Source organism: Meles meles, chromosome 10 (assembly GCF_922984935.1).
Source record: "Meles meles chromosome 10, mMelMel3.1 paternal haplotype, whole genome shotgun sequence".
In the NCBI taxonomy this organism is placed as follows: Eukaryota; Metazoa; Chordata; class Mammalia; order Carnivora; family Mustelidae; genus Meles; species Meles meles.
The window spans coordinates 20,902,436-21,046,614 of NC_060075.1; the positions used below are offsets into that span (position 1 = coordinate 20,902,436).

The 144,179-nt window shown below is 46.5% G+C and overlaps 1 pseudogene; it reads left to right on the forward strand.

Moving 5' to 3' along the window:
* Nucleotides 1-3,786: 3,786 nt before the first annotated feature.
* LOC123951490 lies at nucleotides 3,787-72,387 on the forward strand (annotated as a pseudogene).
* The last annotated feature ends 71,792 nt before the right edge of the window (nucleotides 72,388-144,179 follow it).

The following is a 144,179-nucleotide window of genomic DNA, read 5'->3' on the forward strand; positions in this document are numbered from 1 at the left end:
GCCCACCATGAAAGTAGACAGCAAGGGAGAAGTGCATCAGAGAGTGATTTATCTCCCTCCCCAAGAAGCCTGCAAAGCATCGCAATGCTTATCTCTTCTAGGTGGATCTGGGGCACTAAGGCTTCCAGATTCCAAGATGGCCCATGCCTCTGGCCCAGGAGAAAGAACTGTGCCAGAGGCCCTAGGGTTTGAGCATTGACTATCCTGTTAAACCTTGCCAGCTATATGCTCCCTGAGGGCTATTTCTCTTTTTACAAAGGGAAAGAATTAAAGACTCCCCTTTCAGCCAAAAACCATGGAGCCACAGACTCTGCCCTGGCTACTTGTGCCCCTGAGGCAATCCCACCCTCAGGTCAGAAGCCGCCTGACAAACGGTCAGGAACAGATAAGACGCACCAGGATTATCAGGATCTTGACCTAGATGCAAGGCGGGGAAAGGCAATCCAACACAGCAGGAAGCATCTGGATGGTTCCTGCCTCCCCCAATGGCTTCAGGGGAGGGAGGGGGTCATCCTGTCTGGTCTCAGACAGCAGAGCTGTCGTCCGGAGCTCCAAGGACCCGATGCAGAGCTGTCAGCCACAGCAGCACCGAGAAGAACAAGAAACAGGCCTGGGGGGACGAAGTGGAAGCCCATCTCAGGAGTGGGGTACAGATTCAGGGCTTAAATAGATCCGTAGGAGGAGGTCAGTGATGGGACCAGGGAATAAAGTCAGCCTGAGAGCAGAAAGAGCTACTTGATGCTGGGTTGGGGAACTCTTAGCATAAGATCAAGATGGTAACTTAATAGCCAAACACAGGACCAATGGTGAAAATAGGGCTTCATTCTTCTAGCATTCAGGAGCCTTGCCATGCTCTGGAGATACAGGTAAATGAGACCAAGGAACTCACAGCAGGGTGGGGGAAGACATCTCTGCGAACTGGTCATCTTAACAGTTACTGGAGTATGGGGCCCAACCACAGAGTATGAGCATTAGAACGGAGATAAGTGGGGAGGGGGGGTTGGCTCTCAAGGGGAGCCAAGACCAAGTCAGGGGGTGACGTTACAGTAGGTCTCAGCCTGTGGCTACATGCCCGCTCCTCGGTTGGCAGAACCACCAAGACTAGGCAATGTGAGCGGCCCTTCCCCAAAAGAAACCTGGGGTGCCAGAACCCAGAGGAGGGGACGGACTCTTGGGTGGCCAAAAGTGAATTGAGGGCATGCCTTCAGTGTTTAGGCTGGGGAGTGATATAAACACATGTACAGTTTAGAGCAGAGGGTCACCAAACATTGTCTACAGAGGGCCGGAGAGTAAATATTTTCAGCCTTGTGGGCCATACATATGGTTTCTGCTGTATCTCTTCAACTCGGCAGCTGTAGCACGAAAGCAGACAGACAGTATATATATAAGAATGGGCGAGGCTGCCCTCCAGTAGAACTGTATTTATAAACAGAGGCGGTGAGCCAGCCTGGGTGCTCTGGGCCAAGGACACCCGGAGTGATGTCGTTTAGTGTAGAAGAGAGGTCCAGAAGGGGAGGCGAAGAAAGCAAAGAGAACACACGAAACCATTGTCTCCATGAAAATGTGCCCTGTGGGGTTTCTAGCTGGGCGCAGCCTATTGGAGAAAATTCCCAATCTCTCTCTCTCTCCTTGGGATAAAACTACCCCAAGGTAAATAGTCCCTTTATAAACTTCATTTTCATGAACAATAAATTCGGCTTCCCCCTCGCATTTAACTTGTTTCTTAATTGTTGGTTTCTGTAGGGGGCTCTATTTGTTTTCTAGGGGGTTCTATTTGTTTTCTATCTTTCAGAGGCTTTTCATTCTGGCAAAGGCAGCAGCAATCGTCCCCAGCAGGAAGCCAGCAGCAAACTGACTCTCTCCCCCTGCCCCCTACTATTATACTGGAACCATGGGTTTCCCAGTGTGGGACACCTGTATTTATTTGAGTCCATTTTTAAAAATACTAACACGACCACCTCCTTGCTTTGTGAGCTGCTGTCTTGCTCACTGCTGGCAACCCTGAGAATCTTCCCCCGTACTGTGTCTTAGTCATTCCGCAGCTCAGCCAAAGAGAAGGCACTGGGGACTCGGAGGCAGCGCGTACAGTCGTGGCAAGGCAAAAACCGAGCCCCTCTTTTGTAATCACCTCTTCGGGATGAGGCAATATGCTGTGAATTAGTGTGTTCCAGGCCTGGAGTGGTAACATATGGTGTATCTCTGCTCATTCTACATTAAATCCTGACATTTTGCAGCTGTCAAGATAAAGCTGTTTATATGAGTAACATTGTAGTTTGTTTATAGGGAAATAATGTGTAGCAAGTTATGATTAATCAAGGTGTCTAAAATCTGCTGGAGGCTTCTAAATAGATTTGTTTTCACTGCCGGGCTTTCTGGCTCTTAAATCAGGGGTTTAGTAGCCCCCCCCCCCAACCCTCTTTGCACCTCACACCACACCCTTCTTGGTCCTGTCCCCTGCGGTCCTGTCCCCTATGAGGCCAGGCCACGGTTGCAGAAGCAGAAGAGCGGGGACATTGCCCGGAATGAGGAGACGGAACATAGTCACCTTCATTTCCAAACTCCAGGAAGCCCCTTAAAGAGCTGACATCGTTTCATTCCTGTATTTCTGTGTTGAGAACCCAAGTCTCGGATTGGATAGTCACCTGAAGAACCTTCAGCAGGTGACTGCGGCTCCAGGGAAACACAGAGCGCATTTACCTTCAGTGTTCCTGGGTCCCAGGGGTCGTGGGGCCTGCAGACATGGCAGATTTGAGGAGTCTCACCTCCTAGAGGTTATGGGAACTCCTTACATGTGTGGTTCTGGTTCCAATGCCCTCTTTGGAGGATAACTGGCTAAAACCCCAGGCTCCTGAAAGTGGGAAAGACTCGGATGCATCACCTTGCTGAGCTGTCCTTCCAACGCAAGAATCCTTCAACTAGCCTGTGTCAGGCCGCTGTCTGATCTGTATGACTGCAGGGAGGGTCAGATTGCGGGGGGGGGGGGGGGGGGGGGGGGACGACTGCCTTCGGGTCCCAGGCTCCAGCTTGCCTGGTTTGGCCCTCTGGAATAACTTGGGGCTGGCTAATGGCTTTCCCGAATGACAAACCCTCAGATCTTGTCTACCACCACCTCCTCTGCAGGCCAGACTTCACAGCCCCCCAGCGCTGCTTACAGTGCCTAGCTCCCCTCCACCCTGGCCACACTCCCTCAACCCCAGCTGGCTGGTCTTTATGCACCCTGAAATGTGGGTTCCAGAATGGACCCACCTCAGTGTCTGAGAGGACTGGAAGCCCCAACTGAGCTCCCTTGTTCCATTCCCAAGGCTCCCCGTGGAAGTGTGGTCTGAGGGCAGCGGGAGCAAGAGAATCTCAGAACAGTGACCGTCATCACTATTGGCGCTGACATTTCTAGGAGCTTCTTAACATTTCGAAGGACCTTCCCTTTGTTCAGGTACAATCATTTCCCCCCAAATATCACTTTTTTTTTAAAAAGATTTTATTTATTTATTTGAAAGACAGAAATTACAAGTAGGCAGAGAGGCAGGCAGAGAGAGAGAGGAGGAAGCAGGCTCCCTGCCGAGCAGAGAGCCCGATGCGGGGCTCGATCCCAGGACCCTGGGATCATGACCTGAGCCGAAGGCAGAGGCTTTAACCCACTGAGCCACCCAGGCGCCCCCCAAATATCACTTTTATGTTAGAGAACCTCTTAGGTGTATAATCATGCTGTGCCTTTGAGCCAAATGTGCAGCTCTTCCTCCAAAGTCAGTGCGCGCGCAGATGCGTGGTTGTGTGCACGCACGCGCACGCATGCGCACAGCCTCCATGCTGAGCGGCAAGCCATCCCTGCTCCACTGCTTGCCAGGCGGAGAGGTGGGCAGTCAGCCCCCACCAGAGGGGCACACAGAAACCCAGGACACTGTGGCGGTGGCTTCATCCACAGACCAGAAGCTGCACAAGCACGGTACATAGTCCTAGCAACACTTGGGGTGCAGCACCGAGGACCAGCTGCCTTTTTGGCCACGGAGGCAGAACCAGCAGTAGCTGCAAGAAGAGGAAGCGAGGGACACGTGGCATCACAGCCCTGCCACGCCCCTCGCCTTCCTGGGCGTGCAGAAGGCAGCTGGCAGGAAGGCAGGCAGGAGGAGAGGCAAGGAATTTGCTGCCTGTGAGAGCAGGGCGATGCCATAGCTGCAGAGAGGACCCTGAGTCATCCCCCAACTCATTTTCAGCAGAAAGCTTTCCTTCCTCCAAATCACTTGTAGCTCCAACGTACTTCTAGAAGTGTCCACTGGGAATGCTTACAGGGAAGAGCAGACGGCTCGGGCTGGAGTCTTAGGAGATGCCCCAGTTCAGAACAGAGGGGAGGAAATGTAGCCGCTGGTGGAGTCTGAGTAGGACTGGGCCAAGGGGCAGAAGGAGAACAATTTCAAGGCATACTCAGTCCAGAGATGTGGGTTCGCTGACCTGGCCAGGGTCCAGCAGTTGACCTTGCATTGGGAAATACTGAGCTTAGCATCACCGAACTTCCCTCCTGGGGTTAGGAGAGTCCCCTCGCCGGTTCAGAGGTTACTTCATCTCCTGAACTGGAGATCTCAGAGATCCCCTCCAGTATCGCCATGCGGCAGAGAGGGAAGCACCGAGGCACCCGTTCCATGGGTGACAGAACACAGGAAGGACCAAGGAAAGGGCAGAGGATGCAGAGCCAGGGGTGAAGGCTGCAGGATCACCGCAGAAGGTGGTGCCTTCGGAAAACAACCAGAACAAAGAACTGAATCCAATCAGGAACCTGGCACTCTCCCACCACCAAGCCCCATCACCCCCCGCCCCCTTGTTCCTGTAGAGACAGCAGAGCAAGCCTCTTGTTGGAAATGAATATTGCACAGGACAGTTAATCAAAGCTGAACCGCCCTTGCCCCTGTGAGTGAGCAGTGCTCGGAGCAGAGTGGGCAGCTGGGCAGATGGAGGGGAAGCAACCCCTCCCCCAGCACAGTCCACCTGCAAGGGGGGGGGGACACTGCAGGGGAAGCACAAAGCCAATTTCTTCCCATAAAAAATGATACGAGGTGAAAAACCGTTTACTGCACATTAGGATCCACGGTTGGGCCATTTGTATGTTTTACTGGGATGGTTATGTCACTAAATGAAGCCTGAAAAATCCATCATGGGCAGGGAGCCTGATGGTGGCGCAGGCAGGGGAGGGGAATTGGGGGGATGGGGTGGCTGGGAAGAGGAGGAATGGGAAGGGAGAGATATTGGTGTTTCGGGGGACTCATGTCCAAGCCGTGTCCCAGGTCCCCTGGGTTCACATCCTCCATCCCCCATCAGCTCCATGTTACCGTTCTTCCTAAACAGGAAACTCAGAGGTTCTCTCTACCCTAGTCCCTCTTGGCTAGTTCTGGGTATGCACGGATCTACCACTTCCGACTCAACGAGAGACTTGGAGTTAAATGCCTATGTGCTAGGCGGGGGACCCTGTAATCCCCATCGCCCATCAGGACCCTCCCTCTCCATCCTTTGAGCCATGACCAAACCATGCCTGTGGCTGGAGAAAGAAGCAACTAAGAAGACCCTGAAAGTTGGAGGGCAGGGATCGAAGGAGTGGAAAACGGCAGGAGGAAAGTGTAGGAATGCCATTTGAGTGGCTGCGTTTAATCAGACGCTCTGTCAGTGAGTCACAGGGCCAGCCATCTAAAATGCCAGTTCCAACTTTAATTGTCCACTTGTACTTCTCTCCTTGCCTCTGACCAATGTCTGGCTTGAGCAAACTGACCAGGAATTGGGGACCTTCCTGGCCTCCTCAACATACCACCGACCCTCTGCTATGTAAGACCCTTGGATTCCAGAGCCAGATGGGCCAAGAGAATGTCTGCCTGCCGTCTTTCCTTATCCAGGTGAGAAACCAAGGCTGGTACTAGACCCCTGTCCTCCTAATTCCCAGCCCAGCCTCCCACACCTCGCTGCTGCCCAGGGCCAAGTTTGCAGGTACAAGGGAGCCCCAGATCACGAAGAGCCATCTTCCCTGACCACCCAAGGTGCAGCCCACTCCATGAGAGTCACAAGCAGCCAGGGCACTTGCTAGAAAGCAACCATTCTCATCCCGGCCTCCTGCTCCACCGTCTCACTTTCCCCTTCCATAATACCTAATCCCCCATGGCACACCGAACTGAGAGATAAGGGTGCAGACTGGACAAGCAGTCCCAGGGCCTGCGGGAAAAGGGTGGGGATAGCACTGGCCACCGGGCGGGTAGATGGGCTGCCGAGGCAGCTGCCCGGACCCAGACACACAAACAGTCGTGAGGAGGATGGAGGACAAGATGGAGCGAACAGTCGCCGAAGGTCCTTGACCACCCCTGGGAACAGTGTGCAGCCGCCAAGTGGACTGGCACGAGGCTGGGTTTTGCTACAAGTTCATCTAGGGACCAATCAGACACCGAGTTTTCACAGAATCGACTCAGCTTTCCGATTCATCCTTCCAGGTAAAGGCAATAGAGGCCAGAAGAAAAAGGTCCCATGTGTCAGACGGGTAGCAAAGATGTTGTGTGTCACGTTCCTGACACCTGCAATTTCCTGCGCAGTGAGAGTGAGGAATCTCCCCAGGACCTGAGCCCAAGAGTAAATGGTCCACAGCAAAGGAGCCTGGGAGACAGCCCGGGATAGCAGCAGTCAGGGCAGTCACGCAAACTCTGGCGCCAGGAGGCCTGGGTTCTGATCCCTCTTCTGCCACTTCCCAGATGTATAACCTTGAGCGATTTCATTAAGCTCTCTCTGACTCACCTCTTCCATCTGTAACATGGGAGAACAAGAGCACCCGCCCTGCACGCTGTCTAAGGATGTCATCGATTCCTGCGTGCAAGCGTTTCCGATGGTGGTGGGCACGTGAAGTGCTGTAGGAGTGCTAGATGAAAGTGAATGTGTTGTGAGCCAAGGAAATCAGGCCCCAAAACAAAAGGCAGAAGTTCTCAAATGAGAACTCCTCTGCAGGTGAAACGAGGGGTCGGGGAAGGGTCTACTCCGACCGCACCCACAGTGACGGACACCGATGTCCTCATTTCTGTCGGCATCAAGCCTGTCTTGCCTGTGACACGAGTTCCTAAGATAGGCCTCTTATTTTCTTATTCAATTTCAAGGTAAAATTAGGGCTGTGTCCCCTAGGGGGAAAATGTGCCCCCCCCAACAAGAAATTCCCTAGCGGAAGCCTGTTAAAATCACATATTTAAAGGGACATCAATATTTTTCTGACAGAGTATTAGTCGCAATAAATAAATTGCCAAATCGGGCTGCAAACTAGCAGGACTGCTCGGTATGTGAGTGACAGTTAACATCTCACGGGAAATAGCAGTGACAGCTGAACATGTCACCAAAGACACGGCCTTGATTGCTCAGTGTGTGAGGGAGTCCTTCCAGGAGATTGCAGTAGGCCGGGGCCGATGACAGCCAGGGTAGGGGACAGCCAAGCTGGAAAGGTGGGCTTGCACTGCAAGACAGCCTATGGCCTAGAGTCCTGTGGCCAGGAGTCCAGGGATGGGAGCTATGGGGACAGACGGAGGCCTTCTAAACCTGGTATCAATGAGCCAGAAGTTGACCTGAGTAGGGAGGCAGGCAGTACAGATTTTACCTCTTGTGGGGACTGATGGTGTTTGGACATCAGGTGGATGTTCAGGCCATGTAGTGGAACTGATGTGGGAGAATCCCAGAAACGAGAGCGAAGCCCAGGGAGAACAACTAGCCAAAGGGGTCAGGAGGCTGGGGCATGGAGATAGAGCCCAAACTCTGCCCTAGGGACAGGTAAGGGAGGAAAGGGAAGAGGGAGGGAGACTAGGCACAAGATACCCAAATGGGAGACCGTGGGGTTTGGATAAGGAAGCCACCATTTTCAGGGGTCTCTATCCAGCCCAAGGGACATGGCAGGAATGGGAGGCGAGAGAAGGCAGTGAGATCGGTACAGCGGGGGGTTCCAAACCCTTTCAGGCAGCGGAGAAAGGTCAGAATGAACAGGGCTGGGATGGTTGGGGACGGAGAAAGACTGTCTTTTAGAAATGAGGAAGTCAACCTGGAGATGCAGAAATCCAACCGAAGCCAGACACGCCTGACACAGCAGGAGGAAAACAGGCAGAAGTGCACAAATACTAGAACTCGATGGGAAAACAGCAACCAAGCAGGTGTGCACCACCCAACTCGGACAGACGGCCCAGGGCACCTGCAAAGGGCCGGGTATATGACATCAACTTAGCAAGAGGGCACGACCACTCAGCTGACCCCTTGGTCCATAAATCTTGTTTATACAAATTGTTTTTAAGAATGTGCTGTGGACACAAAACTTGTTCATGGACTTTTGGGGGGGGAGAGAGACCGGGAGCATTGATTACAGAGTGCAGGGGGCTGTCCTCTGGTATGTTATGGATTTCTTTTGTGTTCTCATTTTTCACAATAGTCATACCTTCCTTTCATCATAAAAGGACATATTAAAACAGAATGTGTTATGGGAAGACGCACAGTACCTTTTGAAGTAACTTCTGGAAAGCTCGTGTAAGAGTAGGTTGATGAGGTTTTCTGGTGGCCTCGCACCCCTGCAAGAGCTATGGGACCAGAAGGGAGAGAATTCTTAATAGGAAGTTGCAGTGGGACCACACGCTCCCTGCCCCTGGCCTCCTGTCTGACACCAAGAATTAGGTATTTGCACCCTTGCTGGAAAGTAACCTTTTGCCCATTTCTGCCCCTAGAACCAGCCTCTCCCACTCGGAAAGGGGAAAAAAACTATGACCTATGATGGGACTGGCAGACTTCAGGCCCAGGCAGCTGCTCTTCTGCGCCCGGGGAGAACTCATGTATTAAAAATCGCATGTACCTTGGCCTCTCTCTGTTGGACTCCTGCAGTATCTTTAATCTCCCCCACCCAACATCCCCTAGAGCAGCTCCCCATCTAGAGTTGGGGTAATACTTGAGTCTTTTAGGGTCCAATTTTCTTTCCCTAATCCTGCTTTACTAGCGATGAGGCTGTTTGTTTTTTAAATTTTTATCTGACTTCTGGTCTATTTCTGAAAGGATTCAGAACCCATGGAGGGATATGAGTAAATGCCTAATTTCTCATCCCTCAAAAACAAAAACACCATTAAAACAGGTTGGCAAAGAAAGCTTCTGATTGGGGGCGCCTGGGTGGCTCAGTGGGTTCAGCCTCTGCCTTCAGCTCAGGTCATGGTGTCAGGGTCCTGGGATCAAGGCCCACATTGGGCTTTCTGCTCAGCAGGGAGCCTGCTTCCCCCCTACTCTCTGCCTGTCTGGATGCCTACTTGTGATCAATCTCTGTCAAATGGATAAATAAAATCTTTTTTTAAAAAATCTTCTGATTGTTCTGATTGGAGGAAAAGTGTCAGAAGGATTTATCACAAGTAACAACATCAACGGGAGAACAACTAACTGATAAAATAAGTCATATATATTTGGTCTTCATACACTGTTTTTGGCACCCAGCTCCTAAAACCCTTGGAATTTCCTAAGTGAGGAGAGAGAGCAAGGTGTCTTTTGTTATGTTAATGAGGTGACTTTTGGAAAGCCTCTAGATAACCAAAGGATGGGAGCCCGTTGCCAGGGGAACCAACCCTGTGATTAGAGAGATGGAACTTTCAGTACTACCGACCCCCCCTCCAACCCCACCCCCCACCTCCAGGGAAGATGAGGGGCTGAAGACTGAGTTCAATGATTTAATCGATAATGCCTAAGTACTGAGGCCTCTGTTAAAAAAAAAAAAGGGAGGGGTCTGGAGAGCTTCTGGGCTGGTGAGCACGTGGAGATTCGGGGAGAACAACTTAACTGGGAAGAACACAAAAGGTCTGAGCCCCTCCTCATACCTTGTCCCATGCTGTCCCTGAGTTACAGCCTTTCATAATACACCAGTAATATCATAAATAAAAAGCTCTGAGTCCTGGGAGCTGTTCTCGCAAATTAACCAAACTCCCGGAAGGAAGGAGTCTTGGAAACCTCTGGTTTATAAGCAGTGGGTCAGAAACACAGGTGACAGCCTGCACCTTCAATGGCCTTCTCAGCCTTGTAAGACTGAGCCCTGACCTTGTGGGACCGGATGCCATCTCCAGGCAGTGTCAAAACTGAGGTGAACTGGGGGACAGCCAACCGGGGTCCGAGAATTGCGTGGTGTGAGGAAAAACCCGCACGGATCAGAATCGGTGATCAGAACCATTACTAACACTTATTGAGTGTTTACCAGAGGCCAGGCCCTGTGCTAAGTACTTTACGTGTTGTTTTTAATTCTTACCACAACTTGCCAGAAGAGGACCTCGAGACTGAGCAGTGCCCAGGTGGGGTTTGTTCCAGCAGAGCTGAGATTCACACCTAGGCTGGCTTCCCAGGCCACCTTCTTAAACACCACCCAGTATGGTGGCTGATTTCACCCTTTCCCTGTGAGAGGGCAGTAGGTCTGCGTCCCAGGCTGGTGGGACAGACAGCCAGTACAGGTGGGGGTCATGACAGGGCAATGCTCAGGTCAGCAGCAAAAGGTAGAGAGGGACAAGGCCGGGCCAAATAAAGACCAAGACATGTGTCCAGATGGCCACATGACTGGGGGTGACGATCAGGGCAGTCTGGGGAGCAGGGCAGGCCTGGGCCATGATCCCCCAGAGAACTGCACAGAAGCAGTCCCTTGGGAGGGAGGTCTACAGGAATCCCTTAGGTATCCCCGGCCTTGAAGCTTAGGCTCATCCTCCTGGCCCCTCTTGGTCCTACACCAAGGGGCAGTAAAATCATGAACATTCGTACTGCAAGGAACCTGAGGAAGTCATTCAACTCTCTGGTTCTAGGGATAAGCAAATGGTCCTAGAAAGGTGAACAAATTGCCAACAGCCACAACACCAAGTGGGCAGAGAAACCCAAGAGTTCTGAGTCCCCTTCCCAGTGTTCCTTCCACAGGGCCACGTTAAGGCTTCGCATTCTGCCACAGAAATGTGGAAAAATTTAGGAAACATCAACTTTGGGGTGAACACTGGGATAAATTGGAACTTGTGAAAAGCCCAGCATTGATTTCCAGTCTCAACTACAGACATCCAGTGAGCTTCATGAGATTGTAGCCATGTTGTGGAACACTCCACGCGTGTGCTCAGCTCTTTGGACTGGTAAACACAGCTCTTAAACCCTGGGTTGTAAACAGATGACTGCAAATGTGACCAATACAGGATTGGTTTTCTACCTCAAGAGCTGCTCCTGATTTATACACCGTAGTGGTCAGCATTCTGTATCTCCAGAAACATCTATTCTAGCAGCTCAGGATTGGATCTTACCTCCCTCTCCCCACCACCACTCCGGAACACACAGCCCTTGGACCGCAAGAGTTCAATAGTCTTTCCAAGGTCAGAGCAAGCCAAGGGCAGGACGGATAGAGAATGTCATGTCCAGACTTCTCCCATCTCGAGTGCTGAACTCCTCTCACGTTACCTCGCCTTGCACGGGCTTCTGTCATTAGAGGAGAAAAGGTCATTCATGAGTCATGAAGGGTGGCTTCCTGAGTCACTGGAATAAGGCACACACATGGGCCTCATCCTTGCGGAGGCCCAGTGTAGACGGACGGGGATGCAAGAACAGAGTTTCAGGAAGTTAAGAGAGTCTGTAGGCCAGGCAGTACTGATGTAACAAAGGGTCTATTTGCAGTGACCGAAGAAGACCCCAAACTCTGCCCCTCCCATCATGCAAGCCTCCCTGCTGTTCTTTTAATAGAAGCATTTTCCCTGCCTTCCTCCCTTCCCTCCAAAAAGCCTCACAAATATGTTGTGTGAAATATCAGAACTAATTACACCAAATGGTGTTCATATCTGTCACTGGTTTTTCAGGGGGAGAGCAGGCTGTGTCGTGGAGGCAAATTTTGTTAACTAATTAAGGACAATTTTTAGGGGAGAGTGTCATGTTCCTGTGGGAAAGAGGGGTGGGACTATTGGAGAGGGCTCTTGGGTGGGCCGAGGATGGAGATAAAGGACACAGTGACAGCTGGATGACCTGGAAGGTGGCGTGGGAGAGATGGATGGGACTGAGTTAGCCCTGGGGGCAGCCTGTTCCAGAGTTGTTCTTACAGTCGAAAGAGGGTGACACTGTTTGCACACAAGTGAAAGCATATTTACCACACCAGTGGAAAAAAAAAAAATCCATAGGAAAGAGGAAGTAGTTTGTCCCAAGTTGGTACTTAGCAGTTGTTGTCACTGCTGCTCTTACACAACCAAGAGCAGGAAACACATCCTAGTTTGTTTATAGTCTCCTGCTCTCAGCACAAGTGAGGTGGCATTGGTAGTCATCCCCAAATTTTGGGACTGGAACACAGCAGTGTAAGAAGAGAACGCATTTATGTGAGCCTAGTTGGTGCTGGAGACAAACTAAGCTCCTTTGCTATTTTTTTCTCATTGAGGAATATCTAAATAGAAGTAAAAGAAAAGAGAACAAGAGGATGTCGAATCAGAAGATGAGAAGACAAGAGGCACTTCGAGCTGCCTTCATAAATTCAAAATACTACCATGTGAAAAAGGGAATGAATTCATTCCAGGAGCTAAAACTAGGATTCAGGAGTACAAGATATCAGGAGAAGGACTTTGATCCAAAATAAGGAAGAACTTTTTCACAATTAGAACTCTCCCAGAAATGAAGCAGTGGGAAGCGGGCTGGAGGAAGCCCACACGCTCCTGGGTAGTCAAGCCAAGCTGCCACGGTCAGAGCCACTTGGGAGAGATTCCTGCAAGAAGACTTGGACTCTGCAGCTCCTGAAACATGGGCTCCCATGAGCCTGCAGATGTGTGGCCGGAACACGCTGTATTACAGTCGTGCACCAGCGAGATGATGTTCCCTAGGAAGGCATGGGGCTAAGGCCCAGGGAAAGTCTTTGACACCCTCTTTACAGGCAAGTCTTTAAAAATGCAAGGAGCAGAGGAGCACCTGAGGGACACAGCCAGTGAAGCATTTGCCTCTTCATTCCAGCTCAGGTCATGATCTTCAGGTTTTGAGATCGAGTCCCGTGTCCACACACCGTGTGGAGCCTACTTAAGATTCTCTCCCTCTGTCCCTCCTCTTTCTCTCTCTCTCCCTCTCAAAGAAAAAAAATTTTTTACTTAAAAAAAAAAAATGCAGAGGATAAATAGGAATCCTTCAGGAAATATCAGGGTGTGGTGTGGCCCAGGCACAAGGTGGGATACAGGTGCCTGGGGACCCCACGTGAAGAGCTCTTCCATAGTCTCATTCCCCACAGCACCCAGACTTACAAGGATGGGTAGCCCACGACCGGAAAGACACATTTTGTTCAGCTGGTGCTCAGCCCTCCAGTGGTGCTGACAGCGTCCTTACCCATCCCTCGGCCACTGCCCGACCTGCAGCCTCAGGCCCCGGAGTGGCTGCTGATGAGGTCTGCACAGAGCAGCAAGGAGGCCTGAAGGTGCTCAGGAAGCAGATGGTGGGGGGTGGCGGTGGGGGGAGCCCAGAGCACAACAGGCGGACCCTTCCCTACACTGGATTCCGATGCTGCCTCTGCCCCTCCCCGCTGACATGGGCACATTTCTTGACCTTTCTGGCCTCTGCTTGCTCTTAAAAGGGGGTGATATCGTGACTTAGTTCACAGGCTTGTTGTGAGGATTCTGAATCAGCACAGCGGACAAAGGCAAACACACGAGACGCACAGCGCCATGGGAGCAGCCGGGTGTGGGAGGGCACTCAGCACTCTGCCCTCCAAAATGACACCACTGCCCTTGGAGGGGAGCAAACAGAGAGGCCACGGCGGTCTTGGGTCACAGCAAGGCCTCCATCAAGGGGCTAAGACAGAACGCATAACACACTAAACCAAGAGTGGGGACGGTTCCAGCAAAGCAAATTTCAAAGGAAAACAAAACAAATCAGGGAGTGATAGTAGAGAGAGCAGAGCAAAATGTTCCCTGGGGACTGGGGGACTGTCTGCATACTGTGTCTGGAACTGCTGTCCATGCTCCAGAGGCCACGGGTCTGTGCTGCAGGGGGGCTGCCGGGGAGCCCTCCTCCAGCAGCCAGGCCCCTCCCCGACCCCGTGCAGTCATCCCCGGGCCTCCCTACCAGCCTAAGGACTTCTGAGCATCTCCAAGATAGACGTCGCAGCTCATGGAACGGATGAGGGAACTGAGCCGGGCAGCCTGGGCTTGCTCAGAGTCCCAGCCTGAGTGTGTGTTGGGCTTGGGACCAGCACTCCCCCGCCAGCCCCCCACCCCTGCTGTCGGCAGGTCCCGCAGCCATGGCTCCTCTCTGCCTGCCCGTCTGCTCCACAGGCATCCCTTGGCCGGTCCAGGAACACTGCCCCTGCTCTTTGGCTCGGCTTACTTTAATATACACATAGATTATGGCTACATTAAAGAAGCCTGAAAATACCAAAGCAGAACTAAAGCAATTATTATAATGCAGCCTTAACAGCAGCTGTAATGAGACAGAATTAAAAATGTGCCAGCATAATCACAATTCACTGTTCCCAACGACCTTCCAGAGCTGCTTTCATTTGGAAAGTAACATCCAGTCCTGAACTGTCAGATGGAAAGGAAAAATTCAATTGTGCCTCCCAGCGTGGCCGGGTCCCTGGCCACCAGGAAATCTGGCTCTTCCACATGAAGACATCTGATCCCTGGCTGAAGCTACGTGGTATTATCCATCGGCTTAGTGGGGGGCAGAGGGAAGGGACGCAGGGGCTGGGTGTTCCTTCCATGGCACGCAGGCTGGCTCGGGCCTCTCCCCTCCATTTGTCACCGGGCCCGCCCATTCCACACTGGAGCAAATTCAAGTCTGAGCAGCCTCGCGCCTGCTCACTGCGGGCGCTCCTGCTGCAGACAATGACAGCCCACATTACTCCAGTGAATCCCACAATAACCCTGAGAGGCAGTTTCCATCATTTCCCCCCTGCGACGACCAAGGAAGCAGAGACTTGGAGAAGTAGCTGCTCAAAACCACATCCCATGGGGGCCAGAGCCACCACTCAAATCCTTGTCTTCGGATCCCAGAGCACAAATCCTCACCCCGACTTTAGGAAGCTGATATCCTAACAGGAGTAAAGGAGAAGCCTACTTGGATCGGCCCTAAGTTACCTTATTCTGATGGGAGAGATGGGCCCTGCGCGGGGCGGGGTGGGGGGAACGGTGGGTGGTTAGGGTGAAGCATGGGAGGAGACACAAAGCACATCTAGCTAGCAGGAGAGGCTTCCTCAAGGAGCCATTTCTGACAGAAGCGTCACGGGCATCCACGGAACAGCAGCATTTCCTCATTCGTCCTCCCTGGGTTCCGTGCAGGAGGGTTGAAATAAGAAGGCAGAGAGCCAGAAGCTAGAGCAGCCGGTGGGGAAAGACGCAGAGAAGGTACAGGCTTCTCTCCTCCAGGATGCTCAGGAGAAAACACTCCAGCTCAGTGACTCTGCCAAGCCTGCCTGCAGCAGAAATCCGCTTTCTAGAGCCTTCCGCAAAGGCAAACCTGACCTTATCCTTCAGAGCATGCTAGTTTACTCAAGAGTCAGACATGGGGACATTCAGACTGAAATGGGGAAGTTACCTGCCTCTTCACTGGTGCTTGGTTTTCACAGAACTGCCTTCACCGCCTTCTATAATTGTGAGGCGGGAGCCATCTTGTCACACTGGACCAGGAGCAGACACAGCAGGGGAAAGGAGGGTGAGGTGCCTTTCCTTAGCTTCCTTCCAATGCAGCGGCTCAGGGGGGCAGTCAGCCTTCCTTCTTTCCCCCAGGACCAGGCAGCTGGAGCCGTACAGCTCTGATGCGGGGGAAGGTGGCCTGAGGACTCTGGTTCTGGAAGCCCGACTTCTGACGCATTTCACAGACGTTGAGAGCTCAGGAGGACTCTCTCTAGCCGGCCTGGGCTTCTGGGGAGGGTCTTGAGCTCCAGGTTGCAAGCTTTCCACGGGCCCCCTCCCCACTCCACTTTAATTAAGATTAGGAGCTACAATTTCCCCACCTGTGGCAACCAGCGGAAACAAAGCACTTGACGGTTTGACAACAATCACGTGTGGGGTCAGAGGCACCTCCAGGAGCCCAGATCCAAAAAGTCATTACAAAAGTGAGCTATCTGCCGGGGCGCCTGGGTGGCTCAGTGGGTTAAGCCGCTGCCTTCGGCTCAGGTCATGATCTCGGGGTCCTGGGATCGAGTCCCGTGTCGGGCTCTCTGCTCGGCAGGGAGCCTGCTTCCCTCTCTCTCTCTGCCTGCCTCTCTATCTACTTGTGATCTCTCTCTGTCAAATAAATAAATAATCTTTAAAAAAAAAAAAGTGAGCTATCTGCCATACCAAGTTTGCGGGGCAGCTCACCCTGCATCCCGCGTGAGGCGGCTTCCAAATCCAGCCGCACAGGCTGGCCTCACTACGTGTCTTTGCTATGAAAACCATAGAGAGAAGCCACCTCCAGCTCTTCCCTAGGGGCCAGCAGTCCCTCTCTGGGAAGTCCTCCCTTCCCCGTCCCCATTTTATGAGCGAGCAATGCGTGGGTAGTAATTTGACTCAAACCAAGTAGGACCACGTGCGTAGTTACTACTAGGGCAGAACTACCTGGGAGGGAGGATGTGGGGAATGTGGGAGGGTGGTACCCCCAGTTCTGGGGGCTGGAGGGGGCTCCTTCTTCCCTGGCCTCCCGAGTAAGAGGGCCCGGGGACCATAGCCATGGCTGTGGGTTGGGTCCCCACCCCAACTTCTAGCCCAAGCTGAACTTTTTCAGAAGCTTGGGAACTTGGGAATACAAACACAGATGGATAAGGGAATGAGGGGGTCGGGGGAGGAGATGGAGACATTGCTGAGTTTTTGCTAAACAAATTGCTGAGTTTTGGGGGGGGGTTGTTTTGTTTTGTTTTTGGTCTAGTTTTCACCATAGAAAATGAAGCTCACCTTCTAGAGGTGAGAGGGTCCTAACTGCGGCAGTGAGTGGAGGCATCTGGGGAGAGCACCATGACTTCCACCCAGCATGGCCAACCGTGGCAATCCGAGCCATGAGATCGACGGAACACACGACCTGCTGTGACCCACCTTGCTCTGTGGAAATCCTATGAAAACCCCAAGGTTCGTAGATGAAAAAAGATTTTTAAGCACTGGCTGGTTTGAGGAACATGAGACCAAAATAAGCCCTACACAACAGGGTTTAGGTACCTGATACTTTGGGAGAAGATGCAGTGCTAGGGAACAGATAAACAAGCCCAGCGTTTGGAAGGCCTGCTGTAGGCGGGGAGCTGGGGCGCCTCCTGTTCCATCCACCTCTACTGGCCCGCACTGGTTTACCGGAGTAGGTGCGGGCAGTGTTGCCAGCACCCCTCCTCCCACCCCCGGGCGCTAATGAGATGCAGGGAGGGGTCTGCGGGCCCGATGGAGTGGCTTGCAATTTTTGTTGCTGTTGTTTTGAATATGTCTTTCTCTAGTGCTCTGCCAACAGCTTGTTAGCACATGGCTCTGCAGAGTGAGAAGGCTTTAGATGGTAGGATGTCCTGGCCCAACCCATGTGGGGGTCTGCAGGCCATTTGTCTGCACTGTCCCCACACAGATGCCCTAGAGCCGCTCCAGCAAGCCACTGGCACCTGGACACCAGGACACCCCAGGCCCCGTGTCCAGGGAGCCAGATCTGAAAGCCCATCCCCCACCAAAGTTTCTTTTCCCATCTGGCTTGCAAAGGTGTGAATGGATTTGACAAAGGATGAGGAAGGAGGGAAAAAGGAGAGAAATCAACTGCACCCCCAACTAGCATATCACCATCACCACACACACACACACACACACACACACACACACACACACACACTCTTCCAAGAGCAGTCAGACATCTGCCAAAGTAGGCTAGGGCCAAAGCACGAAGTCCCAAAGGGCAACTGGGCCAAGCTTCCCCACGATGGGGCGCAGTGGACGCAGAGGGTAAGGAGATTCAGACTGAGGTCCCAGCTCTGTGGTGGGCTCGCTGACCTGAGGCCAGTCACTTCCTCTCTCGGGACTTCAGTGTCCTTCTCCCCACCATTAGTGCTGTCCGAGCTTTTCTAGAATTGTACCACACCATCTATCACCTAATCCCCAGGCCCACTCCAGAACCATCAATTCACAGAAGGCCCAACAGCGTGCGCATGTGACACGGATTTGAGGAGCAGAGAGAAGCACACAGGCCTTTATAGGAATGAGACCGCTGACCTCAGCCTCCGGCACCGAGACTTCCAGCTGCCCAAACCCTGGGGTCCATGCTGCAAGTACTTCCTCCCTTTGTTTATAAAGTCCCCAAATACATATTTCTGTGTCTCAAACAAGCTGAAATCGACTTGTTACTTACTTCCTGGGGTCTCCCTCATGTGGGACCTATCTAAAACCACATATTCCTTATCCAGAACCCATTTCTGGATCACTTCACCCAGACCCATCTCTCCCTCGTCCGGACTCGAAGTGCTTGCTGTTTGGACTTCTCAGCTGACACTCATCTTATGGTGCCTCATACTGGATTTGACTCTGTTTCCCCTCAGCTAGACTGTTCTGTTTGTTGCTAGGTAATGTGTGTCATTCTGAATTAATGTGGAGGGTTTGGTTGTTTTTTTGTTTTTTGTTTTTTATCTTAAATATTTTTCATCCGCTATTTACTGTAATGCCTCCGTTTTGTTTTGGTTAGTATTTTCATAGTGCGCCCTTCTTGATTCCTGCTACTTTCAAACTTTCTGTATCTGTCTGATAGAGTTGTGAATGGATTTAATGAAGGATGAGGAAGGAGGGGAAAGAAAGAAACTAACTCCACTCCTCCCACTAGCACATCACCCTCACCACCAACACACACACACACACACACACACACACACACACACTCATATTACATAGGCAGCAAGGTACCTGCCGAAATAGAATATGGTCAAACCACTAAGGTTAAAAAAAGAAGTATTATTTGTTGGGTATGTCCTATACATCGCACAATTTTAGACCCAAAGTTAGAAATTCTGTCTTTAAAAAGGCAAGGTTGGGGTGCCTCGGTGACTCGGTTAGTTGGACAGCTGCCTTTAGCTCAGGTCATGATCCTGGAGTCCCGGAATCAAGTCCCACATCAGGCTCCCTGCTCAGTGAGGAATGTGCTTCTCCCTCTGACATCTCCCCTCTCATGCTTGCTCTCTCTCATTCTCTCTCTCTCTCTCTCTCAAAAATAAATAAATAAATAAATAAATAAATAAAATATTTAAAAATAAATAAAAAATAAATTTTTAAAAAGGGGAGGTTAATTGCTATTTATCATGATTTCTATTTATGTGATTGCTATTTTAATTCACTTCTATCATCTTGGTTTGTGTTTGATCACTGTTTGAAGAGACACTCCTCAGAGACACCCAGGCTTCCCCATGGCTTACTGAGTAGGCCAAGAAGGTAAGGCTCTGAGCTCGTGACCTGGCTCACTTCTCAGGGTTGTGTTCACGTAAAGAAATCTGGGAGAACAGGTGATGTCTCCCTTTGGGACACAGCGCATGCTCACTGCCTACTCAGAGAGGAGTCCCCAAGCGAGGTGCTCCCCAGCTGCAACACACACTCATAGCACGTGCAACACCCGCACTCGCTGCTTCACTGTCTGCGGGCCACAGGGGCAACGATGAGCTGAAGCACGCATGATTCTCATGATGGTTGCTGTGTGCGAATTGTTTTTTTAAGATTTATTTATTGATTTTAGTAGGGGGCAAGGAGCAGACGGAGAGAGAATTCTCAAGCAGACTTCCCACTGAGTGTGGGGCCCAATTTGGGGCTCAATCCCAGGACCCCGAGATCACAATCTGAGCCGAAATCAGGAGTCGGCCACCTAACCAACTGAGCCACCCAGATGTCCCTCTGTGTGCAAATCTTAAAGTCCTTCGTCTCTGATCTGAGAGTCTCATGTCTTCCAACAGCATCCTCGAAATAGCAACAGCCTAACTTATTTGCGTGTGGGTAGGATAAATCAAATCCCAGCCCCTTCACAGACCTGGTAATAACTATGATGGTTATTTCCTCCTTACTTTTTCCTATCATGCCTCCTATGGGAGTGATTCTGCTTTCTTTATTCCTTTTTAGCCTCTATGCTTTAGAAATTGTGCCTTATATTTCTTTTAGTGGTTATTCCTAAATAACCACTTTTTTAAAAGTTCAGTGTAAAAATGTTTAAAGTCAATCACTGCCTCTGTCCCCCTTTAGGACACTAAGACGCTTTCCCACCGCACCTCCACTCCCGTCCCACACTCCTATTATCCAATAGTTCATGGTCACCTTGTTTGTAGTCCACTTTTCATTACTGTCACTTTTGCAGTCAGTACTTATTTACAGTTACCAAAAAGTTTATCTTTTTGTGTGTATTTTTCTCACCATTGCTTCTGGCTTTCTACTCCTTCCATCTGGTTCAGTTGCCATCTCACTGAGTTACATTCTTTCGTTGTTCTTACCACTGGGATCTGTGGATAATAAATTCTCTTGGGCTTTGTTTGTGTTAAAAACTCCTATCCTGGGCGCCTGGGTGGCTCAGTGGGTTAAGCCGCTGCCTTCGGCTCAGGTCGATCTCAGGGTCCTGGGATCGAGTCCCGCATCGGGCTCTCTGCTCAGCAGGGAGCCTGCTTCCCTTCCTCTCTCTCTGCCTACTTGCGATCTCTCTGTCAAATAAATAAATAAAATCTTAAAACAAAAAACAAAAAACAAAAAAAACCTCCTGTCCTTTCATTTTTAAATGGTGGTTTGCTCAGGATCTGAATTTTAAGGTTCTAGTTGTCCTACAGCAATGTGAAGATACATCTCTCGTTGTTCTCTATTTTTGCCGATGATAAGTCGGCTTTTACTTCAATTGTCATTCCTTTGTGTAATCTGACCTTTAGCTGTAAGTTTTTTTAATTTTCCTATTTTTTATTTTCTGTAGTGTATCTGCAATGTGTCCAGATGTACACCTGTCTGTATTTATTATTCATGGGACCTAATATTCTTCAATTTAAGAATTTAAATGTTCCTTTCATTCTGAAAAATTCTCTTCCAATATATTTCCAACTATTATCTCCTTCATATATTCTCCATTCTCTCTTTCTGGAACTTGACTAGAGGTATTTTGACTATAGATCTATTAACTCTCTTCCATATTTTCCATTTCAAATTCTAGGTGATAATCTTGATGTATCTTCCAGATCACTAATTCTCTCTTTGGCCAAATATATACTACCACAGTATACACACATACATACATACACTACTACTATTATACTACTAATATATAATATTCTATTTTATACATCTAATAGATTTTTATTGTAATGACACAGTTTTTATTTCTAGAAACCCTGTCTCCTTTTCAGATCTGTTTCTGTATCACTCTGCCCTGTTCTTATCATTTTTGTCCCTCCTTCTATGTTTTTAAATACTTTAAATATACTCAAGTCATAGTTTATTTAAGATTCTTTCCCCTCAATCTTGGAATGCTAATTATCCAGGTTGCTGCTTCTTCTAAGTGTCCCTCTTCATAGCCTGTAGCTTTTCATGGATTCTACTTTTTTACTGTGAGTTCTTTGGTGGCATTTGTTTCCTTAGGTAATCTTATGTCCTTGGTATATAAATGGTAGCATCATCTGTCTACATAATACTGTATGCTTGCCTTTATAAGCACCCCACTGGTTTTAGCAGTTCTTAACCCATATGCATATTACTTTCTAAGTGTTACTTATGTGGTGTAAATTTGTACACATAGTGAAGGCTTAGGTTTCCAATTTCTGGCATACGACTGTCTTCCACCTAAGGCACTAGTAGATGGCAAACTTTACTGAAACTTGCCCAAACAGATCTGCTGGGTTTTTCTACTGCCTTCAGAAGCTCTCAATTTATGCCAGAAGTCCTCTATCATGTTCTCCCAATCTGAACCCCTAAGGCCTATGTCTGAGCCTTAACCTCCTTTGGACTATCATGGTCTCAGCTCACAAGCAACACTTGGGCTTTGAGTTCCTGCCTCATAAGTGACACTGGGAGTTTCTGCAATTGAATTTATTTTTGTTATATGCAGATTTATATATGCATGGATGGAAGAAACACCTTTCCATATCCTCTCGGTCTGCCATATTGATTGGAAGTCCTCCATTACCTTCTCCCCAACAAACAGCAGGAAGCATGTTTCATCTTTCTGTGCATGCCTCCACTGCAGAGCAGGCCCAGAATACACACAGAGTTAGAGCTCAAAAAGGGCTTCTATTGTGCAAAAAGAATGAATACTGTTACGCTGAAAAAATAAATAAAAAAAAAATAAATAAAAAACAAAAAACAAAAAACAAAAAGGGCTTCTAACAGTCTCAGGGGCTGACAACGTAGGCTTTGTTAACTGGATCATGGTACAACCGTACAATGGAATATGGTGCAGCCATTTTAAAAGATAAGAAAAATGTGTGATATGGAAAAATACTGCCAATAACATTTTTAAGTGCAAGAGACACATTTAGAGACTAGTATGCACTGTTCTATTGTCTAGAAAACAGACTAGAAGAAAATACACCAAAATGTTACCACCAGTTTCGTCCCTAGACAGTGAGAGTGTGGGTCATTTTTATTTTCTTCTTTTGATTTATATTTCCTATAGTTGACACTGATTTCTTATATAATAAGTGTGATGCACATGAATTTAAGTTAAAACCTGGTAAAACTCCAAATGCCAAATAAATAAGAAATCTGAGATGCGCCCTTGGGTTCCTCCCTCCCTAGACCTTTATGGGCTTACATCGTCTCAGAGGAGTGTCCATGGGACATCCACATGCTGGTGTGGAGGTGGCTGGTGGGAGGTGGCTGCTTTCTGAGCAATTCACAAGTGCTCTGACTTCACCCTGCCGCTGAAGAGGGTTCTCGAGCATTGAGCACTGGCCTTCCCCAGACTAGCAGCTGCCCGCTGGTCCTCTGCCATGATGCCTCTTTGGCCCATGTTCCCACAGTAGCCCTTGAGGGAGAATGACCCAAGAGCACTCCACACCTAGTCTCTCTCTTCAGTGTCTACTTCCACCCTAATTATACCGCACCCCATAGGCTCCGTGGGGTACAAGTGCCGTGCTAGGTAGCCAGGTCTGGCAGGGCTTCTGACAGCACCACAGGCCCTTACACAAACCTGCCTCCTCCAACCCCTTGGCTCTTCCTCATTAACCCACGTTCTTTCCTTCTTCCAGTTCTGTTCTGGACCTCCCTACCCTGCCCTCCCACCAGACCTTGATGGGAAGCTCTATATTCTATCCTTAACAGATCTCCATGGCTTTGAACTTTAGGAAGCAGGGACTGGAGTATCTGTCATCCCTCCTCAGAAGGCCCTCTGTGCTCCTTTAGAAAATTAAGTCAACTTCTCCAGTGATGAGCTTTTCCAATTCCAGTCACGATATCCTTGCTTGGGTCACAGGAGTGTTTTTATACTCTGCCTGCAGAAAGCTGGCTTCCTAGCCTCCATACAACCACCCAATAAGAAGGCAAATCAGGTAGCCCTATGCTAGATAAATGACAGCATTTCATATATATAGATATATATATATGAATTATTTATATATCTATAACTTTATATATATAAAGTCATTAACATAATAAAGGACTCTAGCTTAACTAACCAGCCTAAGAATTTGTATGGAACCAGAAAGGACCCCGAATTGCTAAGGAAATGTTGAAAACAAACAAATTTGGAGCATCACATTGCCTGATTTCAAGCTTTATTACAAAGCTGTGATCGATCAACAGGACAGCATGGTACTGGCACAAAAACAGACACATAGATCAGTGGAACAGAGTAGAGAGTCCAGATATAGACCCTCAACTCTATGGTCAAGTAATCTTTGACAAAGCAGGAAAAAATATATAGTGGAAAAATGACAGTCTCTTCAACAACTGGTGCTGGGAAAATTGGACAGCTATGCGTAGAAGAATGAAACTTGACCATTCTCTTACACCATACACAAAGATAAACTCAAAATGGATAAAAGACCTCAACGTGAGGCAGCAATCTATCAAAATCCTAAAAGAGAACATAGGCAGTAACCTCTTTGACATCAGCCACAACAACTTCTTTCAAGATGTCTCCAAAAGCAAAGGAAACAAAAGCCAAAATGAACTTGGGACTTCATCAAGATCAAAAGCTTCTGCAAAGCAAAGGAAACAGTCAACAAAACAAAGAGGCAACACAGAGAATGGCAGAAGATATTCGCAAATGACACTACAGACAAAGGGCTGTTATCCAAGATCTATAAAGAACTCCTCAAACTCAACACACACAAAACAGATAATCACATCAAAAAAAAAAAAAATGGGCAGAGGACATGAACAGACACTTCTCCAATGAAGACATACAAATGGCTATCAGACACATGAAAAAATGTTCATCATCATTAGCCATCAGGGAGATTCAAATGAAAACCACATTGAGATGCCACCTTACACCAGTTAGAATGGCCAAAATTAACAAGACAGTAAACAACAAGTGTAGGAGAGGAAGTGGAGAAAGGGGAACCCTCTTCCACTGTTGGTGGGAATGCAAGTTGGCACAGCCACTTTGGAAAACAGTGTGGAGACTCCTTAAGAAATTAAAAATAGAGCTTCCTTATGACCCTGCAATTGCACTACTGGGTATTTACCCCAAAGATACTGATGTAGTGAAAAGAAGGGCCATCTGTACCCCAATGTTCATAGCAGCAATGGCCATGGTCGCCAAACTGTGGAAAGAACCAAGATGCCCTTCAATGGACGAATGGATAAAGAAGATATGGTCCATATATACAATGGAGTATTATGCCTCCATCAGAACAGATGAATACCCAACTTTTGTATCAACATGGACAGGACTAGAGATTATGCTGAGTGAAATAAGTCAGGCAGAGAAAGTCAATTATCATATGGTTTCACTTACTTAATGGAGCATAAGGAGTAACATGGAGGACATGGAGAGATGGAGAAGAGAAGTAAGTTGGGGGAAACTGGAGGGGAGCACAAACCATGAGAGACTGTGGACTCTGAGAAACAAACAGGGTTTTGGAGGGGAGGGGGGTGGGGAGTTGGGTGAGCCTCGTGGTGGGTGTTACGGAGGGCACGTATTGCATGGAGCACAGGGTGTAGTGCATCAACAATGAATCCTGGAACACTGAAAAAAAAAAAAACATAACAAAACAAAAGAATTTGTACAGAGTCCTGCAGATGAGGCTGGGATTGTGGAATGCATGACCCATGACCCAGGAGAGAAGCCCGGTGGTGGTGAGGCTCCACCCTGGGACCTTCCCCCAGCCCTAATCTAGGGGAGGCTAATGAGCTATGTTGAAATTAATAGTTTAGATTCTCCTTGTAGCAAGGTCCTTCTTTTCCTAGCTCCATTTTTGGCTATTTTTGTTCTCTGAAGCATCCTTCAGGAAGAAATCAATTAATAGTAGGGGTAAAGACCACAGGAAGGACCGAGAAAAGAGATCTATGGGAAGCCCTGAGGCCCCTTTGTCTGAGGACTCATTTTCCCCTTACCTCTCTCCATTTTGCTCTCCTCCCACTCCTCTTCCTGCCTCTGGAAGTCAGGGAGGGGCAGACACTGAGCAGGTGGCTCTGGCTGGTGCTTTCGTTGGTGGCAGGTTGGGCAGGAAGATGCTTGTCAGCATACGGGCCAAGGGAACACATGGTCCCGAGTTCCTGGGGACAGGAGGGGAACAAGCAGGAGCAGATGAACTGCTAAGCAACAGGGTTGGTAATTTCAGCCAGGGAACTTTCCAGCGATAAGAAATAAGGGAAGACAGCCAGTGGGGGAGCATGGGAAGGAAGGCTGAGGGACTCAGTCACCCATCTCTACACAGTGAGATCTCTGTTTATTTTCTTGTAAAAATAAAACACTATTCTCTGTAGGAAGCTTTTGCTTTTCCCCACTTGCAAAGCTGAAAACAAAAGAAAACTATCAACACATGCCTTCACCACCACCCCCACCACCCTCCCCCAGAGGAAAAAGTTCCTCACACTCACATTCAAATGATTTCTGAGCTTCAGGAGGTGCAAGGAATGAACTTAAACACAGAATCAATATACAGGGAATGGAGCTGTTTGGGGGGGGGGGGGGGGTTGAAAATAGCTCAGAAGGACATATACCACAATGTTAATAGCATTTGCTTCTAGGTAATGGGAGATGGGTGATTTTTCCCTCCTTCTTCATACTCTTCCATACCTTTCGTATTTTTATGATATGCATGTGTTGTTTTACAACTTTTAAAAAGCCATTTTAAAAACACAGACAAATGCAACACCGATTAGTGAAAAGTGGAATACCTGTGGACTGGTAATTCCAGAAGCTACCATGTGGCAGAATCTAGGGTTGATCTTTAAGCCTGTTATTTGAATTGACCACCACAAGCATCCAGTGATGTTGACTGTACCCTTTGTACAGATGAAGAAACAGACTGGGGAAGTTAAGTAGTTTGCCTAAAGCTACATGGTGGTGACTGGCAAACTGACCCTCAGAAGCCTCCACCAGCTGAAAACAACAGGCACCGAGCACAGAGCCAGCAAAGGTCATGCCCCAAGCCAAGTCACTTCTGCCATCCCTGGCGGGGGATCCTGGATAAGGCATTCCTACCCTGAGCCCCTGCAGAGACCATAGAGACAGGGCAGCATCGCTCTGCAGTGGGGCAGTTGCTCTGTCTGTTCTCCCCCCAACCCCCACCCCAGTCCCTCAGCCCCCACGCCGGGCTGTCCTGGGCTTTTCTGAAAATCCACCACTTGCCACTCTGGTGTTCACCAGATCTTAATTTCCTAGTGTTGGGAAGATCATGTTCATGTGGCCAATCTCAGAAGCAATATTTCTCTCTCTTATACAAGAGCTGATGGCTCTGTTTCTACTTTGTCCCTTTCCCCAGCACCAATCCCAGGCCAATAATTGTGGAAATAAGAAACAATATGCAACGACTCTGGCTCAGTCCCATATCTGTTTACATACGAGGTGCAGTGCACAGCTCATTTCCCTTCCACCAGGGCCCTGCACGTAAGCCACAGCAGCCCTCTCCTCCCTGGCTTCTTAGAGTCAAGCCCAGGACTCGAATTCCCAGCTGCCAAATGAGGAGCGGCTATAGAATAAGGAGTGGGAGTGGGCAGCTGCCTGCAGGACAAGACAGACCTTTGAGCACAATGCCTTGGTGGGGTAACATAACATTAAACTGGAATACAAGGACCCTGTCACTGAGGATGGGGCGGGGGGCTGCCTAGTTGTTGGGCAGTAGGAGTCTGAGTTTTTGCAATCCATTAGGGTATTGATCCTGAGTAGATGGTTGTCAAGAACTATGAAGGGTAAGAGGTGTTACCCCACTTAGAGCTAACTAGTCAGCCTGCCATGGACTCCAGTTCCATGGAATCCAGTTCCATGGATTCTTTCAGGAGACATGAGACTCATGGGTCAGAGACAAAGGACTGTTGCTCACAGCAGTAACAGTAGCCAGAGTGTCAGCTTTGTCCTCAAACCCCAGTTTCCACAGGGCAACATAAAGAGGAGACTTATGTGACTGATACCTGCAACTCAGGAAGTTGAGTTACAGGAGAAGAACCTAGAAGCTTAGGGAACTCAAATCTATTATAACAAGTGGTAAGCTTGCTGGTCCTTTGTCCTGGAGGGAGACGTACTCTGTATTAACTAGAGAGTAAATAGTACTGCCTTCTGCCCTGAAAGGAAAAACTATCTCTACCTGCCAAAGAGGTTTACTATACAAAAATCATTAAACAACCCAGAGCAAAAGCAGTCAGTGCTTCTCACAAGATGTACAGAAACACAAGAGACCTGTTAAGAACTATCTCTTCATGGGGCGCCTGGGTGGCTCAGTCAGTTAAGCATTTGCCTTTGGCTCAGGCAAGATCCCAGGGTCCTGGGATTGAGCCCCGCATCGGGCTCCCTGCTTGGCAGGAGGCCTACTTCTCCCTCTCCCACTCCCTCTGCTTGTGTTCCCTCTCTTGCTGTGTCTCTCTCTGTCAAATGAATAAATAAAATCTTAAAAAAAAAAGAACTATCTCTTTATAACAGTTACACGGTGCCTGGTTTCAGGGAAAATAACTACCAGTGAGGTCAATAAATAGTATTGGGGGCTGACAGAACACAGAGAAGCTAAAATGTAATCCAGATATACAAATATAAAGCCAAACATCGACCTAAAGGTGTAGTGTTTACCACTGGTGTCTGATAACCAGGCAGTGCCTAACAAGTATGAACGTCAGTAAGAGTGTGTCAGATAAACCTTTCAAGGGTTACATTTGACCACCAAGCTTATATATATACTAGATCACTTTATGTGGTCCCACAGTAAGGCTTATTCCTTTTCCTCTCTCTGCTCTTCAGATTAGATAGTTTCTGTTGATTTCTTTTCAAGTTCAATAACACTTTCTTCTCTGACTCCAATCTAAAGCACTTGTTATACTTTTTAGTTCTAACCTTTCTGTTGGATTCTTTTCTTCTTTTTTATTTTTCATTTCTCTTCTAAGATCCCCCATCTGTTCATGTTAACCCTATTTTATGTCAGAGTCTTATATATATTTGTAATATCCGTGTTAAAAATCTTGTGGCTAATTCCAGTATCTGAGTCATCTGTGGTTATTTTTCTTTGGACTGTTTTTTCTCTTGACTGTGGGTCATATTTTCCTGCTTCTTCTGCATCTACTAATTTTTTATTCTACTTTGGGCCTCCCAAATGATGAGTTGCAGAGACTCTGCATTCTTTTTTCTTCCTCAGAGGAGTACTGATTTTCATTTCAGCAGGCAGTTAAATTTGACAAGACTCAGACTCCAAATCCGGTCTTACCTTGTGGCGGGCAACACCTGAAATCTCTGCTCAGTTCTTCAAACTTCCAGCTTTGCTTTTTACTGTGCTCTTTGGATGCCCAACTCAGAGGGTCATCTAAGGGTTTGGCCAAAGCTTATAAATACACTTGAGACTCCTCTTCCTCTGGCCCCTTTCTAAGATTTCCACCCTCACTTTTTAGTTATTCTGGCTACCCTAAACTTTGTCTCCTAACTCAGGGGTTCCCAGCTTTCTGCTTGAGTTCCAGCTGTCCCAAGTACTCCATCTGGGACAGCATAATACTGATTATTTACATAAGATAGTTACCCAGAAGTGGAATTGCTGAATCAAATGGTGTGCACATATTTTTTTTTTGAGTTTTTGACTCATTTTTCAATATAATGAGTAGTCCTCCAGAAGGAGTATACCAACTCACTCTAAAGCAGCCAAATATGAGAGTATATTCCCCCCCAGCCTGCTAACACTGACCACAGTTGGTGTCTTTTTTCCATCTTTAAAAAGGTTTTATTGATGAATAACAATACTTAGGCTTAATGAGAGTATCTTCCTTTACCCAGGGAGTTGAACATTTTTCATATATTTACCATATTAAATGTCTTTTTAAAAGTGCTTGTTTATTTCCTTCGCTTTTTCTATTAAGATGACACATCTTTTATTTAAAAATTAACTTGAAGAGCTCTTTCTATAGTATCTCCATCCTTTGTTTGACATGAATGTTACAAAAATGTTTTTCAGTTTATTTGCATCTTTATTTGTTGATGACATTTTCACACACACAGTACGTTTATGTCATCAAATTTATTAGTCATCTTCTGCATGGTTTCTGCCTTTAGAATTATACTTACAAACTCACTCTGCACCCTTAGATTATATAATCATATCAATGTTTTCTCTTAGGCCATTTACTTTACATTGAAATCTTTAATCCATCTGGGATTTATTATGATAAATTATGCAAGACAAAAATCTTATCACACATGAAAGTATTATACATATATTTGGGACTCTTTCTGCATTTTCACTGAAATCCAGTGATCTGTTGAACTATCAGTGTTACTTACTATTACCATCCTCTAATTTTTTTGGCTGAATAATGCATTTTAACATGCAGTGTTACATTCCAAGAACGACATTGACAAACCAGAAAGCATTTAAATGTGGAGTTTGAAAAATACTTCATGTGATAAATATTTTAAAAACTTGGAATTTTTTACTTTGAGAAGAGAGGATTCACTCTCTGTCGAAAAGAAGGAATTCAGTAAGTAACCTAAGGGGGTTAGGGTATAGTCATTTCCCAAATAGTTAAAGATCCACTATATGGATTAGAATAGATCTGGATGACTCCAGAGGAGGGAACAAAGGCTAATAGGTGGAAACAAACAGAGGAAACTTCTGCCTCAACAAGGTCTTTCCTGACAATGGGGCTGTGCAGCAGAACAGGCTGTCTTGGAGGGGGGTGGGGTCAGAGGGGAGGGCTCCTGTTCACAGAAAAAGTTGAAGAACAGTTAACTAATTTTTCAAGGATGTAATAAAAGCAGGATTTACAACAAATAAGGGTCTGGGCTACTTGAAGGACATTCAAACTCTTAAAATCCTAGTGTCTATGATCTTATTTAAAAACAAAACAAAACAAAACAAAAAAATCCCACTGTCATAACTTAAAGGAAACCAAGCCTCAATAACTAGGAAACCAGCAGTGAGGGATCTCTAAGGCAATAGGGCTGAACCATTGTTTTCTAAAACCTTAGAAGCTCCAGTCCATTTCTTCTTTGCCTAGGAGGTGGTGGGTGCAGGGATGGGGCTGGGGTGCAGGATATAAAACACAGAGAAATTTAATAGGTCCCCACAAAGCCCTCTTTTTTGTTTATGGTTGGAGGCGTGACACAGGGTGTCTTGGGTACAAAGGGGTACTTCCCCAAAAAATGAGGGAAAAAGTGGCCCAAGAATCTTGGGATCTCATTTTCATCTTCTGCAGACATCAAAGCACTAAGCAAAGGTATATTCTGTCCCCTCTTCACCGCCATGAGATGTGAAGAAGAGAACTCTCCTTTAATTCCTTGGGAAAATATTCTGAGGTCCCAAGAGCTATCCTATTCAAATACAGTGATTTCATCTATTATTTATCCCATGGCTTGGGGAGAGGAGGTGTGTCAGTCATACTGAGCGGCAGAGCTTTGAAGCAGCCCTCTTTGGGCTGGTTTCCCTGGAAAGTAAGCAGTAGTCCAGAACACAAGGGCAGGGGTGTCATCCCTCTGGGGCTGGCATCCCTGAGTAGGACATCTCATAGCTGAGGACATTGGCTCCTCAAGTGTCCAGTCACCTAAGCACTCTGGCTATAGTCTTCTGAAGACCTACAGTTCTGATTTCATTAAAGGCATTGGTAGAGGATAAAGAACCATATGCCATCAGCTGTCCAGCCCTCCGGGTAAAGATAAACACTTAGTGAGCATAAGACATGAGGCAGAATGTGGGTGGTACAAGGTGCCAAAACTACGAAGATGGACATAATTCAACATTAAAATATGAAGAGAAAAGTTTATGGGGCTTATAAACGGAAACTTGAGTAGAAAAAATCCAAACACAGAAGTTTTGTATTAATCCATTTATATGACATTTAAAACAAACACATTTATGGTGTTGGAAATCCAGAAAATGGTTATCTGGGGATGGGTGGGGACAAGTGTCTGGGACACATGGCAGCTTCTGGGCTGCCGTTCATTTCTGTTTCTTTCCTTTTTTTTTTTTTTTAAGATTTTATTTATTTATTTGACAGCGAGAGAGAGAGAGAGAGAGAGAGATCACAAGTAGGCAGAGAGGCAGGCAGAGAGAGAGAGAGAGAGGGAAGCAGGCTCCCTGCCGAGCTGAGAGCCCGATGCAGGACTCGATCCCAGGACCCTGAGATCATGACCTGAGCCGAAGGCAGCAGTTTAACCCACTGAGCCACCCAGGCACCCTGGTTCATTTCTGTTTCTTGAACCAAGTCCTCAGTTTGTGAAAATTCATTGAGTTGTACATTTATGATTTATATACTCTTCTTCACATATTACACTTCAATAAAACATTCCAACTAAGAGGAAGGTGGTAACTTGGCCCTTCTCGGTCCTGTTCGGAGGACTCCCACAGTTTGGGAGCCATTTGATTCTCCCAACATCCATGTGTGAAGTAGGTGATGCCTTCTTCCTCTCTCCAGTGAAGGGCAGCGGAGGCACGGAGAGAGGATGGAACAGACTCAGGTGGCCGACAAGTCACCTCAAATCTTGGTTTTCCAGACTTGAACCTTAGGCTCAAGTTCTCACTAAATATTTACTATCTAGAGAGCAAAGTAAGAACCCCCAAAACCCAAGAGGAAGAGAGCTGGGATTTAGACCCTCTTTGGGCTTAGAAACTGGAATTCACAACCCCAAGGAGAATTTGCAAGTTAGGGAAGAGTCCAAGTGCTCCGAGAGCCCCAGTGGGTCCCTCGTTACTCAGAGACTGATTCCTAGGGGGCTCTGTGCAACACTCAAACTCGTTTTGGGGGTTCTCTATCACCAGACCATAGGGATCCCTCCACCTAGAGCCATGGCTGCTTCACAGACTCTTCCAAGCCAGAGTAGGGGAGGTGGGGTGGGGGGAAACATGCAGAAAACGCAGGTGGCCTGTCTCAATTCAGACAATCAGATTAGTTAAGCAGAAACATGGCCTCAGACAAAATTAAATTATGGTTTCTTCATGCCCTAGTGAAAAGTTCATTGCCCCAGGCATCAGGAAACTGTGCCAGTTACTGGCTCTGCCATTAAGTATCTGTTCTAACCTCTCTGGGCTTCATTTTCTTCATCTGTAAAATGAGAAATTTAGAAGACGTTTTCTCTACATCCCTTTTAGCCCAGAATTAGGACCTAAAATGCTGGGACTTAAATTTCTGCCAGAAAAAAAACTGTAACCCCAGATTTGAGTACAGGACTTTGAGACTGAGTTTAAGTCTTGATTCAAACTATAAAACTTTACATTCTCTTGGAGTCTCCATTTCCTAGACCATAATAAAGGAAAAAGAACACTCCTAGGATTGTTACCAAGACGCAATGAGTTGATGGGTGATTCTCAAACTTGACCTTGCTACAGAATCACACTGGGGTCAGGGGCTTATTAAACCCCCTGCTGGGCCTTCCTCCCAGTACCTTTGACTTATCAGGCCTGGAGTGGAGGCCAGAAGTTGCATTTCGGTCATATTTCCAGGTGACACTGATGTTTTTGGTCCCAGGGCCATACTTCAAGGACCCCTGAGTTACTGTATTTAGAAGCTCATAAAAGGGTATGAATCTAAAATGGTTTGACTCAATGCAGATGGGAAATGGTTCCTCAGTGCTGACATATAGATGACACATGTCCGTATCTGACAAATGTCCCCAAGCTCCACCAGCCTATGGATTCCTTTGGGACAGTATAAGCAGTGATAACCAAACCTGTCTCATAGCCCTGGGCTACAAATTCAGGACCAAATATTTGGGGGACTCTCCACATGTCTGTACATGGGTCTCATGTTCTTCTACAAGGTTCCCTCCTTGTTAGTGTTGTTCCTGTCGTGCACCCCAAACCGCTCAGTGGTAGTCCCTTGTCACAGCTATTCTTGCTGGTATATTCTGGAAGATGTTGCTTTCCTGGCCAAGAGCTGCTTCCCCATAATACTGCTGCTTTGAAACCCTGAAGGTGCCAAACAAGGCTGCACTCCCTTCAGCCCTCCCAGAGATGTTATTTCCTCACAGAAAAGCAAGAATGGCTCTCTCTTCAACCCGACCCCCCTTGTCACGGAGTCCTACTGTGGCACATTTGTGCCCTAAATATCTCATTGCAGAGAACACGCCCCTTTCATTTCACAGGGCTGCAGTTCCAAGCCTCTCTGCCAATGAAGTTGAAACCAGGTGACCAGTTCTGCCATTATTTTTTTTTTACTTTTTTTCTTGAAATTCAATTAATTAACATATAGAATACAATTAGTTTCAGAGAGAGAGATCAGTGATTCATCAGTCTTATGTAACACCCAATGCTCATTTACATCACTTTCCCTCCTTAATGCCCATCCCCCAGTTATCCTCTCCCTCCCTCCCCTCCTGCATGCCTCAGTTTGTTTCCTATGATTAAGAGTCTCTTATGATTTGTCTCCCTCTCTGATTTCATCTTGTTTTCTTTTCCCCTCCCTTCTTCCCCTATGATCCCGTGTTTTGTTTCTTAAATTCCACATGTAAGTGAAATTATGATAACTGTCTTCCTCTGACTGACTTACTTCGCTTAGCATAACACCCTCTAGGGAGAAATGTGTGTGCAACTTCTGGGTCAAATCACCAAAGAGGGGCTGTGAGTTCTCCACAGAGAGTTCCTTCCCCAGGGATGCCACATGTACCAGAGCACAGCAGAGGCAAGTGACCTGTATTCCCAAGTCCTTTTCTAGAGGGGAGCAGCCTTGGAGACCTGCCGCCAACACTGACTTAGTGAGAAATAAACCTATACGTGTTCAACCACTGAGATCTTTCCCCTCAGCACAATTTAGCTTAAACCTAACACAAAGTTCCTTTAGCTTTGTTTGGACCTCTATGGCCCAGCCAAAATATTGGATAGAGGCCAGATAACAGATACCCTAAAGCCTTTCCCATCTCCAAATCTTTCCCATTTCCCCCCCAATATGCTTCTCTCTTAATCTACATAAATATCAGCTGCAGAGAGTCCCAGGGCAGCCATATCATTAAGCCTGTTGCCCAGGAGATCAGGAGACCAATCAGATTTTAAGTTCCAATTGGAGCTGGTTGGTGGTGGTGGTAATGCCAGTGGCGATGGGGGGCGGGGGTGTGTCAGAGAATTGGGATTTTTTGGGCAAAGGGCAGTAGAGCACCAACTCAGAAACCATTCCTATATAGACCTGAAGACGGTCTATATAGGAGAGAATCACCTTTCCTAGGTGGTGACTGTATGGCTTTCATTGGGGGACAATCCTACCAGAGCTATAAAAACATGTTGGTTCCCTCCATCTTCAGTAACAAAGCAAAAAGGAACATTGGAATTTCTTATGCACTTAATTTCAACATCCTCCAGTGGGAATGCTCTTATTATCTTGCTGAGATTCTGGCAAATGTGCATGGATCCTATTCTTGCTCTCCCCCTAATTGCTGGGCAAAAAAATATATCTGATTTGGGGGCGCCTGGGTGGCTCAGTGGGTTAAAGCCTCTGCCTTCAGCTCAGGTCATGATCCCAGAGTCCTGGGATCGAGCCCCGCATCGGGCTCTCTGCTCAGTGGGGAGCCTGCTTCCTCCTCTCTCTCTCTGCCTGCCTCTCTGCCTACTTGTCTGTCAGATAAGTAAATAAAATCTTAATATATATATATATATATATCTGATTTGGCAAATCCTTAGCCTGGTGGTCACACCAGCAGTGAATGGTCTTCGGAGTAAAGACAGAAAAGAATGCACTGCCCAAGAGGTAAAATGTAAATGAAGGGAAACTGTGGCTAGCCTGAGCGCTAGGACCCAGCGGGCACGGCAATGGCGCCAGGATAGAGAGGTCAGAAAGGAGTACACATCTTCCAGAGTCTGGGCCTAATCTGGGCCTAACCATGGGTGGGCAAGTTCAGAATTCTGAAAGTGGGTGACAGATCGTCATAGTTGGGTCATACCTCTGCTCAATCATTCAAAGTCAACGAAGGCAGCAGCATCCCAAGGCAGATATACAAGAACTGCTAACAAGTTTTACCTTGGGAATAGAAACTGTTCATCATATAATAATGCTTCACTTTTGTAAAGTAGTTTTCTTCCTTCAAAAAATTTTTTTGCTTGTCCTTATGGTATCTTATCCTTAGAGCCACCGTTATCTGGTAGATACAGTAAGCTAAAGAGCAAAAATAAGAACTAATATTTACCTGGCCTCCAACATTACCGGTAACCATCCATAGGACAAATGAACTCATTTAAGTTCTCTTTGTTTTTGTAAGAAATATTATCTCTAGTTGTAAAGGAAGAAAGTAGGTCTCCAAGAAGATCACTTGCCCGCTGTCAGCGAGGCAGTAACAGTGTTACCCAGATTCCAAACTAAGTACATGTGACCTCAAAGCTCATCCTTTTTCCATGGACTTTATTGTGTTTGTTGACCAACGTCACAGAGCAATCGACAATGGAATCAGGCCCAGGGGCAGTTTCTTCTCATACCCAACACCTGGTTCTGAGCTCTATGTGACAAGCCATAGTATGTAACTATCAACATCTCACTATAGGGTTGCCTGGGTGGCTCAGTGGGTTAAGCCTCTGCCTTTGGCTCAGGTCATGATCTCAGGGTTCTGGGATCAAGCCCTGCATCAGGTTCTCTGCTCAGTGGAGAGCCTGCTTCTCCCCTCTCTCTTTGCCTGCCTCTATGCCTACTTGTGATCTGTCTGTCAAATAAATAAATAAAATCTTTTAAAAAAATAAAAAATAAATAAATCTCACTATAAACAAAACAGGCCCATTCAGTGTCACCCAGAAAATGCTCATAGTGCCAGAGAGTGGAGGGAAAGCCCTCTGCCCACCTCCCACCACATCCCCACCCTCTCCCAGTGCCTGGCGGGCTCCAAGGCACACAACAAAGACATTTAAAGAGCAGTTATATAAAAGTGCATGCAAGGACCCAAACTTGAACATTATACCAATGACACTCTTCTATAATACTGTTCAACTCAGAAATGGTAGGCATGGTGAGTAAAGTGAAGGGTTTGCACCCTGATTATTTCCAAGTTCATTTGAGATGATTTTCAGAATGAAATAGGGATTAGAAAAAAAAAAAGGCACTCAAAAGATCAGGTACATGTAGTCTATTAAGCACCTCAGATGAGTTAATTATCACTGTTGAGCCCAAAATTTAGCTGCATTTCCCAACAGGTAAAACATGGTTCTCACCACCTAATGAAGATAATTTTTTTTTATAATTTTTTAAAATTTTTTATAAACATATAATGTATTATTAGCCCCAGGGGTACAGGTCTGTGACTCGCCAGGTTTACACACTTCACAGCACTCACCATAGCACATACCCTCCCCAGTGTCCATAACCGAACCACCCTCTCCCTACCCTGCTACTCCCGGCAACCCTCAGTTTGTTTTGTGAGATTAAGAGTCTCTTATGGTTTGTCTCCCTCCCGATCCCATCTTATTTCCTAATGAAGATAATTTTTTATGTATTTTGTAGTTTGGGGTTTTTATTTAAATTCCATTTAGTTGACATGCACTGTAATATTAGTTCCAACTGTAAAATTCAGTATTTTATCACTTACTTTCCACACCCAGTGCTCATCACAGGTGCCCTCCTTAATATCCATCATGGATCTAGTCTATCCCCTGCCCACATCCCCTCCAGCAATCCTCAGTGTGTTCTCTATTGTTAAGAGTCTCTTACGTTTGTTTCCTAATCTTTCTCTTTTTCCCCCCTCCCATATGTTCATCTGTTTTGTTTCCTAAATTCCACATATGAGTGAGATCATATGGTATTTGTCTTTCTCTGACTGACTTAATTTCACTTAGCATCATACACTCTAGCTCCATCCATATTGCTGCAAATGGCAAGATTTTGTTCTTTTTATGGCTGAGTAATATTCCTGTGTGTGTGTGTGTGTGTGTGTGTGTGTGTGTGTGTGTGTACCACATCTTTATCCAGTTTTCAGTCAATGGACATCTGGGCTTTCTCCACTGTTCGGCTATTGTTGATAGTGCTGCTATAAATATTGGGGTAAACATGTCCCTTCAAATCAAAATTTTTGTATCCTTTGGGTAAATACATAGTAGTGCAATTGCTGAATCATAGGGTAGCTCTATTTTTAACTTTTTGAGGAATCTCCACACTGCCTTCCAGAGTGGCTACACCAGTTTGTATTCCCACCAAGAGTGTAAGAGGGTTCCCCTTTCTCCACATCCTCACCGACATCTGTTGTTTCCTGAATTGTTAATTTTAGCCATTCTGACAGATAATAATTTTTTAAATAATTAACAGTTTTTAAAAACTCTGTGTGTGTGCATGTGATGCCACTGAAACGTTCCCTGTGATTATTCATATGGAAGAAACAATAGGAACCATGAGTACTAGTATTTCTCCCCTCCCTCTCTTCTTTCTTGCTATTTTGCTTTCCTTTGCTTTCTCTCTTCCTTCCTTCCTTTCTTCCTTTCTTCCTTCTCCTCTTTCTCTTCTTTCTTTGGTTTATGAAATACAGAACAGTACAGAATAGTAAAGAATAATATGTACCCACTCAACACCCACAGGTAATTAATGCTATATTTTCCAAAAGAAGATAAATGTAACAATTTTAGGGGAAAAAATGGAAGCTGCTTCTCTTCTCAATCACAATTCATTTCCTATTCCCTGCCCCCCAGGTTCAATCACTATCATCAATTTAGTGTATATTTGTTCAGTCTTGTTTTTAGATTTTTAAATATAAATATAAGTAAATATATTTATACATAATTGTGTAAGTTTCATGTAAATAGTATCATTTTATGTAACTGGTTTTATGTAAATGGTATCACTGAACACAGCATTCTGCAACTTGTATTTTCCACTCAACATTACACATCTGATACCTATCCATGTTGACGTACACAGATCTAGTTAATTCATTTTACCTCCTAAATAATATTTCATCATATGACCATAGCACAGTTTATCCCTTCATCCATCCCTACTGGACATACTTGTTTCCAATCTTTTAGAATTATGATCAAATTTTCTATGGATACTCTTGTGTATGACTGCTTGTACACATCTTGCAGAATTTTTCCTTAGGATATATACCTAGACATGGAACTGTATATCTGTTTCAAATTTTCCTAGGTTGCATACAACAGAATTCACTTTGGTTGGTGTAAACAAACAATGGCTTAACTGAAGATTAAATGGCTTATTTGAATTTTTGCAAGACCAGAAAAGTAGGCTGGAACAATATTGCCAAGGATGTCCCTATTTGGAGAAATACTTCAGTATACCACAGAACTCTTCTAACAGTAACACCGAAGTTGTTCCTTAGAGCCCATGACTCTTTAGTCTAGAACATCCAAATATTTGAGTTCAGCCACCCCAGAAGAACCAGATGTCCTTCTGTCATCATTCTGTAATGAAAGTTTCCTTTATCAAATATCAAGGACCTATATACAGTTGGATCTGTGTTTGGTCTCCTATGTTCTATTGATATATTTGTCTGTTCCTATACTAATACACTGATTAATCAACATGTCTTTATAATATATCTCTTTTCTTAGTGACTCAAATCCCCTCTTCTTGTTCAGAATTATTTTGACTGTCTTTATACATTTCTTCATATGAACTTTAGAATCAACATGTCAACTATAAAGATAAATCATGTTGAAATTTTTATTATATGTGCATTGAATTTACAGCCTAACTTTGGGAGAACTGATATCTTTATAATAAAGACTTCCCATCCATCAGCATGTTCCATATCAGCTTATTCAATTCCTTATAATGCTTATTTTATTATAATTGTTCACATGTACTTTCCAGGCTTTCTTGCCATTCTGAATTGCAGCTTTTTCAAATTTAACTTTGTAATTTGGTCAATACTGATGTGCAGAATGTAATAAGCCTAGATATGCTGATCTTTTACCCAGCAAACCTGACTTTAAAAAACCACTGATAATTTCTCCATCTGTCATTTGGGTTTTTTGTAGAAACAATCAAATAATATGTAAATAACAACTACATCTCTAACTTTTCAGTTCTTATCCTCTCATTTGATTTTTGTGTTTAATTGCTTTCATTAAACACAACCTTAACACAATGTTCACACTTGCGATGATTGTTAGTGGACATTCTTGCTTTCTTCTTTCTTTAAATCAGAGTGTTTCTAAACTTTTGTAATTAATTATGGTATTTGCTATGAGTAATAGATACAATTATTAGATGAACAGACTACTCTTATTTTTTAAAAGATTTTATTTATTTATTTGACAGAGAGAGAGATCACAATAGGCAGAGAGGCAGGCAGAGAGAGAGGAGGAAGCAGGCTCCCTGCCAAGGAGAGAGCCTGATGCGGGGCTCAATCCCAGAACCCTGAGATCATGACCTGAGCCGAAGGCAGAGGCTTTAACCCACTGAACCACCCAGGCGCCCCTGAAGAGACTACTCTTAACTTGCTAAGAGATCATGTTTTTTATTTGTTTGTTTTTATTTCTTTTCAGCATAACAGAATTCATTGTTTTTGCACCACACCCAGCGCTCAATGCAATATGTGCCCTCCTTCATACCCACCACCTGGCTCCCCCAACCTCCCACCCTCCGCCCCTCCAAAACCCTCAGATTGTTTTTCAGAGTCCATAGTCTTTCATGGTTCACCTTCCCTTCCAATTTCCCTCAACTCCCATCTCCTCTCCATCTCCCTATGTCCTCCATGTTCTTTGTTATGCTCCACAAATAAGTGAAACCATATGATACTTGACTCTCTCTGCTTGACTTATTTCACTCAGCATAATCTCTTCCAGTCCCGTCCATGTTGATACAAAAGTTGGGTATTCATCCTTTCTGATGGAGGCATAATACTCCATAATGTATATGGACCACATCTTCCTTATCCATTCGTCTGTTGAAGGGCATCTTGGTTCTTTCTGCAGTTTGGCGACCGTGGCCATTGCTGCTATAAACATTGGGGGTACAGATGGCCCTTCTTTTCACTACATCTGTATCTTTGGGGTAAATACCCAGTAGTGCAATTGCAGGATCATAGGGAAGCTCTATTTTTAATTTCTTGAGGAATCTCCACACTGTTCTCCAAAGTGGCTGCACCAACTTGCATTCCCACCAACAGTGGAAGAGGGTTCCCCTTTCTCCACATCCTCTCCAACACGTTGTTTCCTGTCCTGCTAATCCTGGCCATTCTAACTGGTGTAAAGTGGTATCTCAATGTGGTTTTAATTTGAATCTCCCTAATGGCTAGTGATGATGAACATTTTTTCATGTGTCTGATAGCCATTTGTATGTCTTCATTGGAGAAGTGTCTGTTCATATCTTATGCCCATTTTTTTATATGATTATCTGTTTTGTGTGTGTTGAATTAGAGAAGTTCTTTATATCCTGGATATCAGCCTTTTGTCTGTACTGCCATTTGCAAATATCTTCTCCCATCCCATGGTTGCCTCTTTATTTTGTTCACTGTTTCCTCTGCTGTGCAGAAGCTTTGATCTTGATGAAGTCCCAAAAGTTCATTTTCGCTTTTGTTTCCTTTGCCTTTGGAGACATATCTTGAAAGAAGTTGCTGTGGCCGATGTCGAAGAGGTTACTGCCTATGTTCTCCTCTAGGATTTTGATAGATTGCTGCCTCAAGTTGAGGTTTTTTATCCATTTTGAGTTTATCTTTGTGTACGGTGTAAGAGAATGGTTGAGTTTCATTCTTCTACATATAGCTGTCCAATTTTCCCAGCACCATTTATTGAACAGACTATCTTTTTTCCACTGTATATTTTTTCCTACTTTGTCGAAGATTAGTTGACCATAGAGTTGAGGGTCCATATCTGGGCTCTCTACTCTGTTCCACCGGTCTATGTGTCTGTTTTTATGCCAGTACCATGCTGTCTTGGTGATCACGGCTTTGTAGTAAAGCTTGAAATCAGGCAACGTGATGCCCCCAGTTTTATTTTTGTTTTTCAACATTTCCTTAGCGATTCAGGGTCTCTTCTGATTCCATACAAATTTTAGGATTATTTGCTCCAGCTCTTTGAAAAATACCGGTGGAATTTTGATCGGAATGGCATTAAAAGTATAGATTGCTCTAGGCAGTATAGACATTTTAACAATGTTTATTCTTCTGATCCAAGAGCATGGAATGGTCTTCCATCTTTTTGTGCCTTCTTCAATTTCTTTCATGAGTGTTCTGTAGTTCCTTGAGTACAGATCCTTTACCTCTTTGGTTAGGTTTATTCCCAGGAACCTTATGGTTCTTGGTGCTATAGTAAATGGAATTGATTCTCTAATTTCCCTTTCTGTATTTTCATTGTTAGTGTATAAGAAAGCTACTGATTTCTGTACATTGACTTTGTATCCTGCCATGTTATTGAATTGCTGTATGAGTTCTAATAGTCTCATTAGAGACTAGGGTGGAGTCTTTTGGATTTTCCATATAAAGAATCATGTCATCTGTGAAGAGAGAGAGTTTGACTTCTTCATTGCCAATTTGGATACCTTTTATTTCTCTTTGTTGTCTGATTGCCGTTGCTAGGACTTCTAATACTATGTTGAACAAGAGTGGTGAGAGTGAGCATCCTTATTGTGTTCCTGATCTCAACGGGAAGGCTGTGAGCTTTTTCCATTGAGGATGATATTTGCCATGGGTCTTTCATAGATAGATTTTATGAAGTTCAGGAATGTTCCCTCTATCCCTATACTTTGAAGCGTTTTAATCAGTAACGGATGCTGGATTTTGTCAAATGCTTTTTCTGCATCAATTGAGAGGACCATGTGGTTCTTCTCTCTTCTCTTATTGATTTGTTCTATCACATTGATTAATTTGCGAATGTTGAACCATCCTTGTAACCCAGGGGATGAATCCCACCTGGTCATGGTGGATAATCTTTTTAATGTGCTGTTGGATCCTGTTTGCTAGGATCTTGTTGAGAATCTTAAGACATCATGTTTTAATCACAAATGAGTGCTGAGTTTTATTAAATCCTTTTCCTACACCTATCAAGATGATCGATTTTGGGGTACCTGGATGGCTCAGTCATTAAGGGTCTGCCTTCTGTTCAGGTCATGATCCCAGGGTTCTGGGATTGAGCCCCACATTGGCCTCCCTACTCTGTGGGAAGCCTGCTTCTCCCTTCCTCAATTCCCCCTGCTTGTGTTCCCTCTCTCACTGTGTCTCTCTCTATCAAAAAAATAAATAAAATCTTTAAAAAAAAAAAAAGGAAAAGATGATCAATTTTTCCCCCCTCATTTTATCTTTGAAGAAGACAAACTGACTAACCCTAACCCAGGACAGAATCAGATGATCAGATGATTAGACCTGGAAGCATCTGAGATATGATCCAGTGTTCTCAATGGAACTGTGGCCTACAGGGCTGGGGAAAACTTGGACGGTTCAGGACTATCCTACCTATTACAGGAAGGCTAGCAAGCCTGGTCTTCACTCTTTAGAAACAAGATGCACACTCTAAGTTATCTGAAAATCAATAACTGTCCCCACATATTTGCAAAGGTCACCAGAGGTTCCATCACGTAACTTTGACACCACAAAGACCCAGAGTGGTCCAGAGGTCTGCAGGGCTTGCCCAACCCTGAGTTACCAAGTTCTTCCTATGGCTTCACTTTAGAGCAGTTCTGACTCCTCCCTGCTGTGAAATCTCCACTCCCATGCCCCCAACCCTTGCTGAAGAGCTGTCAAGTTGTTCCAGATCCTTCTAATTACCTTTGATCCTGCCCTAAGTGATCTTTCTGGGTATCCCTATTTTTGCTCATGGTAAATAATTATAAAGATTCATCTCTTCTCTCTTCTCCTCCTTGGCTCTCTTCTCTGGAGAGTCATGCCTGACCTGCACAAACCAGCCCTGTCAGTCCCACTTCTCAGATACAGTGGATCTCAGCAGTTAAGACAGGAAAGAAAGTGACTTCTCGAGATTGAAGACCCAGAGGTGCTGCTTGCATTCTGCTCCCCCTCACTTAGCCACAAGTCTTCCAGTAAGAGCAGGGCATCCAACAGTTCCACACTGTCTCCCCACCTCGGGCACACACACACAATCCCAACAGCCACCAGGGGGCTCTGCCCAGGCTTCTCCAAACCCAACCTTTTCTGAGTGTTGGGGAAGCAGCCTGTGGCCTCTTGGGAAGAACAGATGCAGAGGTGAGTCCTTACCATCTGTCCTTACCGTCCAAACCACCGCAGCAGGGGAACAGGAAGCTCTGGGCCAGGGAGGCGGAAGAGTGAGGGAGACTAGTGGTCATGGCAGGGGTGGGCAGACCCAGTTCTGCCCAGAGAACAGACTTTATTGCCTTCCTGTTGGAAAGAAAAGCCAAAGCAGCCAGTTCCACCTTGGGCCCTGGTAGTTCACCAGGAGTCTCATGAAGTCATTTTGAACAGCCTGCCCAACCCAAGCAGTACATGTATATCAGAAGCTTTCCTTGCCTCAGGGCATTAGCATGTATTCAAACACTTCCTGAGTATCCACTCTGTGTTCCAAGGTTAAAAACCCCATTCCCATGCTCGAGCACTCCCCAGTCAGCTGGGGAGAAATACAGGAACATGACTCTGGGAGAGGATGCACAGGGCCCCAGCAGAGGTCCACGCACCATCAACAGAAGGTAGTGACCATTGCCAAGGGAGGGCTGGGAAGGCTTCACGGAGGGGAGTGATGCTCCATCCCTCTGTCTGAGGCCTGTCTGGGGAATGGGCAGGCAGGCATAGTCCATCCCAGCAGACACCGCAGGTGGGTGGCACCTAGTCCACAGCTCCCCCATTCCCACTTTCTCCTGCTTCTCAGAAAGACTTCTGCCCCAGCGACCCAAAGGCTCTGGACTCTCCCCTTCATTCAATAAGCATCCAAGGAACGAGGGGGAACATCAAGATACCACCAAAGATGCCTGCACTAGGGCAAGAGGGGTGTGTACAAACCTGGAGGGCTGGCTCAGCAATGGAGGGCTGGCTGGAGGTGGATCCTGAGTTCAATATGGGCTTCTTTTCGTACTCGAAGGATGTACATTTCAATCACCGGTGCAAGCAACTGGAAGACATATTAGAAATCATTATTCCAATACTTCAATATGAAATCTGCCATAACAATTTCCTAAGTTTCAATTGTCTAAATTTTTGATAGTCATGAAATAAATAAAGGTTGTCAGTGATGAAGAGAGAAAACAAGAGAATGCCTAAACTCCTTCATAATTTCCCTTGATGGACAGCACGAGACTGAGGGCATTCTTCTCCTGCCACTTACTAGCTGTGTGACCTGGTACAAGTAACCTAACCTCCCTGAGCCCTCTGCTCATCTGTAAAATGCCATGCATGACGGTGGTAAGAACAAAAATAATGTGCACTTGGCGGGTACTTAATAAATGGTAGCTAGTACTGTTATTCCTAGGAACTCCGAAGCAGCAAGATAGCTCCTATGTCTACTTTCTAAGAATAACTTCTAAGCCAGAGCTGTAGTTCAGACCAACCCTAGCAAGGACGACATTGCAGAGTAAATAAAAACAGGATTCAGTTAATGGAAGAGTTGCCGGGTCAATAAGGCAGAGGGGAAAGTTACTATCAGTTTCTGTATTAAGGAATAAGGAACTCTCAGGGGGAAATTCCAGGAAATGCAGCTTATCCACTTATCCATCCATCATCCATCCATCCATCCATCCACCCACTCATCCATTCATCCATCATCCATCCACCCACCCATCCATCCATCCATCCATCCATCCACCCACCCACACATCCATCCATCCATCCCAGTAAAGAAATGGGAGCAAGAACACTCAAATGCCATGGGTTCCTGGATGTCAAAACCATGCCCCACCCCAAAGGACATGGACAAGAAAGTCAACAAAGATGAAATTCAGATGGCCTGTTAACAAACTCTAAATGTTTATTTGGTTTTATGAACAACTGAAGACTCATAAAACAAAAATCATACCATTTTTCCCACTAACTGTGTGGCAATGGTTTTAAAATGTGAAATCTCTGGGTTTATAAGGGTGCTGGGAAATAGTCGCTCTTAAGAGTGGTGCAGGGAATCCAACTTGAGGTAGGCTTCCCAGCAGTTAGGAAGAGGGGCTGGGGGGCGGCCTAGCTGTAGAGCAAGGATGGGATCCATCTGTATGCCGTCTGCCTCTGCCCCAAACAAATGCTCCAACTCCAGGAAAATGTGTATTTGCTCTGACCTCTCTGCTTCATTTCTAGAAATCTGCCCTTGCAAACAGTAATGGCATGTATAAAACATATAGCTAGAAAGATGTTCCTCGCAGCTTTGTGAGTAAAATTTGAAAGCTAGAAACAACCTAATAGCCAGCAATGGGCACTTGGCCAAGGTGGCCGCGTGACACAGAAGCTCCCAGACTTGGGAGCCAGAAAGAACGCAGTGGGGTTCAAGCTCCAGCTCTTCTGCTCACTCCCTGTGCAACCTTGGGCAAAATGTTGCCTACAAATTTACTTTCTTATTTATAAAAGGTGGATAGTAATGGGATTTACCTCAGAGAGCTCTAGCAAAGAATAAATTAGATGATGCGTGCGAAGCATAGCCCATAGGAAGCACTTTATAAATATTTGCTATTATTAAATAAATTACACTATAACCATATGATGAAATTCACTGCACCCATAAAAAAGATGTAGAAAACTACCCAATGATGCTGGGAAATGTTTATGGGTATTGTTAAGGGCAGGAAGGAGGTTATTTACAGTATGATATCTAGTTTTGCTAAAAATATATTTTTTCCAGAAGGAGAAGAGTGAAATAATTTACATCAAAACGCTAACCATAGGGGCGCCTGGGTGGCTCAGTGGATTAAGCCGCTGCCTTCGGCTCAGGTCATGATCTCAGGGTCCTGGGATCGAGCCCCGCATCGGGCTCTCTGCTCCGCAGGGAGCCTGCTTCCTCCTCTCTCTCTGCCTGCCTCTCTGCCTACTTGTGATCTCTCTCTCTGTCAAATAAATAAATAAAATCTTTAAAAAAAAAAAAAAAAAACGCTAACCATAGTTATTTCTCAGTGATGGGATGACAAGAGATTTTTGTTTTCTCATTTAGGCTTTCTTATATTTGCCAACTTTTCCTCAAAAGGGGGCTAGAAAGAGGGCATCAGCAGTAATGTGACTCTGCTTGCTATTTATTTTTTATGGCAAAGACGGACAATAATTGATTTTATGCCTTAAAGACATTCTAGGAAACCACAGAGAATGGTGACTACAAAACCCCTAACAAAATGTCTGTGCCCTACACCATTTTGGGGAGGGAACATCCAAAGAAACCTCCTAACCCAGAGGATGGCAAGTTCCCCAGCCTGCGGGACCGAGGGGGCCTCGCTGAGTCTGTGGGTCCCACCCCCAGGCCCTTCACAGGAAACAGGTGGGAGGAGGGGAAGGGGTGGGAAGCAGAGGGGAGGGGGATATCCTCCTTCCGTCTGCACACCCTTCCCCCCACTTCCCCCTGGATCTCGTCATCTTTGCAGCTGTTTTGCATTCAACCCGCCCAGGGGCCACCGTTTTACCACTGCATAAAGTTTTCATGTGCTGTCCTTGGCTTTTGGATCCCCCAGGGCAAAGCAAAGACCCCAGAATTCCCCCATAGCTAACTTGGGCCCAGTGCACAGGCCCAGGGCAGGACTAGCTCTTTCCTGGCCGCGTCCCTTCCAGGTCAGGCCAGAACAAGGAGGGGGAAGAAGAAAGGCCGAAGGGCAAGAAAGGAGTGGTGAGCACATACTTTCCTCTGAGCAAAGGAGGCAGAATGTGAGTCTGAGGCCTGAGATCAAGTCAGCTGGCTTTCACGCCACCCCCAAATCTACCCCCAACCCCCAAGTTTTGCTTTTCCAAAACCACAGAAAATGGAGGCCAGGGGCTATGGAAGGCATGCAGAAGCGGCATCTGGGATTTTGCTTCTTCAGGCTGCAAGCCGTGGGTAGGGGAGAGTCCTGCTCATCGCCAAGGGGCCATCACCCGCAGCATCACTGCTGCACTGCGACCCCCGCGGAGCTCCTCCAGTCCCGCTCAGAAGGTGTTCCTGGAGCCACGGGGGCTTTCCAGCGACTTGCAATTACTCTTCAGCTCTCTCCTGGGTATTTGCACGCTCTGGGATGGCTTTCTGAGCTGGTTAAGCCCTGAGAGGCCGCACCCGAACAACTGTCTAGGGTAAGAAAACTAGCTCTCCTCCCCTGTCTACAAAACAAAAATGACAGGGGCGCCTGCGGACTTGCCAAGCCCACAGGACCCTTGCTGAGGAGTGAACGGGGTCATCCCAGACAGACTGGGAAGTCCCCTGGAAAAGAGGTATTTTAACACAGAGAGAGGTTTGAAGCCCAGTTCTGTCTGACTGCAGAGCCCTGTTCTTAGCTACTCTGTTCTACCGTCTTGGGAGCAAACGTGACTTGCAGACGGAGCTGGCAGCTACAAACCGGGCGCTCCTAACGGATATGAATTGGAATTAATATTCCTTCATTGGAATGTTATAGCTCCAGCCCTAAATTTTCCAGCTTTCGGTACCTTCGAAGGCCAGAGTGTCCCCTTCTGTACCGTCCCTACTCGAGACCTTTGACGCCCACCTGTCTGATCCTTACCATTTTTTGATTTCAGGGGGAAAGCGGCAGGGGATGCCATTTGGCATCACAGGAGCAAAAGAGAAAAGGCACTGAGGGCAGAGCGGCTGGAGGCTGGCGACAGCCATTCCCACCGTGGGAGAAACCGTCGCTCTTTCCCGCTGGCCCCACCTCCCTTCCAGCATTGGCTGGAAAGCACAGCAGACACTATCGCATCCCACCCTTGACTCATGGGAGACGCCCTCTTCTGGGTGGGAGCTGTGTCTCTTGTCTCTGAGAGCTTATGGCATCTTGGAATGCCAAATGGTAACGGCGGGACCCTGAGTGGCCGTACCCGGTCAGTCAGAAGCTGTGTTTGCCCAACTGAGTTAGGACCTGTCGGTCACCAGTTAGGCTATAAATACACGGAAAGTGGGAAGAAACTCCTCAGACAGGAACACAGAAAAGAGGCTGCAGGCAGAGCGCCAGGTGCCTGCGAGACCTCCCTGGAGCCAAACACACACACACACACACACACACACACACCCATCGCCACAGGGGTCCCTGTCTCTGCTCCAGGGAGATTTTTTTCAGGAATCGGGCTGCACTGCTGTAAACCCGGTGATGAGGGAACACGGGGATGACGAGCGGATGCAGCTCAGGGCGAGGGCGGGACCGGTGGATGTGGTGGGGACCCGCTCTTGGGCATGTTGGATTCCAGGTGTTGGCAAATACGATTCCCGAGCGAGCCCCCCTCCCTCGGGAACCCCATCGCAGATTCCCCGTTGCCAGGAGAGGGATGTCCCGTCATCCTCCCTTCCCCTTGTCCACTGCTGGCGCTGCCTGAGCTGGAAGGTGGGCTGACAAGGTTAAGGGGAGAGAAGATCTGATAGGCTATCACGCTTCTCAGGTCCATGACAGGCAGGCTTGTGTGGAGTGGGCCCGTGGCTTTCCTCCGCTCCCCTCCCCAAATAACGCTCCGGTGTGCCAATCAGAGAGGAAGATAAGAAGCTGACTCTGAGTCCTGCTCCCAGCACCTAAACCCGGAGGCAGTTATTTACGGGAGCTCCGCAGAGTGGCTCAGCCTCAAGCGCAGGGCCTCATCAGCACGTGGTACTGCGGAAGCACCACGTGGAAACTCCTCCCGCAGCGGGGACAGCCCTCAGAAGGGACTGGAGGCGGCTCTCCCATGCACCCTGTGTATGGCGCTGGGCATCAGAACTTGACAATGACAGCCATTGGAAGAGCCACGCCCACCGCTGGCTGCAAGACAGACCCGCCCCTGCAGGTGGGGGCACCGGAGCCCCCCAGAAGTCCATGCCTCCCCTCCAGGTCACTTAGGGCTATTTGACTTAGAGTCACTTGACTTAGGGTCAAGCTGCAAATTCTTTACTGTGGCTCCGCAGTGAGGTAAGGACAGAAACCAAGCCTGTGTTTTGAGACTTTTATAGTGATAGAGTAATTTAATAGATTTATTCTAGTAGTAAAAGGGGGACTCGTACTTTCATATCTTTTTACTTCATTTTCCCAGAAATGTATTCTAAGGAATACATTTTTAAAGAAAAATATAGATTTTATAAAAATAACATTCTGCAAGAAACTGTCAAAGAAAAACCCTGTTCCTTCATCCCAGAGAGTTTGAGAAGCGTAGGTCTACATATAGGCCCCTGCTTCGAGCACACAGCCTCGAAGCCAGACCCCTGCCTACCTGCTGTCTTATAGGAGTGCTGAAAGACCACAAGAGTGGAGAAAGAGAGAAGAGAGAGGAAAGAGACAGGCAGTCTGGCCTACAGGGCAAGTCTTCCTCCCAGTGTCGACTGCTCCTCCTGAGCCTAGATAGCCATTAAGGTGGCGCAGCAAATCCAGTCCTTTCTGGCACTGAAATTATGGCTACGGGGCAAGTCAAAATTAAGGCAATACACTGGAGGCAAGACCCTTCTGGGTGGCTACCCAGATAGCCCAAAGCAAGGCAGTGCACCAGCCCTGAAAACACTCATCCTCAGCAGCAGCCCCTCCCGTGTGAGGCCTGGCTGCCCCAGTGCCCCTCACCCCTTTCCTTCCAGCCTGCAGGTTCTCACCTTTTGAAGAAGGCAGGCCGACTGGGACGCAAACCCCTGCCCATCACTCCAGCTGAGTAAGACCTCCCGAGAAAAATGTTTCAGCTCAAGCAGAATACCTGTGACTAAAAACGAAAGCACTGTGGTCCCACCTACTTGAGCCTGAGTCCCAACTCCTCCACCCCTCCCTATGCGACTTAGGGCCCACCACTCCCTCCGTCTCCATCCATGGAATGGACATCACAGTACCTAGTATCTACCAAACGTGTGTACTGTATGCCAGATGCTGGCTATATGCTTTACCTGGAAAAAAAATAAAATCTCAAAATAACCGTATCAGATAGATACGTCTCTTCCTAGTCTTCAGGTGAGGAAACCGGTGTAGAGAGGCTAACAACTTGCCACATTCCCCCAGTGAGTAAAAGCCAGGACTCTGGGCTCTGCAGTCCTGTCCCCAGAGCTCCCAGAGCTGGGTCATTACAGGACGCAACCCCAGCACCACCACCTGACTCACAGGACTCCTGCGGGGATAAAATAATGCACTTATCACGGTACTTTTCTAAATACGGGTTGCTACCACTTTCGACATGATTTTGCGAGGGCTGCTTGAGGCCTCCGAATGTCCCTTGGCTTCAAGGCTACCACCTAGGGCAGCAAAAGCTTTAGTGAGCTCCAGAAGGAACCAAGCCAGGGCCTCCTTGGCAGGTAGCCCAGCCCGCACACCCTTTCACAGTCCAGGGTCTCCTATAAATATGCCAACAGCAAATCAAAGGCTCCAAAGCAAATCTCAATAGTTACTCAATTTCAGGCTCTGAAGCATTTTCAGCCCTGCCCCTCACATCCAAGTTCTTTCACGTTCCCCCAATCTGTCCACCACATCCTTCTAAATGGGGAGCCCCTCCCTGCCAAAGACCAGAGATGCCGACTGTTAAAAGAAAGGAGCAGGACCAAAGGGTAGGGAAGACATTTGAGGAGGTTGTCTGACCGTCCATAAATATTTATGACTAGCTGATGAGTCCGCCTTGGAGCCAGGACTCTTGCCAGGGCTTCCCCTGGAGGGCTTTTAGTGCAGGATTGGGGAAAGCTGAATACCAACTTCTTCCCCTGCCATGCCCTTGAAAATCTCAGACCCATGCTAATGAGCACATTCTGTTGAAGGTCAGTGTGCCAAGCAAGGTGTCCTTGGTACATCTAAGCTGTATGTCATACCGCCACGTAGGTATTAGTATTCTCCCTGTACAGATCAGGAGACTGAAGCCAGAGAAGCTAAGCAGCTGGCCTAAGGTGATGCGGTCAGCGAGTAGAGGAGCCGGGATACGTCCCAGCTGTGATGAGCATCCGAGCTTTCCCCCTTCAAGAGGACTCCCCCTTTGGGTGCCCTCCCTCTCGGCAGGATCCTAGATCTCTACTAGGTCTGGTTGCCTCCCCTCCTTCCCTCTTCTCTGGGGTCCAAGAAGGGCTTCACTCTACCACCAGCATCACAAATGATCCCTCGTGAATTTGAGCTTCCACACCACCCTGCCAGGGGCTGGATGTGTGCTCTCTTTACCTGCCCCTCTTTGGCTCTTATTGGTTTTACTTTCAAGGTGGTGCCTTTGAGAGAAAAGGACAATCTCATTGACTGGGTGGATGCAGAGTGGCTGGAGCTCCTGCTTATTGGTGCTTAACTGCCTCCCAATTTATAGGAGGAACTCATGTCAAAGCTTCTATTGGACACACCCTCAGCACAGCTTTGTTCCAGGCTTATGGGTTTCTGGAAACACAGAGCAGGAAAGTGCCATATCCCTTGTCCCCCAAAGGGCAGTGATGGGTATGTCAGAGCCACAGTCTAAGCCTCTGAGTGACTATGTCCCATGTCCATGATGGCACAATGTCACCACTACCAGAATCCTCTCGGGTGCTTGCTTGTTAAAACATGCGTTCTTGGGCCCTATACCACCCTCTAAACAATAATGCAGCCTGCAGTGGAGTCCAGGAACATCCCCAGGCTTCCAGATGATTCTGACATTTACAGAAATTCTACAACCTTTGACTTAAAGCGCCGGTTTCAGAAGCAGGACCATCTGGATTCAAACCCTAACTTTGGGCAAGTTGCTTAACCTCCTCAGCCTTCAGTTCTCTTCTATTGTAAAAGAAGAACAGTCCCTGACTCTTAAGACATCAGGAACAGACAGAGAGAAAGTGCTTACTTAGTGAAAGCTGAGGAATCCATCTAAGTTTGTCAACTTCCATCCCACCATCCACAACTTGAATACAGTGCCCCGGTGTGGTAGGTATTCAAAAGGCAAGGCTCAGATACCTGTTGGATTTTACGCCCACAAACGAGGTGGAATAGAGGAAACTCGCCGATTAAAGGCCTTACAGGTGAAGGACAGTGATTAGAGGGGCAAACTCATTCTCATTCTAAGCAATCAACCCACAGAGAAGTGGTGGGCATCTGCCATAAGTCCAGGAACACCAAGCAACCACGTTTCTTAGCCACAGCAACTTGAATTGTGCTTGAGGAGATGAGAAAAAACATACAAGTTCAAATAAAGTAAGAATTAACTAAAATATCAAGACAATCACCAAAAGATGCTCCCCACTGGTTTATTCATCTAGCATATACATTCATTAATTGCCTATTATGTGCCATGGACTGTACTAGAGATAACAAAGTTGAATAATACAGTCCCTGACTCAAGATATTTAAAGTTCAGAAGAGGAGACAAATCAGCAAATAGGATGAGCAAATCAACGTTCATGATTAATTTACTTTCTTCCGGCTATGCATATTGGAAAAGGTTAAGTCTCACAGTGTCCGAAATACTTCATTCAGAGTGCAGGAGATCAGCCCTAATATTTGAGGAAGGCATCTGAGGTCTGGCTCCCTATCTCCAAGAATGCAGAGCTTCAGACTCAATGTCTAGAGAAAAATATACCAAGTAAACCACTGTCAAAGCAGTAAGGGCAGACAGTTTTGAAACTCTTATCTAAAGGTAGCTATGAAGTGTGAAAACACAAGTAAATCTGTTCTAAACAGTTAACCACAATCCAAGATAGGGGGAATAGAGCACACGCCCAACCGACCTTTAATAACCCCAATATCGTAAGGCAGTAGACAGTTTGGAGGGAATCCAATCACATCCACACTTTGTGCAAACCCACGGCTTAGTTCCTTCAGGGGAGGAATAGCATCTGTTTGTTCACTGCTACATCACCCGTGCCTACCAGAGCAGTGTCTAACGAACGTTCACCGAGTGACTGAATGATGCTAACTGCCCAGATGGGAGAATGCAAAAGGCCCAGTATGCAGCCCACTGTCAGTGGATCGGTAGCAAACAGCCCTTTTTATTTTTTTTTTATTATTATTCTTAGTTTTAGAGAGACAGAAAGAGAGAATGAGTGGGGGAGGAAGGGCGGGAGGAAAGGGAGAAAGAGAATCTTAAGCAGGCTCCACGCCCAGCGCAGAGCCCAAAGCAGAGCTCGATCTCACAACCCTGAGATCATGACCAGAGCCAAAATCAAGAGTCAGATGCTTAACTGGCCAAGCTATCCAGGTGCCCCAACAGACAGCTCTTTTTCAAGTCCAGACATCTCACAGCTCTGGACCTGTGTGTTCAACAGTCTCTTTGTCATCTCCTCTGAGATGTCTGGAAGTCACCTCAGACTCCAAGGGGATGAACCTGTCCTCCTTTCTTGCGCATGCTTCCTTACAGCTCCGTACCTCAGTGAATGCCGCCACCCTCTGTCTCGTCCCATCTGCCAGAAACCAAGGAGAGCGCATTTCACAGCCCTGTCCTCACTCCTTATCACCCATCCACCCCTAAGTGCTTTCTATTTACTTCCTGAAATTGTCTCAAATCTGTCCCCTGCCATTACTCTAATCCAAACAAGCATCTTTCTCTGGAACTAACACAGTTCCCCCCGGCTCATCTGCCCACGTCCGCCATCCCTAGCATCTCCCCATCTCACTCCCGCTCCACCTGCAACACCCGTTCTTCCCATCTGCATGTGGTTAACTCCTCATCCGGGAGACCTCAGACCTGTCCTCTGCTTCCAAACTTGGGTAGAGCCCATTTGCCTTGACTCTAACAAACTTCTCTTTCTTACCATTTGTCACCACTGCAATTCTATTTACATAGCCACTGTCCAAAGGACAACAACAGACCTTTGGTGCTACAGAAGTCTTCAGGGTTATGAAAAGAGTGAGCCTCTGCGCAATGGCCTGCTTGGCTTATGGGAGGTGACTGTGTCCCAGAAGGTACAGGTTGAAATGCTCACAACACCTGGGTGGGTTGCATGAGGAGAGAAGGGGGCTGGGTGACAAGAGAAGGGTGGGGACCGGAAAGCCTGACCCACCTGGGAGCAGCTCCAGCCAGAAACCCAAGGCTCAAAGGAACATAGTTTGAAAGTCATTGTCCCATTCATCCCCCAAGGATTAACACTCAAAATCAGCTCTCAAAGGCCAAGCCAACAGGATGGAGACCCCCTCACACTATGAAACTGGATATCCTCGAAAGCCACCACCAGCCATCTTCTACACATACTAGCTGGGGAACTAGTGCTGGGAATGGGGGTGGGGAGAGCCCCAGATGGACATTTTGGGCAGGACCCAGAGGGTGGCCACTTTGGGAAGTGGGAATTCACAGCAGAGAGAAAGGGGTGAGACTCCAAACTGCTTGATATCTGGATGTCCTACAGGTGCCCCAAGTCCCCTGTGGTCCTGACTTGTCCCCTCTGTGTGCCCAAAGCCCTCCCTGTCCCCTCTCCTTTCCATACCCGAGGGTGGCACCACACCTAGTTACCAAGTAAGACTCTTGACAAGACGCACTGAAATAGTCACCCAATCACCAAGATACAAATTCCACACCTTGCTATATCCCAAATCCATTGCCTTTTCTCCGTCCTTATGGCCAGAACCTTACTTAGTTCAAGCCATCATCCCTTTCCCTAGATGACTGCTGTCACTGTGCAGATCACCCCTCTTCCTCTCTTCTCACTCCAAATCTAACCCTGCCATGCTGCCTGAGCAATCTTCCAAAAGCCTAAATCAGATCTGACCGTGACCTCACCTCTGGTACGTTGCGGAAGGCACCCAATGTGGCAGCCTGTCAGGACTGCATGGGGAGGCCCAGGCTCCCTCTTGGCATCCATGCCACCACACCTGCTGTTCCACCTGCCTGCAGGTCCCTTCCCCACCTCCTCAGCAGCATGATAATCCCTGCTGGTCCGTGGAGCTCCAATGAGGTCTCCGATCCTGCAGAAAGTCCTTTCTTATTCCCCCCTCCCTCTTTACTCTCCCAGCTTCCTTCTTTATCCCCTTCGCACATGGTCATGCATTACTTATCCTGTGGTCCTGCAATGCTCTCTTCCGGCACCTCTCACCTTAGACCATGAGCCACTCTAAGGCAGTGACTGTGTTTCAGACACACACTGGAAGCCCAGCACCAAGCACCAAATACTGAACGAACGACTGGAACATTCTAGCCTCCACCTTGCGCCCAGGGTTGGCTGTTTTCAGTCTGTCTCTCGGCACACACGGCTGATTTTTAGCATTCGTAGTTTATCTCCCAGTGAAATTTGGTGCCAGCTGTGGTCACCTGTTTGATTGCTCTCTGAGCTCTGCCTTTAACTAGAAATTAATTTGGATTATTTAAGCTTTCCTTGCCCACCGGAGAAAGTCTGGCTGGGTAAATCCAAAGCTGCCGGCGATTTTTCTTTTTCCGTTTAATCTTTTCCCCTCATGCGCCAACTCTAATTTTGTGCTTTCTGGCTCCCCCCCCCCACCCCGGTGCTTATTTTTAATCTGCTGTCTCTGACCCCTCTCAAACGCTGATTCACCGTGGATCACCATCTTCCCACCTGCTCATCTCTGGGAAACTGAAGCCAGCCCTGCTCAGGGGCTCAGCTATATCACATAGGAAGTCTGGAGCAACCTTGAGAACAGACCAGAAGGGAGAAGTCCTGAACCCCGCAGCCCAGACTGTGCCTCACTGCCCAGAAGGGTCAGGGACTTTAAAGGCCAATTCTTCAGCGAGCAGCTCTGTCAGCAATGAGGACACAGAGCACGGTGAGGAGGCCAGGATGGGCACAGAAGCCAGCACTCACCGAGGCCCATTTCTGGTAACATCGCATCCAGCCCCACCTGGGGGTCACCTCATTCTCTGCGCATGTCTGTGCCTGACAGGGGTACTTTCACTTTCCGGCAGACCGAGAACTGAGAATTGTTAATACATCCTTCTCCCCAGTCTCAGTCTCCATCAACCTCCCGTCCTTCTCCCTTGGCAAGAAGCCATTCCCACCTCACACGAGCTCCACGAGCAAGACTGGCACCTGTCTGTTGCAGAACCCTAAAGGAGGGCTGGGGGGAGGGCATGGGACTGAAAACCTGCCAGGAACTTCAGGGAAATTAGGAAAAAAAGGCATGATAAGTTGTTCAAGGTACTCCTGCCCAAAGGCACACAGGAACTGAGCAGGGGAGCTACCAACTCCGGGTTTTGTACAAACAGCAAATGGTTTTGTACACAAGGCCCATGGCCTCCACTATATCACCCTGCAGAAAATTCCTGAAAACTCTCAGTTCTTATCTGGGGGAGAAAATTCTGCATCAGATCAGAACTCCCTGCCTTGAGTAACCGGCAGCGGTAAGAATTCCAGAGGAAATCACGTGTGGCTACACTTGGTGACGTCACAAAGCTCTCCTCAGCACCTCTCTGGGCACTGCGCTGTCCTCAACATAAAGCAAGCCTGCTCTCATGAAGCTTACGGTCCCGTGGGGAAGCTGGCAGAGGCATAAAGAGAGTGTGAACCCTGAAATTCATGTAGGAGACCGATCCGTATAACCACAGTTCTAGGTGTGAGCTTATGTAATATCCTTTTGAGTCCATAAAAAAGAAACCATCAGACAAATCAGCCCCCCTGTCATTTTAACTAAAGCGCCTCAACCAGTTTCGGTTCTGAAAATAGAGAAGATCTAGCTTCATGCTTTTCTAGAAGTATGCAAGGCAGTGTGCAATTTTCCTTTGGTGGAACTAGCAAAAATAGTTACGATTTGTGAATTCTCCTTTTATTTAGATTTAAAAGTGAGAAATCCATTTATTCTAAATTCATTATCCACTACAGATAGAATTTGCCTCTTGCTCCAATCTAGCTTTAAAGGCCACAGGAAATCATAGAGGAGATATGTAAAACTACATTGACCATGAGCTCACATGTAGCAGGAAACTGCAGAGAAAAGGGTCTCTCCTTGCTTGCTGATACAAAAGTCACACCACAAGGGACACCTAGATGGCTCAGTCAGTTAAGTGTCTGCCTACGGCTCAAGTCCTGATCCCAGGACCCAAGGATTTAGCCCCATTATCGGGCTCCCTGCTCAGCGGGAAGGCTGCTTCTTCCTCTCCCTCTGTTGCTACTCCCCCTGCTTATCCTCTCTCTGTCAAATAAATGAATAAAATCTTTAAAAACAAGAACAAAAGTCACTATGATTGTGTACAAACCCAACTACAAGGCAAGGTTCTAATTAGTCCTCGTTCTTCCCCCAAAGCTACAGTACAAGACCGACAAATAAACCCCTCCAGCAAACCGTGCCAGAGGAGTAGAAGCTCGGGGATAACAATGCTAGCAGGAATTTGTACCTGTGATGTAGTCTCCCATAGTTTCTTTTAAAATGCTCGTCTCTCCTGGACTCTCGTCTTCCCTCCCATTCTTCATCCCTTCTCATCTCCAGCATCTAATTTTTTGGGGCAAAAAAAGGCATTCCTCCGAGATGATAGATCAGTGGACCCAAAAGGGGGTGAAAACTGGTGGCCTTGATTTGACAACACTTACTACCTGTTTAGAATGTTCACACATTTGGGCTCCAAAATAATACTTTTAGGAACTGACCCACAGGAAACAGTCAGCAATGAGTATACCTTTCTATGTGCAAATATTGTTTTGAATAATTTAAAATTGGAAAACAACTTACTTAAATCTTCATAAATGTGGGCTTTAAGTTAACTCTGGTATGCCTGTACATTGAATTGAAAGTAACGCAGAAGCAATACAAGAAAAGACGAACACTTTCGACTATATAAAAATATGAACATTGTCTATGGCAAAAAAAATAACATTTACAATGTCAAAGACAAACAGGTAAATTATCTGCAGCATATATGATATAATTTATTTGACATAAAAAGAACTCTTTAAAATCAATAAGAAAAGAACAACCCAATTTAAAAAAGGCCAATAACCATGTGGAAAGATGTTCAATCTCACACAAAGAAATGTAAAGTGTATCAGCAGCGAGATTCAACTTTTCATCTGTATTATAGGCAAAGCCTCCCCCCCAAAAGACCACATTTTCTTAAATTGTTCTCATTCATTTTTGGTGGAAGTGTAAAGCTGAGGGACAGTTTCATAATCTACCAACACCTTAAATCCTGGAATAGTTCCACTGTAGGAATTTATCCTTGTATCTATACTTGTACAGGCACATAGAAACACGTAGGAAGTTTACAGCAGTGCTCTTTGTAATACCAAAAACCTGGAACAATATAACAAATAAGGACTGGTACTTCCAGAATGTGCCACACAATGGACTACGACTGGCTGTTCCATAGAACGAGGTAGCTCTACGTACACTGACATGGAAAATGATGCCCAAGATACGTTGGTATTCTGACTGCTGAATGACTACAGAACAATGGAGAATATTAATTAAGAATAGTCTCATCTGTGAAGTACACATATATATTTTTTCACATAAGGATAGAAAATGTCTTAAAAGACACAAAAGAAATATATATAGTGGCAACTTCCAAAGGTTAGAACTTGAGGGGAACAGGGATTTTATACTTTATTTTATATCATTCTGAACTGTTTGATTTTTTTTCTTTCAATGATTATTCTTGTAATTTAAAAAAAAACTTGAGCCATTAACCGAAACATTATTAATAACCTACTCTATTACTGGAATTGTATAGACACTGGGGATACAATGGTGAATGGATAGACATTACTTTGCAAGTAGTAAATAATAATGTGAAGTGAAAGGGATTATTGCAAGAGGGTGAGGGGAGACTACAGTAATGGCAAGAGTGCTCCTGACTGAAGTCAAGCAGAACTTTTATAAGGAAGAGTAAAGAACTGGGGTGGGGTGGGGGGGGGGCGCGGGGAAGGGGAGACAATGAGCAAGGGGTGTGATCAGATGGTTGATGAGGGACTGTTTATCATTGTGGTCAGCCTATTTGCAAGAAGGTTGTGAAGGAGAGACTCCCAAGTCCACTGCTGGCTCAGACTCAGCATGGGTCAAAAGTCAAGGTTCAGGGGTGTGGAGGGTGGGGTGGAGAAAAAGCCTAACTAAAATTGGGCCAAGACAAGTGAGTATTTTGTCCACATTCCTCAGCAACAAAGAGCAGAGCTAATCATTAGGAGACAAAGAATGGGAATCTGGTGGGTCCATGTCCATTAAGTCCTAGGTGAACAGGGGGCTGCCCTGAGTCTTATCCAGCTCATACTGGATAGGCTGGTTCTTTGCAGTCAACAGTTCCAGGAACACAAAGGAGTGGGGGATTTCTTGCCCACTGCTGTTTTCCAAGAGAACAGGGCTCAGGTAGGATTTGACCTTGTCAAAGACAATCACAACCCTCGAAGAGCTTTAATTCTTGAGGACTTCATAATTAAGTGATCAAATAAGTAAATAAACAAAAGTTGCAGAATTGTCATCAAATGCTTTCAGAGGCAAATGACTCCTGGCCTCCCAATGAGGACCTATCAAGAACGCTGTTAGCTCCTTAGCTTTGCAGTTTCAAAAATTCATCTGTATCTGCCCAGGACCAGACTGAAAGATCAGTGTAAGAGAACAGATGGCACTGAAATGGACCCGATTATGCACAAAGATGTAAGATTCATTACAGCTCAATGAGGGAAAGCAAGGATTACCCAATAAATGGTGTTGGGACAATTAACTAGCAATTTGGAGAAACAGTAATTTTCAAATCTCACTTTATATTATGCACTAAAACAAATTCCAATTGAGTGGAAGAGTTAAACATGGGTTTTTTAAAACTTCAAAATCTCAGAAAAATAGAACTGAATGTTTTCCAAACCTCTAAAGGAAAGATAACTTTATAGGCTCAGAAGCAACATAAAGAATAAAAAGAAAAAAAGAGTAAGATCTCTAAGTTTGACTGCCCAAAAAAAGTAACGTATTAAAGCAAATGGCAAACAAAAAATATTGTAACAAAGAGGCACTATATTTAGTATTTAAGACCTCGTGTATATGGGTCAGAAACAAATTAAGACTCTAAAAGATAGGGCAAAAGACACTCACAAGGAAGTTATGTAACTAGCAAACAAGGATTTGAAGCGTTCCATTCCCAGAGAACAAAAAATATAAATTAAAACTCTAAGTTACCATTTCCCTCTGTTAAGTTAGCATAAATTGAAAAATAATACCCCTGGGACTGTTTCTGGTGAGGATGTAGAAAGGGACAAGTGACCGTTAAACCTGCCTTAGCAAGGAGAACTAGCTGAGGAAGCCACAAAATCACAGTTTTCAAAACCATCAGAGTGCTCAGGATGGAAAAGAAACCTAAATAAACTAAACTACAGAAATGACAAGGTGTCTTCCTAACATAGAAGAGACCCCTGGCTGCTTTTAGCTATGAAGTGTCAGGAAGAAGAGGGATCTGCCATAAACCCAGGTAAAGAAATTTCGGCCCAACACGTAACAGCACCTACTGGGTCTACGTGAGCTCCTGTGACAGGGTCAGAATTCCGAGAACCCCAACCACAGAGCAAGTGCACACCCACCCACATGCCAAAACTTTCACACAGGTCTTCCTCAAGCACACAGGTCACAGACCCAAGGCAAAAGGCAAGAGAGAACCCAGAGGATTCCCTTGAGGCAGGCAGCATGTTTCCCAAGACAAGACCCCCTAAAGACTGGGAGTAAGACAGAGAGCTGGGAAACCCCTTCAAGGGACCCAGGGCCTCCCGCAAGTGCAGCACAGTGGCCTTCCTAAGACACAGAATGGGGCAGAAGATGAAGAGGGGTCTCTTGAGTTGCAGAATCCTGGGGGAAGGACCTAAAACTCAAGCCAGCAGCTGGCTACCAAGCAGAAAGAGAGACAGCCACCAGGGTCTAGAGAGCTAGCAACAGAGCTGCGAAGCCTAAAAAGATCTCTTGAGTCTCACTGGTGCTCAGGACCCAAGCTCTAAGATAGATAGAGTCCTGACAGAATCCTCAAAACACCTGAAGCCAGTGATGAACTGGAGGGAACTGAAGATTAAATGTGTCCATACCCTGCTGAGACAGAGCTTCGATGGTCTCCGTCCCTCACATTAGCAGGCTCGGAGAAGGGACATAACCTTTCCTATGGGTAAATACTCTTTGTATCAGTCTCTAGTGATCTTTAACACAGTGTCCAACATAAATAAAGAATTAAGAGACCAAAAGATTCGAGCCCAGAGATGGCTCAGATGTTAGAATTATCTAGAGTGACAGCAGAATAAACCGAGTAAGTATGTATGAACGAATGGGAAATTTGGAGATAGATGGAAACCATAAAAAAGAACCAAATGGGCATGTTATTAATGCCTTAAAAGACCACTAATTCTGTTTAAAACAAAAATTATAACAATGAATTAAGAGTTTAGAGCATATATAAGTCATTGTTACAGTTTTCATTTTTATGAAGTCCAGAACAGGCAAAAGAATTTTCTTGGGTAATAAAAATATTCTATAGTGGGGGAAGGATTTAAAGGTATATATAATTATCAAACCTCATCAAACTGATTTCTTACAATATGGGCCTTTTATGTCATACCACTTATACCCCAATAAAAAAAATTCTAATAATATCTTGGGCTGCTGAGGGCATAGTGAAACCAGTACTCCTATAAACTGGACAATGGTTTTGGAAAGCATTTGGGCAATATTAATCAAGAATTACTGAAAGTACAAACGTTTTAACTCAACAACTTTACTTAGGCAAATATACTCTTAAGAACTAATTCAACAAAAAGTAACGTACATGATAATGTAACGCATAGTATTTTTGTAATAGGGTAATAAGAAGCACTTTGAAATCCAACACTGGATAATAATTTAACAATGTGCAATAAATATATACTTTAGCCATGGAAATTGTATCATCATGGCCTGCCTGGGTGGCACAGTCAGTTAAGCGTCCGACTTTTAATTTCTGCTCAGATCACGATCTCAGGATGGTGAAATCGAGCCCAAGCCCCACACTGGGCTCCATGTTCGGTGTGGAGTCTGCTTAAGTTTCTCTCTCCCTCTCCCTCTGCACCCCACCCCCTGCACACCCTCTCTCTGCCTAAAATAAATAAATAAATCTTTAGTTTAAAATTAAACTATCATGACTATACAACAAGCTGAAGACATGTTTATGCTGTAAGCCTTCGTGTCCTTGAAAAAACACACATGAGAAAAGCCCTGGAAAGAAAGAAACTGCAATGATAAGTCATTCTTATGTTGGGCATGTGGAAATATTTTTTTCTTTGCAGCTTGGTTATCTGCATCTTGATATTTTTCTTTCCAGGAATAAGGGTTTTTTCTGCAGTGATTCTCTTATCGTTTCCATCCTTCCATCATTTTCTTTGTTTAAATTGCCTTTTTATTGCATGGGAAACCCATGATTACATTTTCAGGATTTCTCCTGTATATGAAAGGACCTCAGTTTTGCCCAACATTTTTTAGTTTCTAGAAAATAAATGGGAAGAGACTTCATTTGTGAATATAACAAATTAACGAATGGGATGGGCCTTCCGAACGACCCAGATACTTGTGCCTACCAGAAGGAATCATGATACAGAGCTAAACTCTATGCTGATTAATGTAAAACATTAAATCTATTTACTTGGAAAGCATCTGAAAAGACTAGCAGCGGTTAGTCTCTGGGTAGTGAGATAAGGTCAAACTGCTTTTTCTCTGTCTGCTTTACCTACAAGTGAATCTGTATTATTTTGTGACAAAAAAGAAATGGTAAACTTAGATCCCAATTTCAGGCTCAAGCCCTCCTGAAGCTCTGGACACGAGCCTGATCCAAGTCAAGGGAGGAAATGCAGCCAGAAGCTTCCCCATCAGTGGTTCTTCCAGCCATCCATGCCCAGTTCCTGTCCCTTGACCTTGCACCCATGAGTCACACTATCCACACGCCTCCCCGCATCCCCTGCCCCACGGGAAGTAAAAGCAGGAAGCAGGGACCCTCAGTCTGGTCTCTCTTGGTTCCTGGACTCCTGGCGTCACCTAGGCGGCGAGAGCAATAGCTACACCTACGTTCCCTCCCCGAGTCCCCAGCACCAGAGCCTGCTGAGCCATCCTAGCTCTGGTTCATGCCAGACCTTTATTAACCATGACAAGGGCTTGGAAAGCCTGAGAAACATCCTAATTTCCCTGTCTCCCTGTAGAAGCAAATAGAGTTAAGGGAGGCTGTGGAGGGTGGAATGGTGGCAGATGCATCCCTGGAGAGCCCAGCTCCAGCCTTCCTGGCCGGCTTGTGTCTCCCCCTCTCGGCTCAGATCTCCTCTCAGGAGCCCGGCCAAGCCTGCTGAAGGATTGCTGAGGAGATGACTACAAATCAAAATGAACATCCAGCGGTAAAGAATTCAGAGCGGTGATGAATAGCTTTATGGGGCCCTGGCATATTGCAGACAGCAGAGAAGTCTCTCCCCATCCACCCCTGAGTAAATTAGAGAGACACCCTTCGTCCCTCCCTCTTCCTGACCCTCACAGTGCTCAGAAAAAGGAAGCGTGACCACACCTAATGAGGAGGGGCGAGGAACAGCCCAAATTAGAGGGAACCTCATTAAAATATGTTTCCTCATAGCTATTCAATCACTAACTGACTTTTCCTCCTCACTTTAATTTTGACGCTGGTGTCTTGATTAATTAACTCTGTCACCAAAGCCCCAGGGTGTCACAGAAGAACTCACCAGGAGTTTATCTTGCTACATTCTGGCCAATTTGACAGGTAGGCTCTCCCTGGCCAGCTCCATGGGTAATGGCCTGCGCCTATTGTGGTCCCTTGAGTCCTAGAGGAAACGGAGATACGTGGTCATTCTCTAACTGCTGGCCACAGGGCCCAGCCAGCAGGAAGAGAATCAGAAGGCTTACACTGTTGCTCTCCCTCTCTGACAGCATAATAAATTTCCTTCTCTCCATCTGCATTCTCATATGGAACTTCATAGTTCATTACGGACACCATGGGCAGTGGGAGAACTGGAACACAAGTGTTGCTTCTGGATAAGCCTTCTGGGAAATCATTTGGTCACTCATTCGTTCCTTCACAGAAGTACTTAACTTGTTTTTCACTGGCCTGTGCTGGACTTTGTGGGGAAGGAAGGGGTCCAAAGAAGTCTAAGTTATGGGCCCTGCCCATGAGACATTTATCATTTTAGTTGAAGAACTGTGATGTTCTCTTATAAAAACAGAAGCCAAGATTTGGTGTTCAGAGAAAACTCCAGGTGGCAAAATCAATCGTCCTGGCTATTTCAGTCGTGGGTCCCCCCTCACTTCCTGGTCCCCCCTCACTTCCTGGACCCCCTGGTATATTTCAAGCCTGCAATGAGTAACCGCCACGGAGCCACCAGCAGGGGGAGCTTTGGCAGGAGAAATTAAAAAGTCCAAGTTCTCTTCCTCTGTCTGGCTTTCTCCATTCTCCCTCCTGGACTGGCATTAGGTCTCAGGAGACAGCATGCGAGGGAAGGGAAGCTCTCCTTTCATCCCCTCCTCAGCCCTCCCTGCAGAAGAGGAAGATTGACCCAGACTCAGCTACAGCGCTCCACCCTACAAGTGGGCTGGGGGTCTGCTCCTGGTCTGCACAGCACCGGGAACTTTTAGGCATCTTCTTTTTTCTTTCTCTTTCTCTTCAGCTTGGTGGCAGAAGTGACAGACTGCCCTGGGAGCTCACTGTTCTTGAGCACACCACCCATCCTGCCCTCTTCTCTCTCCTTTCCAAGTGGAAAAGAAAGAAGATTCCTGACCAGGGATTGAATCTTTTCCTATGGCATTCGGTATGAGGAGGAGAAGAAAGCAAAAGCCAGGGCTGCTTCTGCTTCCCCCGGCCTAATTTACAAACCCACCTTATTGTGGCTCAGGGCCCACCCTCACTAGCATTGAGGTGTTATTTTCCCTTTACAAGTTTCATCACATGCATCTTTCTCTAGAAGACTCCTAGGGAGGAATGCTGAGATCCTGGGCAGAATACGGCTTTTCCAGGGTCCCCTGTCCAAAGACCATCCTCGAGTGCCTGATACATATGGAAAGCCAACAAGACCAACTCATCCCCACAATGTGCCTCCTGCAGAGGGCCTGGGCCTGGTAGTATTTTTAAGGCTCTACCCTAAAGAACTCCCTTGTCATGTGCTCATATCTGACACGGATTTTCCCAGATGGCCCTGCTTCTCATATCTCCTAGTTTCACTCTTGACCTATTTTACCCTACCTTGGCAACCAATAATAATATCCTCTGCTTTCAAATAAAATAAAAAATCCTAATGGTTTTCTATACTGTAATCGAATCTCCTCACCATAGCCTACGTGGAATGTTGCACTGCTGGTCTCACTCCTGCTGCTCCTCTCCTGGAAGGGCTGTGCATCCCCACCCCGACGGCATCACTTTTGGCCATGAAACTTGCTTTGGCCAGTGGAAGGGGCACATCCACTTCCATGCAGAAGCTGCAGTCAAATGCTCTACCACTGAGCTATACCCCCTACTTCCATGCAGAAGCTGTAAGGATCACATGATCCTGCACCTTCTGTCTTCCCTCTGCGAAAAGACGAGAAATGTCCCAGGTGGGAGCTGTGCCATCTACCGAAGTCCTGGATGAAGATTTGCAGCCCAGCCGTTAGAGACATGCAGTATGAGTGACAAATAACCATCCTTACTAGATGCTATTGAGATTTGAGGGTTCTTCGTGACCATTCAGAGGAGCCTCATTACATCCTATGGTGCAATCCAACCCCTGATCAGTTCTCCAGTTTCATCTCCTACCTTCCCTTCCTTCACCCACCACACTGCAAGTGCCCTGGCCTTCTTTCTCTTCCTTGGACATGCCATGTGTGTTCTCACCTCAAAGCCTTTGCACAATACGGATTCCTCTGCCCGGACGGCTTTTCCCTGAGGTCTTCACATGGCTGGCCCTTCTTCATTATTCAGATCTTGGTTTGAATCCTAGCTTGTTAAGAAATGCCTGCCCTGAACCCTATCTAATGGAGTCCCCCAGCTATTCTCTGTCATGCTATCCTGTTTTATTTTGCATCTGTCCACTGGTTTGTTATTTGTTTTCCCTCCTCGGGAATGAGCGCTTCATGAAAGTAGAGCTCTTGTCCATCACAGTCACTGCTCTGTCTCCAGACACTACAAGTTACCGGACACATACACTCAGTAATATTTGTGTCATGAATAAGGAAAAGTCTCTCCCAAACTTTAAACCCACTTTCAACCGCCAACTGGACTCCTCTTCCCAGAATTCATGACTCCAGAGACCCAAAGCAGAATTCATAGTTCTGTCCCCTCTTCTCTTACCCCAACCTTGTCCTCATCTTATTCCTGATTAATGACTCCATCCCTCACCCTGTCCCCCCAACCGGACTCCTCAAGTACTTTTCCACACCTCCCCTTCACTCCTTTCCCCCATTTCCAATCAGTCGCCAGGCTGATTCTCTTTTTTAAATCTTTCTCTAATCTACTTCATCCTCATTCCTACGCACCTGCCCTCACTCAGGCCCTCATCATCCGTTGCCTGGATTATCACAATCTTTGCAGAACAGGGTTCCCTGTTTCCAATTCTCTCCCCTCCCATCTGTGCCGCACACTGCCACCAGAATTATCTTTCTAAAATCTGATAATGTCACTCCCCTGTTTAGAAGGATTTAAAAGGAGCTTCAGGATAAAGTTTAACTGCTCAGAGGCCATGAGATACCTTTGCCTTCTGGCATCTGCCACTTTGCCAGTATGTCTGCCACTCATGGCCGGACGCCTCACCCCATTCGACCACACTGAGCCAGGGTAGCAGATCCAACATGTACTTGCACTTTCTGCTCCCTCTCCCTGGAACGCCCTTCCCCCCTGCCTCCCCAAACTCACACTAAGGAAATGCACATATGCACGCACTCCCATCAGGACCCACCTACTGAGAGTGAGAGAGAAGCCTTCTCTGCTGCTCTCCCTCTCCATGCTGTGCGTAGCCTCTCCCCACACCTTCTCACCCTCCTCCTGGAAACAAGAAAATAGCTCTAATGATGTGCCTGATGCAAACCTCTCTTACAAGATCACATGGCACCATATGCTCTTCGGGTACAGGTTCATCTGTGTGCTTCTCAAGGGCTGAACAAGCAGCCTTTCTCCTCTGAGTGCCCAATACTTCACCCAGCATGTCCTTCCCCACGGACACATAGCATGTGCTCAATAATCTCATTGCAGCGACTAGATGGACAGATGGTATTAGGTATAGGAGAGAAAATAATAGATGGACTAATTACATTGCCAACCGGAGTCTGCATGATACGACCAGGAAAAGAATGCAGATGACAGTAGAATCAACTCTTAGCTCCAGTTCTGCCCTAATAAAGCTACCCTACAAAGTGGATACACGCCTGGAGTAACAGGAAGAGGATCCCAGGATTGCAGGAGCCCTTAGCTCCAGACCTCACCAGTACGCCGACCTCCAATATGACTCTTAAACTCTCTGTCCTGGGAGTCCTCATTTACTGCTTATGTAGCTTTCTCCCACCTGTGTATTACAAGAAAGGGCTTTCCTAATGCTGTTCCCATGGTGCAGATTCTGAAAAAGGAAAAGGATGTCCCCAAACCACACAACTGGTAATCAGCAAAGGAGAACTTCAACTAGGAGTCCCCGATTCTAAGCTGCGTGTCCTCCTCACCCAGCTGGGCCGTCTTCCCCTCCAAAGAGAGCATCAGTAAGTGGATTATCTCCGTTACCACCACCTCTAAAACGCTTCAGTGCCCATACTTTCTCCCCTGCGGCTGTCTTGAATCACTTCCCACACCTAACCTCTCACTGTCCCAAGCCCCTATTAGGACCCATTAGGGCCCAGTCTCTGGAGAGCGGGCCGAAACCCCTGGCTCTTCCCCCTGTAAATGGGGGCTCCCCTCCAATGGGGAGCAGCAAGATCCTCAGCAGGGCCACTCAGAAGCCAGGCTGTCATTTTAGAAGATTTGGGTTCCAACTAAATACTATTCGGGGCTCAAAATAGCCCCTCCAGTCTCCCTGCTTATTTCTTAAATGGAGTTCTTAACAGTAATGATGGCACCTGTGGGGGAGGAAAAAGAAAGGATTTAGGCTGAGAGTTGGTTTCATGTCACCTGAAAGGATTATTTTATACCATCAGAAAGATAATTCCCCTCCTACGGGGGAGCATGGATTAGGTCTTTACTTCAGTTGGCACTTTATGAAAAGATTATTTAAAGATTATAGGACAAAATGGATACATTTGACAACATCTGCTAGGGCTAGGTTATTTGGCTGCCTGAGAAACAATTGTTCATTTACACAATTAATAGATTGCTCACAGTGGTGCTAATCTAGAGGCCATCTGCCCATCAATGTCCACACACTCCTGTTGTGGAGTTTTCTTTCCCACTGATTTTTGATGAAGAATGATACAAAATGCCACTGCCTCCATGAAGTCTTCCCTGATCTCTCCACTTGGAAGTGGACACTCTTGCCTCCGGACTCCTTCCCCTCTTTGAAGGTATTATCACCATGCTGCTTAGTGCAGGGGACCACCCTCTCCTCCTGGACCAGAAGCTTCTTACACACATCATTACTCAGGCCCCATAAAGCTGTTGCATACACTAGGTGGGGAGAAATGTAAACGCTTCTCTGTGCTCCCAGGTCTCAGCCATTCCCCCAGGCAAGGGGAAGGAAGGCCTTAGAGGCGTCCGGGGGTCAGGAGGGCACCAGTGTTGCTGGGGTGGGGTTCTGCTGCTCTGCATCTCACCATCTTGTTATTCACAGCTTTGGGGCTGAGGAGCACAGGCTGGGACCTGCCACCCTGAGGGGCCTCTAGAAAGCACTGCGGCCCAGAGCATCTTGGTCAGACACGCCAGATCTCAGGCAGTTCGGCTATTTCTGGTGGGGCAGTCATGAGAAAAGTACTTAGGAAAAGTACAGAGGATCCTGGATTACTTTTCTGAAAAGCCGTTGGGCATGATGTGACAGAAGCAAGTCTGCTTTACTCGGAGTCGAAAGCTGTCTCCTCAATCCCCAGAAATCTGTCAATGGCACCTATATGCCTTCACAGCACGGCCATCCCCAGTGGCTACCCACTCTTTAAGCTTCTCCCCGTCACGGCCTTTTGGTCCACGCCAAACTAAAGCCAACCCTAACCCTCGTGCCTCAAACTCTTCCCTGCATCCCAGAAAGAGTTACTTCTGCCTGGACTGCCTCCCCTCAGCCCTTCCCTGCCCCATGAATTTCTCCTCCTCTGTGAAGCCTTCCCTGATGCCTAGTATATATTATCTGAGACACAGAGAAGCAAAAATCACCATTTCTGAAAACATTCACTAATAAGTGGCCACTCGTAATAAATACTACTCAACAATTATTTACTGAGTGCCCATTACATGCCAGGCACGGATCTCCATACTTAGAATACAGCAGTGAGCAAAACACACAAATATGCCCATGCTCGTGGCCTTACACTCTAGCAAGGGGCAGGGGGGTATCCATACACGACAAGCACAGTGACAAGGAAATTATATGACATGTTAGAGGTTGGCTAAGTGTGTGCAAAAAGGAAAAAGTAGAGAAGGGTAAAAGGGACAGAGAGAGTTGAGGGGGACAGGAGAAAGGGTGGATGGAAGGGGGCTATTGGACAGGCCAGTTTTAGGAACTCAAGGGAGGAAGGAGGGCAGCAGAGGAGGAGAGCAGGCTACAAGGAGTGTCCGATAAGCAGCCAGAAATGAGGCCAGAGTGGAAGCCAGGTGGAGAGGCGGTGTCGAGGAGGAAGGAGAGATCATCCCTGTCTACACTGCTATTATGGAAGCAAGATGCATGCTCACAGTCACGAGACAGCAACACGGAGGACAGAGGTGGGTTTTACAAGAGCAGGTTTGGTGGGCAGACTAGAGTGAGGGCTGACTGAAGTGAACGGGAGAGAGTGGGGAAACGAGAATGTGGAGGCAGCGGGTGTAGACAATCTGATTGAGGTTTGCTGCAGAGGGGAGCAAAGACAAGGGACATGGGCAGGAGCGGAAAGGCACATGGAAGAAAATAACAAAGAGCAAAGCACCAGGGCCACAGGCGAGGGAAACTTTTCCTAGAGTGGAGGGGGCGGACAGAACGAGTGCACAGGAGCACAGGCCACGGAAAGTCCTGACTCCCTGCAAACCTGCAGTCCCATCCATATTCACCATGCTCGGGAGCTGGGCCCTCTGTTCCGATGTATTCATGAATTCATTCATTCCACAGATTTTTCACTGAACGCCCTCTACATGCCTGGTTTGTTCCAGGCACTCCCCAGTACACGGTGCAGACAGGCCAATGATCTCTGCTCTCCTCCTAAGTTCCTAAGTTCAAGAGACTCAAAAGACAAGGACATTTAACATCCCCTATAATAGAAGTTCTGATAAACGTTCACATTATGTCATTATTATAGCTCTCATCAAGATGTATCACCATTGTCTATCCCCTACACTGACAGCCATTTTCTTTATAATATTTATAACTCCAGCACCTAACAGAATTTCTGACACAGGGAAGGGACTTTTGAGATGCTTGCTGAATGAATACATGAAACCCGAAAGATGAGAGAAAATCCTCATTTCGGGTTCCTCCATAACATTCACTGATGTGAGTTACCAAGCTACACCCTCTGAAAACAAAACATCCCCGTGACATCTAACACCTTTGGACAAAACAGTGATTCACCCTGAAATATGAAGAAGTATCCTTGGATACTTTTCTCTTAACAACCAGCTCAGTTGGGCCATCCCTTATCGATTGGACTTCTCCATGGAGCGGGACGGGAGGGAGATGTGGGTGAGATGCTTTGGAAACTGAGGTACCACCGGGTAAGAGAAAACGAGATGTCCTGGCCCAGCAGTTGGTCCTGCTTCAGCATGGTGACATCAAATATCACTGGAGGGGACAAGGGGGTGGGACACCAGAAGGGGTTCAGAGGGTGAACAGAGTTTGTAAAAGGGCCCCTTAGTTTGAGGACACTTGGAACTCTTATGGCTGACAGTCCCAAGCTCCATCCCTAGCCATTTCCAGGTGGCAAGAAACAAAGTGGCTAATTCTAAATTGGTGTTTATGATTGTTTTAATTAGTAGGCTGACTATGTGTGATTAATGCTTTGCCCTTCCAAACTTCCCATCAGTACATATATTTGGCACCATGCAAAAGCCGCTGGCCTTTCAATGATTTGTGCTCTGTGCGTCTGGAGACGGGCAATCACGGAAGAACAAGCCAGAAAACAATTATTTGAAGGAGTAAGTAGGAAGCTGGTCCTTGATCTTATTACTTCTGACCAATTTCTTGCTTTTTATTTAAGAATAAGAGTTCTAAATAGTTTTTTTTTAAGATTTTATTTGTTTATTTGACAGAGAGAGAGAGATCACAAGTAGGCAGAAGAGAGGGGAAGCAGGCCCCCAGCTGAGCAGAGAGCCCGATGCGGGGCTCGATCCCAGGACCCTGAGACCATGACCTGAGCCGAAGGCAGAGGCTTCACCTACTGAGCCACCCAGGCGCCCCAAGAGTTCTAAATAGTTTAAAGTGAAATGGAATCATTTTGAAATTGTACCTTCTGGGAAGTGCTCCCACTGGGAGTGTCCACCAGGCTGGAATCCACAGCCAACTCCACCCCCAAGTAGTTCGAACTTCGAGCTTCTTGTAGCCCTGATGAACAATTTCACCTTCCTCAAGTTCAAGACACTTGGAACATCAATGGTAGGAGTTTCATGCACTTTGGGACCGGTCAGCACTGGATACTAAGAGACAAGAGAGGAACTTGATGTATATGAATAGGAAGAAACCAACAAAGGAAACTCTGGAGCAACTAAGCCACTTTAATGATGTCACTGAAGAAAATCATGTCTGGAAATACAACTCCGGTAGACGAGCCAAGTGGAATGCAACTGCCATCCAGGCGGCTGTCAGCCAGGCCATTAAGACCCCACACATCATCAGATTACTTGCAAAGAAATGGTCGGGTCGGCTCCAGACAAGGTGAGTGGAGATGGATGGAGATCTCATGGTAGGGAAGCTGGAAAGAGGCCTGAACGCCCAACAGAAAGTGGAGATACTAAGTGCTCTCAGGACACTTGGAGAGAAGCTGACTGCGATGATGAGGCCCTCTTGTCTGCAAACGCAGGTCTCTCCTCAGCCATTCTGAGAAAGTCTCTACAGACCTTGGCTCTGGAGGCGAACTTCTGGCACTGACAAGTTTTGATGTTGGACAAACAAAAAAATGACATGGTATGGAAGCTTGGGACATTCTCACTATACATGGCATTTCTCTTCTAGGGATTCTGAATCATTGCCAAGAAATCTAGAGACCCTAGAAATGCATTGATAACCTAAGAAAAGGTGACTGAAGAATACTGTTATGGCTTCGGGTTATACCCTTCATCCTGGTGCTTTGTGATCCTGGACTTGTTGGGATGATGGACACATGGGACCTTGTTCGTTATGTCTTTCATGTTTGAGAGAGAGAACAGGAAACAGCTTCTCTGCCTGTTTTTATCAAGCCTCCTTGTTTTTAAGGGCTGATAGTCAATGAAAAGATGTGAACTAGAAATTAAAATTAAAATTAAAAAAATAAATTGAACCTTCTGTAATGTTTTATGGCTGAATATTATCACATTATATGAGTAGACCTCATTCTGTTTATCCATCCGTTAGTGGACACTTGGGTTTTTTCCTGCTCTTCGTTGCTGTGGACATGGGGGCACAAGGCTGTGTTCGAGTCCCTGCTTTCATTTCTTTTGGACACATACATATAAGTGGAATTACTGAATTCATACAGTGGGTTCTACCAACCTTTGGAGAAACCACGAGACTGTTTCCTAAAGTGGCCACACGATTTTATACCCCACCACCGAGGCATCGGGGTTCCTACTTCCCCACACTCTCACCAACACGTGATTTCCTGCTGCTGTTGCTATTGTCTTTATAGTCACCCTATGGGGTGATGCGGGGTCTCACTGTGCTTTTGATTTGCGGTTCCCTGATGACCAATGCTGTTGGGCACCTTCGCAGCGCTGTAAATCAGTAACAGCTTCCTGTTCAGCTTCCTCCGGGGCTCGGTGATGGTGGCACATGACACCGGGGATGTGAATGGACTTGGTAATGCTCAGTGCAAGTTATTACTAAGACGATGCTTCCACACGAGGCACTGATGTGTGACTTTCACTCGGAGGTTCGGGTGCTTCTGGACAAGAGGGGAACTGCACGGGGCATCCAGCCGGTAAGGGATGGCAGACGTCTTGTTTCTATGGGCCAGTCCTAGCCACTCCCACGACTTCAGCCATTGAGGGGTAAATTCTGGTAACAGCCCCGCACATGTATTTCCAGCTACTGAGGGGGGCTGTCGCCTGAATGTTACCCCCCACCTTTCTGCTGTGTGGAATGCAATTGGGTCTAAAAAAAGATTTTGACCTTCTTTTCCAGGCATATCTGTGTGTGGATTTGATCTCATGGTTTTATTTATTTTAAGGATTTACTTGTATATTTTAGAAAGAGAGAGAGAGATTGAGAGAGTATGAGCGGGGAGGGGTGGGGCAGAAGGAGAGGGAGAGGGACAAGCAGACTCCCCGCTGAGCACGGAGCCTGACACAGGGCTCCATCTCACAACCCTGAGATCATAACCTGAGCTGAAACCAAGAGTCAGATGCTTAACCTACTGAGCCACCCAGGCACCCCTGACCTTGTGGTGTTAAATGATCTTAAACCACCATTAGCAATCTGACACTCTGACCATGTGACCTGAGAATTATTTTATATTCTGGCTTGTGAGGTCACACAAACAGTAGTGACTCAAATTTCAGTGACCAGAGCTTATTCAGAAACTCAGAACACTGTCAAATGCCCCTAGGCAAGTGTTTCTAGAAATCCAGACCCAAGGAATCATCCACCAGGTATCCCACGCCCCAGAGCCCTCATGGTGCTCTGACTGAAGTAAAAATGGGAAGAATGTCTCTCTCGTCCACCCTGAATACCAGGGGACCCAAGCAGGGCTGTGAGTACTGTGACCTCGCAGAGCCCGTGGACAGAACTGTCCGGAGGACTTCCGTCCACGCCACAGACTGCAGACCTCAGTCTGTGGGTCGGGAGGTGCAGACCCCAAGCTGTCTGCCTACACCTCATCTCCCTCCTTCTCTGGCTCCTCACCCTTACGCCCGTTCTGCTGTGCCAGGTATGGCTCCCGCCTCACCTCCACCCTGCACTGACCTGGCAGGGATACTTCACAGTGCAGTACCAAAGCCAAGGTCACGGGCTTTGGAGTCAACACAACCGGGGTTTCAGTGACAACAGCACTAATTACACACAGCAGCCTTGGCCATAGGGCTTCCCCTCATAAGCCTCCACTTCCCCAGACACTAACCAGGGATAAGGAGACCTTCTTTCAGAGTCATTACGAGAATTAAGCGGTTTAGGGGAGCAGCTGGTGCGGGGCACGGCTCGATTGATGTCAACTTACCTTTTATATATTTTTTTTCTTGCAATTTCATGCCTAAATCTGACCAATTCTCATCCCTCTCACCATGAATATCTCAGACTAAGTCCCCACCGCCTCTTGCCACATTGTTCTAAGAGCCTGCTTATGTTTGCTCCTGCTTCCCCACGGTGAACTTGCACAGAGAAGGAAGGCGCCTTTCCAAATGTGAGTCGGATTATGCGTACTTAAAACTCCCAGCACATCAGGATAAAGCCAACCTGCTCTGCACAGCCCCTGCCTCTCCCTGCCCCAGCTCTTCATCCTCCTCCTACCCTCCCCAGTCTCTGCCCAGCCTCCGTGGCTACCTCGCTTTCCCCAGGCACACCACAGCCTGTCCTGCCTCGTGGCCTTTTCCTTGGTATTCTTGCCCTGGGACGGATGTCCCTATCACTTAAGTGTCTGTTCAGATGTGCCACTGTGTCCTTCCTAGTTCACCTTATCTACCCTAGATGCCCTTTTCCCAGTGGCACTCCCCAGTCCCTTGCCCTGCTTTAATTTCCTCACTGTCTTTGCTACAATCTGAAGGTCTGTCTCTGCCCCACAAACGCTTGTGTTGAAATTCTAACGCCCGCTGTGATGGTATCAGAAAGTGGGGCCTTGGAGAGGTACTTGGTCATCAGGACGGCAGAGCCCTCATGAACAGAACTAGTGTTCTCACGAAAGAGGGCCCCAAGAATCCCTTGCACTTCCTGCCCTGTGAGGACACAGCAAGAAGTCAAGAGTCTCCAACCCAGGAGAGGGCCTTGTCCCGAACCCTACCATGCAGGCACCGTGCTCTTTGACTTCCAGCCTCTAGAACGCTAAGAAATAAATCTCTGTGGTCCCTTTGCCAACCAGTCTGTGACCTTTTATTATGGCAGCTCGAACAGATTAAGAAAGTACTGATCACTATATGAAATTATACCGGTTGTGCATTTATTTAATGCATGGTATTTATTTTGTGCAAAATTAATATAATGCATATTAGTTTTATGCAATTTTAATTTAATGCATAAAATAATACCCTCCTAACAGTTCCTTTCTCTTTACTGTGCTTTAATCGTCTGAATAGCACTTATCACCACCCGGGTGTTGCTCATTTATGTATTTTGCCTACTGTAGTCTCTCTGTCTCATTAGAATAGAAGCTCCCTAAGGACAGGAATCTTGACAGTGCCTGGCAGTGCCAGGTATGGAGTCGGCCTGCAGTAAATATATGTTGAAACAGTGAATAAGTCTGTCTCCTTTCTGAAAATGTTGTACCCGAGTTTTTGCGTCCGAGAGACCACCAAGGAGCCAACACCGATGCAATCACACAAGAGTTTATTTAACAAGCTTAAGCTTGGGCCCAAGGGCAACCCCGACGGGTCTGTTTGACAGTCAGTTTGATTCTTGATGCTTGGCGCGAAATAAAGCTTTGCTTGACCTTCATTTTGTATCAGTCTCGCTCCTTTGACCATGGACCCATTATTGGGGGACCCAACAAAACACAGGTTGCCTCTCCGGATCCAGTGAAGAAGGAAGGCTCCGTACCCCTCTCTGCATCCCACCTCTCACTGTGTGGGAGGCGTGTCTGGTTTGGAAGGCCTCCCTAGTCTCTGGGCACCTGCAATGCAGATTTATTTCAAGTCGACACAAGCCATGATGGAGCAGCTGGTGAGAAAATTCAGGGCTTGTTCACTGCTCTGGGTTCATGGTCATCAGACACGGGCTGGCCATGTGGCCATGCAGTGTCCCTGAGGGGCCTCTGAGGGGACAGCAGCCCAGGCCAGCATCCCTTTCCTGACATCAGGAGAGCAGACTGCCGTGAGAAGGGAGGAGCCTTGACAAAGTGGCCAGGTACCTCTCCGGGTTCAAGACCAGAGTGTCCAGGAACCCCCCCCTCCCCCCGCCCTGCAGCTGCTCATGGACTTGTGCTAGGCTCTCATTTTCAAGTGTGCCCGGGACTGTGGCCTTAACTCCTGGCCCATTCAGCCCCTTTATCTTCTGCATTCTGAGCTCCTGACACAACACACTCTCAGCCAGCATAACTCACACAAATTGCTACTTTTGCATGTCTGTGTGTGTGGCAAAATGCACCTAAGGTTTATCATTTGAGCCATTTTAAGTGTACAGTTGAGTGGCATTAAGTACATTTGAGAACTTGGCCCTTCAGCCTCCTCTGGCTCAGGCAATAACATCTTCTTTATTGACACAAGCCTGCCTTCCCCTGGGCGTCCTTCTTCCACCCTGGTCACTCTTCAGTCTTCTTCGTAAGCATCTCATAACCTGACCCTCACACGTTAGCGTTTCCCGGGGCTTAGCCTCCTGCTCTGGTTTACACATGCTCACAGGTGATTATATGCATTCTCACTGGTATTACCAAAATTAATATTAAAAAATTACTGGTGTTACCATCGTAATTTGGTGACCCCCAAATTTAGATCTGCAACTCACAGCGGTCCTCTGAGTTCCAGACGCACATACACAACCACCTCCTGAACATGCCCCCTTGGATATCTCATGGGCATCTCATTGTTAATAAAGTTGATACTCAATCCTCGATTTTTTCCCTCAAATCTTCACACTCCTCCATCTCTATAAATGGTACCACTATCCAAATAAGTGTTTAAGTAAGGACAGGAGGACACCTCCTTAATTATAATCTCTCTCTGCCTCCAATTCAATCCATTACCAAGTCCTGCTGGTTTCGTTTCTCCCTCCAAAGTATTTCTTGACTCCATCCACCTCTCTTTCCTTTGCTTCCCAATATGTGATTCATCCCAAGCCCGGCTTTCACCTGGAGGGTATCCTCGCCGGGTGTTCTTGCTCCCGGTCCTCCACGTCTACAGTCTATTATCTCTGCAGAAATTAGGTCAGGGGGCATGCCTCCTCCCTAAAACCTTTAACAGCTTCTCATTATTCCTCAAATAAAACACAAATGTCTCATCATGACCAATAAATCCTAAATGATCTGGGCCTTGCCTAATTTTCCCAGCTCATCCTGTTGCTGTCTCCCCCCTCCCCAAATACACTCTAGCCACCCCGGCCTCCTTTTTCCCTTAAAGATACAGAACTTTCTACTTCATGGCCTTTGATTATACTCAGCCCTTTCCCCAGAGATACATACATTCACCCACTTTTCCCCTGGCTGCCTCCTTCTCCTCCTTCAGAACTCATTTACATGTTACAGCTTTAGAGAGGTTTTTCCCTGACCATCCTAATTAGCTACATTTTCTATCTCTGCGTTCTGGTAATTTCTTTCTTAGCGTATATTATAATTTGTGCTCAGTTGATCATTTGAAAATACTTTTTACACCTTCTTTGTGTCAGACACTAAGGTAGGCCCAGGGGATGTAGCTGTAAACAAAATCAGATACAGCCCATACTCTAACAGAGCTTTTAGTGGAGTAAAGAAAACATATATAAATTTCTTTTTAAAAAATCACAACTGTGAGTGTATAATACAAAGTGGCATGAGTACTACAAAGAAATTTCTCTTTTTTTAGATTTTATTTTTATCTATTTATTTGTTTGAGAGTGAGAGAGTGAGTGTGCATGAGCGGGGGGAGGGGCAGAGGAAGAAGCAGGATCCCTACTGAGCAGGGAGCTCAAAGCAGGACTCAGTCCCAGGACCCTGGGATCATGACCTGAGCCAAGGGCAGACGCTTAACCAACTGAGCCACCCAGGCGCCCAGAAAGTTCTGTTTCAGAATATAATTAAGAAGCCAGCCCTGGACTAGAATGTGGGATGCTCCAGCTGGCATCTGAGAAACTAGCAGGGGTTAACAAGGCAAAGGGAGGAGAGGAGCGTTCCAGGCAGAAGGAAGAACTGACGCAAAGATCTTTCAGCAAGATAGAGCAAAATTCCAGGAAGGTCAGGGCAGCAGCAGCAGAGAATGAAGCAGAGAGGTGCATGATGTCAGGAAGCTAGCCAGGAAACAACATGCCCAGGCCTCGTAGACCACACTAAGGAATGTGGTTTAATCCTGGGAGGAAAAGTGAGCTGTTCAAGGTTGTAAGTAGGAGGTGGGTTAGAGGTCGGGACTCACACGATGGCATCTGCTTTTGCGTAAGATCACTCTAACCACAATGCTTGGGGAGGTCATGGAAGAGCAGAGAGGCCAGTAGGGAACTTCGGGGCTAGCCTGAGGAGCCGTGATGACAGCATGCTCAGGGGCTGGCAGCAGATATGGGGAGAAGCAGACACACTGGGAGGAGATTCAGAAATCAAATCAATAGGAATTTATGGTGGATTCGATAGACATAACGAAGGAGAAGGAGGTCTCAAGGAAAACTCGATTTCTGACTTAGAGGACTACAAGATCACTCACTGAAAAAGGGAACACCAAAAATGAAAAACAGAAAATTAGACATGAACTGGGCAGGGGCTCCCAGAGGGAAGGGAGCATGAGTTGGTCCTAGCCTGTTGAGTCTGAGATACCTCTGGGAAATGGAAATGGAAATATGGTAAGATTGAGAGAAGCAGGGGTATCACACGCTTGGGTCAAGAGCCAGCAAAGGATGTGAGCTGAAGCTCTAACTTAAGGGCTCACTGATGTATAGGCAAAGGACTGGATATTCATGTCCCCCCAAAATTCATATGCTGAAATCCTAAACCCCAATGAGGCCTTTGGGAGGTGATTAGCTCATAGCGTGGAGCCCTCGTGAATAGGAATAGTGGCCTTATACTCAAGATGAACTCCATTGTTTTGAGTCTGGGGAACTGAGAAGATGAGGTTTATCTTTGTGAGAGTCTGTGGGAGGGGAAACTTTTGGGTGCAGACCACTATGTCAATTCCAGTCTGTTAAGCTGGAGGTCCCTAAGGGAGTGCCATCGTGCATCTGCTGGGGTAAGGTGTTCCAAAGAGAGTCAGTGCTGGAGGTAGGAAATGTTGAGCCATCAGCACATGGGTGGTACTTAAATAGATGATATTTAAAGCCAATGGGATTAGAAGAGGTCACCTTGAGAGTAAGGGTTAAAAAAAAGAAAAGGTCTGAGCATGAGGCCCTGGGACCTCTCCAGGTTTAGAGGGCAAGAAGATGGGAGAGGCCAGCAAAGGAGACTAAGAAGAAGGGACCAGCGAGGAAAAAGGAGAGCCAAAAGAAAGGTGTTGCTCCAGAAGCCAAAAGAAGAAAACACTTCAAGGTGGAGAGATGTAACCACCAAATTAAGTGAAGCTGATAGTGGAACCTGGGTGCCTCAGTCAGTTAAGCATCTGTCTTCAGCTCAGATCATGATTTCAGGGTCATTAGATCAAGCCCCACATTGGGGGGGTGGCAGTATCTGTCAGCAGGGAACCTGCTTCTCCCTCTGCCTCTGCCTGTCACTCCCCCTGCTTATTTGCTCTCTCATTCTCTTTCTAATAAATAAATAATCTTTTAAAAACAATAAATGCGGCTGATAGGTCTAGTTAGATGACAACCAAAGAATATGGCCACTTGACATACTGTGGACATAGCACAGACATCGCTGCGGACATAGTGTAGACATCACTGTGGACATCACTGTTGACCTTGAGAAGAGAGATTCATTTCCACAGTAACCCACAGAGGAGAAAGATGGGAACGAGTGGGTACAGACAACTTTTCTAGGAGTTTCACTGTAAACCAAAGAAGATAATGGAGTGATAGGTGGAAAGGAGAGTAAGGCCCAAAACAGACTTGAGGGTTTTTTAAGTGGAAGCAGTACCAACATAAATGAACATGGATGGGAATGGTCAGCATGATAGAGAAACAAAATGAGTACAGTGAGTACAAATGAATGATTCAGGACCCAAGGATGAGAACTGCTGTAGTACTGTTCTTGAGTAGGAGAGGGGAAGGGACCAGGTCCTCAGGTGGGAGGGTTGGTGTAAGGCTGGCAGAGACCCATAACATAACAATCCCATTCTAAATACTGCTTCCCACTTACTGTGCGAGCACTGTGTGGTGGCGCGGAATTAAATACCATGCGTATTACAACTTTTATTCTTCTACACTGAAAACACGGCAAAAATGGCACTTGCCCCATTTTTTACATATGAGGAAACTGACGCATGAGAAGGTTATAACTTGCCAAGGTCACCCAGCAAGTAACTGGCAGGCTTGAGAATGGACCCCCAGGTCTAGACCCAAAGTCATTGCTTTAACAGCTATTATCCCTTGCTGAAGAGCAAGACACCAAAACAACTTCCGTCAAAATTTTCATGTTAATTATTTTCTCCTCCCCTCCCCTTTCTGCAGAGCCAGTTTTCTCTTACGTGAGGCAGGTGATGTTTCAATCCAGCCTTGACAGGGGAACAGATCAACATATGAATGGTGGGTCCTGCCTGGAGATAGACCACTGAAGGGCTTATTCCTGCCATTGGGAGTAGAAGGAAGAAAGGGAGAGAGGAGGGAAGTTAGTGACCACACCTGTGTCCAGGACCCCAGTAAGGGAGGTAGAAAAAAATGGCAGGGATGGACACTCCCACAGTCCCTTTCTCCAAAGAGTTCCCCATCACTGTACTTCCCCAAATTACCCACTGGAGTGACATATTTATGGCTCACCATCCCAACCAAGATCTTAGTGGTGACCATTATGACAAAGTATTCCACTTTCTTTCATTGGTTTTGTCCTGGCATCATGGCCACCTGCAGGATTCTTTCCAAAAGATGCCACCATTCCAAAACTGAACTGTCAAAGACCAGAGTCCTGAGAGAACAAGGAAGGAGAGGTAAGTCTCACAGGCTTACCTGGAGACCCCCTGCTTGGTCCATGAGGCAGTTCTAAGCTCTCCTCTGGTGCAAAGGTTGGGAGCAAAAAGGCTACTGACATCACATTTTGCTCACTATCCCTCAAGATATACATTTCTATGGGTGGGGGGGGGGGGAGATCACATCATCTTTTGAGCAAACACATAAATTTGATTCCTTTTCCTATGAAACTTAAGCCACATGACCTCAAATTGTATTTTATTTTCCAGAATTTTCTATATTTCTGAAGATTTCTGCAATAACCCTGCATTACATGTATAATGGGGATGGGTATTCAACTTTCATTTGTTTTTTCAGGGACAAGCTGGAAATAAGATGCCCGAGAAGGTAATGAAGTGGCTGGTGTGCAGTAAGAAAGATGTGGGCTTTCACAGAAATGCCTCTCCCAGGTTGGAATCCTTCTCGCTGGTGCGTCTAAAAGTCATAAGCACAGATGCTGCGGTAGCGGTTTGGATCATTAGTGGGATGTGCTGGGGGACTGCTCTATGCTCAGAGCTGGCAGGAAAGATATTGGGCTGGTCCTGGGGAGGCAGGAAGAGCAATTCCACTCATCTCAGGCTACTTAGTAAGGAAAGAATTAACCCACACGGGGAGCCAGCCTACCAAGAAGTGAATTAGTCCTTTCCTTGCCCTCAAAACTCTGCTAAGAAGTTACTTTTCCTTTCAAGGGGAATGGTGGATTTCTAGGCATCACAAGGCAATCTCGCTGTATTTAAAGAACACATATGTTCTCAAAAAGTTGTTTTCTGCAAATTACATTTTCATATACCAAATCCGACTTTCCCATACCTTTTTTATTATCAAAATAAGTAAGCTTCTTGAGAGAGTACAGTCAATCCGCCCTTGGGAATATGACACAAGGTGAAAGGCAGCACACTTGTTTTTTGAAACAGGAGTGTTTTTTAATAAGCCACTCAAAATAAGGTACATGTGATAAAGTTTCTCAAAATAAATTATAAAATATGAATGTAAGGAGACAGCAGTATCTGTCCCCTTGGCCAGCAGCTTCATGGTCCAGAGAAAACCCATAATGATAGCTGAGCTGAATTAAAGAGACTTTTGTTCTCCAGTCCTTTAGTCTCTCGAACAGTCTTCTTTAAAAGAAAAAAAAAATCCAGTGTTTGAATATTCAGCTCTTATCTCTCAGCTCCAAACTTACACTCTGTTCTATGCTTTGTGATAAGGGTACCTGGGCTCCCAAAGCCACCTTCGCTGCTTAGCCAGCTAGATCCTCAATAGACTAGGGGACAGGGGATGCTAGAAGAACTCTGGGTGGCTGCAGGAGGAAGTAGGACCTGACCGTACTTGTCCGCCTCCTGATCCTATCACTGTCTCTGCAGCAGAGCTTCTCCATTCTGGAAGTGGCAGCTTGGTTCCAATTCCAGTTTTCTCCACGTTCCCAGAATGAGCCTCACTGTGCTCCCTTATTGCAATGGCATACTGGAGCCGGCTCGCTCAAGAGAATTTCAGGAATTTTGCAAGCTAATTTTAAGCATGATTATTATTAAAAATTAAATTGCATAAACTTACTGTATTAGTCAGAGCTGTATTGTTAGAGCTGTAGTAACAAAGCACTGCAAAGTGGGTGCCTTAAGCAGAAGTAGTTTCTTTTCTCACAGTCCTAGGGGCCAGAAGTCTAAGATCAAGGTGTCTTCAGTATTGGTTCTTTCTGAGGGCTGGGAGAAAGAATCCGTTCCATGTATGTCCCCTAGCTGCTGGTGGTTTGTTGGCAATCTTTGGCATTCCTTGTCTTAGAGAAGAATCACTCCAGTGTCTGCCTTTATGTTCATGTGGTATTCTCCCTGTGGTCATGTATGTCTCCAAACCTCCCCTTAGAAGGACACTAGTCATGCTGGATTATAGCTCATCCTACTGACCGCATTTTAACTTGATTGCCTCTGTAGAGACTCAGTCTCTTTTAAATAAGGTCAATTCTGAGATACTGGAGGTAAGAACTCCAAAATACATTGGGGGGGGGACATAATTCAGTCAAGAAACATAATTAAGCAAATTATAGAAGTCTGGAGGACAGACAATGGTTTCCAGGGGTTACAGAAGGGGAATCACAGTGTGACTATGAAGGGGCAGCAAGAGGGAGTTTCTTTGCGATGATGGGAGAGTTTCATATCTAGATTGTGGTGGTGGTGATGGTTATACAAATCTCTATAGGTGATAAAATGTCATAAAATTATACACAAAGACAAAAAATGAGTAAATGCAAAACCTGGTCCAGGTCTATAATCAAATTAATCATATCATGCCAATCTATTTCCTGAGTTTAATGATGTACCAGTGTCACTACTGGGGAAAGCTGGAATATGCCACAATTGGTACAGGGGTACAGTTTTTGCAATTTCTTGTAAATCTATAATTATTTCAAAATAAGAGAGTCATTTAAAAACAAAAACAGTTTGTTTCTGAGAGTCCACAGTATCTTATGATTTGTCTCCTCCTCCAATTTCCCCAACTCACTTCTCCTCTCCATCTCCCAATGTCCTCCGTGTTATTCCTTGTGCTCCACAAGTAAGTGAAACCATATGACAGTTGACTCTCTCTGCTTGACTTATTTCACTCAGCATAATCTCTTCCAGTCCCATCCATGTTGATACAAAAATTGGGTATTCATCCTTTCTGATGGAGGCATAATACTCCATAATGTATATGGACCACATCTTCCTTATCCATTCATCTGTTGAAGGGCATCTTGGTTCTTTCTGCAGTTTGGCGACCGTGGCCATTGCTGCTATGAACATTGGGGTACAGATGGCCCTTCTTGTCACTACATCTGTATCTTTGGGGTAAATACCCAGTAGTGCAATTGCAGGGTCATAAGGAAGCTCTATTTTTAATTTCTTAAGGAGTCTGCACATTGTTTTCCAAAGTGGCTGCACCAACTTGGATTCCCACCAACAGTGGAAGAGGGTTCCCCTTTCTCCACACCCTCTCCAACACTTGTTGTTGACTGTCTTGTTGATTTTGGCCATTCTAACTGGTGTAAGGTGGCATCTCAATGTGGTTTTAATTTGAATCTCCCTGATGGCTAATGATGATGAACATTTTTTCATGTGTCTGTTAGATATTGGTATGTCCTCTTTGGAGAAGTGTCGGTTCATGTCTTCTGTCCATTTTTTGACATGATTATCTTCTGTGTGTGTTGAGTTTGAGGAGTTCTTTATAGGTCTTGGATAACAGCGCTTTGTCTGTAGTGTCATTTGCAAATATCTTCTCTCATTCTGTGGGTTACCTCTTTGTTTTGTTGACTGTTTCCTTTGCTGTGCAGAAGCTTTGATCTTGATGAAGTCCCAAAAGTTCATTTTCACTTTTGTCTCCTTTCCTTTGGAGACATATCTTGAAAGAAGTTGCTGTGACCGATGTTGAAGAGGTTACTGCCTATGTTCTCCTCTAGGATTTTGATAGATTGCTGCCTCAAGTTGAGGTTTTTTTATCCATTTTGAGTTTATCTTTGTGTACGGTGTAAGAGAATGGTTGAGTTTCATTCTTCTACATATAGCTGTCCAATTTTCCCAGCACCATTTATTGAACAGACTGTCTTTTTTCCACTGTATATTTTTTCCTACTTTGTCGAAGATTAGTTGACCATAGAGTTGAGGGTCCATATCTGGGCTCTCTACTCTGTTCCACCGGTCTATGTGTCTGTTTTTATGCCAGTACCATGCTGTCTTGGTGATCATAGCTTTGTAGTAAAGCTTGAAATCAGGCAACGTGATGCCAGTTTTGTTTTTCTTTTTTCAACATTTCCTTAGCAATTCAGGGTCTCTTCTGATTCCATACAAATACAAGTTTGTTCCAGCTCTTTGAAAAATGCTGGTGGAATTTTGATCAGGATGGTATTGAAAGTATAGATTGCTCTAGGCAGTATAGACATTTTAACAATGTTTATTCTTCTGATCCATGAGCATGGAATGGTCTTCCATCTTTTTGTGTTTTCTTTGATTTCTTTCATGAGTGTTCTATAGTTCCTCGAGTACAGATCCTTTACCTCTTTGGTTAGGTTTATTCCCAGGTATCTTACGGTTCTTGGTGCTATGGTAAATGGAATTGATTCTCTAATTTCCCTTTCTATATTTTCATTGTTAGTGTATGAGAAAGCAACTGATTTCTGTACATTGATTTTGTATCCTGCCACATTACTGAATTGCTATATGAGTTCTAGTAGTTTGGGGGTGAAGTCTTTTGGGTTTTCCATATAAAGTATCATGTCATCTGCGGGATTTGGGGGGGTGGGGATTGGGTGCGCCTGGTGGTGGGTATTATGGAGGGCACGTATTGCATAGAGCACTGGGTGTGGTGCATAAACAATGAATTCTGGAACACTGAAAAGACATAAAAACAACAACAACAGAAACAAAAAAAAACAACTATTCCGATTAAACCTGGGCAGAGGACCTGCATAGACATTTCTCCAAAGAAGACATCCAGATGGTCAACAGACATATGAGAAGATGCTCAACATCGCTCATCGTCAGGGAAAACCAAAATGAGAAATCAAAACCACAATGAAAAATCACCTCACACCTATCTGAATGGCTAGTGTCAACAAGACAAGATATAACAAGTGTTGGTGAGGCTGCAGAAAAAGGGAGCCCTTGTGCACTGTTGGTGGTCCAACTACTCTGGAAAACAGTACAGAGACTCCTCAAAAAAATAAAAAAGAATCAAAATACTATATCACCCATTAATTCCACTATTGGGTATTTACCCAAAGAAAACAAAAACACTAAAGACATATACACACCTACATTTATTTATTCCAGCATTATTTACATCAGCCAAGATATGAAAGCAACCGCAATGTCCACCAAAAGATGAACAGATAAAGAAAATCTATATAATATATACATGCAATGGAACAGTATTCAACCATAAAAACAGCGAGATCCTGCCACTCGAGACAACATGGATAGACCTTGAAGGTATTATGCTGATGTGAAATAAGTCAGACAGCAAATATATGATTTCACTTATACAGAACCTAAAAACTAAAACAAATGAAAAATAAAACAGAAACAGACCAGTAAATACAGAGAACAACCTGGTGATTGCCAGGGAGGGGAGGAGAGGGATGAGAAAAAATGAGTGAAGTGGAGAGGGAGGAACAGGTTTCCAGGTATGGAATGAATGAGCCATGGGAATAAGAGGCATGGCACAGGGAACAGAGTCCATGATGCTGTAGTCATGTTGCATGGTGACAGATGGCAGTTACACTTGTGAGCACAGCCGAACTTACAGAGTTGTTGAATCCCACGTCATACACCTGAAACTCATGTCACATTGTGTGTTAACTCTACTTTGGTGAAAGAAAATAACAGAATTTTTAAAAAACAAAAAACACTTCGAGAACCAACAAAGGTAATGGGTACCCCAAACTCATTACTTCCTAAATCTTTGTATTATGCTCTCTCCTGTGCTCTGGGGGCCCAGCCCTGCCGTTCCCTTCTTCCCAATTCCCAGCCTCTTCCCTCGTTGCCCCAGCCATGGAGATGGCAGCTGTTTTCTACAGTTATTACAACTCTGCACTACCTCCACGTTCCCTTCTTGCCTTCTGTTCTCTAACACCTGCTTAAGTAAATCCTTATATTAAATTCTCTCTGTTAATTATGTTTGTTTTCCAGACCAATATAACCAGTCAACACAAATGTTCTCCAAATGATGCAAATGGTTCACACAATGGTAGAAGATAAAGCATTTTCATTTCCCAAAACTATAAAAGGCCCAGCCTACATGCCTCTTCTGATTATCTTAGAATTTTATTTTGGAAAATTGGCATTCCCAAAGGATGCTGGGAGGCAGAGTTTGCATGACCCTGAAGGTAGCACAGCAACCACTGTCTCAAGAGCCCAGACACACAAGATTATAAAGCAATCTCAGAGAATAATGCTTTGTTTTAAAAATTAATAATGATTTTCTTTCTGATTATAAAGGTCATCTATGCTGCACTGTACATTACAGAGAGTATAAATAAATACACAATCCCTACATCAGAGAGAGATCACTTTTAGTATTTTATGTGCTTTCTTCCATAATTCTCGTCATATGTAATATAAACAATTTGTATCTGTCTATAAATACATAGCTTTTAAATATGTAAAAGCAGATTGGGTTCATTTATAGATACTGCTACATTTTGAAGCTAATTATCAATCACTCTTCTTCCCTTTGATGAATAAATATTGGCTTTAGGTAAGGATTCTGGCGGGGAAAGCTGGGAGTTTGTGGACAAAGAAGACTTCTACTTCTCATCCCATGCCCACCCCAGTCTTTGGAATGGGCTTCCTAAGGCCAACCCTTCCCCAGTTAGCTGCCCCTGGGATGATTTTGCTGCTTCGAACCCTCTGATCTCCAGAGCAGGGGCGGAGTAAGATCTCAGAGGCACAGCTGGCACTAGCTCCCACGCACACACTTTCCACCTGTCCAGTCTGTCCACTGGGGAGCAGCCACTGGACCCTCACACTCCCCCAAAGGAGGAATTAGGAGCAGTGAAATCTGAGAGCATTTATCTCACCAAAGTAAATCATTCCTTCTCTCATGCAGAGAAGCAAATGAGAAAAAACATGGAGAGAAAAGCTGAATGCATTTTCCTGCCAAAGTTCCTTCTTGAAAACACAAGGTCCAAGGAATAGGAAAACCCTCACACACAGTGTTTGCAGCACATTTTTTTCAGGCAATGTTGTTTGATGAGCCTATCGTTCATCAAAATGTCTTCAAAACCATGATTTTATCTTCTGGGTTTTTTTTTTCTTATTACACAAAAATACGTAGCCATTGTAGAAGTTTCAGAAATCAGGCAAGCTCCAAGAAGAAAATGAGAAGCACAGTTAATCCCATGATCCAAAATAACTACTGCTAGCATCTTGGCATGAATCATTCTTCGTACTATTCTTTACTTTTTTAAGAGAATTACACAGCATATATTGTTTTGTAACATGTTTTTCATTTGATAGACCTAAAACACCTTTATGTATTTTCCCACTTGTCTGTTGCTGTATAACAAAGCGCACCAAAACTTCATGGTTTAAAATAATTTAATTTTGCTCGCAGTTTTGCGGATCAGGGCCTGACCGCATTCCAGGAGATGGAGAACTAGGCTCCATCCCTCCAAGGTCGTAGAGCAGAGGAACGTGCAGGATGGAAGATGGCCATCTTTGGGAGATACAATATGTTGCAAGTTATTAAAGATTCTTCTTCATAACAACGACTGAATAATATGTATTTTTTAATGTGTTCCTCATTGATTTAATGAGATCATCATTGATTTAATTTTTGCAGATTTTAGAAACAGGATGATAAATACCTCCATGATGAACATTCCTGTATAAAAAACTTTATCCACACCTCTCAAATTTTTGTTAGGTTAGAGGTGGAATTACTGGGTGATAGAGTTAAAGCTGTTTGATACAACTGGCTAAATCAACTCCCAGTAAAACTAATTTAGATCCACTTCATTTCAAAATATTTTGCTCCCTGAAAGAAAAATAGGCCCATCAGTACTTTTCTTTAAAGATATAGCTAACTATGTTCATCTATCTATTATTTTTCCAGGTATTTTTCAGTTGTGAAAAGGACTCCCACTGAAATTTGTGCTGGAGATTAATTCAACCTATTAATAGAACCTGGGGATGAACTGCCTCTCGTCAATATTCAGTCTTCTGGTCTGGAAGTTTTGTATTCTGCTCTTCCTCTATCTTCATCAGTGGAAACTTACTCATTATTGAATCATTCCTAGCGTGTTAAACCTTTGTAATTGTTTTCGGTAGGACTGTGTTCTCTATAATATATTTAAACTGATTATCAGTGTTAAAATGGGAAAGTGCTTATTCTGTGTATTTGTTTATAGTCACCCGTCTTTCCAATTTATTATTAGTTCCAATGGTTTGTGGTCTGATTCTCTTAGGTTTTCTGGGTAGACAATTATATTAACTGCATGCGGCAGCATTTTTTATTTCCTTTCTGGTCACCATTCTTACTTCTGTTTCCTATTTTTTTGTGTTGGCTAGAATATCCAGAATAGTATTAATTAATTAATATAGTGACAAGGTATTTTTAATCTCATTTCTGATTTTGACTAGAATACATCACGTGTTTTCCTTTTAATTATGATATATGCTATTGTTTAATATAAATATTCTTTATCACTTAAAGAATCCTCTATTTCTAGTTTACTAACCCTGTTCACTCATAATTGGTATAGAACTTTCCTGAAATGCTTTCTAGACATTTACTGAGATGGTGGAGATTTTCTCTTTAGGCTGACTGATATAATCTTCTATTTCCTAATATTAAGTGATTTTTGTATTCCCAGATTTACTCAACAGAATCATCATAAAGTGCCCTTCTTTACTTGCTGAAACTGATTTGTGAGCACCTCAGAAATTCTACATCTACACAGAGTGAGAATGGTTAGTAACTTTCTATTTTATAACACGTCTCTCAAAGTCTGCTAGGGATATGCTTGTTTTTGTAGAGTGAATGTATAAGTTAATATTTTCTCTACTCTGGAATAGTTTGAATGGCAGTGGGATTATTTGCTCCTTTATTTTTTTTAAAGATTTTATTTATTTATTTATTTATTTATTTATTTATTTATTTGATAGACATCACAAGTAGGCAGAGAGCAAGAAGAGGAAGCAGGCTCCCTGCTGAGCAGAGAGCCTGATGAGGGGCTCGATCCCAAGACTCTGGGATCATGACCTGAGCCAAAGGCAGAGGCTTTAACCCACTGAGTCACCCAGGTGCGCCATCAGGCACCTTTTAAAAATTAAAAGCAAAATCACCTAAAAGCAGAGCATATTTAGGGGGTCACTTCTTTTTCTTCTTGTTAATTTAATCAGATTATCTATTTTTGTGTTGTTGTTGGATTAGTCTTATTCATTTCAGGTAGGTTTTTTAACACATTAGCATGAAGTTGTTTCTAATTATCATTTGAAATTACTGTATCTGATAATACATTTCCTTTCTCGTGTGTCTTTCACCTCTGCATTTTCTCTTGCCATCATCCTGTCAGCCACAAATTGTCTATTTTGTGATTTATTTACATTCATTCTTAGTTTTATCCGTCTACTATTTTTGTTTTAAAAAAGAATTTTTAAAATATTTTTTAAGTGCTGAGTTCCTTATGTCTGATTGACTGTTATTTTTCTAGTCTCTTCAGATTATTAATTAATTAATTAATCTTATTTTTCTTGTTTAATTTTTTTAGAAAGCATTTCTAAAGCTATGCCTATGCCTTCAATTAACAGTGTTGACTGTATCCCACAAATGTAAGATAATGTTTTTATTTTCGAACTGTTGGACACTGAAAATGTCCTCTCTCACTTAGTCATTTCGAGGGAGGTATTTTTAAATTTCCAAGTGCTTGAAGTGTTTCTGTGACCTCTAAGATGATTTCATTATGGTAAGAAAATATGGCCTATACCATGTCTGCTTTTGTTATTTATTGATGTTTATTCTATGATCTAATGCCATGTATTTTTTATGTTGTCACCACACCCCCAGAGAACAGGAGAAGATGAGGAAAGCTCCCTCCCACCAAAGTATAAGCTCATTTAAGTCTGTCCTTACTCCTCCACTCCCGTCCCCTCTTTAGTGCCCATCCTAGAAAGGAAAGCAGAAATACAGGAATAAACGTGACCGAGTAAACATCCCAAATACCTTGGGCTAAGTTATTAGGACAGACTCACATTATTATTGTTATGAAAATAGTGCAATATACTGTGTCTCCCTCTTCTACTCTACTCTTCTGGATGGCCTCAACTCTGAGGAAATGATAAGGCCAGAGAGCGCAATGGACTACTAGATCAATATGAACCCTTGAACAGAACACCAGGGATGTGAGCATCTGGATTTTCCTTCTCTTAGCTTCCTGAGTATCCAGGATTTCCTTCCAAGCAGGAATCCTTGGAGATGCAGTAAGAGATATATGCTTTGTATATGTTAAGAACTGTAACTTCTACCAAATTCAGAAGAAACAGGCTGGTACCACTCAAAACACTGTATAGACTATGTGGATTTTATATGACATTTTTAGAGCCAAGCCATTTTCTTCCTCTTTGTGACATGTTGCTATTGTCTCACACAGACTCTTCCCTAGACCATCCTCCAAGATGGAGCTAAGGAGACCACACAGAATCTACCCTCTTTAGTGGTTAATTCATTGACCTTCATTGACCTGTGGGTTTTCTTATCCAGGATAGTCTGAAGATGGTACAAACTTCTCTCTTATAAGACAGCACACGCCCCACCCCAAACCAACATCTAGAGACAAGGTACAATGTCTCTAGTACACTTCCAGTAAAGGCACACTTCCAGGAAAGTGCTGGGTTAAGGGAAGAAAGGTCCTAGACCTCACAAGAGCTCCAAGATTTGATAGAAGGACGACCTGTTTAGTGTTTGACTCAGACCCAGCTCGAAGACGTGACCCTGCAAGGATGGTGTGCCATCCGCCCTGCAAGGTACAAAATATGCCTTAAATAATGAACACTGTGTGGGGCTCTGAGGTGCGCAGGAGACGTGGGGCACTACCAATTCTAGATTGCATCAACTCAAACAGGGACTGAGGTGACGCAAAGTTGGTTTCAGTGCCCGCCAGGGACAGACTAGTCCTTCTTCACGTTATTCCAATGATGTAACCACTCATGGTCTTTATCCAGATCATGAGGTTCTAGCAGAACCTCCCACCCCTGACAGGCGCCTAGTTCCCTAAGTCTGCCAGAAGTTTCGCTCAGCATCTTAGCCCTCAGCCACATCAACTGGATTGGCCAGACACTCACAGGAGAAAACTGGCCAGAAGATCCAGGTTCACCTCACTGGGTTTCCCTCTTCTCAAACAACTCAGCCCAATAATTCTTCATTGACTTGTGATTTCTCAGATTTTTTCAAACAGATTTTTAAAGATTTATTTATTTATCTATTTATTTGGCAGAGAGAGAGAGAGAGGAGCGAGAGCGAGCACAGGCAGACAAAGAGGCAGGCAGAGGCAGAGGGAGAAGCAGGCTCCCTGCCAAGCAAGGAGCCCGATGTGGGACTCTATCCCAGGACACTGGGATCATGACCTGAGCCAAAGGCAGCCGCTTAACCAACTGAGCCACCAGGTGTCCCTCAAACAGATTTTAAAGACATATTTTGTCTAGTTTTTCTAGTAATTCTCAACAGGAGAATGGGGCTGAACTGCAAAATTCGACCCCTAGTGGAAACAACACCGTGTTGGCTATCCCAGCTGCAAGAAGTATAAAACAAGAGAGACAACACGGAGGGTGTGCCTCCCGGTTGAGTCAGATACATTTTTTTTTTCTTTTAGGATTTTATTTCTTTACATGAGAGAGAGAGAGAGCACGAAATGAGGGAGGGGCAGAGAGAGAGGGAGAAGCAGACTCCTTGCTGAGCAGGAAGCCAGATGTGGGACTTGATCCCAGGATGCTGATATCATGATCTGAGCCAAAGACAGACACTTACCTGACCAAGCCACCCAGCACTCCTGAGTCAGATACCTTAGGTGATAACCTCTCTAACACTCCACACCCAGTCCTGATTCTATCCCATCAGCCAGAAGTTAGTCACGTGGCTACACATGGCTTCAAAGTGAGAGCAGAAAATGCAGGCCATTCGCATGGCATACCGCCACACTAAGTAAAACCTGGGTTTTGTTTCAATGCAAAAAAAGAGAAGAAAGGATTTGGGGCACACAACATGGTCTCTGTCACATTCCTCATATAAAACGGGAATAATATTAATACCTAACTTATAAATTGATTAAAGGACATATATAAAATGCAGGTAAATCTCTTAGTACAGTGCCTGGGACATGATGAACAGCCAATAAGTGTTAGCAACAGTACTATTTATATAGTATAGTAATCTGAATACAAAAGATTATTACATGAAAAAGGAACAATCTTTCAAACTTCCTCTCTCCACTTTCCCACAGTCACCTAAAGCCTCTTAAAAACGCAGTCAGATAAACTTGGGGGTAAATCCCTATTATCATTGCTTTGTTCCAAATAGTTATTTGCTTGATTTCTAACAGCTAATTATAGATCTAGCCCATGGTAGGTATTAAAACTCATGTAAGTTTCCCTTATAATTCTGTTCTGGACTTTCTTGGAGTGTCCATATTCTTACACAGTTGCATCCTTTTCAATATAACAAATGTACAAATAAATGTGGGGGCTTTCTGTACCTTCATAAGACCCATAGTTCAGGACAAAGCCATCTGTCAGACGAAGGTCCTGATTTTTAGCTGCGCAAATGTAGGTGGTCACTGTGCTCAATGATAGCTTCCGTATGATATTTGGAAATACTCTGACAGTTCTCCACTCTTGTTTCTACTTCTTTTGAAAACCACACTCAGAGTGTCTTATCCATACAATAAGGGATAAATTATGGGGGTCACAGAATTTTCACTCCAACATCCCACAACAACACAACACAGACTCTCACATCTACCTTCTTCCAGGGATCAGAGAGGAGTGAGTGTGTGTGTTTGGGTGTGTCTGTGTGTGTGAGAGAGAGGGAGCGTGTCTGTATGTGTGAGTGTGTCAATGTGTGAGTGAGGGAGTGTGTCAGTGTGTGAGTGAGGGAGTGTGTCGGTGTGGTGTGTCTGTGTGTGAGTGTGCCAGTGTGTGAGTGAGGGAGTGTCAGTGGTGTGTGTGTGTGTGTGTTGTGTGAGTGAGGGAGTGTGTTGGAGTTGCATTTGTGTGAGTGTGTCTGTGTGGAAGTGAGGGTGTGTGTCAGTGTATGTGTGTGAGTGTGTCAGTGTGTGAGTGAGGGAGTGTGTCAGTGTTGTGTGTGTATGTGTGTGTGTACTAGAACCCCGGCATGGCAACAGTATCACTGTTGGTGATTATGAGAAGGAGAAAAATTACTGGAGTGACACAAATTACTAATTACTCTATTATGCAGTGAGAAGAATAAGAAGCTGGAAGTTGTTTCAGCAAATTCTATTTTTAAGCAAATAATTGTTGGGTTTCCAATGCTCTAAATTAAGTAATTCTCCTCAAGACCTTCCTTAAGTCTCCCTCTTTGAACTCCAAGGGCTGGCAAAGAATTACAGCTGGCTCTGGGATGGGCTTCAGATTTCGTTTGTAATTATTTTTTTTTTTCCAAACATGCTATCCTCAAAAGGAGATATCTTCAGAGGTGTTTTTCTTCCCCAGTAATTAGGAGTGGTCTTACTGAGTCATTCACAGCTTTCCCTCCCATTCTATAGGAGGTGGCGTTGAGTAATATAAAGATATTTGAGGCGGGGGGGCGGGACTTGGAACCAAGTTTAAGACGAGGCATTGCCTCCTCCCTGACTTTGTGACCTTGGCTTTGCACGTAACCTTCACCCACACTGAAGAAGGGAGATTGTATATATACTATCAACACTTTTTAAACTAAGATGCACCATCCATACTACGTGTTGTTATTAAGATGGCCAAGAATGGCAAGAGCTAGATAGCAGCATAATCAGAATTAGAACAATAGTTCACATTTTTAGGACGTTTTGAGGATTTAGCATGTGCCTGGTGTTGGTCTAAGTGCTTTGGAAGCACTAATTCATTCAGCACTCAGACACAGGTACTATCATGTCCCATTTTACTCATCAGCTACAGAGAAGATGAGTAATTTGCCCAACATCACGGAGCGAGGGAGAGGCAGAGCCGGGTTCAAACCCAGACACCCTGGATCTAGAGTCCGCACCATTGCCTGCCTGGGCTGGAAGGGATAACTGGACCAGGCCTGAACACATTGGCCCAATCCTCTGGCCCTCTGCTTTTCAACCACAAGTTCGGATACCCCGAGGCACCACAAAGAGGTTCTTCTGCAGTGACAGTTACAAAAATGGCCAATCTTCCCCAGAAGTAACCAAGATGGCGAGAGCATGGAGGGACTTGTGTAAACAAATTGTGGGGATACAGGGTAGAAATGGGCACTGGGCTGGAGGGTATACACAGGAGCCCGGGGCTGCTCATTGCCCCCAATCCGCCATCAACCCCCTGCAAGAGGGGTAGTCTTCGGGAAAATTTACCTCTCCTTCTCAGCTCATCTGGTCACCAGTAGAATCTGAGAGGATGGGTGCATGGTAAGATTTGCTCAGGGAGAGCAGGGAAGAGAAAGACACCCCACCAAGAAGCCCATGCAGGCATGCTGTGAGGGCAGGCAAGCCATCGGTGGGCAGCTCCGAAGATGACCTGTGTGAAATGAGATGACTTTAGCGGACGGCAGAGACAGCCTGTGTCCCCTTCAGGATCCTGTCCGTCATATTACATGATCCCTTTAACGAGAGGTGGTAGGGAGCACAGAGGCTGGGTTGTACATGAACCTAGGGTCATGGAAGGCTCTGTGGAGAGGACAAAGGGGAGAGCTCAGCTGTGAACAGTGGGCCTGGGTCTGTGGATGGCCTTGGCAAGTCGGGTATGTCAATGAACTACAAACTAGAGATGATAAGGCCCAGCCTGGCTCACCACACACGGCAGCCACAAGCAACAACCAAGACAATATACTTTGCCAACATCTTCAGGAACCCCAGGGAAGATGCCAACCAAGAGGACCCCCTGGACCCCAGTGCCTGGACCCTGGCACACAGCATTTCTGCCATGCCAGACTTCAACTCAGCTGGCAACTTTGAAGCTTGAAAGACAGAACGAGGAAAACCACGTAAGCAAAGCATGGCATTCATGTATCACATTGCTTGGACCCCAAAGTCAAGGAGCCGAAACCACTAATGAAGCCTCCGCAATCTCTGGCAATTTGATCTCAGCCAAGGACAACATTAAAGAGAAGAGGTGTTCCCGGACCCCAGGCAGCTCAAAATCTTGGCCAGATTGGCAAATATTTCAGCAGGAAGCTAGCAAAACGGATGCCAACTTAAATGAGTCTCCTCGGTGGCTCTGCAGGGGTCTGTGTTTGCTCTGCACTATTTCCCACTGCCATGCACAGAAAGGAGAATGTTCCAATGCCTCCTCCGTGCAGGCTTAAGTTAGCAAGCGCCTGCAAGGGAGGAGGGCCACGCACGGAAAGAGGTGCTCTGGGGCACAGTTGTGTAGGTGAAACCAGGCAACCCTGGCAGAGTTGGGGGAGCATTCTCAGGCTGGGAGGCCATTCGGAGCTTGCATTTCTGCACCAGTGTGAGGCCCTCAGCAGAGCAGCAAAGCCCAGACTGTCAAGATGTGTGCGCACACAGCGAAGTAGCTTCCCCTCTCTGAGCCTCCACTGGCTCACGTACGAAATTAATATAATGACCTGAATCCTGCCCCGAGCCCAGATTCCCACATTTCTCTGGGCTGGGTAAGGAACACTACATCCAGGTGACATGGTGGTCGAGCAGGCAATGCCTGTGGCATAGCCTAGTACCTAGGACGTGCTCGGTCATCCCTGGTACCTGTGTCTGTCTCTGCCCAGACCAACCAGTTCTTGCAAAGATTGTTTCCAACCAGTAACTGAACGGCTCACTCTTAATGTGGTCAAGACACCCTAGAGGGTGGGGGTGTGCTTTGACCGTAGCTTCTTTGGAGAGTCTTAACCTCAAGGGAGTGCTGCTGGGTGGGTGGGTATGCGGGGGACTGAGCCCAGGAGGTCCTGGCATCTTTTTCTGTGCCTCTGACGTCCTTCCTTAGTCTCAGGAATGAGGCCTGAAGGACAAATGAAGAAGGACAAGGAGGGTAAGGAGTCCGTGGGCTCTGGGAGCCACGAGAGATTAGCATCAAGCACCTGAGGACTGAGACCTCAAAGGGCTTCTCAGCAGAGTCTCTGTCCTGAGGCCTAGCATGTGCAGACACCCCAGCTGGGGATAGTGGAGGGCAGTTGGTGGGAAAGCACCCAAGGGCAGGAGAGAGAGATGGGTAAGGAATTTGACCCCGTCAGCATTTCAAGGATCCTCCCCACCACGTCTCAGAGAACCTCCCACAGCTCAGTGCACACTGTTTAGAAGGTAGACCCTGGGAGAAAACTGGCAAATCAAAGAGAGTGGGGAGACCAGAGGGTAGAGGAGCAGAGGACTAGAGCTCATATACATAACACAATGATGTCTTTAAATGATAAGAGCATAGGTGAGAAGTCATCAGGTGGCCACGTGTATTTATGTAGTGTCTGTCCTCAGCCACAGGGTCTTCTGGAGCAGGCGTCTGCAACCCCGGCACCAGCACAGGAACTGGGGCACAGTAGGTAGCCCCAGAAAACGTTCTCAAAGGATGAGTGAGGGGCACCTGGGTGGCTCAGTCAGTTAAGCGTCTGACTCTTGGTTTCTGCTTGGGTCATGATCTCAGGGTCATGGGATCGAGCCCTGCATCATGCTCCGCACTTGGCAGGGAGTCTGCTTGAGATTCTCTCTCTCTCTCTGCCCTTCCCCATGCTCATTTGCACGCTCTCTCTACTCTCTCAAATAAATCTAAGAAAGAAAGAAAGAAAGAGTGAACACAGGAAGAGGTGCCTTGGCCCATGTGTGGGCTGCATGCAGTCATTAGCCCCGTGGAAGAGGCAGGATGTAGAGCAGATGTGGGGCAAGTCAGATGGCAGCAGCCCCTCTCACCTCTTTCCTTCCTCCCAGTCTCTTCTGCTCACCACTTTTCCTTACTCACCTGCCTAAAACACAACTTCATCCTGTTTCTCCCTGCTGGAGAACCTTCCATGGTTCCCTGTTTCTCGTGATATCAAAACCCTGTTCTGGCTTTGAGGCCTTTGCACCCTCCCACCCCTTGGCACTGTTCCACTGGTCACTGATCTCAACCAGCTCTGCCCCTCGCCACCATCACTCCTGCACCTCCCCCATCACTGCTGACCCAACCCAAACCATCTCCAAGACTCTGCTTATCTGATGGCTCCCACTGCTGGGAATTGGCCTCACCTCTAAACCTGCAGGTGTCAGTGGTCTGGGCCACACGCCTGGCAGACTGTGGTCCACCTCTCTTGGTCAATCCCACGTCACCATGAAGACTAGATTCCCAGAGAAGGGGAAACTTGCCACACATTTTCTATGTCCCTCCCCATAATATTCAGTTTGCAAATGATTGGTATTCACGTTAGAGTTTGCAAAATAATCAATTAAATTCAATGTAAGCACTTACTGGGTTCCAGGTACTGGGGATTCGCAGATGGGTAAGACTCAGGCTCAGGCTCCCTGGGGAAGGAGAAAGGACACCAACAGCCAATTCGGATGCAGTGGTCAGTGCTCCAGTGGAGGTGGGCACCGAGAAGAGGCACCACCAGCTCACTGACAGAGCTGGAAGGGTGCTCTCCCCAGGTGACTGAGCGGGAGTTAGCAGGGCAAGATATGTGTCTAGGGGCAGAGGTCACTGCTTGTAGGAAGGATGGGGATGGGGTCAGAGACCGCAAATGGAGCAGGTGGCCAGCTGATGCAGTCGTCAGAAGTCTCACAGGTCCCCCCTCAGGGTCTGAACATGATCCTGAAGCTTATGGGATATTAATGAGGGAAATGAACACTTTGACAGACATTTGATTTACCCACATATTCTATAGGAATACACCATCTCTTAGGGTTAGCAGTATGTAATAGGCTTGCTGAAGAATATCCAGAAAAGTGTCTTCGGGCATTCTGTGCTCAAAGAAAGGATTTCCCCTTCTCTACTTAAGATTAATTTTTAATTTCAAGAAACAAGCTTTATGAAATACAATTCATTTTTACAGATGACTAAGAATATTAAGACTAAGAGTGGCCCCCACGAGAGCTAGGGTAGACACCTGCCCTTTCACAGGCCCTCTGGATCCCCTCACTTCCATGCACCCCCCACTCTGCCCCATCTCTTCCTCCATCCCCAGCCCACAACAAATCTCTTCCTTCTCTGTCAAACTTGGACATGCCCTTGGTGTTCACAATTCTCAACACCCCCACAGGCTGTGGGCAGATTGCTTGTGTCTCGTGGCCTCCATGACCTCATTTGTGAAATGATTACAACAAACCTATCTGAATCCAAATCTTGCTCCCAACCTTAGCGCTAAGTTTGCTCCAAACAGATCAAGAATGGGTATCAGAATTTTGTGATAAGTAAGCCATATAAAGCATCTGACACACTCAGGACATAGAAGTGTCAATCATTTTTGGGTTCTTTTGTCCTCCCCTGCTCAGATCACAGGCAAAAAGGTCCGTTTATCTCAGGTTGGACTCAGTGTTTTTTGGGGGGAGAGGAGGGGGCAAGGTCCTAAAAGTAATTGCTCACCTAAGGAGATGTTCAAGTAAACTGTGGTAGGTCTGCTTATGGACTATCATGCCTAATAGTCCACTTAAGTACATATCTCCAGAAAAGAGAGAACATTTATGGTCCACCTGCAAAAGCGTCAAGGACTTTTTGTACAGCTTTTTCTTTCAGCTAATCCTCCTAGGAATTGTGAAAGTGGTTTTTAATTCCATTTAACAGATGAGAAAAGTGAGGTTTGCAGAGGTCCAGTGTATCTCATATAAGTAACTACTTCCAGCCAGGTTCATTTAGAATAAAAAGAGTGAGGATACATGTATATATGTGTACCAGTGGCTTTTTGGTGACCCTTGGGTCCCAAACAGGAAGTCACCATCAACTCTGTCTTTTCATTGGTTGGTTGTAAGACTTAAAACAAATATACTTCCCCACTCTTCGTACCTTAGGGTTACTTTTTGTTTGTTTTTCAAACCTGTAAAATGGAGGTAGAAGTAAGCAGGGATGGAACTTGGAGCAAGGGGGGGGGGCAACATCAGATCAATGAGCTCCCTATCAGCACCCACCTTTTACAGGTGCTCTGCAAGACCTCCCCTAATTTTTACACAAATCACATTTCTCGTTTCCAGAACTGGTTTCTCAAAAACCATCAGCCAAATCAGGCCGCAAGCTGTATTTTCCCAGTTTTGCAGTCCATACCTTCATTTGTAACCAATGCTGCCAAGTTCATCTGGTACTTAGCTGGTCAGGGCTCACTGCCTTCTCACCCTAAGGACAGTGATAAACATTGGGAAGGAAATTAAAAAAAAAAAAAAAAAAAAAAAAGAGCGCCATGGCACGCTAGAGCCAGGAGGCACCTCAGGGACTATCTTCAATCCCCTCACTTTGCAGGGGAGGAGTCAGGGTACTGAAGGAGTTGAGGGACTCATCCAAGCTCCATCAGCAAAAGACAGTGCCCAAACAGTGGCTTCTAGGCATCTACAGACTAACCATGGATCACAATTTCACGGGAATTAGATGGATCGGTAGGCAGTAGGGATTGAATGTAGTAGGCTACAGGCACGGGGGCTGTCAAGAAAGAAATGCTCAGGGTGACAGAGGACTGCCTCCTGAAATACATGTGTTGTGAAGCAGGCATTAAAGTGTGTGACAAACATAGGAAAGAACCTGCCCCTGAAACATAGGTATGTCTCAAAGGTTGTAGCACAGACTATATTTGTGGCTAGTTGTCTCTGCCTATATCTGATCTCCATTTCCTTATAAACAATTTCCTAATATTTTTCTCTGGGCACAGGAACACCCAGAACAAAAACTACATTTCCCAGGCTCCCTTGCAGGTGGTTCTGGCCAAGTGACTAAGCTTCGCCCACTGAGATGTACTTCCATCCAGGAAGTGTCTGTAAAGGAATGACTATGCCCTTCTCTCTTCCTCGTCCAGCCAACTCTAGTGCAGATATGATGGTTGGATCCTGAGCAGACATCCTGGACCGTGAGATGGCACACTAACGATGGCAGAACAGCCGGTTTTGGACTACCTATCTGCATGGTACTGCTGGATAGCTACTTTGTGCAACCACACCCTAAACACCCTTGTTAATCACTATCTTGAGAATGTAGGGATCCTATCCTCCCTTATATTCCCCTCAAGCAGAAGGTGCAGAAGAACATGTTGTTCAGCACTCAAGGTCAAGAGCACTGGGGGTGGCCAACCTGGAGCATCTCCCTTCTAACGAAGAATGTCAAGTTGGCAGGCCCTGATCTCTTTGGAACTCCGCCATGTGAGGAGGGGAAGGCGAAGTTGCTATGCCATAAAAGCTTACTGCATGTAGGTCCCAGCAGTGGACGCTTTGTCCGGTTGGGAACTCCTGGACCCCCTGTGCATAAGTTTTCCCAATAAACTATATCTGGATTCCTATCTCTGAGTCTTTTTTTTGGCTTCACTAAACCATCACCCACCTTTGGCTCAGAGTTGCTGGGATTGGCTACACACTATCCCCAACTTCTTTACATTAGAACTTCTATCTTGTTTAACTCACTTATATTTGTCCTTTTTTTCTCTCCATAACGTAATCTGTTTCTAGCAAAAACAGAAATGGAAGAGAAATAAATTCAGAAGCCCCTAAAAAAAAATCCAGAGATATAGAATGGGAAGCTGGCCTTGCAGAGAGTTAAAGTGAATTGAGAAGAATTCTGACATGCACATGCTGGTGGACCAAGGGAATGTTCTAGGGAGACTAGTGGTCCTCAAATTTGATTGTGCATCAGAATCACCCAGAGCTTCTTAAACCACAGACTGCTGGCCCCACCCGTTTCTGATTCAGTTAGTTTGGGAAATGGAGCCTGAAAACTTGAATGTCTAATGAGTTACCAGGATGCTGATGCTGCTGGCTCAGGGGACTCCATTTCGAGAACGATTGTTCTAGACTTTTCAAAAATACACATGCAAACTCCATTTGGGTGGGTCCAGCTTTGCATCTTGAACACGGAGATGTGATGATTTTCATCTGCTCTCAAAGATCCAGGAATGTGGGGAGCCAGGAGAGGGCCTGAGCAACAGCTTGGCCAAGCTGAGCATCCAGGAAAGAGATTTGTGATGCAAATGATTTACTGGTGTTCAGCTGGGAGCAGAAGGGATTTCAATATGGTGAGCCAAATCGAATTCATTACCTGACAATTAGCTCTAAATTAATGCAAGACTGTGCCGCCTGAATGTGCTCTAAGGAAGAGGGTCCCTGACAGCTTGAGATGGGCAGGAAGAGACATCGATCTTAGCTGGATGCAGAGATGCCATCTTACCAGTTTCCCAGTGTACCTGAAGCTTAGAGAAGGGCCAGTGCCTGCTTGCAGCCCCTCTCCAATCCCACTCCCTCCAGATTGAGCCCTGAGGGACCCCAACTCAAGCTCATCCAGAATGGACCTGGTCTCCCAATGCCCTTGCACCACCGGGTTTCTTCGGGCTTGCTCCCAGGCTGGCTGCAGGTGCTTCAGCAATGAGACACTCAGGATGAAGCTCATTATGTTTTGGAGGAGCAAATGGTTAGCACTGTAGGAGTGTATCTGACTTCCTCAATGGAAGTTGCAAACACCTGAAGGATAGGAATTATTGTCCTTATTTCTTTAATTATCTCCCCATTCTTTCCCTCCCCTCCCCTTCCCTCTCTGCCTCTACAGTGGGGCCCCTGGAACAGCGCACACAAGGATACAACCACAGAAAATGATGGCCTGTGGACTGAGCATTTTAGCACTTCATTTATTTATTCATTAAACGTGTGCCGGGATACGGATCACATTGGCCTCTGACCACATAAAACTCACAGCCTTGTATCCACAGTGTAAGAGACATGCAAACAAGGAGTTAAAAAAGCAGATGGGTATGTCATGTGGTCCTAATGGCCTGCGTCAAAGGGAGCTGAGGCCCAGGGCACTCTGCACACCACTCTGTTTGCCCACAGAAACATCCTACAAGCATCTCATCTCATGATGTGGACCCTTCCTCTTCCTCCCAGTACAGTCCTCAGCCCTGCCTACAGGTGTGAACAGGTTATTGTCCAAGGGATTTCTCCTGAGTTCTAGCATGCCCCCAAACCTTCAGGATCACTGCCTCTGAAAAGTCAAGGTAAGCAAGGTAAATGAAACAAGCAGAGACAGGAATGCCAGGGAGCTAGCTCCGCCCCTCCTCCCTTTTACTGCCCCCACCCGAAAGCCTGAGCAAAGCTCCTTCCAGCCAGCCAGTGTGTACTTCCCAGCCTTGCCTATGACAAGTTCAGAAGCTTCATATTTGCATCCCTGATATACCTGAATTAAAATATTTACCCACCACCTGGGAAAGAGATTCTTTCTCCTTCAATAAACAAAGGTATATGCTTATAGAAAAAAAAATAATAATAAAAAATAAATAAAGTATTTAACTGTGGGGCACCTGGGTGGCTCAGTCAATTAGCATCCAACTCCAGATTTCTGCTCAGGTCATGATCTCAGGGTCATGAGCCCCACTTGGGGCTCCATGCTCAGCCTGAAGTCTGCTTGTCCCTCTCCTCCTGCTCCTCCCCCTGCTCACTTTCTCTCTCTCTCTCTCTCTCTCTTTCTCTCAAATAAATAAATATCTTCTAAAAAATTAAAGTATTTAACCATTACTGTTTCCCTTCTGGTGTGAACTCTGCAGAACTGTCATTCAGAATAAGGAGGACCAAGCCCATGTCCACCCTTGGCCGTACTCTCTCCAAACAATAATTACTTTAGATGATTTGTGGGATTTAAAAAAATTAAGAGGTGCCAAATTACATGTGCATATTGTTTTACAAAAATCCTTTTACTTCTATTACCTGTTTTCTTTTTCTTTTTTTTAAATAAGTATCAATTCTCTTCATCATGATCATCTACTTTTTTTAAAAGATTTTATTTATTTATTTGACAGACAGAGAACACAAGTAGGCAGAGAGGCAGACAGAGAGAGAGGAGGAAGCAGGCTCCCTGCTGAGCAGATAGCCCGATGTGGGGCTCGATCCCAGGATTCTGGGATCATGACCCGAGCTAAAGGCAGAGGCTTTAACCCACTGAGCCACCCAGGCACCCCTCTTTCTTTTTCTTTTTAAAAATGTTTTAACTTTATTGAGGAATAACTGACAAACATAATTATAAATATTCAAAGTGTACAATGGGATGATTTGATCTACATACACGTTAGGGAGTGATTACCAAGATCAAGATAATTAACACATCTGTTACCTCACATAGTTAACATGTTGTGTGCGCGTGCGTGCATGAGAGAGAGAGAAGAAGAGGCTTAAGACCTACCCTCAGCAAGTTTCACAGGTGTATAAATCCACACTACTCACTATAGTCACCAGGCTCTACATTAGATCACAGAACAAGTTCTACTTATAACTGGAAGTTTCTACCCTTTGACCTAGATCACCCATTTCTTACCTTCCCCCCAGCCCTTGGCAACCACGATTCTACTCTGTTTCTAGGAAATTGGCTTTTTTTAAAATAAAGATTCCACATACAAGTGATATCATATGGGACTTGCCTTTCTTTTTCCATAATCTTATTTAGTTACCCTAATCCCTCTTTGAGTCTTTTCCATGTTACAGAAGAACCGTCATCAGTCACAGAGCCAAGCCCTCCATACCACCTGACCCTTGCCAGGTGCTCTTCCCACACCACACCCTCCTCGTCACTGCAGGGAACAGCACACACACAACACAGCTCACAAACCATGTGTGTGCGTCTGCGTGTCAGCCTCACCTTCCACCCGCTCCGCCACCGCGGTCTTCACCCCCGCTTGAACCCATGGATCAAAACTGCCATCACAAAGAATAAAAAATGTTGGGACAACATAATGCACTCAAGTGAGCATCTGTATGGGGTAGTGTTCACCAGAGAAACAGAACCAACAGATGTGTGTGTGCGTGCATTTAAGGAACTGGCCCCTGTCACTGTGGGGCCAGTAAGCAGAAAGCCTATAAAGCAGCCTGCAAACTCGGGCAGAATTTGATGCTGCCATCTTGAGGAAGAATTTCTTCTTCTCAGGGAAACCTATTTTTATTCCTAACATCTTCACCTGATTGGATGAGGCCCACCCACATTATGGAGGGTAACCTACATAGTCAGGTAAGTTTACATAGTGACCACATTCACAAAATGCCTTCACAGCAACACCCGGGGTTAGTGTTTCGTCAAATAATTAGGTACGACAGCCTCATCAAGATGAGCCACAGAACTATCACATCCTCTAAAATGCTGTCTCTCGTGTCTGGGAGGTCTGAGCTAGAAGAGCTTTGGGAAAACAAAAGTGCCTCCTCTCAAAAAACCCAAAGATGGAATACAAAAAGAGAAGAATCTCCCTTTCTGTGACTCAAGGGGAAGGGGACTACTTCCGTCCCATCCAGACAGGAATGTGACAAGGGGGTTCCTGCGGGGAGGTCAGTCCAGATAAAACCCGTCCCACAGCACTGCCCACCGCCGCTGCCCCCTCCCCCTCCCATGGGAACTGCTTCCCTCACGGCAGATACAGAGAAGGTGGAAAAAACACCTGCTGCCAAGGAGGCTCCAAGACGCCCAAAGCCGCTCACTATTCTGGTTACCTTCCAATCCTGGAGCACTAGTGAGCAAGGGCGCCACACTTTCACTCACCCACCCAGGATTGATTTTTCTGGATTAATTTATTCCACACGTTTGATAAATAACACCTGCCCTGTTCTAGTGCTTTCCTCTGACTCCATTTATTAACAACATTCAAGATTTTTCTTCTCCCATGATGGGTACTAAAGGCACAAAACTCAAATGAATCACGCTGAGGGGAGGTCTCCAGCCAGCCGTGGCCCCGCGCCAGGCAGTGACACTTTATTTGTCAAGGGCTGACTGAGAAGTACTGATTTCATGGAAAGAGTTCTGGTTCTGAAGTCAGGTCTGAGGTCTTCCTAGGGCCGCCTTGGCCTCTGCATGGCCTTGAGCAAGTCTATCATCTCCATGAGCCCCGGCATGAAGACCATCTGCAAACAGGGTTTTCCCACCTGGAAAATGAGAATTGCTAAGAGGTCCGTAGTGTGGAAAAGCAGCTTTATAGTGTAGAATGCTGCATGGATCAAGGCCGAGCCACTTCCCCACTGTCCCCTGAGCCTTGTCACCCACCAGTCCTCAGGCAGCCCCGACTCAGGGGCCCGTTCCTGTTACCGTGGCTGCGTCCACACCATCACGCATGCATTTGCATTAAAAAAACCACCACTTCATTGTGTTCACAGATTCTTTTGGTCAGGAATTCAAGAAGTGTGCAGCAAGAACATCTGAGGCCTCAGCCAGAAAGAGTCTAAGAGCGGTGGGGCTCAGTGACCGGACGCTGGGGTCACTGGGGACTTGTTCGCTCACACGTCTGGTTGTCGGCCAGGCCTCACCTGCAAGGGCCAGAACGCCTACCTGCAGGCAGCCTCTGCAGGGACTGCTTGGGACCCCTCCCAGTGTGGCCGCCTGGTTCCAACAGCAAGTGTCTCAAAGGGGCCGGGTGGGAGGTGTGCTGCCTTTTATGATCTGGCCTCAAGAGTCACGTAGCATCACTTCAGGTGTAATCACACACACCGGCTCAGATCCATGGGGAAAGAACACAGGCCTCCAGCTCTAGCTGGAAAGTTCCCTTGTAAGAATGGCACCTGGGATGGGAGATACTGTTGCAGCCGTTTTTAGGAAAGTCAATCTGCCAGAAGGTCTGAGTCACACGATGAATGAATAAGCTAGCAAGTTTAGAATTTTGGACCAGAAATGAAACTAGACAGATGTTGTACCCCTCCTGACTCCAGGTGTCCACTGAGACAAACACAACTTGTACCCATGTCAGGAAACCCAGCCAAAGTTCAGAGCAGGACGTGTCCAGGAGGGTGGAGGGCAGACTGCATACCTGCCCTTTCCTCCCACCCCTGACCTCTCTGCCTCCCCCAAGGCCTGAGCTAGTCTTGGCATTTACACCTCCCTATTTTCCAGAATAATCTCAGCCTCCCATTTACAGGCATTACTTCCCAGGGTCGGCCCCTTTGAGGTATTTGCCCTGTACCCTTGCTTCTTAACATGTGTTTCCACCAAGAGCACCACTGGCATTAGCCGGGAACTTATCAGAAATACGGAATCTCTGACCACACCTTAGACCTGTGGAATCAGCCTGCATGTTAACAAGATCCCCAAGCGATTCTAATGCTTCTTACAGCTGGAACAGCACCAGAGGAGGGGAAGGAGAACTTGATTTGAAAAACCCATATAAATGGGTTTTAATTCTGGCTTTGTCCACTTATTAGCTGGGCAAACTCGGGCAAATTATTTTTCCTCTCTAAGCTTCAGTTTCCCTAATAACTGGGTGTGACAGAAGATGGGGAATGTGTGTGTGTGTGTGTGTGTGTGTGTGAGAGAGAGAGAGAGAGAGAGAGAGAGAGACTCCCAGGGCTGGCAGCCCTTCCAAGTTCAACTCCAAGGACAGTCAGCCTTCCCTCACCCAGGCTTGGCCCAGATTGCTCCCTACTTCTCCTTCCAGCCATGAGGTCCATCAGGAGACAGCAGGAGTCTGGCTGCATGGTCAGAACTACAGGGAGATAGAAAGAGAGACATCCCTTCAGGAGCCACCAAAGTATAAGGCCCAGGGAGCCCCCTCCTTGACAGACAGGAGGGGCTCAGGGGGTCTGCTCTCCTAGGGAAATGTTATTTATTTCTCTAATGACACTATTTATCAGCCACTTGCAGGAGTTCTGGCTGGGGTCTCCATCACCCTTCAGACTCTAGAAATTAGGTCAGTCCCTCCAGAACTTACTTGCACTGGGCAACCTGCCTGGTAGGGGCAGCAAGGGGGCCCTGTCAGGGACAGGGGCTCAGGGAGGATTCAGAGAACCCAGTCCCTGCACCCAAGGACAGTCACCAAGGTCACTGAGCTCCTCCCACTGCCACTGCCCAGGCCTGCCAGGCTCCAAGTATGTGTGTTGGGAAGTATGGGGAGTGGGGGGCAGTGTTACATAGAAATCATACATCAGTACCATCCTGGAAAGCAGACGATGGACTGCTAAAAATGTTAACAAGATAATAAAATATTCAGTATCCCTAAGCCTTTATTTAATATAGGCACCAAAATGATTCCATCCTTCCCTCACACTACAAGCTTTCAAGTGAAGTTTAAAAAAAAATTATAAGTGTAGATCAGTTTTTACCCTATCAGTACTGATCACTGCAAGTTCTTCCTCAGATCTAACTTAAGTCTTACTACTGTATGTAACCCACCGCTGACTGCCCAGCACTGTGAGCACAATAACTTCTCAGCAAGGACACAGTGGGTTATGGTTCTGGAAGGCTATCCCCTGAGGGGGCAGAAAAATCTCTCCATATCTTTTGATTTTCATTCTTTAGGGTCAGGTCCAGGCGTGTTAAGGGTCTTGCTAAGCCCAGCCAGCCTCTTCCCCAACCTAGAGTCTAGACAATCAGCAATACTCAAAATGACCTTCAGAGGTGGGCGCAGCACTGTGGGGACGTTTGATATCTTTTTTCCCAAAGGAAATTGGCATGGAGGCTACCTAGTGATGTAGAAGTAAAAACTAGGGATATAGTAGACCACAGAGATCAGGGACTTTCTAGAAGGTATATGTTATGGAAAATGATTCTGCTACTAATTGGCAGGTTGACCAAGCTTCAATTTCACTTCCGGACTTTGGCCTTTATGTCAACATCTAACGGGTCTGTCTGTTAGCTGTCCTCTATGGATCGGAGGGTCAACTTTTTGCAATTCTACAGACACTGCCCTCTACATTTATTAGAATATTTGAGGACATTCCAACTGAGTGTGCAAGCACTATGTAAATGTTAATAACAATAATTCATAGCAGAGCCACCGGAATTGAGCATCCTGGGAGGTCACCCAACGGTCCTTGAAGTAGGGACGCAGAGGTCCAAGCTCGGCCTTCTCTGACTCACTGTCAGGCTGTGGGCCAAGTCCCCTCCCCACCCCAGGCCAGTGAGAGGAACCTATCATCCCCGCCTCCCATCTGAAGGAGACACGCCAGAGACCAATGGACAAAATGAGCTTTGGGTGCTCTCAGTGGGACATGACGGCAGCAGATGCCCCGCGGGGAAGCCAGGCCTCCTCCGCTCCATCTGGCTGATCCACAGTCACATAGCTGGTTAATACAGATGAGTTCTGATGCGTGGGTCCTCACAGAGCTATGTAAGGGCCAGATTCCCTGGCTGGACTAGGGGAAGCCCGTCTTCACGGGAAGGGCTTGCTCTGGGCACTTGCAAAGCAGGGCCTGGCTTTGGATTTAAAGGCAAGGTTGAAGGGGTCTCTGATAGTGGGGTGGGAGCGCTCAGGTTCCATCTAGGCAATTTAGAGGGCTTGCTACACTTTCATCCCAGACCGAGAGCTGATTGTTGGCTACAGTATGAACAGGCTACCATGACTGGCTGAGGGAGTCAGTGTCCATGACCCGTGGCTGACCAGGTCCCCTCCTGCCTTGTCCAGGACTGCCTCCACCTTCCTGAAAATTCTTCCCTACCTTCTGTCCTAACTCCATGACTGAGTGTCAGTTCCTCTGAAGAGTGCTATCTAACCTTCCAACATGCCAGAGTCACCTGTCCATTCATACGCATGTGCCCATAGGAGAGTGTCCTCTTCCTTCTAGGAACCTCCATCAGAGGCAGAGGGGGACAAGGAAAGAACGGGAGGGGAAGTCTGCATGACCAGGGACCCTGCGTGAGGGTGGCTGGGAGAAGAAAGGAGAGGAAATCGCACCAGACCCAAAGAGGTGGTGCTTCAGACAGACGAGGACCTTTGCAAGGTGCTATGTGCTCTCCGTAGATGTCAGATCGGGCAGTTGGGTATCTGCCCAAGGACCCAGCTCCTGGGAACTTCCCTAAGAGATGGCATAAATTATGTCATTTCGCATGCTGCACACATGTGCACTGTGTGGTCCAAGAAGAAAGTTCGCGCTGACCACCAAAAGAGTTCCTGCACAGGACGTGCCCACAGAAGTTTCCAGAACCCCAACCTTCCCACCTGGCCTGCCTCACAGTCCAGCGTATGTTCTCTGTGTTCTCCCCACCACCACCCCTCCCCCAACCAAAACATCCAGCCCTGAGTATTCCAGCTCACTTTTCATCTGTAGCTCTCCCTGGGGACTTTCTTCCAGGGGGCTCTGTTAGAGCAAACTCATGTATACAATAAACGGAGTCACTCAGCAGCAGCTGGCGAATGTTTTCAATGAGTTGGAAAATCAGGTTGAATGTATCATGAAATATGGTGCTTACACCGAAGCCCAGACGTGTGGGCTAAGTGCTTTGTGATTAGGCCTGCCTTTACCCATTCCCATCAGCCCCTTTGCCTCGCCCCTCCGCCTCTCCTTCTCCAGAGTTTTTAAAGTTAAAATCTGCCTAAGTATTTTATTAATATCTCGAAAGCGAATAGAAGAAGCGATGCTTCTTCAGGTAAACGGTTCTTTGCCTTGGGGCCCTGTGTGATCTTTTGCTCACAGCCGGTGTACTGGCTCGTGCACAGGCATGACTTCAGGAGTGCGTCCCTGTGTGTGCAGGGACTGAATAAGTGTTTATTGACAATGCGGGTGTCGCCGTGCTTGCATTTTTTTGTTGCGTGTTTGTGCGTCGTACGCAGCTTGGCCTCCGAAGCTGGATGTGCTCCATTTTCAGTTTCTGGGTGTCTTCAGATGTTCTATTCTGTCCAAATACACATGAGAGCGCCGGGGTACAGTGAGTGTGGTCCATCAGTACCGCCAGTGAGTGAAATGAGTCTAGCATCATCCTTGGCTAACAGTCAACCGCATGCTTTCCAGGATTTAAGGACTCTGTAGGGATTCTTTCTCTGGTGGGAAGGAAGGATTGGGAGCTAAAATAGAAGAACATCAATCCTGCTGCCATTGGACCTCTCCTGTGACTTAACAGGGGCAACCTTGGTCCACACACGCCCCCAGCTCAGGCATGTGGCCATCAGAGTGCCTGCGTCAGCATAACCCACAGAAAGATTCTGTACCCCATGCGGGTACAGAATCCTAGCTTTCAGACATACAAGGGGTTGAAGAAATGACCCTCTAATACGATCCCTCATGTGGAGCAGGAACTCAGCACACAGAGGCTCGATGACATGCCCGAGGTCACACAAATAGGTCCAGTCAATGCTTTGCATTTCTAGAGCACCCTTCTGTTTGCAAATCCTTCCCATCCTTTCTCCCACTTAGAGTTGGGCCTAATGAGACTCCCATGAGAGCAACGCTGGGCAAGACCATAAGTTTGACCTGCTCGCAGATAAAGACACTATTCGAGATGCGTCGCCCACATTGCCAGCAGTGTCTCCACAAGCCCAGCTCAGCTGTCTCTCCTCTTTCCACCACACGCTGCCACTCCTCTGTTTCACTGGAGATGGGGCAGATGTGAGAGACACATAGAGGGAGGAAGCGGGGACACATAGGTGTGGCCAGGCTTTTCAGTCTGCCTAGGATTTTACACACACACACACACACACACACACACACACACACACACACACACACACGCCCGCCACTGCTCTCCCCTGTCTCCTGTGCCCAGCCCCTGAAAAGCCAGACTGACCAAGGGGCTGTGGCGGGATAGGATTCTTCTCCAAAGTCAGGAGCGCCCTCTGCTGTTAGCATGGAGAATTGCAGGGCCCCAGCTGGGGTTCGGCGATTTGTCCTTTGAAAACCTGAGCACCTGGCCTGCATCCTGCCAAAGAAAGGACTTACAGAAAAGGGTCAATAGAAACGGAACCAAGAGCCCTTCCTTTTCCCAGGGGTCTTAGCTGAGTCTCTCCTCTGAGGACTCAAAGGGGGAGGGTGTGGGAATCTGGGAGGAGAAAGAATAGAGGCTTCCTTAATTCTTTGGGGGAGAATCCTTTCATTTGGGATTTAAGGCAAAGGTCAAAGTACTCGCCCCCTATCCCCTTTGTCCTCTCTATGTATTTCCAGAAGCTCCTCTCAGTTCAGAGACTGAGCTGTGGCAATGGAGTGAATGGCCCAATAAGGACCCCCTAGGAGCCACAGCACCTGTAAAAAATTTTACTGTCACTTTACCAGCCCAAAAGTTAAAAAATGTTCACTTTGGCAGTTTTGTGCCTGGGCCAAAGCACTGTGTATCTGCAGGGGGAGGACAGGACTGGGAAACGTGAGATCTACTTACTACTTATCTTTATGCCTGTTTCCTCGCCTGCCAAACGGGCCTTAAAATCCCTGCCCCACAACTCCGAGCCACGTCCTGGAAAATTCAGTTACGTAACAGGTATGTTGCAGCAGTAACTGATGGTGACTGTGTCACCCTCCTCAGTTTTCCTTCTCAAGAATGGGCAGCCCTGGTAGGAAGGTGTGGACACAGCCAAGGCCTTCTCTGTGCTTCTTTCCTGGCTGGACTCCAACGCTGAAATGTCAATGGATGAATCCATCTTAGCTCCTGACAATATCACCAGACTCCCACCTTCAGGCAAAGCATTCTTAAGGTTGTATAAATAAAAATGCTTTCTGTGGGAGTGGGGGTGTGGGCAACACAGTCAATGAAAATCAGGTGATCCCCTTAGGCATCAGTCTCCCGGCAAGCGCTGGGGGGCATTGGGGACATTGCCCCAACCAGGCTCCAGAGAATCTAGAAGGGCTAGGTGAGGGGGAGCACTGCTCAAGAAAGGCAGGAAGGAGCAGGGTCGAGGTCCTAGGGACAGCACACGGGCCCTAGAGTAGGGTCATGGGGGAAATGGACAACCTTTAGAATTTTCCTGGGGTCAGCCCGGAGCTGGCTACACCTGGCACACAGGTCAAGAGTGTGGGCTTCAGCAAGAACTAGCTGCAAGGTAGAATTCCTTCTGTCCCTTGTGCCTGGCCCAGTCGCTGAACCTTCACTGACCTCATCCATACACTGGAGCCATTGCACCTGCCTCGACGCAGGCAAACAGTCTCATCAGCAAGCAGCATGTGGCAAGTGTGCACAAATTATTATTGTTATCACTATTGGTGTTATCACTGTCATATCTTATTATGACATATCTTATTTTCTGCATGACGTTCCTTTATTCAAATTTCAGTTTTCTCATCAACAAAAGCGAGGATGAACTCTGTCCCTTCGTAGTGCCCAGGGCTGTGGTGTGGAGAGGGAGAGAGGTATCCCAGGTGCATCTGCGGAGGAAGGTTCCAGAGGGACCCAAAATGCTATTATTGAAGGCTAAATGTTCCGTGGCGAAAAGCTGCTGTAGCAATCTTTGCATCCACTTGATTTGAATGGGCACATTACTGTAATGTCCCAGTGCTGCAGTCAGCACGGGAAGGTTGAGCTATTTGTAACCACGAGACGCATGAGCAGCATAAAGATCAAATGGTGGAGGGAAGCTCATCGGGCTTACCTGAGAAAACAGGGCTATTTGCTTTGAACACGACTGCAATTGATCCACGGCCACCCGCCTCGGACAGCACTGCCCAGGGCTTCCGTAGGGAGGGCAGGAGAGACGAGGTGGGGACAGGGAGAGAGGACAAAGGCAAGCAGACATGCATCCTGGTCGGACACCAGGAGAGAGAGAGAATCCAGCTAGGATTCCAATTCCAGTACCATTATGGACACGAAAAGTCCTGTCTTCCGCCTGTTGCTCTGAGAACACCATCTGTCCTCCACAAAGCTTCCCAGACCCCCTCAGACCTGGATTGAGAACCTCATCCTGGATTCAAGCTGTTCGGTGAGCAGCCCCAGGCTATTTCTCTCCCTGCTCTGGTCCAGAGGACAGGAGACCCCAAGGCAGCAGGTCTCCAAGGTTCAACCAGCGTGGGAGGGTAGTGGGGGGTGATGGACTGGACTGGACTCGGGAGGAGGACTTGGCAGGAGGTAGAAACAAGACAGGCAGGACAGAAACATGTCGAGACCCTCCCAAATGTCCCCTCAAGCTTCAGGCTGCCTTTTAGTTACACGGAGCCCTTGCCCACCAGGCAGTCCCTTTGTGATCCACCGGCTCCTCCAACTTCCCCTATCAACACCTCCCTTGATGTCCACTTGAAACTGTCTCCAGTATGGAGAGGGGACTGGGAGGAACATCATCTGGCCTAAATCTAAGTCCCCACAGGATGACCAGACTCGCCTTGGTTTCATCTGTAAAATAAGAGTAGTTATCGATGCACTCCAAATTCCCAATCGCCCCCAGTGTTCTAACCTTCTCAACCACGCCCCCTCTTCCAACCCCACACGTGGTGCCCATCCCTACTCACACTCAGGGCTCCGGGCTTCATTTCTCAACTTAGTGTCCCTTTGCCCTCCAAGCTAGCAAGGCCCGTGCCCTTCCGCAGTGACATTCTGATAGTCACCTCCTTCTCCCCTCCCCTGTACCCTATCACACTAAGACCTGCCTCCTCACCCATCCCCACCAGACTTGCTGCTTCATTTCACCCCTTCCTTTTCTTGTGGCAAAATATACGGAACATGATTCTTATCATTTTAATTATTGGTACATATGTGATTTGGCAGCATGAAGTACAATCACAGTGTTTTCCACCATCTGTATGCGAAAGTCTGTCATCATCCCCAGCACAAAGTCTATACCACTCCCCTGATCCCCATCTCCTGTAACCAATATTCTACTCTCTCTATGAATTTGTCTATTCTAGATGCTTCATACAAGTGGAATCATACAGCATGTATCATTCTGTGCCAGGCTTGTTTCACCGAGCATAATTTTTTCAAGGTCCACTCACGTTGGAGCATGTATCAAATGTTCATTCCTTTTTATGGCTGAAAAATATTCCATTACATGCTCATGTCACATTTTCCTTTTCCATCCGTCAGTGGACAGTGGGCTGCTTCTACCTCTTGGCTCTTGTGAACGATGTTGCTACAAACATGGATACACAAGTATCTGTTTCCCATTCCCTGGGGTATCACCTAGGAGCAGAATTGCTGGGTCATATGGTAGTTCTGTTTAACCTTTTGAAGAACTGCTAAACCATTATTCCCAGGCACCAAACCATCTGATATTCCCACCAACAACGTACAAGGATTCCAATTTCCCCACATCCTCACCAACGTTTGTTATCTTCAGGTTTTTTATTATAACAATCCTAGCAGGCATTCAGCAGTTTCTTTCCACTTTTAACTCCCTCTCAACACCCAAGATACTGTAGTTCTGTCTGATAGGGATCCTAATCTTACAGCACATTAGATATACAAAATTTAGTTTGACTGAAAGATCCCAGAGGGTAGGAACTGTGCATGATTCCCTGAAGGCCGCCATCTTGGTTTCCACATACCACTGGGCGGCATCCAGTAGGTACATGACTGTTTTGCTCATGGCTGTCTGCCTTAGGTCCCAGAATCCAGCTGTGTCAGCCCGTCCCAATGACAGAAGCTGGGATACCAGAGGACTCAAAGACAGTTTTCAGTGAATAGGGAGAAAAAGACTAAAAAAGGATTTAAAAACAAAACAAAAACAAAAAGCAGACAACCCTGAGGCTAACAGGGCAGGCCCCAAGAGAGCACACAGGAAGAGGAGAGAGACTGACGGAGCGAACTAGTCACACAATCAACTCTCAGGAAAGGCAGGCTCTGCAAGCTCCTTCTGCCTCACAGATCTGAGCTGGGAAATGGCAGATTCTGCTGCCAGCCTTCTATCACCCTAGCCCCAAAGGAGCTACAGTAAACTGAGGGAGTACGGTTTCCCCAGGGGCTCCTGCTGGGTCCAGAGGCAGCCTCAGGTGCCCCCTGGGAACTCCAGCTCGGTCCGCAGCAAACTGGAGAATACCGCTGTTGTCATTGTCACTGGGGTCCTTTGGGGGTGAGGACTACTGCAGAGAGGGAGGGCGTGGTAACAGGGCTACAGTGGGACCTGTGTGGTGCGGTTAACTAGTCAGTGGCTACGTCCCCGTTTCTTCTTGTTCAGACACCTAAGGGAAAGACCAAAGAGATGCTCCAAAGCTCACTCCCCCCAGGGTGGGCTACGGGAGATATATGGAGAGAGACGTGAGGGACATCAGCCGGACAAGAGAGGGAGCTGGCAGCAGGCACGCATGGGGCAGAGGCGGGAACGGCACACCAGTCACACGCAGATCGACCGAGTAGGTCCAAATGGCCAAGCTTTCTCTCTCTGGCTCCTTCTCTCTTCCTCTCTCTCTCCGTCTCTCTTCCAGTTACTATCAAAGCAAAATTTATGAAGGGCTCGAGGCACTGGATATTCCTTGTATTTCAATCTAACTTTTTGCAATCTCAAGTGAACAGCTTGGCTGCTTCTGCCTGTCAGGGAATTTAAATTGCAGATGGGACGGTGAGCCGGGCCGCCTAGCACGACCGCAGCCCCGCTGGTGCGCGCCATCATTGCCTAGCAACGAGGCTGGGGAGAACTTTATGAAGCAGCCAAAAGTTCCACTCTGGAAAGTGCCCTTGACCCAAGACACCTTGCAGGAAAAAAGAGGGCATTTCCGGAGAGGAGACATAGCCAGGTAAGAGGTCTGCTCATGTTACCATGGGGGTCAAGGAATACGGCCAGGGAACCTACCAGCGCTGCTCCCCACAGCCGCCCGCCATCATTAGTAAATCTGTCTTTGAATTCCGACTGGTCTCCAAAGGGCTTCTGACATTCCATTGTCTTGGAGATCGTTTGAAAACCAAAGATGCCTCCCTTTTTCTTCCTCACACTATACACACCAACAACGACTAGAGAGAGGTGGGAATGAAAAATGCAGACAAGCTAACACTCACACCACAGTAGTACATACACACCATCCCATGCGTAGATAGGCTCTGAAGCTGCTGAAGACCCGACCGCCGGCCAATGCCCACAGCAGGCTAGAAGGGAGGAACAAACCCATTAAATTTGCTTCCATTTCAACCTCGCGGCTCCAGGATGGAATGTATATGATTATGGCCTTCAGCCAGGATCACTGTGTTGACTCAGTAAAGCGTTTGCTGCACTTAGCACCCTGGGCTGAAAGGGAAGAACACCCAAATGCACGTATGATCATCATCAAGGCGTATGCTTCTACTTAAATAACCAGCTCGGAGAATAACATGTAAACAGTCGTGCGTCTGTTTGGCAAAGTGAACACATACTGACGTTCCACCTATCTGAGGTCTAACATACCGTCCACACACACTCGTGGAGTGACAGTCCCACACGAGGCTCCCCTCTCTAGCCTGTGTCTGGGAGACAGCTAATGTATTTACTGGTTTCCTATTATAGGTTGAACTGTCCCTCTCTCCCCAAAAGGGGGGGGGGGGTATTGGAATCCCAACCCACCAGTACCTCAGAATGTGATCTTATTTAGAAACAGGGTCATCACAGGTGTAATTCGTTAGGATGGAGGCATCCTGGCATAGGGTGTCCAATAAGGCTGGTGTCCTAACAAGATGGGGTGGCCAAAGGAGGACACAGAGACACAAGGACAAAGCCACGTGAAGATAAAGGCAGTTTGGATTGATGCACCTACAAGCCAAGGAAAGTCAAGGATGGATGGCCACCACCAGGAGCCAGGAAAAGGCAAGGAAGGATTCCTCCCTCCAGGTTTTGGAAGGAGTGTGGCCCTGCTGATACCTTGATTTTAGACTCCAGCCTCCAGAACTGGGAGACAACACAGTTCTGCTGTTTTCAGTCACCCAGTTTGCAGCCCAAGGAATTACAGAGTTTGCTTTTCATTATTCTGTTGAGAGGGACCAGAAAGGCCCGTTTGCTGACAGTGACAGCTTGGAGTGACATAAGAACGAGTCTGTATACAGGACAGAGTGTGGGTCTTTTGGATGCAGAGGCTGGCATGGAGCTTAAGGGCTTGAAAACCTTTGTGACATGAGCCAGAGACGTGGATGTTAACTTTCTGGCTAACTTGTGATTTTTTCATTAAACATCTGTTCAGGAGATGATCCATGGCCTTTCAGCATACCATGGGGGAGCAGTGTTTCCGGCAGTGCTGAGGCCAGTGGAGGGCCTCGTCTTCCTCAGACCTGTCCGTCCCCCTCGCTGGGCTCCCCTCAGATGCTGCCCAGTTCTGTCACTTAGCTTGGCCTGCTCCTCCAGGAGAGTGAACGTCCTCCAGGGCCGACACCATGCACGTCCTTCAGTGGGTCGCACAGAGCGCTGTGCACTTCACGGGTGCCCCGTAAATGCAGGGCACATGGATGGATAAGGCAGAAAAACACGAAAATCATGATCTGCACAAAGACTCCTAGTGAGCCACCAGTGGGACTAGCACCCAAACGCACTTATTTCTGAATGCTTATTACTGCTGTATTATCAGTACTCCCATTCAGCATGAAAGTAATTGTACCTTTTTCTTTTAACTCATTCAAGGTATGCTCACATTGGCTACCTTATGGAATTCCATGAGGTAGGTCCAGTGGGCGTGATGAGCCCTGCGGTCGGAGACTGAGACAAATATGGGATCTGAGCACCAGACCGGTCAGGAAGCTGGACATGGAGGCAACCAAGAGTTGGGAGAAGATGGTTCTAAACCCTCTCTCTCACCCCACCCTGCCTGAGTCTGCATGTCGCCAGCCTGGTAAACGGAGGTATGTATGCCTTCAGTGTTCTGCAGATGTGGCCTCCTACCTCTCAGCTGTGGTAGACATAGGAAAGTGACACCCAGGCCCCTCTTCCAGGGTCAGCAGAGCACCGTCACAGGTGAAACCTCCTCCAACGTCAGCCTCAGCTAAGGGGACCAAGCAAGGCATGGACACCAAAGCCTGGGTCGTTTGTCCCCACGAGCAATTCTCACTCGAGAGTCCCCAGGCATCCGGGAACCCACATCATAGATTCAGTTCAACTTGTTTCTTCCCCTAATTCCTTCCCCTCCCTCCACAGGGGTGCTAATTCCTAAAAATCATCTTGGAGCCCAAACTCCGCCCCAGCAGCTGTGTCCAGATGGTCCAAATGGCAAACCAAAAATTCACTCCTCTGCAGCCTTTTTGAAACTGTGGTAAAACATACATAACATAAACTTTACCACTCTCCCCACCTTCAGGCGTACAGCTTGGTGGCAGTAAGTACACCCAGTCCCTGTGGGACCATCACCTCCAACCATCTCCAGGTTTTCATCTTCCGCAACTCAAACTCTGCCCCCATTGAACACTAACCCCCTCCCCCACTTCTCCTCCCCCAGAAACCACCATCCGACCTTCTGTCTCTATGAACGTGATGACACGAGGTGTCTGTGGAACTGGAATCGTGCAGTGTTTGTCCTTCTGTGTCTGGCTCACATCACTTAGTGCGATGTCTCCAACATTCATCCACGCTGCAGCAGGTGTCGGAACCCCCGTCCTTTTTAAGGCTGAAGGGTACTCCATTGTACGTGTGCACCCCGTTTAGTTCATGCATCCCTCCATCGCTGGGCACGCGGGTTGCTCCTGCCTTTGGCTATCGTGAATCACTCTGTACATGTACGTTTTTCATCTCAGACCAGCTCCCCCCCACCGATATACAAATGAGCCTTCCTAGCCCCTGTGAGAATGACCAAGAGCTAAGAAGAATGGTAGGCATCTTCAGAATGTTCTAGTCACAAGGTAAAAAGGGGTGATTGCTCCAGCCCCCCTCTGCCTCAAGGATGTTTAGCTGGCAGCATCCTGGTAGAGGCACGGGTGTAGTCGAACAGACAAGGCAATATTTGTTTTCCAAGGTGTAGATGTAGAGTCCACAAGGGGTGAAGTGAGAAACGTTGGGAAAGCACAGGGGTAGCCAGAAAGGGCTCATGTCCTCGGTCCTTTCTGGGCCGTCTTCCCCCTGTAACGCTGCCTGTGACACTCCCTGCGGAGGTGACAGGAGGTGAGCAAGGGGCTCCCCACCCTGCAGTTTGCCTTGCCCAGCACCCCCTATCCACACAGCCAGGGAGAGACTGAGGAAGACTGATCCATTCCAAATAATTATCCCTTTCTAGAAAAGATGATTGAATGCGTTAACCCAACAATCTGGAATGCCTGATGTGTGCCAGGCACAATGCTAGGCATATGCCACTTTGCCACTGAGATCCCCCTTCCACCAGCTGGGGAAACCACTGCCTGCATCTCCAAGTAGAAGGGGCAGATTAACCCAACCAAGCACAGGGTAAGCGTCCAAGTAGGTGTCCTCTCCACGAGGTAGACCCTCCCTCATTACAGACCTCTGTTCCTTGACTCTCAGGGCACTCCCCAATTTCTCTGCTCCATCCATTCATCCATTCAGTTATTTCATAGCTGTCCTTTCATTTGCCAGGCACCAGGGGAGAAGAAAAGGTAAGAATGCCTGCCCAGGTGGGTAAGAGGAACCCTACAGACACACATGACAAAAAATGTTGCTCGGGGGGCGCCTGGGTGGCTCAGTGGGTTAAGCCTCTGCCTTCGGCACAGGTCCTGATCTCAGGGTCCTGGGATCGAGCCCCGCATCAGGCTCTCTGCTCAGTGGAGATCCTGCTTCCTCTCTCTCTCTCTCTGCCTGCCTCTCTGCCTACTTGGGATCTCTGTCTGTCAAAGAAATAAATAAAATCTTTAAAAAAAAAATGTTGCTCGGTAATGAAGATCTGCTCTCATCTCAAAATTCAGGTAGAGCCTCTGGCCCAAGTACAGGCATATTAGCACACACCTCCCCTGCCCATGTGGGGTCGGCGGTCAGCAGGTTTGAGAGTGCTGCCTCTGGCTCCCAGTCACAAACCTCACACTGATCAGCTCTTTTCAACCATCAACAGAGCAGTGGGCCAGCCCTGACCTTCAGAGAGGCTCTCCACTATGTCCCGAATACCCACCTCTGCACCAGGCCGCTCTGATGAAACCTCGGGGGCCACCCATCCAAGCAGGGGCTTGTCTGCCAGTTATCATCTCCGAAAGGAAGGGAAAATCCAAATGGAAGGCATTTGAGCCTCCCTCTGTCCTAGAAATTCTGCTGCCTGTCACATGCCAGGCATGATGTATAAGAATAATAAGGCCCCTTGAATTACCCATTAACTGCTGTCAGCAAATCACATGATTTCGTTTTTAATATCGCACATATCTGGCCCCTGGAAAATGATGATGCCATCCCCCCACCCCAGCTGGATGATAAACTGGGTGGCACGGCCCCTCCCTCAGATCTATCTCTGGGCAAAGGCTAAGAAAGGAAGAAGAAGGAAGGAAGAACGCACATGTACCTTCCTGCATCTCGGGCTTCGTGCCTGTGCTCCCCCAGTTGCCTTGGCAGAGAAGGGGGCGGTCGCAAACTACCCTACCTGGGACCTCCCTCCAGCCAACTCTCAAGGCTTCCTGGAGAGCACAGCTGCTGCCTAAATGTCACGTGCTCACAGTCACCTTCCCGACGCCCTCATCTAAACCAGGTACCCTCCACGACTCTCCCTCCAAGCCCCGACATCTCCAGTCCTGGCATCCCACCTGCCTGCTTGCTCAGTGCATCCCTCATGAGGCACTGTGCCCTGCGAGGGCAGGAGCCATGGCTGTCTTGTTCATAATTCAACTGGCAGGCCCTAGAACACTGCCCAGCACACAGCGGGCACTCAGGAACCATTTGCTGAGTAACTTCATAGAAATACTCAATAAACCCTGATCCAGGGAACTGAGCCACACATTTCCCAGAAAACCAGCACGTCTAGAACTTCAGCGTGCATCAGAATTACCTGGAAGTTTGGTGTCACCACGCACCACTAGGCCAAATCAGGAGGTCTGGGTGGGCGGGTCTGTGTTTCCGTTTCCATCCAGCTCCCAGGGGACTGCAAGTCCCGCTGGTCCAGGAGCCCCACTGGGAGAATCCCATCCTAAGGGAATTAGTCATAAGTGCAGACACCCTTTTCCTGCTCTCTGCATTCTGGTCAGATTTACAGGTGCTGCCCACAGGAATACAAGTAACAGAAGCGGAAAACTGGGCTTCTGGGGTCCAGTCTGCCCGATCGGAATAAAATTACTCTTATCCCCAATAGTGGGAAAGTAAATTGAGGCCAGTGGATGCAAAGTGAAGTACGTTGTTCAGGAAGTCGTGGCAGAGAAGACACAGAACCTTGTGCACCGGATACACAGCCTCCTATTCCAAACACCGAGCTGCACTTTTCTGACACCAACTGTAGAAATGAGTTGGCTTCCAAGTGCCTTATTAGAGAACAAATTAGTCCCTGTTTTGCCACTCTTTCCATTGGAGTTAATCTGCAAGTCTAAAGTCCAAGCAGGTGCCAGAGTTATTCCTGCAACTGGCACCAAATTGCATTCAGAAAGCTCAATTAGCACTTCGTTAATGTGCCTCAGAATGGGAGAATCTACATATTACTCAAAGGTGGCCTCGGTCTCCAACGCACTTTACCTTAATGTGCCAACGTCCAGGTTGCCCTGCTAACAGGTCTCTGCAAACCCCAGCACTTGCCAGGCAGCAATCCTGACCTCCTCCATTGCGCAGAGCAAGAAGGATGCCCTGGTAATAGAGCTAAGAGCCCAAGATGCATTCTCTCTTCTTCTTCCTCCTGTTCTTTCTCTTCCTGAACTATTCAGTCCACACACCCGTGGGCGCAGGGAGCCAAGTAAGCACCTGTGCCAGGGCAGAGGCCCAGAACGGGGTGCTGGACCCCAAGTGGGGAGAGAAGGGTCCCCACTGAGGGGCAGCTCAGCTCGGGGTCCGGAGCCTGAGCACTGGGAGAGATTTCTCACAGACTGAGGCCAACAGGGGACAGGTGGCTTGGGGTGTGGGAACCTGAGAGCATTGGGAAGGGCTTTGAATCGGGCCGGGGGCAGGGGTGGGGGAGGGCAGCATGGCAGAGTCTAGGAGGCCAAGTCAGAAGAGGAGGGCATCTATGCCAGGAAAGGGTGTCGGGAGCAATGGAAGATGGATTACATGCGGAACTGATCAAGTAAGAAAATGCATCAAGACAACAGAAGCCAGACTTCCCACTGCAAAAGAAGGAAGCTACAAACATAAAAAGAAAGGAGGGCACCTGGGTGGCTCTGTCAGTTGGGTGTCTGCTTTTGGCTCAGGTCATGATCCCAGGGTCTTGGGATCGAGTCCTGCATTGGGCTCCCTGATCAGTGGGAAGTCTGCTTCTCCCTCTGCTTCTCCTCCCAGCTGGCTCATTTGCACACACACACACTCTCTCTCTCACAAAAATAAATAAATTAAAAAAAATATATATATATATATATACACGTGTGTGTGTGTGTGTATGTGTGTATATATATATATACATATATATATATTTGGAAGGAAATTGAGTGAATTCTGAGGCGTTAGGCTGGAATTTGCCGTAGCTCTGTGAACCCATGGTTTTCAGTATAGTGAGAGATAAATATATAAAGACAGATAGAGCTATATGATAAGTACAGACACCTCTATGTAAACATACATGCAGATATTTCTCCACTCTGTCCACCAAGAGGGCCCAGGAGCCACCCCGATACCAATGAGCACACTTAGCCCCCACATCTTGGTTTCTCAATATCCTTTTCCACCGAAAGGAACCAGGATGCTTGGACAATGAGGGATTCCGGCCAGGAGCAGGGACAGTGCACGATGAACCTGGACACCTTCACTCCACCAGAGTAAGAAGTACTCAGGGAATGGACACCAAAGCCACCTTGAAAGGATTCCTACTAGGCAGTTCTAAGACACTGTATCAAAACAAATACGGATAGTAAGTTACAACCTATTGTCCAAAATATGAAACCATGGGTTCATACTAAATAAGTGAAGAGATCGAAGTTTGGGAAGGAATGGGGTGTTTACCTAGTCGGAAAATATCTCCATGCACAGCTATTACAAAGGAGAAGGGAGTCCTTTTGCATCAGAGGAGGGTGGCAGAGACACCTTAAGCAAGAGATAGAAGTTACTATCAACAGGACTGAGACAGATCAGAATCATGTGCCCCCTGCTAAGATGTAATGCGTCTTATAGATTCTCCCACTCTCGGGCACATTAACAAAGTGCTAATTGTGCTTTCTGAATACACATTCACAGCATCACTTCATGAAACTCCTGCCAAAGATGCATGGTCTGAATTTAATCATGAGAAAACATCGGACAAACTGAATGTGAGGGGCATTAATCAAAACAGTTGGCCGGGACTCTTTGAAAGTGTCAAGGTTTTGAGAGTAAAGAGTAAGACGGGGGGTCTGCCCCAGATTCAAGGGGATGGTAGGGACACCACAGTGAAATGCAGTGTGTGTGAGCCTAGACTGGATCCTTTGGCTACAAAGATCATCACTGGGGCAGCTGGCAAAACTTGACCGGGGTCTGAGGATCTTAGTGATGTATCCATTTATTTCCTGCTTTTGGTGATTGTGTATGGGCATGTAGGAGCATGTCCTTGTTCGTAAGATACACAAAGTGGTCACAGGTGATCGGCATTATGTCAACAACAAACTCTGAAGTCATTCAGGAAAAAGGAAGGAGCTTTTCTATATGATTAGGATTGCTTCCAAAAAACCATTCAAGAAGCTTTAGCAATTATGACAGCAAAAGATTTGAGTCTCCTTCAGCCAGCGTCGTCCGGCCATGCTCTCGATGAGCTCAGTCTGCCTGAGAACACGGAGTGAGTCAGCCTCACGCCACTGTGGTGAGGTCATCACGGCTGTGCCCACCATTTAAAACATTCTGAGTGGAAGAGCCGCTGAGGGGAGGTCGGTGGACTCTGTGCCTTCCTGAGCCCTGCATTGATTTGGGGAAGGATTCAGGCTACTCCAACTGGAGAGACAGAAGCCTCTATGACTGACATGAAAGGAGAGCCCTGTCCTGGTGTCCTGTCCCATCCGTGGTCCCCATGGGTGTTCTCCCCTTAGGGCTCCACCCTGAGAAGCTTTGCCTCCTCCTCCGCCCTCTGAGGAAGGCTGGCACGGCAGGACTCTCTATGCGGGAGCATACACTGAAACCACTGTGCTCCTCTCAGGGCTCTGACCTCCTGAAGCCTCCTTCAGTGCAGACTTGGGGATGCCACAGTGGGTGTGCCACAGTTGTGAACACAGCAAAGACTGACTGACTCACACCCAGGACAAGGCACGGGGTCTGGAAACCATGTCGTGAGAAGACGAGACTCAGGCGAGCTGGGGCATCTATCTTTAAGTATCTAAGGAGATGACCAGAGAAGAGGCTGGATTTTTCTTTCTCATATAGCTTCAAATTAAGAACCCGAGCCAATGGAGGAAGATGAAAGAAAGGAATTTTCTAGCCCTGGATCTCTCCAACACAGCCCACGTGCCCTCTGCAGGCCGAGCCCCCGGCAGTGGGCAAGCAGGCATGGAAAGACCATCTGTAAGGGGAGCTACAACTACGACCTCTCCAGGTCATAGGATTCCAGGGAAGACCAGCTGATCCTGGCAGGGCTCAGAGGAGGGAGAGGAGCCAGAGGTTCGGGGAGCAGAGTGGAAGTGGCCATTCCTGGGCATTGCTCAGGCCGGGGGACAGTCCCACCAAGCCAGAGCACCCCTCTCTTAGCAGCACACACCCCTTGCTACAGCCCCACTCCGCTTCTGCAGCATCTAAGGGAGCAGACACAACACAAATGCTGAGGTCAGGATTTCTGAGAGAGGACCAGGATTTCACAGCACCTCAATGCATTATGTCTGGGACTCAGTGGCCTCCCAGCTGTGTGGCTTCACCCCCAGCACCAGGGAGGCTGCCCCGAATTCCAGCTTGGCCCAGAGCCCCACCTGTTCCAAAATACCTCCAGCCTCTCCAAAAGGCAAAGTGGGTCACCTGCCTAATAAACCCTTGGGCTCATCCCTCCATTACCAGTCTCTCCCACTTCAACCCTTGACTCTCCGTCCCTTAAGCATCACACAGGTGAACAAAGCTCAGACCGCAAGTTACAGCTCCAAAGTGGAGGGGGGAGACTGTGCTCTCCCTCCCACTTCACCAAGAGCTGGCGAAAGGATAAAAGGACATCTGAGCCCTGGAATGAAAGCGTAGCTGCTGCGAGTTTTATTGTCATCATCGTGGTTCACTTGGAGACCAAGTCGAGGCCAGCGTGGAAAGTTTCCCATGGAAAAACTTGTCATCCATTGTATAGGCTGGACTTGTCCAATTTGCATCCAATTTGCATTCACTGCTTCGGTTGCACTGATTGAAAGAAGCAGACACCACGATTTTAAGAAGGCAGAGGAAGGGGCTTTCCAATAGCACGTGGAGATGATGTTAGAGCTTACTGGATTGTCACATTGGATACATGATTCCCCAGGGGCCTGAATAAAGAATTAGAGCAGCGAGATCTTATTTGACATTTGATGTTTCAATTTCCCAGGCAACATGATGCCTGTTGAGGTTTCAGCGTGGATGCAGTACCAGACGGACAGGGTGGCCAGCCCCTCCCTTCTCGACACCCTCCACTATGAGTTTTAAGGAAGGCCAGTTCAGATTTATTAGACATTTTTATTATTCAACTTATACCCCGCCCAAATCCACTGGTACAAATCATTTTTACATAACCCATGTATTCATGTCAGACACAGTTAGCAGATTTGTGTCTCGGAGTTTATCCAGCAGCAAAGCCCAAAGTTGACAACAACTGACAGCCAGACATTTTTTTTTAATTTCTGGAAACTATGTCTAATTTACTTATGTACTATTTCTGCCACACTTCACACTGCACCGTACTGCTAACTGAGAGCCCCTCTCTGTGGCGTCATCTGCCCCAGGTGGAAATGCCCGTGAACGTGCCGTCGGCAACAGAGGACAGTGGGCTGGACTGGCAGACCTGAGCCCTGGCCTCTGCGCAGGCTCCGCTGCTAACTTATTCATAACCCCTGGGAAATTCCCTTGAACTTCCCTGCCTCTATGATCATACCTGTTCTATTTACTTCACAGAGGAATGGGGAAGAGGGAATGAGATCATGGATATGAACATGCTCAGAAAATAGGAAATGCCCTGAATCTATGAAGTTAGGCATTGTGCAGGTAGAATCAGGTTTAGAAAATGCGGTTTGAACACTGGGCTATAAAGCAAACAGAGGTCTGGGTCATGCTCTGGCCTTACTCCTCATTTTACAGGTAAGAAAGTGGGTACCAAGGGGTGTCTCAGCTACTCACAGAACAGCGAAGAAGCCAGTCAGGTTTGCATGAGACACTGAAGGCTCATGTTATACCTCAATTTCCACCCAATGACCATCTAGCTTCTGCTTGGTTATCTGATCTGACGGGGAGCTCACTTCCCCAAAGGCAACTCCCTCCACCTTTGCTTAGGAAAGGGAAAGGAAAGAAATTCGTGTGGCCTTTTCTCTTCCAAGAGCTGGTCCAAGTGATAGTAACGGTGCCCCAGGGTCTGCATCTGCGCCTGCTTCTGTATGGGATTTGGCGGGCGAGGTGGTTCTCTGTGACGCTCCTCTTCTCCAGTCTATGCATCTCTGGTTTCTTTGTTCACCTCTCACATGAGTGCCTCTGTCATCCTGGTTACCCTGCAACCCACATGCTCTCAGAACCAGCCCCCAGCTCATCTCTTCATCGTGGCCACCTTGTCCTTGGCAGCTGACCGGGCATTCGGGACCCATTCACCCACCTTCGGTCTGAGCAGCTGGTGTCAGCACCTCTGGAAATTCAACAGTAAGCATTGTCCATGTCAGGCATGGACAAGGAGCGCTTCCCATGTTCCTAGTCTACCGTTGACACCTTGCAAAAAAAAATAAGGCCTTGAAACAACCAGGAGAGGAAGACCCAGAGTCTTCAGCTTGGCTGAGCACTGGTCAGGGGCCCGCCCTCCTCCTCAGAAGCACCCTGCACACGTGGAAGGTGGAAGGAGAGACCTGTTGCCATGGAGACCGTTGGGCAGCCTAGACTGCCTGCAGCCTGTGAGGAAAAGGCACTGGGAAGGATCATGGTGAGATGCAGGAATTCACCCACAACTGCTACCCAACCCGCCACGGGCGGTCACCAAGCCAAAGCAGTGCCTGGGCTGTTTCCATCATGGTCCAGGAGGGGGCAGGCCTGGCATGGGCTGTCCTATTGGACGGTGGGAGGCCTTCAGGTGTGTGTGTGATACATGTGTGTGAGGTGTGTGTCTGTGTCTGTGGGATGTGTGTGTCCCTGTGTGATGACACAGTATCATTGCCTCCTTGGACCAAGCCTCTTTCTTTCTGGGCACAACAGTGATATTAACTCTCTTGGAGCAGCTGGAGGGTGATGACTTGAGGCTTAGCTAGTCACTCCTCTGTGCCCAGAGCACTTTGCACATGCCTCCATCAGCACTAATTACACAGTGCTCTAATTATTTGTTTACACATCTGGCTCCCCCACTGAAGCAGCTCCAGCCCAGGGACTCCGTCTTGTTCCTATGTCCCTGATTCCCAGCGCTACATTGTGCCCCCGGCACATAGTAGGTGTCCAGTGCAAATGTCGCCTGGCAGACTGAATCTCTGCCAAGGACAAGATCAGAGCGTTTGGATTGAACACAGCAGCGTGCAAGATCGAGGGTCTGTTCAAGCGGCATCCATGGGGCTCTTGTTATACGGGGGCAAGTGCTGCAACGCATCACTGGTACACACCGAGTGAGAGGAACGCACAGACTGCAGCCCTCCCTCCCTTGTGGCAGGGACACGGCCACAGAAGCAAGCATCATGTGCTCTGGTCGGTGACTCCGCTCGCAAAAGAAGAATCCAGAAGACCTTACTACCAGGGCGTCCACTTTGCAGGTTACCAAGAGAAGGACTCATTTCACATTTATAATTGTTTTAATTTACATACCGTGCAACCACTCTTTTTGCTCATACAGCTTCTTGCATTTTTGACCAAATGCATAAGACTGAGCTAACTACCAAGATATGGAAGCTGTCTGTCATTGGTCTCTCTTGTTTGGCTTTGTTAAGTAACCACTCATATCTTACCGGGTCCCATTTTTGTGTCCTATCCACTTTGAGAGACCTGTAACTGGAATCTGAGTCAGTTCTGTCCAGTGACCTAATCAGGTTTGCCCCTCCTTTGCGTCCTGGTTGACATTTCAGAGCAAAGGAGGACAGTGCAGGAGAAAGAGGCAAAGTGCGGTGTGCACCCACTCACCCTGAGAACGGAGTTTTCCTCTAGAACCCTCTTCAGTCAGAGGGGACAGACAAGCCAGAGTAGGAATCCTGGGAGGATGGACTTGGCCCTACACCACTGGAAAGTTATACCTGATTCCAATTTTATCAGTCTATCACTCTGTGTTTTCGCTGGTCACCAATCCTTGGCCCCATCTCCCTCGTCCTCCCTCCTACCCATGCACCCCCTCAGGTTTCAGGTAAGCAGAAAATTGAATAAAATTGCTTGCCAATAAGCTTGAATGTAGTGGAGAAATTGCTATTATTTAGAGGGAACCTTTAAAAATTATTTCTTATAGGAATAAATATTTCCCTAGGAGAATAAGCATATGCGAGCATTTTTTTTTTAAGCACAAAAGGTTGGAATTTGTATATTCACATTACGTCGCTCTTCAAAGCCATTCTGTGGGATGTTGTTGACTCCTTCCAAGTTTGCTGCTATTATCCGAAACACTGTTGGAACTCTGCCTTGGAAACTGCCTCCGGAGTCAATATATGAGGCACACCAAAAAACCAGCCTCATTTTTCAAGTCACATATGTTTTTGCCAAATATATTTTCCCCTCCCCAATACTTGAGGGCTGGTCTCCATTGATTTTCATTAACCTAATGTCCAACCTCAAGGTCAGGAGTAGAGCAGTCAAGCATCATTAATTTGGAATCCACTATTTTGGAATAAGATATCATTCAACCCGTGAACTTCAACATACACTTGCTGCTTCTGAAGGAAGGATTTGGTAAGCAAACTAATCATATATGTAAATTGGAAGGAAACTATTTAAAGCTACTTTAACAAATAAACTCCTCAAGCATTGTCAAGTACACCTTAGATTAAAGCACCCTTTACAAAACATATCTGTAGATTCATTACAGATTGTCTATATTAACCAAAGATATCCTTCCGTGGACTTACAGGGACCCTTATTCTGTTGACCTATTTCCTGTTACTGCAGGCTCCTGAATGTAATGAAGCTGCATCTCTCTAAAATGATCTCATAATTCAGACTTGTCGCTGCACTCCAGCAAATTCCGACCAAACTTCCTCAAATTAGTCTGAATTAATGAGGTCTGATTGTACTAGATCGAACCATATGAAATCAGTGATATTTAACCATTTTGACCTATAAAAACAGCAATTTCATATGACCCAAACTAATATATTTCTTTCCTGGTGCTCCTTTCCAAGGAATGAAAAGCATTCTACATTCCCAGGCTTTCTTTGTATAATTTAAAGATACAAGTAGGAAGAGGGGATTGACTGCCCCAGGCCCCAACCCCTGCCCCTCAGATCACAAGTACAGAGAGGGGAAGATTTTGCAGAAGGAAGTCATTCAGAACAACTGCTGCAAAGAGGGATACAAAGAAAATGAAAACAAAAATAAACAGAACCTAACTAAATGATCTCTGCTGCTTTCCTATCATGCCACATGGCCTCTCTACTCCAGTGTGCCTTGAGCAGTTGGGTGGGCAATCTAGAAATCACTTCAGGGACAAAATGCATCTTGCCTGCCCATAAGCATAACCCATTAGAGCCCGAGAGAGTCGACTCTGTCTGTGTGAACAAAATCTCCAATGTGAGACTCTGAAAGGCTCGGGATAAGAGGGGAACAAATTAAAGTTTAATAGAATGGAACGTCAGGAAATGGACATGTAAATTAGGCTAGAGAGACAGAAATTATTCTCATTTTTACAAGGCTCCTCATTAACTTATTTGATAGTATTCTGAGAATTTGTTTTAGGAAGCACAGGGATGTGTAGACTCACGAGTTTGAGAATGACTGGTCTCTGCTTCCGGGCAAGCAAGTGGATTTACACTACAGCAATAAGGGTTTCTGATGAGTATTAGGAACTTCCTAGATCGTGAAGGTTAGAAGAAAATGAGCCGGTGTAGCAAAAAGCGGCAGACCATGCAATGTCTCTATCTGGAGGTATCACAGATGAGGAGCCCTACTTTGGGAGATCAAAGGTTGATTCTGTTTTCATTTGACACCACCTGCCTTCTGCCAGAGCCCACAGTGGCTAGTGACAGACTGGTCCCCCTTGGCCACGCAGCGCCTCTTGAAGTAGCTGTGACCACTGGGAAGCAGGCAGACAAGCATCAGACAGTGGTTTCCCCTGCAGGGCTAGGGAGCTAACCTTGGGACAGCTCCTCCAAGACTTCCCTTTTCAAGCCTGTTGTAAGAGCCTTGCAGGGTTTTACCACCGCTGAAGCATACGCTTCCCTAAACAGAAAAGGAGCAAGAGCTACCTGAGGGTAGAGCATCTCCTCTGCACTGTGAGAGATTGGGGGGCGGGGGGAGTGATTTGTGTTTCTTTTATTTTTAACTAAGTAACGTACAGATGCGGAGGATGAAAATTCCAGGTAGATTTGAGAAGCTACAACCTTGCCCCCATGGAACTGCTAAGAAAGGTGCTCTCCAGGGGCCAGCCAGGCTCACATGCCCTGCGCTACAGAAAGGAAGTGCTTCCCACTCCCATAAAGCCAAACAAACCCGCCACTTGAGTCCCCATCTCCCAGTGACTCGGGTGCAGAGTGGTAGTTTATGGCAACATAATTAATGTGGCTCTAAAGGTAATTTGAAAACACCAAGAGTAGCGAATTATCACATGAAAATGCAAATTGTTCCTTATCTGGGCTGTTCCACAGATGCTATGATTCATCACTGACTGTTCAGCTGTATTTCCAAGTAAGATCTCGGTGAGAAGGGTAGAAAGGCAGGGCCCAGCCATTCTGCCTGGAGAGATTTATAGCTCCTTTTATCCAGATGTAAAGCACACGGTGTTGGGTGGGAATGTTAAACCTATAAAATCTCAATCTATCGTATAGCTCTTATTTGAAGAGGGCCAAAGGACACACAAGCATATACTTCTGTCCTCCAAAATTTCCTCTCTCCAGCCATGTACACACCTTCACACAATTCACCCTTCCTTTTGGTTTCTTACCTGAGTCAAGGCAAACTCCTTCATCTACCCACCCATACCTCCACCCATCTATCCAAGAGTTTCCTTTCTATCTTTACTCAATTTTAGTAGGTGTTTGGAGAAATCCAACAAGCCTTTACTGCTGGCCATATACACAGTTTCTGATTAAGAAAAGGAATCCAAGGGGCACCTGGATGGCTCAGTCAGTTAAGTGTCTGACTCTTGATTTTGGCTCAGGTCATAATCTCAGAAGATGAGATCTCAGAAGATGAGCCCCATGTTGGGCTCCCCACTCAGCAGGGAGTTTGCTCAAGATTCTCTCTCTCCCTTTCCCTATGCCCCTTCCCTCTCTAAAATAAATAATCTTTAAAAAAAAAAAAAAAAAAAAGGAGGGGCGCCTGGGTGGCTCAGTGGGTTAAAGCCTCTGCCTTCGGCTCAGGTCATGATCCCAGGGTCCTGGGATCGAGCCCCGCATCGGGCTCTCTGCTCAGCAGGAAGCCTGCTTCCTCCCTCTCTCTCTCTGCCTGCCTCTCTGCTTGCTTGTGATCTCTGTCTGTCAAATAAATAAATAAAATATTTTTTTAAAAAAAGGAAAGAAAAGGGATCCAAGTGGGTTTGCCATTTTTTCTGTTCCTAGCATTTGCAACAGATGCTTGTAAACAGGGAGATACCAAACTTGAGAACTGGACCAGGGCTCTGTGTGTGAACAGAGAGCAATCATCTAAAAGCTGGAATGCAAGGGAAGCCATGCCTTACTTAGATGGGTCAGGAGGTAACTCTTACACAGCACTCTCTACGTGCCAGCCTGGCTCTCAGTGCTGTATGAATATTAATTCATCTACTGAGCCCAGGGGATTGATGCCACCCTGAGTGTAAGTCCCTGACACATCACACTCCACTTCTGGAAACTATCATAGAGAATAATCACTTAAGCTCAGGGTGCTCCCTGAAGGGACCACACTCTGGGCCTTATGTGGAGCCCTTGTACATCTTAGTATGGGACGAACTAGGATCCGGGTGACTAAGCAGCTAAATGGGTGATTTTCCAGCTTCCCCACGTTCCCTTGTAAACCCTTGTATGTCCTGCAACTGTCTGTGAGTCTCTTCCTTACAATCAAGGAAGCCTCATCATTAAACAATCACCCAAAAGTTTATTCCACAAATAACTTCCTAGGCACCAGGGCTGCAGGCAAAGAATTCCTACAGGGGAAGGGTGGGTGGTCACACTGGAAAGGGAGGCGGTGGCCAGCACCAAGCTATATTGGGTTTTCCAGGGCTGCCTTAACGAACTGGGTGGCTTAGAACACCAACATATCAAATGCAGCTGGCAGATTTGTGTCATGCATCCCAGTCACACTTCCCACCCCTCTGTCCCCTGAATAACTCAGTTTTAAGAAAGGCACGGATTTTCTCCTTTCCTTAAACACACTGGCTGTCTTCTCGGGATGAAGTCACACTGAGGCTGTTTGAGACAATCCTTCTCATGCAGTAATACCCACCCCTCCTAGACTTCTACACGCTCTACCCCAGCTCTTCCCCTCGGAACCCCCTACCCGGGAAGACAACAGTATTCTACACCATAAGAAGTGACAACTGGTTGGACCACCTGTGGAAGGTCATCTAGTACTTTCGTCAACTCTGACTCTCAATCAGGCAGAGAAGGTATCTACTTTTTAAGTGAGCTTTAATCAAGTATAATTCACATACAATAAAATTCACCAAATTTTAGTATCTAGTACGGTGAGTTTTGGCAAATATACACAGACATGCAACTACCACCACACTCGCAATACAGAATATTTCTGTCACAATCAAAAGTTACCTTGTGCCTCTCAGCCCCCATTCCCACTGCCCTACCTCTCTGGCAACCACTGATCTGCGTCCAGGCTCCACAGTTTTGCCTTTTCCAGAAAGTGATATAAATGAGATGATCAACTATGTAGTCTTTTGTGCTTGGATTTCTTCATGTATCACAATGTTTTTGAGATTCTTCATGTTGTTGCTTAGACCAGAAGTTCATTCCTTTTCATTGCTGAATAGTATGCTGGCATGCACATTTGCTACAATTCGTTTATCTGTTCACTCGTCAAGGGATATCTGGGTTGTGTCCAACTTGGGGCCAGTAAGAAAAAAAAACAACAACACTATGAAGTCTTTAGTGAACATAAGTCTTTATGTCTTTAAGTCTTTCTGTGAGCATATGTTTTCATGTTCTCTCAGCATAAATACCTAGCAGTGGTATTTCTGGAAGGAAGAGTAAAAGAATGTTTAACGCTGTAAGCACCTGCGAAACTGCCTTCTGAAGTGGCTGTGCCATTCTGCATTCTCAGCAGCAAGATGTGAGAGTTCATGTTGCTCTCTATCTTCATCAACACTCAACATTGTCAGCCCTTTAAATTTTAATGATACTGGTAGCTCATTCTGTATTAATTTGCATTTCCTCAATGACTAATAACACTGATCATCTTTTCATGTGCTCATCTGCTAGTCATATAATTTCTTTGGGGAAGTGTCTGTTTCGATATTTTGCCCATTTTCTACCAAAATGTTTGTCCTCCTAAGTTTTGAGAATTCTGATCCATGAAGAAGGTATACATGTTCATTTAGTTAAGTCTTTGATCCCTTTCAGCAATGTCTTATAGTTCTAAGTGTGAAGGTCTTGCCCAGATTGTTAAACTTTCCATAATTATTTCATATTTTTCTGCACTGTGATGATCCTATAGTTTTTCTTTTTTAGACTGATTGATTTTCAAATGTTAAACCAACCTGGTATTCCAGGGATAACCTCACGTGGTCAGGATATAGTTTTTATATGTTGAAGGAACTGGATTTGTTAAGATTTTGTTAAGGAGATGGTGCCTATATTCATGTGGAATATAATATCCTTTTCTTGTCATGTCTTTGGTTTTGGTATCCAGGTAATACTGGCCTCATAAAAATGTGTTGGGAAGTATTCCCATCTCTTCTCTTTTCTGGAAGAGTGTGTGTAGACTTGATACGATTTTTTTTCTTTAAATGTTTGATAGAATTAATCAGTAAGGCCACCTGGCCCAGGGGTTTTCTTTGTGGGAAAAGATTTTTGTTTTGTTTTGAAAGATTTTTGACTATGAATAAATTTCCTTAATAAATATTGGGCTATTCAGATTACTGCTTTCTTATTAGGTGAGCTTTGGTAGTTTGTGTATTTCCAGGAACTGGTCCATTTCATCAGAGTTATGAAACTGACTGGTATAAAGATGTTTCTTTCTCACTGTTCTTTTAATGTTTGCAATATTTGCAGTAAGCCCCATTCTCATTCCTGTTATTGGCAATTTTATCTTATTGAAAATGTTTTCTAATTTTCCTTGTGATTTTCCATATAATTTGAACAGCGGATTACATAAAAATACATTATTGATTTTCCAAATATTGGGGGAATTTTGTAAATATATTTCTTTCATGGATTTCTAATTTAATTCTGTTGTGTCCAGAAAACATACTTTACATAAATTTAATCTTCTTCAATTTACTGAGACTTGCTTTATCTCCCAGAATACAATCTGGCCAGCACCGATGAATGTTCTGCATGCATTTGACAAGAATATGTAGTCTGCTCTTGTTGGGTAGAATGCTTTATAACTATCACTTAGGTCAAGTTTGTTAATAGTGCTCAGGACCCCTTGATCTTACAGACTTTTGTCTAACTGTTCTACAAATTTTTGAAAAAGGACTTTTGAAGTCTCCAAATGTAAGTGTGGGGTTTTCTATTTTTCCTTCCAGTTCTATCATCAGTTTTGCTCACATATTTTGAAGCCATATTTTTAGAAGCATGGGTATTGAGGATTTTTGTGTATTCTTGGTGAGTTGATTCTTTTATCATTAGGTAATGTCTCTCTCTATCACTGGCAGTTTTCCATATCTTAAAGTCTGATGTGGCTCAGTGTTCTTTCAGTTAGTGTTAGCATAGTACATCTGTATCCATCCTTTCACTTTTAACCTCTTGCTCTTTATATTTAATGTGGGTTTCTTATAGGTGCATATAGCTGGGTTTCTCTTTTTTAACCAACCTGACAATCCTTTTATAATTGGAATGTTTAGACTATTTACATTTAATACAATTATTTATATGACTGAATTTTAATCTACCATCCTATTATCTGCTTTCTTCTTGTGCCATCTGTTCTTTCTTTTTCTCAGTTTTGATCTTTTTTATTAATTGTATTTTTATGAAATCATTTTATGGCCAATATTAGATTATCTCTTCATTTTATTTTTTTAGTAGTTGTTCTGCAGTTTGCCTATTTATCCCAGTCTGCTTTCCAATAACATTGTATCTCTTTACATAGAGAGTATCCCAGTCTGCTTTCCAATAACATTGTATCTCTTTACATAGAGAGTAAGAACTTCCATTTTTTCCTACCCTCTCTTCAGCTATTGTCCAATATTTATTTCAACTAATGCTACTAACCACAAATTACATTGTTATTATTTTGCTTAAAACAGTCAATTATTATGTACTGCATTCAAAAAGGAGAAACTATTTTATATCTATCCATATATTTTCCACTTATAGAACTCTTCATTCCCCTGTACAGGAACACATTGTCATGTGTTCGTATCTCTCATGCCTGAAGAATTTAATTTTTAGTGCAAGTCTGCTGTGATGTATTCTCTCACCTTTTGTTTATCTGGAAAAGTTTTTGTTTTACCTTCATTGTTAAAAGATATTTCTTTTAGGTATACAACTCTAGGTTAAGGGTATTTGGGGGTTTTTTTGTTTTTTTTTAGCATAACTTCAAAATGTTGCTCCACAACATTCTGTTTTGCTTAGTTTATTTTTATTTATTTATTTTTTAAGATTTTATTAGATTTTATTTTATTTATTTTAAGAGAGATCACAAGTAGACAGAGAGAGAGAGAGGGAAGCAGGCTCCCTGCTGAGCAGAGAGCCCGATGCAGGGCTCCATCCCAGGACCCCGAGATCATGACCTGAGCCGAAGGCAGCGGCTTAACCCACTGAGCCACCCAGGTGCCCCTGTTTTGCTTAGTTTATGCTAAGAATTCTGCTGTTGTTTTTATCTTTGTCCCCCTCTGTACATAACATGTCTTTTTTCCTTTGGCTGTTTTTGCAATTTCCTGATTTTCTCTGGATTTTAGTCACTTGATTATAATGTGCTTTGGTGTGAGTTTATGTTTCTTCCACTTTGATTTTATTGAAATTGTTGGATCAGTGAGTTCCTATTTTTCATCATATTTTAGAAATTATTTGGTTATTATTTCTTGAAACATTTTCCCATCCCATCCTACCCTCTCTTCCCTCTTTGACTTCAAATGCATAAATAGGCCACTTACTATTGTCCCATAGGTCCCTGGCTTTCAGTTTATGTGTGTTAGCCATTTTTTTTCTGTACTTTATTTTGAATCATTTGTATGCTTCTTCAAGTTCACTGATTTTACTTCTGTAGCATCGTGTCTACTGTAATTCTATCCAGTATACGTTTCATTTCAAAATACTGTGTCGTTCATCTCTAAGAATTCCATTTGATCTTTCTATCTTCCTCTTCGTGTTTGTATTTTCCTATGCTTTCTTGAATATATGGAAAGTCTCTATAATGGGGCCCTTAATATTCTGGCCCACTAACTGCATCATCTCTATAATGCCTGGGACTACTTTCATTAACAGATTTTTCTCCTGTTAGTCATTTTATTTCCTTCTTTTAATGTCTTATAATTGTGTGTGTGTGTGTGTGTGTTAGATTTTCGCTCTCATAACTAGTTAAGTTACTTGGCATTGGTTTGATTCTTTTAAGACTTGCTTTTAGTCTTCATTAGGGCAAGTCCACACCAATTATTAGTCTGAAGGTACTGGGGTTCTATTAACTGAGAAAATAGTCTTCTGAGGATTCTACCCAAAATGCTCCATTTATTAGTTCTTTCCACTCTTACTGGTGGGAACATGAATTATGCCTACTCCTCTATGCACTCTAGCAATTGTTCAGTCTACTGCTTTCTAGTGGGTTTCCCCAGCCATGGTGAATTTCCTCTCATGGATGTGCAGAATAGTAGACTGGAAGTTGAGCAAACCTGGGTTCTATCTCCATTCTGTGGCTTAGTAGCCATGTTCATTAGGACATGTCACTGAGCTCAGTCTTCTCATCTGAATCCTGAAGGGTAGAACCACCTTTAAGTATCCTTCTAATTTTAATTAATGATCCTAGGATCTGCAAAGTAAACCTGACAGTGGTCCCTTTCTATCCCCTTTTCCACAGGGAGAAGTTATGCAAGAATAAGCTTTGCCCTGATTCTAAACCACCACCACTCATCAGTTCTCTAGAAGGCTGAAGAGGGTCTTCAGGGTTAGGAGACCCTCAGTAGAGCCATCCTATTTCCATGCTCTAATATGAACTGAGTGCAGGGTCATCATCTTACCGAGCCCACCTCTTATTTTATTTCCTCAAGAAGACATGCAAGCGGCATTCCATTTGCCAGCTACTCTTTTCCCCTTTAACAATTTGCTGCCATATATAAACGACATGTTCTATATCCCTGCTAACTCCAACCCTGACAAATCCAGTCTCTGTCCCCCACCGCATGCAAGAGGGTGGAGGATCTTTCTTTCCCCACTCCATCTGTTCCTACCTTGACAACCACCCACTGGGCACTCCACCACCACTGCACAACAGCTCTGGGCCCAGCACAGGGAATAGAGGAATAGGGTGGAAAGCAGCCGGAGGCTGCTAAGAAGACTATAACATAACAACCCCAGTATCAAATGCTACCAAGGTCGAGCCATCAAGCCCTGAAAATACATTACATTCCCAGTGGAAATCTAATATAGGAACCTTCAGGAAGCAAACAGTCATCTTCTGGCTCTGGACAATCCATCCCTGGGTGACCCTGACCTTCTTTCCTGGGGCATCTAAAAATGGGGTGCACCATTTCCGGACCCTCATAACCGGGGTTGTTGACAGAACAAGTAAGATGATAACTGAAAGGACAGAGTTTGCTGGATGGAAGTTGGGGGCGACAGTGCTGGGAAATTAGCCTTCCTGTGCTGATGAGCTGCAAATACATGCGCACGCACGCACAGGAACTTTCTTTCAGGCTCGTAGGCTGTTAAAAGAGACTGATTTCCCAATTCACCCCTAGAGTTTCTTTGTGCTGTCCTGAAGAAAGAGAGGGAAGGGGGTAGGGATGGGTGGGGGCGACTTACTCCACAGTTGCTATTTTAGTTTCCAGAGGAACCGGGCTTGTTGATTACAGAGAGATTGTTATCTCTCTTTGGGCTCAATGAAGGTCACCTTCAAATCTTTTGCTAAACCAGAGGCTCCTTTTCTCCTAGTGTTCAGTTGAAAGCAGAACCTAGGACCATGTGGGGTTAAGACAGGGTGGGGTGAGTGTGTGTGTTGTGCGTGTGCGCGTGTGCACGCGCGTGAATGAGCGTGCATGAGCAGGCAGAAGATGCCTGAGAGCCAAAAGAAGAACCCAGCTGGTAGGTGGTGGGGGGAAGATGAAATAGGGTGAGAAGGATTTTCAGTGCCCCTCCCTCCAGTAACTATAATAGATGTCTGTGAGGAATGTGAGAAATGGCTTTTAATAATAATACCCTGCCTGCGATGAATCTCCCCAGGGAGACAGTGGGCTAAGGAGAGGGAAGGGTTACACATAGAAGACACAGATCTTCCAGGGAACACGGTCACTGCCTCAAAGGCAGGAGCTAAGGAGAGAACGAGAGCCATGTGATGTGATATAAGTCGCAGGAACAGAGGAGAAAGAGGCCATTCAAATACTGACTTAAGCACCCCTCTCAGCTTTGGGAGGGAGGAGAAGTGGGCATAACCCATGAGGGAAAGGGCCCACGGAGAAAAGGCTTCCTGGAACAAGGGTCATCATCACCCATGCTAGAATGCAGACCCACACGCCAAAACTGCTGTGAAGGACCCCTGAGCTTTAGTCTAAGCAGGACAGCTCCTCATGTTCCAGCTGTGTCCCTGTCACTCTCCCCCTGCCCTGTGTCTCTTGGTCCTGCCCCACGCACCCCTCCACCAGGGCAGATCCCAGAGAGCCAGGCTCTCTGGAGCAGGCCTGAGTGGGATGCCTCTGGGCCCGTCTGACAAACTCTGCATCTTTGCATATGGCCATCCAGCCTGCAGGGAGTCCCTGAGAGAGAGCTTTGAAATGGAACCATTCTCTTTCTTAAAGGCAGAAATTCCATCTCTGAAGCTCCCGTGGGCCCAAGGATCAATCAGGTTGGAGTGGGAAGCGGTTATTGGCAAGAATCAAATCTAGCACACTATGTTTTCATTCATTCCCACTTCACCCAGTGTCTCTGAACCTGGCCTCTGGGACTAAGAGAAAAGCTCAGGTGTGGGGGTGTGTGTGTGCACGCGTGCGCTCAAGCATTGGCAAATATCCATGCACGAGCTCAAATTTATGTGCTCACCTTGCCTCTGGGGGTATCACTAGCCTCCAAGTTAGATGCCTTTGATGGCTGAGCCCTCTCCCAACCTCTCAATCAAACTCTACCCTTCGTGCAGTAATCTGTCTTTAACAACTCCCACTGCAAGTCAATAAAATGTCAATTTAGTTCTCCTTTTGTTAAATCTTAAATCTGTGTAACATCTCTCCTTTCCTTGGCTTGTTAAATCAAGCTCATGTTTCCGTCCCGCCATGCCCCCCTCTGCCCCACCTCCTCAGCAGGGCCATCTGCCCTTGGGCAGAGAAACGAGATGCTCCAGCTGATAGAAGAGGCTTTGGGAATTGAGAGACCAAATGGTGGAACACCTGAACATTTCTAGTTTCCTTCTACTTTTGGAAACCCTGAGCAAACCACACTAAATTCCTTGATTTTCCCAAAGTTGCTTTTCAAGTGAACAGTAGTAATGTAGACAGTATTCCATAGGCTTAAGAACCAAACTCTGATCCAAATCCCAGCTTTAGCACTTGCTTGCTCTATGATTAAACTTCCCTGGATCTCAGTTTCCTGATCTGTCAAACCGGCATGTTAACAACATCCTCATTGCCTATAAAGGAATATTAAAGGCGGTAACATACATAACGCACTTAGAACAGTGGCTAGCACATTCTAAATGCTATCTGCCTAGCGGCCATGATTTGTATTACCTGGTTTCCTACTCTCTATTTTCTCTTCGGCTCAGTTCCTGAATTGGAACTGCCTCTCCTCCACTAGGTACAGTGGGGCCTGGGTAATTAGAAGCTCCACCCTTTCCAGACTATAAAAGAGCACAGGATGCAAACTATGCCATCAGATACCCTCTCTCTGGATTTTGTATCCTGAGCATCAGAGCAAAGAGACTGAAAACAACTGGTTGCAGTTGCATTTTGACCAGAAGGCAGCTGCTTCTGGGCCACTGAGCACTGTCTTGGTTCCTGCTGATCCTCAAGCCCCTCCTCCAGCTTCCCTGCCTTGCTGGGGGGGGGGGCGGTGTCCCCTTAGGTGAATTAGCTAGTTTGTTTCCTTTCCTTGCAAGGAAAGAATCTTGACCCCAGACAAGAAGAATGCAGGGTTCAGATGCCTCTTCCCAGCAAGAACTTCCATTCTGCCACCTCCCATAGCCATTACCTTCACCTCTGACCCCATGTGTCACCTGACTCCTCTTTTGTTCCACAGTGAAAAGAGAGGTTCAAGGAGAAGAGGCAAGAGTCCCCAGAGGTCTAGAGAGAAACGCCAGGAACATCAGTCTTCCCTTCCTGGAGGCTTGGTTTCCCCTTCAGGAGCCTATCCTCCTCTCCATCAAGAACTTCTTCCTTATGGACATTGGGGAGGGTATGTGCTATGGTGAGTGCTGTGAAGTGTGTAAACCTGGCGATTCACAGACCTGTACCCCTGGGGATAAAAATACATTATATGTTTATTAAAAACTTTTTTAAAATTTAATTAAAAAAAAAAAAAAGAACTTCTTGCTGCGTGGGCCACATTGCTGGCTGAGACAGAAGCAGAAAGTGGGAGAGGCGGCTCTGGCGTCAACGTCAAACTGCACGGCTCAGCTTCCAGCATGCTCCGGCCGCAAGCACACTGCTTCCTACTCCCAAGCCCAGCACTCACTGAACTTGCATTCAGGTCAGCTCCCCTCACCCAGAGAATTCCTTCAGGACGCAGGCTCCCATGCCCAAAGAATTTCCCCAGGACTCAGTGGATGGGAAACCAAATCACCATGGGGCAAAACAAAAGTGACGAACTGACTTTTCATTAATTAATTCTTGCTGAATTCTCTCAGGTAAGGAACGTGCCCACAGTTCCTAACTCCAGAGCCCCAGACCGTTCCTTTATGCCACACGAGCTCCCTGTTAATCCACCTCTTTCCCAGCGCGGGCTGAGGGCCAAGGGAAAGTCGTCCAGCTGGAGGGAAACATCTCCAGTGGGCCACACAGGCCCCCAGAAGCCCCCTTACAACTGTAATCCGGCATATAGTCAGAGCCAGCCCAGACCACCACTTCTTCCATTTGGCAACCAAAAGTAAAGGGAAAATCTGATGTTCTGTGAGAGTCATCCATGAGCTAGGCATTGTCACATTTGCTCATTTATATAGTCCCCCAGCTGTGGGGCCACTAGAGGCCAGGAGACCCGGGCACCTAGCAGTTCCTAACTCACGCAGGGTCCCACGACTTCCAGACGGTGGGGATGGGCTGCTCGCCAAAAATGTCACTTGCTTTCTTCACAGTATGTTTGCCCCACACCTTAAGACTCATTTAGTTCTATACCTCTGTCCTACAAGCAAATGAATGAAGGCCCAGGATGGGGGGCACACGTAGGTGGTTAACCTAGTACCCCAACAAGGCAAGCCTTCGTTTTTCCTAAGGGGGCATGTGACTGTCTAGTTCAAAATAATTTAAGCCTTTCAGTCTCCGTGACCTAACATATGGTCTTCTTTCCCAAAATTCCAAGGATTGAGGACCTGCCTGTTGCCAAATTACCCTCAAGGACTGTGGTTCCTTTAAGCCCACTCCATAATCCATCTGAAGCTCTCAGTTAAAATCAGTTGGGGGCGGGGGGGGGGGCATGCCTGGGTGGCTCAGTGGGTTAAACATCCAACTATTGGTTCCAAGTTATGGCACAGTTTTGGCTCAGGTCATGATCTCAGGGTCCTGGGACTGAGGCCTGCATCAGGCTCTTGCTTAGCAGGGAATCGGCTGGAGGATTCTCTCTCCCTCTCCCTCCACCTCTCTGCCTCGCTTGTATGAGTCTCTCCCTCTCAAATAAATAAATCTTTAAAATTAAATAAATAAATCAGCCTGTGGAAGCACATCCAAGGCAACAGACTGACAGGCTGTCAGAGAAAGCGGAAGAGCCCAAGCTCGGGGATCTGAAAGGCAGCTATATGGTACTTCCTTGAAAGACAAACCTCACCCGCAGGCCGCCTGGCTGACTCAGTCAGTGGAGAATCCAACTCTTGATCTCGGGGTTGCAGGTTCGAGCCCCATGTTGGAAATACAGATTACTTAAGAATAAAAGATTTTTTAAAAATCCTCACCCTCAAGCCACACCCGCCTCCAGATTTCAGCAGCATCAGTCCCCATCATGGGCTGCTGGTTTTCTTCAACATCTGAAGGCTGTCAGCAAGGAGGGGACCACCCATTAGTCCTTCAGTGAGCATCACATTGAAGGTTGAAACTGCCTGGGGACCCATATAAATGTGTCGGCATTTTATAGGAATTCTATAGGAAGGTGAGAGGCCCGAGAGTTTGAAGCAAACAGATTCTGGCTCTAAGAAAATGTGGTCACTAGTGGAGAATAATACAAATACAAATTCTAGCTCCTGTGTATTCTGTTAAGGAAACTAAGTCTTGTGGATTTTTTCTCTTACATACCTCTCAAATTCCTTCCTTCATTCCTTTCCCCAGGACCACTCTCTAGGCTCTTGTCCTTTCTGAGTAGAAGTGCATCAATCGCTTCCTAAATGCTCTAGAGAGTATCCGGTTTCCACATGCCAACTGAGCGCTCCATCTAAAACGCCATTTCATCTTCCACATGCCAACTGGGTGAGCCATCTAAAACGAAAGTTGGCTTAAAATTCCATTTGCTTAGGGCAGAGACATGGATACCCCCCAGGGAATACACAAGACATACTGGGAGGCAGGAGGAAAAAAGTAAAGCCTCAAAAAAAAAAAAAAAAAGTAAAGCCTCTACTGCAATTTATTTTTCTAAAATCAAATTTAGAAGCAACTGCTTCTAAAGTTTTACTAATATGTAACATGCATCTTGACACCGGTCCTTCTGCTCAGTCCATGATAGCCCTGGGGGGCCCCTCACAGCAAAGGGGATGACAGTGTTGTCCTCATGTAATCCTAAATTTCCAACCTTTTTTGTATAATCATCCTAAGCTGCCCTAATTCAGATTAATTATAATCCTCAATCCATATAACATTTCATCAGTAGTC